This window comes from Halictus rubicundus, chromosome 16 (genome assembly GCF_050948215.1).
Source record: "Halictus rubicundus isolate RS-2024b chromosome 16, iyHalRubi1_principal, whole genome shotgun sequence".
NCBI lineage: Eukaryota > Metazoa > Arthropoda > Insecta > Hymenoptera > Halictidae > Halictus > Halictus rubicundus.
The window spans coordinates 8,598,752-8,708,671 of NC_135164.1; the positions used below are offsets into that span (position 1 = coordinate 8,598,752).

Consider the following 109,920-nt stretch of genomic DNA (forward strand, 5'->3'; position numbering starts at 1 on the left):
AAGTTTCTATTCAATTTCGTTCGAATGACGATATTAGACAAAGCAATAATTTCAATTTCGCATACCTGTATCACTGTACATTCATTTCTGTTGGAGATAGGTACAAGCACCTCGTTAGCTATGCACCATATCTAAGTACAAGTTTAAACACTATTATCCGCGTAAAGAACATTTGTTTGCGTCAACGACAGAAACACGTACCTCGTTAAGTACATGTCGTATCTGCACAGCTTTTTTTTCTTGGTAACTTAGAGCAACAAATCTTCACATTTTCATCAGGTTGGTTGACAGTAACCTACTATACTCTACGTAGCTTAGGTTGCCGGCTACTGGGTGATACGATGTAACCCGGTTTACCCGTTAAGATTAGGTTATGTATACGAAGTTGCAGTAATTTGTAGTCACGGGAAACAGTAACCAGTACACTTAATTTGCTTGGAACACAGATTTCAGAATTGCCGTGTAAATAAATAGTTAACGAGAAATTTCGAATTCATTGAAAGAATGTATTGACTACAATGATGCTTCTGTAATCTCTAAACTGCATTTAGAATAATGATACGTTTAATATTCCTGTCAGAAATCGGACATTTCACACGCAACGATGTAACAATAGCAATTCGCTGATTGGAAATTCATTTGCAATGTATGATACGCGTGGGAAGCGCATTCAAGTTCAACGAATAGTTACGAATGACGTTGAAATTATTTCACGCGCTGTTACACAGACCATTTATACAAGTGTGTACCGCTACGTCGATATCTTTATGTCTTTATCTGAAAATTACTTTGCGGGCAATTAGTGTCGAACGTTGGTGAACATATTCGATAGCGCTCTAACATCGAACGGTTCGCGTACTAAAATTCCTCTTTGCGAAACAGGTCTTTCATCTGTTCTATTCGTATCGAATGCATAATTATTACCCCAGTTCCCGATAAACAGCAACAATATTTCAATGCTCGTACATTACGTCGCCTCATAAATTCATGCCACCGTTCTGACATGGTTCGTGCTTATATTATCAATACGAACCGCAATGGGAGAATTAAAAACGGCATTGAATTATTATAATAATATTCAATCACGCAGCGAAATATCGAACGTTAGAAAGTTGAAGGAGAGTTATTTATTAATATTGGAACGTCGCGTGCAGATTACCTACCTAAATCGATCAGCAACGGATTTATGAATTTGATTAGAATATCGCACAAGTGGATGTTTAGATCTTCTGGCTATCGCGGATATCGAGTCGTAAATAATTTCATTTCGCGAGCATGACTCGCGAAGATACGAGAAAATTTATTTTTGCATGATATAGTGCGAGGAACCGAGGACAAAATTTTTCTTTAAATTATTGCGAAATCAAACTGTCTGAACCTGTCGTAAACTTCAAGATTGATGCTTCCCTTTGATATACCTTTTTTGATCGTTTTGTTAATCGCTATTCCCGATTTTACAGTAGTTGCTTTCATACTTTTAAATTTGATTTCTAGGAGAGTAGTGTTTGTGTAAAGTTACTGTAATGAACGGAACGTTTCGTAACCTACCATAAACTTCAAAATTGATGCCTCCCTTTGATATACCTTTCTCGGTCGTTCTGTTAATCTTTGAGCGAAATTTCAATTGCCGATTTTACAGTAGTTACTTTAATCCTTTTAAATTTGATTTCGAGGAGAGTTGTGTTTGTTTAAAGTTGCTATTATGAACGGAACGTTTCGTAACCTACCGTAAACTTCAAAATTGATGCCTCCCTTTGATATACCTTTCTCGGTCGTTCTGTTAATCTTTGAGCGAAATTTCAATTGCCGATTTTACAGTAGTTACTTTAATCCTTTTAAATTTGATTTCGAGGAGAGTTGTGTTTGTTTAAAGTTGCTATTATGAACGGAACGTTTCGTAACCTACCGTAAACTTCAAAATTGATGCCTCCCTTTGATATACCTTTCTCGGTCGTTCTGTTAATCTTTGAGCGAAATTTCAATTGCCGATTTTACAGTAGTTACTTTGATCCTTTTAAACTTGATTTCGAGGAGAGTTGTGTTTGTTTAAAGTTGCTATTATGAACGGAACGTTTCGTAACCTACCGTAAACTTCAAAATTGATGCCTCCCTTTGATATACCTTTCTCGGTCGTTCTGTTAATCTTTGAGCGAAATTTCAATTGCCGATTTTACAGTAGTTACTTTAATCAATAAATCGGATTTAGAGGAGAGTTGTGTGTGTTTAAAGTTACTGTTATGAACGTCTCGTGTGCAGCAACCTAATAGGTACCAAAAGCTTGGGGATGGCAATTGTGAAGTTCAGCCAAACAATTCGGACCGCAAGGGGTTAATAAGAAATAAAGTTCACGATATTCCAGCGTGTTTCAGGCGTGCGAGTCTTGAACAAAACAATCTCGCAATGACCGACATCGAACGATCAGCCGACCGCTCGTAAACGCACCGGGCTTTGTCCGCGAAAAGACGCGGAGCGCACACAATCCCCGTGGCGCATACCACGCGTGGCAATAGCTGCACGTACACGCGCGCACCTACATAATGGTACATACATTACCGATACGCGTCTATTATAACCGTTACAATGTCGTCCGCGCTCGGGACCGAAGTGCCACTAAATAATCGCCGTCCTACGTGCCATTCCCCGAGAGATCCTCTGCACGGATAGAGAAACTAGTTCCGCGGACCGGCCAAGGCCTAGATCATTGCGGTCGATGCCAGGGTGATCCTTAACGCGCACACATTCTGTCCGTGAACGCAACGGCAAAAAACCGATCGATTAGATTCCTCCTCGACGGCCCTAAAAACCATCGTCTTTAGTGCTCGTGGAAAGAAGAACGGAGAGATAAAGACAACTTGCAATTGAAGTTTCGTTTTTATTTAGTGTGCAGAGGAGTCTGGGGAGGATTGATACATAGTGGGAACGAGCTTGATCAATTTTTATATTTGCTACATGAAAACCGAAGGAGCAACTTACGATTAAGCTCGAGCGAGCGTATGCATAATTTTATTCCGATACAAGACGAGGCTCTTTATCTCGAAATAAGAAAATCGCTATCCCTAAATCTTCTTCTTTTTCTTCTTCATCCGAAATAAGACGAAAGCCCGTCCCGAGAAGTTGTTTGCAACAACGACGGTAAGAGTCGATACCTTTTATTTAGAATTGAATACGATCGTATTACTTGTACAGATAGAATATAGATTACAGTAATTTGTTGTGCATTAAACTTTCTCCTAGAATCATTTCTGCAATCTAAGATCACAGATACAATACGTTTTCATGAATTTCTAGTTCGAATCAATTTAACATTGTTACATCTGTAAAGTAATAAAGAGCTGATAAATTATAGTAACGGAAATGAAGATGATACACGAGGAGCAGTACGAACTGTATATATATTGCGTATCTTTGTTTTGAAAATAATAATCTGCAAAAGAAGGATGAAGTTATGACAGGAAAAAATTTAGTCTCCGACGGCTGACCGTTGGTTGACCCGTACTACTGAAAACGATCAGCGCATCACTGCTTTCAAAATATCGAGAAGAATCGATAAGAAATATAATTATTCGGAATTACTACTGATCTTATGGATAATAACAATTTGAAAATAACAATTTATTATAACATGCTTCCCAAATGAAAGAACACTAAAACAAAATATTTTTTTCTCTACTTTCTCCATCTTTTGAAATAACATGTCGCTTAAATACTGATTAATGACGTTATTGATAATTATAAATTAACGTCAGACTTTGTATGTCTTGGAAATTTACATTCTCTCAGTTCCTATTCTTTATAAACAACTTTTTGTTGCAAGTTCTAAATTTTGTGAAGTCTCCAAATGTATTCCCGCATTATTTTGAATTAATAAAAACTAAATTCTTTATCACATTATCTAAATTGTGTAAAGTTCTATGTGCATTCTCTTGTACAAATGCCTGCAATTTTGAAGCAATATTAAAAATTCGACCTATTTCTTTGACAAAGAAAGAGTAAAATCAGGTTCTAAATTTTATGAAGTTACATATTTTTGCGCACATAAATTAGTGTTCTAATTCACGCTTAGGTAAAATCTGTAATAAAAATTCGAAATTTTATAAAGCCATATGTATCGCCAAATATACTTTTGCAGAAATGTCTGCACGTTTGAAGCGACATTGTAAAAAGCTCGTTGAGTTTAGGTACGGGTACGAAGACAGTATAAAATATAGGGGGACAGGAATAGCGTTAGAAGTTTCGATGCTCGGTGTACAGTAATGCGTGTACGCTGGCGTTTTGTATGCAATAAAAAGTTCGCGGTAAAGTCGAACATGAGACGGAAGGCCGGCCATAAAACTACACCTACGTCTAGGTGTGTAACGGCACTGGATCATCCGCATATCAAACACTATCGAGAATATCAGTCGCCGCGGCTGGTTCACCTACTTTCGATATCTGTCTCTCGCTTCACGACACGATACCGATTAGCCGAACAACGCGGCGAATCATTTTTCTTCGCTACACCATCGGACGTATTCGCGTGATCTATCGAGATCGGGTATCGTCGCTCGTGATCTTGATATTATCTTATTGACTCGAGTGTGCAATAATAGTTATCGGTACGGCGATCATCCATGGTCTTCATCCATTAATTCCTTGTTTCATTGACTGATGATAGCCTGTCACGAGCACGCTCTTACGTAAGGATGAAAGGAAAGCGCATGAGCCGTTACATAATAATTCATTAGCTAACTGCCACGCTAAGTACACAATGCTCTTCGGAATTTGAACGTTTCCAGAAAAAATAGAAAAGCATCGAAAAGGACGAAACATTGAAGAACCGATGAAACTGTTGTTAAGACTAATCAGTTTCATCACATTTTTCTTTAAAGTGTTTAGGCTTCAAGAGATTCGAGTTTGAAAATTTTAATGCGACAAGTTTGTGCTCGATGATATTTATACGAAGTAAGTAGCATGACGCGATCGTGAAAATAGTTAACATTAAAAACTGTACGCGTTAATGCTAATGATCTTGTACGATAAATTCGCTTGCATAAGAATGGCAAAAACTGTATCTACAATCTAAGGTATGTTAATGCGAAGTTGGATGCAACTAAAGTGCGTGTTGAAACATAACAAATGAGATGGAAGGTGAAGGGAGTAAAAAGTTTTAATTATTATTGATTTACGACTCGATAGTACGTATTCGCACTTTTACTTTTTCCTTTCTAAACATTAGCACGTCGTTTCGCACAGTCATTTCTGTGCGTTTTGAAAGATGACTAAATGAAATAACTAGACAGCGAATTTCATGCATTTATGACAAAAATGAGTAGGTGTGATTCGCAACAATGAAAACACTAGAAGAATTTTAAGATACTGTTATATTATTTTCGAACTATTCAACATATTAAGAAAGATATATTTCTGTTTCACTCGAGTTTGTTGCAACTCGGGTAGACAATTTTTATTTCGCATAAAGATCCACCGACTCTCAATTATTTAAACCAATACAGAAATCGGTTCTATTTAGGTATGTAAATTATCGAACAGATCAGAACTGAAATATTGTGACAAAATAAGAGTATCTCCTGTTGCATGGGAGCAAATGATGTCTCCGAATTAACTTCGGAGCAATAAAGTACCGTTGAAATACGAGCCGCGCGACTATCTTCGTTGCGAAGTTGGGTGAAATAAAAATGCCCGGCCATGAGCGACGCACACTTTTTATTCGCGGCCGGTAATGTCGTCCTGTTAAGTGCATCTCGAGTGCATAGAAGGATAAGTGCGGGTATCGCAGTATACTTCCGTAAAATAACGATCATTGCCTGGCACCTTCTGACGACCGGATCCCAGTCTTGCCAACCAGTTCCGAGATACGCATCAGCCCTCTATATGGCCGTCTGAGGGATGTTAACCAGGTACTGGAATCGAGTAGGCCGATATCCAAGATACAAATTGAGCCGTCGTAAAAATCACATTTGAAATTATTCCGCGCCAACTATTCGGCTGCGACGGCCCGATAAGGGTGTATCTGCGACACGGTATCTCTCCGCGTCTTCGTTCGGAAACTACCGGCCGTGCAATCGGTGTCAAACCACGCGAAACCTTAGATAACTAATTGCTTCAATGAGGCCTCGGTTCGATAAAACGAGACTCGCGAAAGAATTACAACTGTCGAGTATGTGGACAGTGCATTTTTCCGTGTCGCCCGATGACACTAATTCTGTATCGGAGATAGGAAATAAGTCGCATTCGATACGTGCGTCTAGTGTTTGAACAGATTATGTGTTTTCTGATTAATTCTCGTATTGATTATCTGTCATTTTTGTTTAGGCTGTAGATATTGCTCGAAGGAATGTTGTAAACGATCTTGACATACTTTCGAATCTTGTCTACATTTTTATACCAATAAATATTCCTTAACTTCATTTATATTTCGATAAGCAGGAATAATTTCTTTTCCTTTTTCAGACAAGTTTTATAAACGTAAACAATAAAAGATAATATTAAAAATACTAGTTATAAATACCAGTGACAACGAGGTGATTTCAGATATGCATTAAAAAGCTCCTATAACACATTTGAACGTACCAATTCAACCGCGTCGAACCTTCAAACGCTCAACAACCGAATCCCAAGTTTGCGCAAACCAGAAAGCTGTGCGAATGAAATTACCCGCAGCAATATCCCATCCCGCATGTCCCGCATTAAACGAGCCAACAGAATCAACACAGTAAACACAGGCAACATAGTATAGCAGGTCGTGTATCACATTAATCAAAAATTGCCTGCAGAATCCTGTTGATGTAACATTATACGATCTCCCATCATCCGACGAGCGTGGCCAGCTGTACCTAAGTAATTCATTCGGACGATTCCGAAAATGCAGTTCCCTGGATGCATCAGCGGGGCAATTGGAGTGTGCGGTGCACCCGAACCTAACTCGCGACCGCAACATTGAAACCGCAATATTTTTCCGCGCCAGCCGAGGCCAAGTTACGACGCGAGCATTATGGACTTGAATTCGCGAATGTAGGCGTTCTGGAACGACGTCCGATCCGAAGAGATCGGCGCACGGTGCTCCGGTTTAATTCGAACAATCGGTTAACCAACAATTCCTGGGCAAGTGTTTTTAATGAGCCGGTGACCTGTAACGGCACCGCGTACGACACTTCCCTTAAGCACCGCGAGCACCAAGGTTGCTGCGGATGAAATAGAGAGACTTCGATAACGGTTTTACGACGCGCCGTCGTGTTTACGAGTCCGAGATTATAAAATCAGATTGAGCCGTGCTGCTGCCCCGCGAGACCTTGGAATCGCTTCGATCCGATTGATGCGTGCTGCGAAGAAGACGTGGGACGTCGCGAGATTATTCCTGCCGGAGCTTCTCGGTCTTCGGATCTTCTTACACGCGGTATAGAATTCGAAAGAGTCTATCGAGTCGAACGTGCGTAGTAAAACGCGAAAGTAGAACTAGTCGAAGAACGTATATACCGTTAGCGAGGATTTGGACAGAAATATGTGCTGCACTTCGCGTCTTGGTCGAATTATTAACCCAGATGGAGAGCCTCCATTTTGGTTCCTGCTTAACGCTAGGTTCACGGGACACGTCAAAACGACGGGTTCTGATATTTTTAATTCACGATTATTGAGATTGTGAAGATGCAACTACGCGGAATTACTCAGCAAACTTATTTCCTTAGGTGTACATTATTTAAAAAATGACTGGAAACTTGGATAGACACATTCTTCTTATTTTTGTAATGTAAAATACTCACTCCTGATGCTCCGTAAACCTAGTGTCAATATCGACGATTCTCTTGTTTTTATTATTTTCCAAATTGTTGCGATATCTTTCAATTCTCTTTTAATTATAAATACGGAAAGTATACAGTTCGATAAGCGAAACGTCGCTGCAGAAAAATCGCCGAAGTTTAAACCGACGGGAACGGTAATTATTTTTCGGTAATTTCGCCTGGGTGTCGGGTTGCGCAGAGATTTAGGTGTTTCAAGGTCCGTCGCCGAACTCGTTCGGTAACCGATCAAAGCTGGATCGGAGATCTTTCTGGATCGTGGAGCAGTTGCTCGTCCTGTCTGAGTGAAACGCAAAGCGTCTCGATAATAGGAGCCCGGTGCAGGATGTATCGAGTATCTCTCTGCCGGTATTTTAAGATCGCTACACGATCGGGTGGGGCCGCCTCGGCATTCCGATATCGTCTTATCGTTGGACAGTGATTACAATGTGACTGAGGCAAGATTAACGACGAAGAGCTTTCCGAGCATTCATGCGGGATTTAAGAATGCATACGTATCGGACTAGCTCGTCGCATACACGTGCGTACACGTATGTAACTCGAAACTAGAATATAGTATTCCTTGTATTGTACGGATTAGTCACGTATTGGTTCAACACGGGGTGATTCACCTAACTCGATCACTTGAAATCAGACATTGAAACAGTTATGGGAGTTATTTATAGGTTCTATCCGAACGGCCATGGAACTTTCTTGAGAAAACGGTTTTATTAGTTCGGATCATATTCTCGAACACATAAGTATACAGGATGTTCATTTGAAAACTTTTGAAAAAAGTGTAAAACACGTGTTCAAGGATTTCGAGGAGGAATCGTACTAATTCAGTTCGACAAGGTTCAATGGTAATTGTAATTGTCGAATTGTCTTAATGGGCGTGAAATTGCGAATGCAAATCAGGCCGAGTAGTTATCGATTCTATCGATACAAATTACGTCCGATTGCTATCGATCCGAAGGCGGTGTGCCAATATGGTGGTATTGATTTATCATACTGGCTGTGAGCGAAGACGCAGGCTATTAATTTTGCCTACCTTCGTTAACGATAGACAGGCCGATCTGGTAAAAATGCTGCATCGAAACACTCTCCCAGTGTCAGATTCATTTATTTTTTCAGTTACCTCACGTCCGCGTCTAGTTTAAAACATCATTAATTAACGATGACGTAACATGACCTGTTTGCGACTTGCTTCCGGATTCAAGGCTTATTCGTATACGTCGTCGGTCTGTGTCAAATAGATGCTACGCTCATAAATCTTTTTAATATCCCTTTAATTTAGTTTACCGCATCCTGACACCACTACTTCGAATAATGTCAAAGAAGGTTCACCAGCCAGCCTCTGACATTGCTATTAATGTTATCCCACGTTATGGGTTAACGAGTCCATCGCATAAACGCAGCATAACTATTTGGACGATTTTAAACGTAACACTATAAGTTTGTCTACGATATAATATTTTGTTAAAAATTCCTTTTCGATGAAGTATACAGTATTTTCTTTAAACGAGATTTCTCAATATGCACACCCTTTGCTGTGATCATTACTTTACAAAATTATTTGTAATCCTGAAATTAAAAGTAACCTTCGTGTAGAGAAAGGTAATTCTAGCACATTATTTAACATGTTCTTCAAAATTTTATGAGAAGCAAAAATCTGGTAACTGAAATTTAGAATACGTCAAAATATCATAGGAAAATTTATGGTTTGGTTATAATTGCAAATTTCAAGTTTCTCTTTAATTTCGTTAAAACATTAAATTATATAGTTATAGTTCTAGTACGATACTTTGAAATCTGAGTAAAAACTGTACCACTTACGGGTGAAATGTCCCGGATGAGGAATTTCAAGTTTGATCTCGAGTATCGAGCTTCTGCCATAACGTGAATCGTGATCGAGAACCATGACGATTGCACCGAGTATTACCGTACACGTGCCGTACGCTATCGTCTACGGTTCTCCACTTTATTATTGCGGTTAAACTCATTCTGCTTCCGTGGCCGTATAACTATCGCGATCTCTTACGTTATTGTAGCATCCGCATTATTCGTGCGTAAATGCACGCTACAAGCCGCCCACGCAACCAGGAAACGATCTTTCGTCCGCTCCGCGATCCATTCCGCATTGTTTATCAATTATTATAAAGTACACGCCCGTTCTCGTCATATGAGGTATACATACTCGCAGATTATGCCAGCAGGTTAGCAACCATCTCGAAATCGATCCGCTTAACTATGAAACAGGAGAAAATTGTACCGATCTATTTTCTGTTTCGTTAAACATTTCGTTGACTTTCATTGATTTTCACATTCACTGTGTTAAAGAACACACATACTTAATACATGGAGTGTGAAATCGATCTGTTGATGCATAGAATATCATTATTTTGATGAGTTTCGCAATAAAATTTTTAACCCTGGCGTCAATACCCAAAATTTTCTACGATGTTTAATAACACTGTAATTCATAGCCTCAATGCATACTTCAAATCAATTTAAAATTACACAAAAATCCAGAAATCTATAGCAATTATCTTATTTGTCAATATTTCTTAATGTTGACATAAATATTAAGGAAACGCTTTAAACTGGCACATGCATATGAACATACTTTCAGAAATTAATTTTCTCAAGCAAAATAGTTGCGTAGTTACCAGTAGATTTATGCATTTATGGCAAAAATGAGCAAGTACCATTCGTAAATGGTATCGTAATAAAAGTATTATCGTAATTAAAGAAAAATTAAAATAGTTGAATATCGACGGACGATTACCAACTTCTTAAAATGACTCTAGCGCTTCATGCAGAGAATTTTGACTTTGCACAAAGAGCCACAGTCTAATCATTACGCTTTATTACGCGTAGCTGCAAGTGATAATCGAGATGTTTATAAAAATGGTTTTCCTTGGTATCACCGCCAAGTGCATTGAATCCATTCACGAGTAAAAATGGCGAATAATCTCGGAGGCATCTCGGAATAATCCGTTCTATTAATGCGGCGTCTCGCCGCAAAATGATTGTAAACGTCAGCGTATTTTATTGCCAGCGTCGGAGACGGCACGAGGAAGCTAAATTCTGATTATGATCCGTAATACTCGATCATTTACTCCACAATTCGTCGGCGCCGGCTCAGGTATTATGAATCGAGTCTCCGCTAACGTGGCGCCCACGTGGCGTCCCTGCACCGCGATGAAATATTCATTTCGCTGCTTGTTCGACCGTACTCGCGCTAACAAGGCGCTCGTTAAGCTATCGTCACTGCGGGCAAGAATTCTGGCGGGTGTATCGTGATTAGACCTCTTACTCTTCCTGGCATTCGAGGCATTCGGATATTCTAATAATATTCGCGCGGGCTTAGTTAACGTTTTAATTGCGAACACGTGAACCCGCCGCTCGCCTTACCATTAACGCGTGAACTCGCTGCTTTATTTAGAACCCAACTATGCGACAACCATTGTTGTACAAACGCCCGTTTCTTTTTTTTTTTCGATATGAAACACAGTCGGCGCAAAAAGTATTCCCACACACTTCAAAAACGTATGACTTTTTTAACGCTGAACCCACCGCGCGCGGTCAAATGACCGTTTTCGAAATTTCACGTAACTTATTAACCCTTTGCACTCGGCACTATTTTCAACGTAAAATTTAATTTTTCTTCCGTCTTACAATATTTTCAATTTATTCAAACGAAACTGATACGATTTCTACATATGGTATTTGAATGTTCAGTGATCTATTAAGTACAAATATTGTAATGTAACAAATATTTTGTAATATTTCTGGTGGTGCTTCAGAGTCACCATTCGAGTGCTAAGGGTTAACTTCTCCTATAATATACATACAACCCACTTTTCAATATTCACAACTTTCAGATTTCATAGCATGTCTTTCTATATTAAGATACATACTTTTTTTTTAAGCGGTCATTTGACTACTCATAGTAGGATTAGGTATACATCAAAAAGAAAATATGTCATAAAGTAAACGAGATTCATAAGAATTTTCCTAGACTTAAATTCCAGTATTTCTCGAGAAATAATCAATTATAAAATTTCTCGAGAAGGAACAGCTGTGTATCAGTCGCATTTCTTGCTCGGTGAGTTCCTAGCGTAAACGAGAAGAAGAGTAGAAACAATAAAGGTCCTGCTAACAATCGCTCTCACATTGTCGCGTGTAGAACCTCCCAAAAAAAAAATAAAATTCTGTAGCTAATTGCATCGCTTGTACGCTTGCAGGCGGCGCACAGTGGGCAATTTGGACGAAATCGGATTCAAAATCAAAGAACTTTCGATAGAAATGAGGTAGAGCGATGAAACTTTTTTTAAATTAAAGCTGAATCTTTTTAGAATATGGGAAAAATAGGGAGATTATGGTACGAACGTTTTTTAACCTTGAGAAAATTCGTTAAACTTGCACAATTTCAAGAAAATTATGGTTTTTCCAATACCACGCGCGGAAAAAATTTTGTTTTTAACATGCTATACATCATTTCCCATAGATTTTTTCACGCTGATTTCAAATCTGGTCTCAAAATTTGTCTACGACCTCAGGATTTTGCAAAACATAGATTTTTGTGACAAAAACTAATGAAGTCATTTTTTCGTTGAAATGATTGGATGGTAATAATCTCCCTATTTTTCCCATATTCTACAAAGATGCAGCTTTCATTTAAAAAAAATTTCATCGCTCTATCTCATTCCTATCGAAAGTTCCTTGCTTTTGAATCCGATTTTGTCCAAATTGCCCAGTGTGGGGCGCGGACAGTCGTCAGGATAATAAAGATGAAGGTAGAGGGATCGATCTCGCGCCGTCTGGATTCCTGTATGCGAAGCTCGCCGGAATAACGGTCCTCGGCTAAAACCGATCGGGTTCTGCAACAAGGAATAATAGCGTTAAAATAGTCCGAGCCTCGGGCGTGTTGATTCCGTTGGAATTTTGGTGAAATGGCCGCGGTGGGGGGGTGGGGGTAGGGGGTGAGGGGAGTTAAAGGAGGCGCGCGTCAGCACTAGGAGCAGGAATGCGTCGTAAATACAAGAACACCGGTCACTCGTTCGAAATTAATTGCCCCGCTAGGTCTATTGTGATGGATACTCCGGAGAGAATGCATCTCCCGGCGAAAGTCTGCCATTTGCATCTCCGCCTGGCAATGTTCTTTGCCCGACCGATGAAAGTACCTAAACGCACATTCATTTCAGAAGTTTTCAACCGCGCTGGACAATTCGTCTTGCCGGGCCAGCCTGCGGAACGCTTGTTTCATTATTGATTTCTTTGCGAGAGACACGAGGATCGTTTTCCTTTTCTTTTCTTTTTCACCGGGAGGATTTAGAGTGGCTTCTGTGTTCCTCTTCCTCGGTTACTTTCTCACAGTAAATATAGGCACAGACCCGTTCGGGCTACTCCTTGGATTCAGAACGTTGCCTACGATGTCTACGTTTCTATTACCTTTTTTTTTTTCTCAATACACTCTTACTTGTTGCTTCAGCCGGAGTACGCGCGGTTAGGTTCCGTTATGAAATGAGTTATCAACGATGCACTTTCTACGTTTGAAAAAGCGAAGTGCTTGGAGTTGCTTCGTTTCGATGTGTTTGCGAATAAGTTTTTCGGTCTGCTCTTTCTATATTAAGATACATACTTTTCATTCGACCGCTCATGGCAGGATTAGGTGCACGCGAAACGTCGGTAGATTTAGTGGTAATTCCGCACCGACGCGTCGGTGCACGCGTCGAGGAACAAATAGGCGTTCAAGCGAAGCTTTCAACAACGGCTTCGTCCGAGTCGGCCGAGCACGCGGCCGAATTTGTGCGTCGTTAAGTATCGCGAGACGCGGCGCTGCCGTCCGTTGTGCCCTTCGGGGGAGAGACGCGCGCTAGGGCGTTCGCAACGAAAAGGGAAGAAGGGAAAGAATGCCGAAAAATCCGTTACAAGCGGTCTCATAGCCGCGCACCTATTTAGGTACCAGCCGATCTAAAAGGCGGGCCGCGAAAAAGAGGCGCCCGCGCATCGTGCACGAACGGACACCGCTCGTAAATTCACGCGGACAAGCAAGTCGGACGTTAACGCAAGGTTTACCGTCAACGCCGTGAAATATTCCCGGTAAGTTGCCGGATAATTTACGCCAGTAACCGCGGGAATAACGCGCGAGCTTCGACTCCGGGGCCGGACAGTGGTGTCCCTTCGAGGAAGGTACACCTAGGCCCGGCATAGCCGCTGTAAATAACGTTTTATCGACGTCACGCCCTCGCACACGCGATGCTAGGCTGCCTTCTTTTTTACTCGACGGGCACGTTTTAACGAGTCGCGTGTCCTCTCGCGGTCAGCCGCGCTTTCTTTTCCGAGCCACGAAAGCTCTGATCGCACCTCGACCACGAGCAACACGTTTTTCCGGCAAGCTACGGCTAATATCACAGGGTGTATGATAATTGTATGTCACGACGGTGGAAATCTGTGAAAAACATGCACCGGAACATTCACCTTGACCTTGGAAATCAAGGTCAAAGTGTCGACAAACTTTCTCTCGTTGCGTCGTATAGTACTCATCACTCTTTTTCGATACTTCGACCTTAAGTTTCGAGGTCGAAATGAATTTTGCGGTGCATTTTATTCACAGATCTCCACCGATCCGGAGGCGTAGAATCACGTTATGGTCGTGACATATAATTTTTATACACCCTGTACAAACCTGCAATTCGCCGAGGACCGTATTTCCTGAGGGACCCAATTACTGTGGGAGAGCCGGTTACTGTGCCTATATTAATTATACTTGTTTTTAAAGCATGAATGAAGCATGAATATTAAAAGAGAGATATTGACCAGTTAACCCTTTGCACTCGAAGCTATTTTAACCTCAAAACGAAACATTTCTTCTGACCTAGAATATAGCCCTTCTATATATATTTTTTCATGTTATACATACGAAAATCGTGCAATTTCTCGTACAATACCAAAATGTTTAGTAATTTATTAGATACAGACAAATTTAGCAATGTGAAAAATATTTTGAATAATGATACAGCAATTCTTAGTGGCGCCTCAGAGTTTCGCCACTCGAGTCCTAAGGGTTAACTAATTTAATTTTAAAAATCGTCCACGGCGCGGAACTAACATCAAGCAATGACGAATATACACGTCGAAATAAAAGTCAAAGCCCCTGTAAAGCTAAATGAGACAGAACTACATTTTTATTCGATAAGAAATTAACAATTCATTAACGTCAACCGCACCGCAATAGAGTTTTGGGTTGACGTGTATACACGTCAAACGCGCTCAACTGGTTAAATTTTCTTCATTAAAGTCGGTTAATATGTTATATACAGGGTGCGTCTAATAAATTTTCCTTCATTATTGATTCTGTCATCGTTATTTCGCTATTTACATCAAGTGCCCTGCTTTTATGAATTTTTCGTACTCAAGGTCACGTGAAAAACAAAAGGTTGAAACCGGTCATGTGACCGGTCGTGGCACGGTTAACACTTTAATGGCCGCTAGCACAACATGCGTGTGATTAATAATTATCGCACAAAGGAAAAATATCAAATTTGTTGTTAATTTGATGAAGTTTTTTAAAATTAATTCTTCAAACTTCAGACTGCGTAGACGTGCGGCCATTAAAGTGTTAATGTTAATTAGCGTGCACGAATATCGTTGAGGGTAAGAGGTTCACGGGGATTGCGTAAGCAGCCGAAGATTACGGAATAATTCCGAATGCTTCGATTGTTATGTCATCGAACGGTTACGGTGGAACGCTTCCACGTGTTAATTGCAGTCGAAACCGCTTGTAAACCGCGGCTCGAATGTTTATTGCCGGCCTTTGCCAGCGACGCGTTACAAATTCGATTTTCCGAAGGCATATTACACGTCATTAGAATCTTAATACGTTACTTTCGTGCGAGTAACACCCGAGATTTCTCCGGTTGTAACACGGCCACGTTAACCGTGGAACGTCTTGCGATGGAAGAAACTGAAACACGCCGATAATATTTCTGCAATTTTCTCGGCTCAAGTTGGGAAGACAATTGACGGCCAACTGTGCTGGCCGAGGCAATTTGCATATTCCCGCTGGGCAATCAATATGCGTTTCGATGCATTCGTTCGCGAATGGAAATGTTCTCGAAGGGAACCTTACTAGGTACAAATTAAGTATAAAAAGACGACTGGAGCTCTGTGTCCGGGTCATCTAAGTACGTCGAGGAAAGTGAAAGGCGGAGTAAACTTATTTTCTGTGTTGGCATAACAGGCCCTCGCACGTAGACAGCTGGTACTTTTTCAAACTGTTATCGCGTTTTCAAAAATATATTCAGCAATCGCAGCGTACTTTTCAGGTATGCGTGGCTCTTTGAAAATCCGTGCCGCAATGATAATTGTTGTGTATTGTACGCAAGAAATATATTCATCCGAAAGGATCGACTGGAAATCTTGATCGTGTCTAAATCCAATAACAGGAAGCGTCGACCCGGAAGGCACGTTGGTTTACTGGTGGTCCACGATCGATATCATGCTGAACGCCGATACCGCGTCGATCTTCCGATCGATCGTGTATCCGTGGACGATTCATCATTCCGCAGCGATACGTCGGAATGCACGAGTTTCTTGTGCGTTCTATTATTTCGTGGTGGACGCGTTTACGTAAGGCCGGCCACGCAAAAACTATGATAAATATAATTATATCGCTCTGCTCCCGACACTCCGTTGCAGCTCTGAACCCGCGGCACGATAAAATCACGGAATTATCGTGGTAAAACGATAGACTTGGTACCCGTGGTAGACGTGCTACCAGGCGAATTGCAATGTCAGCCTGAGTCTGCTTCTTGCACCGTGCTACCTTCTATGCGCTTCACACTCGAACGGAGCCGTGCGTACGAATTTCGTGACAATTTTATATGCAATACAACATTTTATATGCGAACACGCTTCTTGTATGAAATAGTCTTACAGGTTCAGAGGAAAAAATGCACGAAAAGCCGTTTTCAGTTTATTAGATGCAACGCAAGTATTGATACAGATGAGAAATACCCATCTCAGTTCCTGTATTTCCTTCGCACAACCATCACCACGTGTCTTTTAATTTGCAGTTCTTGCTAACAACTCTGTCAACTTGTTGATAGTGTGATTCAGCACCGATAGTTCTATTTGGATTGAGAAACTCGCTGATAGACCATTTCTATAGACACAACACCGCGCCGGATGGAAGTTAAACCATAACTTCCTACAGATACGAGATGCCATGAAAAGCATTACAAAACTTTGATAAACTTTTCTATAATTTTTACTTAGAACATTTTAACGAATTTATAAAATTGTCAACTAAATATATTTCTTTCCAAATCGATGATCACATAGCCTGCATTGTAATACTGTATTACAGAGTATAATCTTTTTATTAGGTAATTACACAGCACGTGATTTTTGAAATTAGGCAACATTGTTAGTATTTACAGACAAAATAGTCTTATGGTACTATTTCTAAAAAAAAATATTGACGTGGCATTTATCAAATAGCCAATAGGTAGGTAGTTAATATTAATGTTTAGATATTATTGCATTCGTGCCAATTAGGTATTTTGTTGTTTTGCATTATTCACGAGCTTCTACGAAGGCCACTGAACATTATTTTCTTCAAGTATCGGGCATATACGTAAATATTCATCCAGGTAATTAAATCTCTTGCTTTCAGTGCTTACAGATTTCAGCTAATTAAGATGTAAATATTTCATAAGCTTACCTGCATTACCTACTTATTTTTCTAGACTTGTCTGCCGTAAAATAATTTTTATAAACAGAACAGAATAATAATAACATTTCATCGTTTTTTTTTTTAAATATTCTTACTAACTTATGATCCCCATTTTAATTGGACATTAATCCGTATACTGAAATCTCTATTCGAGAGTTGCTTAGATTCTCAATAAAAACTTCCTACGTTCTAATTTCGTAAATCTTTACTGACTCATACGAAAATGTAAAAAGTCAATGATTTCATCGCAAGCCTATAATTTCCAAGTGTGCAATGTTCTCCGTTTCAATTTTTACGGTTGCCTAAGCCGAAGATTTTTAATTGTTGCTCGCGTAACTCGAAAATAATATCGAACAACAGACACTATTGGTTCGAGTAGAAAAGAATTTATGGTTGCTGGTTCTCCTGGTGAAATTTGCGCTGTGGGGTGGAATTTTTTAGTCATTAAAAAAACTATTACAAAAATTGTATCCAACCAACTAAAACAATTTAAAAATGTCAATTTCAATTTCTCTCCATACGGTAGTTTATTAATCGGTCAGATTCGAAGCATATAACAACTTCAACATTCCGAGTCGGTTCGCATTGCACAACTTCTTCAATTTTATCGTTGCATTGTCCCCCCCACGTTATGTAATAATTCCTTGTATTTTGCCATTATGTGCGCCAGCGTACTTAGCATAGAAAATCACGAACGGAAGTCTATTATCTCCGCGACTCGGTAAAAAATGTTAAACAGCACAAGAGGTCCTGCAACGCGACAAGGCAGAAAACACGCCTGTGCCGGCGTGTTGTACGTGTTTTATCTGCGGCCGGATCACAACAATAATAATCGATTGGGTCGACAATGGAGAAAGTTGGGCGGGTGCGGGTGAAGGAATCACGAGATGCTAGGCCTCCGTGGAATAACTGTAGTCCAGAAATTTCCGGTTCTTAATCTTCGGCATTCCACATATTTCTTTCAGATAAACCGCGAACGGTGTCTTTTCTCTGCCCCGTGTCAAATGTCGCGAGAAACTATTTCCCCAACGTGGGAGCACTATACTGAGCGCGCTAAAAGCCTTTCAGGAACCGAAAATGTAGTATTGAAATGCTTTCCACGGCCTTCAGCCACTGACCTAAGGTCCTGGTCTTGATCCTAAGTCTGTGACTAAACTTGTCACATTTTTTGCTCCGTATTATCGATATTATGAATTCTGACGCCAAAAACGTGCTTCAAGTTTATTATTTCGCAGAGAATCAAGACAAAATATAGCTCAATTTGTAGCTGGAGATATTTTCTAGCGGCACGCGCATCGTCAATTTTTGGCCTACTTCTCACGCTTATATTACCAAATATCTGCATAATCTCGTCAGCTCACGACCAGCGCGCGCTAGATTGGACCTTCCTCTTTCGAACGAGCCCTTTCCCAGCCGAAAAATATTCTCATATAAGGACGAAAAGTTGTAAAACCATTTTTCGCCTATTTTCGTCGGTAACGTGGTCACTCTAGCTTATCGTCTGGTAACATGGAAAATCTGGAATTACCACTAGATCAATTATACGCGCGTGGACGCAGACACGTGAAACACGCGACAATAAGAAGTTGACAATTAACAGTGTCGAACAGAATTGTTTGACTTGAAATCACCGAGATCCAACGGCAACGGTTAGATACGATCTGGTTCACATTACTTTCTTGGGGTTATTGTGTGCCGCACAATACCGGATCCCGAGTAAACGTCGTGCTAAGTACACATCTTCATTACAGGTTTCGAATTAGTAATAATGACGGGAGGAGCGTGTCATATTGTCCCGAACAAGCGATGCCTTGAGTTGCAGCTATGCCTCGGGAGAAGGCGGTGTTGATAACAGTACCTCGGCGGAGCTCGTGTTTCTAATTGCTCGGGTGAAAAGAATTACGCTGGAAACCGTGTTTTATTGTTTGCAACAGTTGCCGGGATCTGTTGACGAACGTGCACACACCGAGATTTGCATCGAGATTACCGGGGCCGGCATTCTGTTCCTTCGGGCACACGTTCCGCAGGAAGTGTCGACATAATTCCGGCGCGGTTATACGTTCGAGAGATCACAAAGGCGTATTATAAATTTGCGGCCGGGAAATTGCGTTTCGCGTAAAATCTTTTACGAACGAGCGTGCACGACGGGTTCAGCATTGTTGCCGTCAGCGTGACAGTGGAATGCACCCTGAAAGATTTCCATAACACTTTTTTGTAAGCGAACGCACTTCTATTAGTGTTCGTTAATACAATTTTTATCTATTTGGTTGCACAGGGTGATCGGTATCTGATGCTACAACCGAAAATGTGGAATACAATTTTTTCAGCTGAAAATTGACTTGGAAAATTCGTCAAGTTCGCGTGCTCAGAATTTGTAAGTAGAACTGGTGCGTCATGAACAGACGCGTGATGCACGGTTAGCATAATTACAGGAGCAGTCCATAAGTGAATTGTGCAAACATTATTTCAAAAGAAGATAACAATGTTCTGTAGGTAAAATAAAGTATATGCCAGTTTATTACCTAATAAAATGTTATGTGTACATATATCGCGCAGAGAAAGTTGAACTGAAATTCAGAAAGCAATTACACAGCATAGTTTCATCTTTAATTTCGTAGTTAATTATTATTCACATACCACTTTCAATGGTAATAATCTTTTTATTGTTGGATATTGTATGTTCACAGATGGAGAACCGTAGCAATTTTTCATGAATTCCAAATAATAATCCATTTATCACGTATTTCGTCAGTGTTGCATTTTCTAGTAACTATTTTCCGTAAATACAAGTTGTGAAATATTCTGAACATCACGGGTGAAGTGTCAACTTAGCTGGAAGTATCTCGACGCGGGGTATTTTCGTTGCGATCGCAGGATAATTAATTCAATTTCATCGAGTAAGAGGCTACAGCTGAATCCGGAGCGATATTCAACGGTCATTAAGAACGGCTGTCATTCTTCGTTAGGAGAGCCGGCGGGGTCAACGATCGTTCGTCACGATTCATGATCCACGAAATCAGAAGAAAAATAGAAAAGGAGAACGCGTTTATATCGTTCGTCCACAATCGTAACAGTACAATTAACGCTGTTACGCGATTTTCATTACTTCGTTACGGGCAGCCGGCCGTAATTAGCGCGAAAGTTTATCAATGCGAGGAATTCTCGCAGCTTCCTGATGACGTGACCACGGATTTTTCTTTCGCGTTGAAATGGCGACTAATGAATCTTTTATGGGAGATGAGAACGTCGAGCGGAACGCATAGATGTAACCATAATCCATTAACATGCACACCTAATTATATTAAATGTAGCATTTTATCTGGTATTTTATCGAGTACCTGATACAATTCTTAACACGTTGATACTCGAGCAAACAATTTTAATAATTTAAATAGAACTCCATTTTATAGAAAATCATATATTCCATAGTAAATATTACAAAGATTATGTTAGAAATGATTTTAATCAAAGATAGTATGCATGTAAAGAATTTCGAAATTCGGTAAACTTCAACTCAGGAAACCAGTAATTTTTAACTTTGTAAATGTAGTCCTCTACATTTTAGCATAATCCTGAAAATGCAAGTTTTAATCCCAGGAGATCAGTGGTTTAAAAGTTATGCGTGCGTAAATATGTGAGCTTCTCAGGGTTAAATGACCAGCAATAAATTACGATATACAGTGAAATCGCAAGAAAGATCGAAGACAATAATTTCCAGTGTCGCTTTCGATAAATGAAATGTGTATTCTTAGAAGCAAATTACAGGTGACCATTTTTTTATAATTCTAGGCGACATCAACTAGAACAGCGACTACTTGCTTTTAGAAAGTTAGACCAGAATCGTTGAACGACGTTTCCCAAGACGGTGCACGGATTGTTGTCTTTCGCCCCGACAGCACGTGACATTACGAATTCGCGAGATGAGGCGCGGCCACGCAATGATTATCAAATTAGAGGAAAGTCAAGAAAGTTGGTCTGCTGTTCGATATAGCGCCGGGAACGCGCCATCTTCGCTTTCATTCCGTTGCGAGCACGTTATGACAACCTACCAACCGCTCGTTCCGACTTGCTTCGTGAATCACGAATTACCGTACACGAACAATACACCATAAGCTTAAAAACGAGCACAGAATTCGTGTGCAGAAGAAATATTTAAATACGCGCCTACAGAAAAGAAAACTCGGTTGAATAGCCTAGGAACAAGTAAAAGTAGAGGAGTCGTTGAACGTATAAAAGATCTCGAGAGATTGTTGGTATTTAAACTGTGATGATTCTGTTGAAAAAAATAGTACAACATTGTAGTTGGACCCATTTCAAAGCTCACAGCCTCTACTTTTGACATAATTTTTACACGACACAGCGACTAGGAAACTGAAGACGATATTTTGGTCCAAAATGTTACGCGTCCGCTCGTTGCGCGACGTTGTCCTCGCGTACCAACATGGCGGCGCCCTTACCTACTAAAAACGCTGAAAATCGCACGTCTTTACACACGCATAACTTTTGAGCTAGCTTTCTCCTGGTATTGAAACTTGGATTTACGGCATTTTCTCGCCAAAATCTACAGGATTACATAAAAAAGTTAAAAATTTCAGCTTTCGTATCTTTAAATTAACATAGACAATTTTTATTTCGCATGAAAATCCAGAAGTAATGACAATACGAAAAGATATTTACAACGTTCGGTGCATTGCTATATTCGAACGTACACAGTACTCATTGATTTCCAAAAATTTGTTAACGAAGATTTATAATTGAAACCTGAAAGGGTTAATAAAAATTTATATTATAACAGACCAGGAATATCAATTGAAGCAGATTGAAAAATATAATTGTACAGTAATAAAATAATGAAATGTAACTATCTATTACGGTTCAGTGAAGTTACGTTTCGCTGGCTATCTGCTAAATGAATCAACAAGTCCAGATACGTGAGATATAAACACCGAGGATTCAGTTAATCAATCTTCGCGGAATGTTGCGCATGAAATGTCTAAAACTAACGAGGTGTCCTCGGTCGATGGTTGACCGATCTGTATTAACAAAGTTGTAAGCGCGGTGAACCAGTTTGCAACAAATTGAACTACCTCCCAGTGCTCTCGGACGGTCTTCATAAGGCTATCTAAATTATAATCATTAATACAACTAGCCTGGCCGATTATCGTCTAATTTGTCTGCCGAGAATTTTCAACCCGCTTATCGGTTTCCGGGTCATGTCTTGCCGATGAGAGACACGCCGATAAGAGACGTGGGTGGAAGGCCATCTGTCTCGATATTTTCGAAATTGAAAACCCTAATCTCGAAAGATCGTCGGACCGTGTTCCACGAGCCTCGGAAAGGCTGCCCGTGTTATATTCTATTTCTCCGGTTCCGTGCAATTATAAATAGAATCGTCGCGACGCCGTGGAACCATAAATTATCGCTTTGTGATTTAGCACGCGCGTTACGCGTTTATCGAAACGATCTGCGCGTCGAATAGGTATATAGCTGTCATAGATCGCGATCGAGAGCTCCTTGCGCGAGGCTCATAACCGCGGCCGCGGCGCGCGCTGCAATTAGGATAAATCGACGCGATAGATGTACCATTATACGAGTCCGATAATGCATCGAATCGTTCGATCGCCGCGTTATCGTCGGCTCGCATTATTAACCTCGATTTCAACATCGGATTCGTATTTTTACTCGATGCGATCTTCTATGTATACCGTTTCGTATTGTTTTATTCGATCCAATTAAAATTACGGAATCGTAGCGAACGCTTCGACATCTGTAAAAGTTGGAACCGATTGGAGATGTGTCACGGAAGTTAGGTGCATTCGTGCGAATCACGGTCGCGAATTCAATAAACTGTTAGGTTGTTGCATATGAAATGTCGGATCAAGAAATAGAGTAAAGTCTTGATCTAAGCCTGTAAAGCGTAAACATGTGAACCACCGCTAATTGAATTACAAAACTTCTTTATTTTTCATTATTTCTTTTTTATCGGACTTTCCCCAACTTATTCGTGGCACTTTTTTGATTAAAGTTACACTAAACACGACACAATTTAAACCGTGTTTAATGATTGAGTTGACTGTATGTAGTGCGCGGTCTCAAGAAAATAGTAGTCCTACACGATCTATGTCACGGCACGGACCCGAGGACTGGGCTCAGATCAAGACTTCACTATTAAATTGATCGCACGTCATTTCGAGGTACCAAGCGGATTTCTTCACTTTTTGTTTAGATATCTGATTTCATACAGCCTAGGAGGAAATTGTAGTCGCAGCGTGAACATAAATTGGAGTCACGTCAATCTTAATGCGTGCCATCATTTTGTTCGGAAGTGTATGTAGATCAAGATTCGTTCGCGATACGCGTCTCGCATACACGGGCAGGATAACACGACGCTAAGCAACGTCAGTGACAGCGGACACCGTGTGCCTCGGAGCTTCTCTACGCCGACGTATAAATCCTGCGAGGCGCGATTATTTCAGCGAGCTGCATCGCCCTCGCTTTGTTTTGCTTCTGTCCTCCCCGACGTTTGTCGTGTCGCTTTTGATTCTTTCACGTCTCGCTGCCTCTTGTAGTCTTCTTTCGTCTGATCACGTGCGGCCGGACTGGTATGGTCGGATAGTTTGTATCAATGACGGTCGCCCGGCGTCGTCATTCGTCGAAAGATTTATCGATATCTTGTCCTGCGCCCCGTACTTATTTATCTGGATCGGACTACCGATAGACCATAGGCCAACGTCACTCGCTAACGGTGCTTTTTAATTATGTCGATCGAAAGGTCGACCATTCTGAACCGACTGCCGGTAAGAGATCGTCCGAGTTCTCGAGATCGGGTCTCGTTTACTTCTGATCTATAAGTGATCTACGGATCTTTACGCGAAATAAAAATTGCCGCCATCGATTCGGATAAGCGAGGAACGAATAACAATTTATCTCCACCCTTGAGAATTGTAGTAACACCAACAGTTTTTTTTTTTTTTTACTAAACTTGAAAATCAATTTTTACTGAAATCTACCAAGCAACGCAAATTTTATTAGGGTGCAGAGATTATTTTTAAGGATTTATTCGCAAATCCGCAGCAAAATGAATGTTTCAAATTAATTGACCAGTATTCTGGTACCTACTTTCAATTTGTTTTTAAAATTGCTTGAACGTTCCCGTTGACAAATAGCAAAATTGATATAGATTTCAATTTCCTTGGATAATTTAAAATTGATTTGCACATGCGTTGAAACTATGAACTACAATTTTATTGAGCGTCGTGAACAATTTTTGGTACTGACATAAGGACCGGTAAGTACCCTAAGAATAAGTGAAAGTAGAGGAGTCAGTGAACGTGTAAACTCTTCGAATTTCCTATTACGTCTAAATGACAGAGTGTTTCGAGCTTGCTGCGAAACCGAGTAACACAAATAATTACGTATAAAACCTCTAAGAAATCATTACGGAACGTACTGATTTTATCTCCTAATAATATTATTGTTCGAGGCGCAGACGCGTTAATGCATAACTGTCGACACGAAGGGTGAAAGCGAGCACGCGCGTCGCTGCGTCGAAATGCAGAATGGCGGGATCCTCTTTGTTTCCATCGATGCTGAAGTTGTTCTTAAAATCGCTCCACGTACGAATTCGTCTTTTTATCAAATAGCGCGATGGGCCTGAAGATTTGAATGGGCGCATCTGCAGTCGCCGGGGATCGCTAATGATAGTGATTTTTTGTCTCCAATTATTACAAATTACACAGCTATACCCGGTTTCTTTCTCCTCGGTCGAGCGAAACAAAGAACTCGGGGGAATCGTAGTCAGTGGGTGGCGTTTGTTTCATGACGTCGACGTTTACGATGGATTCAGCCTTCGGCCTGCAGGATAATCATCAGGGTCGCTGGTACACACGAGCACGGCGGGGTCAAAGGCAACTATGCAAATTGGTCCTCGCGTCTTTCTTGTGGATTCTTCGGGCCGACACTAGGTTATTTCAGGTTCACGATATCCCCGGCGTAGAATTTCCTGCTCTAGCCTCCACGAAAATTAGTCACCCCGAAGACAGGTAGCGATATTACCACGGTGCTTCGGGAATCCTTTCGAGAATGCCAGTTTAAACATCGATAGATCATGGCCGGTTCCCTAATAATTTTCCTGGGGCCGGAACGTCCGCCGAATTTAGACGCCGCAGGTGGCAAACCGATCGAAAATTCCTGCCATCGAAATCTGATGTTACCTTTGGCAACGCGCGCCCGATCGAGCAAACGGATCGATGCAAAAGATCGTGACCAACCGTTCAGAGATCTCAAGACGAAACGGGGATCCAACGGTTTAGAAAACGTAGACATTTGTCGAAATCGGACAAGAATTTTTAAAATTGTCTAATGCTCAAATTATTAGGGCGCTTGTAATTAATGCTTAACCGTCCACGGCTCCGTGTAATTTTCGAGTCCGATACAGTCGATCCAAGTGTTCGAGCAAAATACTAAATTTTCCGAATCTCGAGAAATTGCCCATACTCGAATTATGATAACTTCGTCAAAAAGAATAGTAGAATAATAAATTTAGGCTCGTTTCAAACATCGGAGCCTCTAGTTTCGCAGACCACATTTTTCCCATTTTTTTCGCATTTGGCTGAAATGATACAAATTGAATAATCTGTGAATGTATGTATGTATGCGCTTTCGATAAACCTGGCGTTCTAATAAGCTTTCACGTCAAGAACCTCGGTAATTGCAATAGTTATTCGAAGTTTGTTTTACGGTTACAGCTAAGACGGCTCTTCCGGAGAACGCAGTGTGCGTAAGGAGAGAGATCATTGTTACAACGTGTATCAAGGCTTACAAAAGCGAGTAACAATGTCCAACAGTAAACTACACTTTCTCTCCGCCATTATGCCAACTTTATCCGTCTTTTCAGGATTCTTTATCGCTCTTCCCATTCGCTTGCTTTATACCTACAATTTGTTCGCCTAAGATAGTGGAACCGCCTACTGGATTCTACGGTTCGAACCTTAGGTTCCTGACACTGTACAACAATGAATTCAAAGTAAATTTAATATTAAGATAAAATTACTTTGATCAATTCCAGAGAATCTCGTTTAGCCAGCAGATTTTACGAAATTGTCTAGGAAGGGAATCGTGCGAAATGTTTGCAATACAAGTTTTTACAATTACTCTTTTGAGAACTCGAATAATCGGTCTTTGTTGTACAGGTCAACGATACAAAGTACCTACATAAGATGCAAATCAACAACTTCGATATATTTTATACACAAGGTTCGTTGTTTATCATACTTTCTCATAAATACGGTGCCCCCGAATTATTCTTCGGAAGTTCAAAAATCGGAAAAATATTGCGTGTAGTTCCACACCGCAGACTATACAGAGCGAGTCGCCTAACGTTTCAAATATCTTTGTTGTTTCTACAGATACGTAAAATACGGTAAGGACAAAGTTGATAGTTGGTGTATCCGCTGTATTCGCATTGCGGGAGGAAAGTGAGAAGGTTTTGAAATCGCCGATTTTTCGGGAAATTGGCAGTTTCTGGGTAGATGCGTGCATGGCGGCGCATCGCAGCATGGCGTGTGAACCGCGGGTATTCACGATGCGCGGCCCCTCTATTTCCGTCCGGCACTGGAATCCGCGTCGAATTCTATCATCCTCTTTCGCGTCTTTCTCTCCTCTCCTCTCCTCTCCTCCCCTCTCCTCTGCTCTGCTCGTGGAACATCCAACCTTCGTATGGATCTCTTGTATATTCATACGAGGCGGGAAGAGAAGGGGGAGACAGACAGATAGATTGCTGCATTTCATGATCAAGGGCCAAAGATCCTCGCGAACGTTCGCAGAATCGCAACAGAATGCAATATAGGGTGCTACGTAGGTTTCATCGTTGTCGAGTGATTTATCGATCCTTTATGCATGTGTATATCTATACGCGGATATATCGAACGGACGTATATAGACGTCGAACGGCGGACACACCGTTAGAACCTGCGAATGCCGGCTGGAGCGGTTTCCGTTTCGCAAACTTTTTCGACCTGTCTGTCGAATTTAGAGTACTTACTTATTAACTTCAGTAGAGTACTCGATTATTCGCATCACCGTGTCGTCGTTATTTCTTACAACTACTACTGCGGATCTTTATGCAAAAACTATTTGCACCGATTACAGGACACAGGAGCGAAATAAAAATGTCTTTCTTCTTTTAGTTATTTTATCAAGCTAGAATCGATACGCTGGTGTCTTTACAATTTTTTAAATATGTCCACCGCTTTAAATCGTGCTTGCCCATTTTTGTAATAACTGCGTAAAATCCGCAGTCTACTTATAACCGACAATTAAACTGCGGATCTTCGTGCAGGATGAAAATTGTCGGAAAACTCTATTTTTGCTAATATCGCGGGAACCGGAGGATCTAGCACAATGATATTTTTTTTAATTTGTGTGTTATCGATCAAGGAGTGTAGGAATCGCGTGGAATAGAGGTGGGCCACGAGGTGTGAGGAAAAAGAGGAACAGGAGGTAACGGTGGGAGGGAAACCGGTGCTTCATCAGTAACACTGGCCAATTAGTTCGGCAGATGTGTTAAATCTGTCGTGTGCCGGCCGTTAGCGAGATCTCCTCTTCTTTTCGGCCCGCGGGATTGCAGGAGGGACCGGCTAAACAGTCATGAAAGATAATCATGCGTCAACAGCCTGGCTAATACGCGGAAACGTAAGAATCCATTTCAACCCCTTCCCATTCATTAACGAGTTGCCCCGTGACGAAGGCTTCAAACACACTGTACTAAACATGACAGTTCTCCGTCTTATTTAAATCGAAATGAAACTAAATTCGTCTGTTACCGGTACCGATGTTACTAAGTACCATAAACAGTCTGACCAGACGATGCTGCCCCTGGGAGGAAATAATCCGTCAAAACTTGGAATGTGTTTGTTGAACTAATTATTTGGGCGTATATCAAATATGAATCTGGTGCACATGCTATACGAACATGGTGTGCACAAAGTATTAGTTACTGATGAAATATTTCATAAACTCTTATTATTTCATAAATTCTTTTAATCTTTTACTGTTCTGCATCCACTCAATTTTTTAATAAACTACTAGCAGTCAATAACACTACAACAAATAGAAGACGTGTGCAGCTCGTATTTCGAGATAAGTATCGCGCGCAAGAGATGTTGCTCGAGCCGTAGCGATTAAGGTTCATCACGGCTAATCAGGCGAGAAGTTTCGGGAGGGCTGGTGTTCAGTTCTGGCGAAAGGGAGCAATAAAAACTGGGCGTGACAAAGGGCCGAGGGAGCGGTGCACGATGCAGAAGACGCATAAACACATAAATATGCTTAAGATCCTATAATTCCTCGGAGGATGCATGGGGAACAATTTATATAAGCGGCCAAAAGAATAACGAAGAGACAGCCGAGGGGTAAACAACTGCTAGGGGATAGGTTTATCCTACATCTTTTCGCAGAACCTTGGTCCCTGACCCGCGCTCGAGATTTACGCAAGGTGCTGCACGCGTGTGCCGTGCCGTACTATTTCGATGCCAATTTACGGATTCCGCGAGAAAAGTAGAGAGCCCATTCTGTCATCCTCTCCACCTTAGAGAAGAGCCTGATCTTCTCTCTCTCTCTCTCTCTCTCTCTCTCTCTCTCTCTCTCGCTATCTCCGGTCCTCTCAACGACTCACTCGCGAGAAAACGACGGGAGACCGTCCGTTTCTCACTCATGCGTGGCACGCGACTTTATGGAGACACACGGCGCCGTTAGACGAGCCGTGAACCGCCCGCCATCATATCAACTTTTAGGTAGTTAAAATTACATCTCATTTGTCCATTAATCCCCCGATAGAATGTCTTCGTGTTCGGCTTTTTACTGTGCCGAAACACACCATTCAGACGTTCTTTAGAGGATAATCAAAATTGAGTTGTTAGAACGAGGAATAAACAGTTCATATCGTCGAATTATCCTTCGCTCGCGTTTCAAAGAGATATTAGATTGACCCATAAGTTCGTGGCATTTATTGCTCTGCTGTTTCGATCAATGTTTAAGATTATATTCTTAACACGTTCACCGCTTACACGGCGACCGTGGAGATTAGGTGAAATCAAAGCGGCCTCAGATGTTCAGATTTACGATGGCAGTTGCTATAGCTTTTTGCCCTCGTATACTAAATCGGCCAACATTGCACTGAGCTACAAAGATTTAACGATGAAAACTTAAGGGCGAAAGTCGCAGAATTTTCGCCTTCTCCGGGAATTTCGTCCTTATGTGATCATTTTCGAACATCTGCATATAATTCATGCAGATCTACAAATCGTACTTTCTAAATTTTCAACGTAAGTCCACGTAAAAGAGTTGCAGAATACAACTTTTAGCATTTTCCCTGCACTTTCGACCAATTGCAATTTTTGTAAATGTTCACTTTATGTAGCGATCCGATTGTTCTAACTTCTCAAAAAAGTTCAAGCAGTACAGTCCAATATTGACAAAGTTATGCGATTTTTAAGAGCGTACGAATACTTATGGGACTGACTGTATATTTCTTCCACCGTCTTCACATATTTTCGCATAACACCTCAACAGAAATCGTAGTTGAAAGGGCGGCGCACAGTGGGCAATTTGGACAAAATCGGATTCAAAATCGAGGAACTTTCGATAGGAATGAGGCAGAGCGATGAAATTTTTTTAAAATGAAAGCTGCAACATTGTAGAATACGGGAAAAATAGAGAGATTGTGGTACGAACGTTTTTCAACCTCGAGAAAATTCGTTGAACGCGCACAAATTCAAGAAAATTTTTGTTTTTCCAATACCACGCGCGGGCAAAAATTTTGTTTTGAACATGCTATACATCATTTCCCATAGATTTTTTCACGCTGATTTCAAATCTGGTCTGAAAACTTGTCTACGACCTCAGAATTTTGCAAACAATAGATTTTTGTGACAAACACTAATGAAATCATTTTTTCGTTGAAATGATTGGATGGCAATGTGTGTATTCATTTATTGTTCCCCTCGGGGTTACAATCCCATTACATCACATCTCCTTCAACTCGCAAAATCGCACACCACTAAATACACATACACACACACAGAGAGAGAGAGAGAGAGAGAGAGAGAGAGAGAGAGAGAGAGAGAGAGAGAGAGAGAGAGAGAGAGAGAGTTACTGTCGCTTTTCAATATAATAAATATAATAAAATAATAAAAACGGACATAGAAATATAAAATAACAATATATCAAAAAAAATAAAACAAACGTAACGCTCGCCATAGATACAATATAACAAAATAAAATAAATTTAATAAATTACATTATGTAAAATTGGATGATTGGGTGGTAATAATCTCCCTATTTTTCCCATATTCCACAAAGTTCCAGCTTTAATTTGAACAAAATTTCGTCGCTATACCTCATTTCTATCGAAAGTTCTTCGATTTCGAATCCGATTTTGTCCAAATTGCCCACTGTGCGGCGCAAAAAAAAAAATTGACACTGCCAAAGAAGTTCGAGTCTCACGAAGTTTCGATTCTTTTCGACCGCACCGAAGAATGCTTTTCGGAGCAGTGCTTCCAGGTGCACGTCGGGGACGAAGCTTGCAAAAATTGATGGTGTGTCGCAGTGCGGCATCGGGGCGGTTTGGCATTGCGTAATGCCGGCTGCCTCGGCGTCGTTGTCGCGAATCGCTCGGCCGCGGCCGCAAATATAGTTCGCGAGCGGAACGGAGAGGAAAAGGCGGCCCCAGCCTCGCGTTCGTTACACAGGCTGTCGCGATCCGGTGACAGGGACTAATACTCCCATCCGCCTCGCACAACTGACGGATAGTCCCGGACTAATCTGCCGCGGGGGGATTAGCGCGGAACTATTATCGAATAATTTAGGCGTCGCGTCGCGTCGCGTCGCGCCGCAGGAACCCAGACAGGTGCCGCCGCTCACCGGGGCCTCTTTCACGATTCCAGGACCGTGCGATTTATTGCGATCACGTCGCGCGATTCGCATCGGCTCACCTACATTTTTTCCCGACCCTTCCTTCCATGACGAGTCATCCTGCATCGACCCAAGACACACTGGTCCCTCGATGCTGCATAGCTTCGTGCGCGTTTTTCTTTTCCTGCACACTTTTCATCCGTGAACTGTAACGCGCTTCACTTACCGACAATTTTCTCATAGTCTTCTCAACCCTGACGTAACATACTGTTTCCTCGGACCTAGAAACGCCTCCTTGGGATCTTAAAAACATTCAGCTTGAAGCGAAATGAAAGCCTTTTAATTTTAATTAACAGAAGTACTTCTAGGTGTGTGATTCATGATTGAAAAAACCCATATGTTCGAAAGAAGCTGAAGGAATATCATATTTACAATTGTCTCGCAATGCTGATACGTAAATCGGTGTACAGTCAATCTTTAATCAATTAAAACCTAAGATCAACAATTCGAATTCGTGTATAGTTTATGTTTCTTTGTAATGATAAGTTCCAGTTTAAAAATGTTCGCATCATACGTAATCGAACAACATTTCAGAAAATACAATTTTTAAGCCTATTTTGATAATGTTTGTACGTTATTTATTACATTACGAATGTAATTGTTTCGAATTATTCTTTCAGTACTCGCGCAGAAATAAAAGTTTTGTACATCCACAGACAACAAACGTGAAAATTGCATATTAAAACTGCATAGCGAAATTGCATATTAATTTTGAGTTTGGCAAGCAGCAGTAACTTCTTCTACGGTTGATGGATTTTCCAAACCATAAATATACATACTAGAGACATAGGTACACACGAGTGAAATAAATATATTTCATACTTTCTGGCATATTTAGCAATACGGACTATATGAATAACATGTTTCCAAGATTGAAAGTTAACGGGAGTCCGAGTGGCAGTCTGATGAAAACTTCTAATTAAATCGTACGGTTGAAGGATAAAGTGAAACAGAAATTTCCTGTTGGTCACAAAAATAAAAGAAAATCGTTGGAAGTAATTTAGTATGAAGGGATTAGCGGTGGACTGTTATCAAATAATTCGGTAGTCGCGGGAGACCAAACAAGTGTGCTTTATTAGCCATTTGCCGGATACTCGAGAAGCTTGTAACTGGTTACCGGTCTTTTGATGTTCGTGAGGGCCGGTGACGTACGATATCCTGCCGGATGGTGGTTTCATAAATAAATAACGAATCACGAGTGTCGACGTGCACACGTACGTACCGAGAAAGTACAGTTACCATCGTCGTGCAATTTAATTAACCCGTATACTTTGTAGAGGTTGCATGTGTGCGCGGCAATTTGCGAGAGTTATAATTTACATGTATTTACGGTTTAAGGTAGCTTTAATCTGCATATTATCGTTAACCATCCTATAAAACAACGCATTAAATAAATTAGAATAGAATGCGGAGGGCAACAAAGTGGCAGAGATAGTGGTTGCCGTTGATTGGACGTCGTCGTGGCTAAATAAACGTTATTTCAGTGAATTCTTTTCGTTCCACAGCAATGTCGGCATGTAAATATTGAATTTCAGATTCTATTTGCGTATCCGGGATAACGTGGTGCGTTTTGAATCGCAGATTCGTGTCACCGGTTGACTAATATTCCTACTCGTTACGTGTAACTGACAGATAGTCTCTAGCTAATCCGCCCTGAGGATTAGCCGAGAGTTATTGTTGAACTAATAATTCTGGTGCGGCAGGAGCTCTGACAACCGCTCGCATACTCGAGAATCTTCCAGGCGACCGACAACGTGCGAAATTATATTCGCAACTAATTAAAATACTTCTCATTTGCTCGATGTCGTGATGAATATTTTACGATCCCGATTCAATTCATATGTTTTTTGCGTCTCAAGCAGCAGAACACGACGATTCATTTGGAAATTGAATTGCATCCAAATTGTACGGAGTAGAAAGATTTTAAACGAAATATCTAAAGAATACAATTCATTTAAAATACAAAGTAATATGGACCTTAAATGTTTCAGAGCGAAAAAGAAATTTGAAAATCAATGTATTGTACAGAAACACGTGCAAGCACAAAATAGAAATGTTCACGAAAATAGAGCAGATCGATTTACTAACAATAATGCTTTGAAATGTGCGAGTTCGATGTGTCTGACTACCACAAACCGTTTCTACTTCAAGCAAACTAGCGGTTCTGTTCTCCAATCATTCTGGAAGGCAATTATGGTGATACAATTTACGTATAATTATACTTACTGGGATTAATTATTACCACACAGACTTAATACTTATTTAAATATAATAACTGTTATATTTAATAACCTTATAAGACACGGCCATACGAGTTCTCCGTTGCGTGCGCAGTTGCGATTTCAATCTGGACTTGCCCGAACTCGAAGATAACTTAAAACGCAACGGATGACAAGACCGTTTCATATTGTATTCTCAAGGTTTTCCGGAAATCTTCTTTCACGCGGCGCGCTCGTACACGATCGCCCGCAGGTGTAGGCTGCCGTCCAATTAGCCACAGGTTGATGATTTTGCCAGGCATGCTCGATGGATCCGCTAATTCCAACCTACCCACGACCGAGATCGCCGAGTTATATCGGTACATTTACAAACGAATTTACGGCACGTACGTATGTACGTTTGCTCTAAAGTTTCCCTATACTAATCACTTTCTTAACCTGCGGCCGTCTAACGAATATTCGCAGGGGTGTCGAGTATCCGAGTGAAACGGCGGTCCCTAAAATACAGCTGATTATGTCCCGAGAGCTTTGCAAATTGTATACGGTATCTAAACGAAGGAACAGTCTCTCGTTAAACTTTTTTTATTTTGCAGTCGTGACGCGAAGATCGCGTAGGCGACAGTCATTACGAGCATCAGGCGTAAGATTAGGAACGGTCTGGGTGCGGTCCGTGTCGCGGAATCAGAAATCCAATCGGCAAACTGCACTTCCGTTTGTTTAAATAATTCATAACTATGCTAAGGATTTTTATGGAAAATTTACATTTTTGTCCACATCAATCGCAAAAGAAGAACGGAAGCAAAATAGAAATTCTCTCCTTTATTCAACTCTTTTCTCATCTTTCTACTTTGTTCGTAACATATTAATTAAGAAATCGCAAAAGAATAATAATCGATAACTGAAAATTCTGTATTAACTGCAAGGCACAGGAACTGAATGGAAGTCTTGTTCTTTCGTCAATAATTCCAATATCTCGAAAATAATGTGTCGCTATTTTTAAATTCTTTTAGTTACTATACTGTTTCTTTCGTCAACTCGTTTTTGGTATAGATGCATCAAATCTGAGATAAAATCGTTCGCTTTTTGAGATGCTTCGTCGGTAACCTGTTGCTTCCTTATTAATACTTATGCAGACTCCACCTACTTCGAACATCCGGTCCTAAGCGCCGCGGACCAACTCACTGACCTAACCCTCGGGGCACGTATAATTTTCAGGCATTATGCACCAGAGTGTGTTTCCCTTTTGCAGAGATTACGACTTCCGTGCACGTGCTTAAGATCGACTCATCTGCATGCGCCTCTCCGACCTGAAATTCAGTTATTGTCAGGATATTCGATGCACTAAACATCAAAGCCAGTCAGCTCAGAGCGCTCACTATACCACCATTACGATGTTCGGCTATTCCCTTCAGGATCGTGTAGTGTAGCGGATGCCTTATTTGCCTCATTATACTTTCACTCGTATTTTACTTGTTATCGATCCGCTGGAAATCTATTTATTGGAATACTTAAAGTGATCAAAATGGCATGAAACTACAACAACTGGATTCAAAGCAATGAAAATGGTTTAGTAAAATTTCTGCCATTTTATAAGATATAGTATATCAATATTAGTATCGTAGAGACGTCTCAGATAATCCTACGTTGGATATAAGTTGCAAAATATTTCTGCAAAGATGCGTCGTAAACTGAAAGCAACTTTAATAATATGAAATAATATAAAACCATTCCTTCGGGCTCGACATGGACAGTTTCCATCAAAATTTCTGCCTAAGCCCACGTGCACGTTCGGAAACATTATTTCCATTCGTTACCGAGGGATCTCGATGTTGCACCTTATCTCGCCATCTTTATTATTTCCTTATGGTTAATTCTAACTGCGGCTGGAGCACAGCGCAAAGAAATTTAATTGCACTCGGTCGCCAGTTCGCAACGGCACGGTCCGGAACAGCCGAACAATTTATTCTACCGCGCCGTTTATCTCTGGCCGTGTGCTCGAATTAAAAATAACATCTTACGTTTGTAACGCTTATGTAAAATAACGTTTCTTGCTCTTTCTGAAAGGTATACAGCTGCTTGCCCCCCACGCACGCACTATACCGACGAGCGCACTCCAAACGACATAGAGAAGCGTACTCGACAACGATATTCGGAAGAAGAGGAAAAAAAAAAACTCCTACGTTGCACCCACGCACGTGCACGTATGTAGGTGCTTATTGCGCTCCCGTAATATCGACGCAACGATGCTGCGTTATGAGCCCCGATGCGACCAAGTTCAATATGCACTTATGAATATGAATCAATATCGAGAATCTGCCTCGTTCGATTCAATTAGCGATCCGGCTGGTTTCACGTTGTCGCAAAATGTCATCCTATAAACAATGATCCAATAGTCTGCGGACCTCAATGTGAAATAAAAATTGTTTGCATTAATTGCCAGGCCAAATAGGAATTTATTTATTTAACGCTCTCATTAGTTTGTGAGAAACGTGTTGATATTTTGAAATTCTTTTAATAACCAAATGTCTTTGTAATTATAATTGTATGGAAACTATACGAAGTGTAACAATAGTTGAAACTTCTTTAATCGTAAAATAAGTGAAGAAAAACTGGGTCAATTTTAACGAAATAGTTGGAGTAAAAATACAATTACCAGTTCAGTTGTTACTGAACAGGTTTAATTGGACGATGTAACTTGAGAGTCTACGTCGATTATAAGAATCATTTTTAAAACTACAATGTAGTTCTTCTGAAATGCATTCCTATAAAAATAATATGATGTGAAGGTTTTCCTTTAAGTTAATATTACCAATTGTATACAATTGTTAGACTATACCAGTGCCAATTCTATTTCTGATTGTTTTTCAGATAATACTTGGAAAATGGTACTTCTTGCGGTACCATTTCGCCGCACCGTAGCACACCAGCAACGACGTCCGTTCGCATGGTGTCCGCAGCGACTTCCCCATAGGCTGTTTTCACCGCTGCATCGAAACTCCGCGTCGTTTCATGTGAAATTCAACTCCGTGGAATTTTTGAACGTCTTCAAGAATTCGAAGTGGCCGAAGATCTTCTTCGTGACGTTGCAGAACGGGATGTTTATTCAAATCAAAGTGCCATTTGCGAGCCACTTTGTATTCATAACGTCGCTGATCCGTTCTTCGAGTTCAAAGGGTTACTCGAACTACACCCACCGCCTCCATTCGGACGGATCCGCGCCTGTTTCTGCGGAATAAGTAATTGACGGAGATGTAATTGATGTTTATCACATAGTTGCGTTAAATTTAAGTCGAACGTGGAGGTATATTTTGAGCCAATGGCTGAATCGATATCCTGGCGGGCGCGCCCACAGAATTGCCGAGGTCGATGCCTGCTCTGGCAAACGACCAGAGAGCTTCGAAAAGTGGATTCGAGAACCGCCTCGCTCCTCTGCAGTTTCTTCTTTATTTATTAATCTGCTCAACAAATTTACTACGTTGCTGCGGCAACGCATTCTGGAAAGTGCAGTGGCCAATGGATGACGCACTAGTGTGCTCGAGAAACGGGATTTTACACGTTTGCTCTTGAAATTAACTATAGTTATTGTAAAATACGGTTATTATAAACATTTCTTTTTCCCATATTTATTCATATTTAACGCTTACAGTGGACGATCAAATTATTTGGGCTACAGGAGACTCCCGTATAACACGATCAAAAAATTGTTTAAACAAGCCTATATATATATATATATATAACTATTGCGCGGATAAGAAAAAGTATCGAACGAAAATTGCTGGTCTTTTTACGTGCAGTGAGACCCCTTAATAAAAGATATAGGTTTCCATTTGAAAAAACAAAGTTGACCTTCAAATGACTTTGAAAACGCCAACCAAATAAAACACTGATACTCACCCTCTCTTTCCACCTCGAAATCCTTGGACACGTGTTTCACACTTTTTTTATATCTTTCATACTTTCCCAGATATTCGGCTGGAAAGTTTTCAAATGAACACCCTGTATACAGCGTGCTTTTAGATATACAATCGTAATACTTTGATTACCCGCTGTACCTATATTTGATGCTATATTTGAGCATGGATATTTTCTTGTAAAATGTCAAAATCTGTTACATAAAATTTAATTAGTCGAAAGAAGACACCCGAATGAATAGTTACTCCTTATCACTAGACTGCAGATTTTATAGTAGAACTGACTGGATGTAATTTCAAACGGTAGACATCAGAAGCTATTGAAAACATTGTTGCATTCGCTTGGATTTCGTGAAATAATTGAGAGGAGAGAACAACACGTAACGAATATTCAACGAGAAACATCCCCGAGTACAATAACAATTTTCAGTACGGTGGAAGGATGCGCGGAACAAGGGAACAGTGCCATTACACGCGCAAGCGAATTCGTCAGATGTTAACGTTGCCAATACACGGAGAGACGTGCAAAGAAAGTATACACTTAACTGGTTATTGCGAGGAATCGTGCGGCCGCGCGATTTACACGTAATAACAGTTTCGTAAGATGAAATCGTTGGTCCTCGTGTTCGTGGGTAATCCTGGTCATCGCGGGAGGAGAGGGTTAGGTGGAGTAGGGAGCATACCGCATAAAGTTTATTCCCGAGATGATCATTTCCGATATTTCAAGGACCGAAATGTGCGCGGTTTAAGTAAGTGAGTAAAAGCGTGGTCGGCGAGTGGTGTTGCCTGGGGATGATTAGGGCGGGCGCCGCAAAGTATGCACTTGCATACGGCTGCATTCCCGAACGGCCAATGCGCGGGGCTATGAATTCCATCGGGACTTACGTTGGATGCAAATAGTGTGTAAGAGTGCGGTGGGAGCACAGATATGGCCGAGCTAATGACCGAAACAGTATGAGGCCGCGGCCTCGAGTTTCCGAGACGCGAGAAAGGAGATCGAAAGTGAGGAGAGAAGAATGATTTCCGAGGGAGAACGGCCACTGTCTCGGCACTGTACAGTGTGCGTCTGTCTGTGAACATAACACCGTACCGCGGAAGAAACTTTTACTTCTTATAGGGAATTTGAAACTCGGTCTCGATGCTACCGACGCCATTGAGATCGGTACGCCCTCGGATCAATGGAAAAATCTGCATGAAAGTTCTTACGTGCAACCGACTATCCTTTCCAAGTATAATAACACCGTCTTCTTGCCGATGTTGGTCGTTGCAGTAAACGTAGGCGTACGATAAATAAATCTTCTTTTCCTTGTAGCAAATTATTCACTGAAAAGAAACTTTGACCCTTCAGGAACGAGACAGTACAGTACGACCGACGTAATACAGTGTGTTAAAGATGTTTCCATATGTCGATTATGCCAAAACATTTTGACCATTGTCAAAAACGACGAAGCATCTGCTCCAAACTGACAGAGATAGAACCTCGATTATTATCTGAACCTTGAATGTCTGAAGTCTTTATTATCTGGATGCATTCCACGTGCAAACTGTTCAGTATAAAATGATCCATATTATCCTTACTAAGGATTATTCGACTACTGTTCTCCTCCTAATTGGTTCGGATAACCGAGATTCTACTGTTCCCATTTAAACAGTTATTAACAAGAGAAACATCTGAACGAGCATGATGAAGCACGCAGGAAAATCGTATACAGCTAGAGATCATTCAGAAAGTGTACTATCAGAGTAAAATGAAATTGATGTGCTCCGAAATGAACACAAAAGCAAAATTATTAAGTGCTTATGCTTAATAGTTCTGTACACGCATACACAGCGTCTAATGCATACGTATGCATGTGAAGGGAAAATGTAACTGCGTCCTTGGTACGTTGAGCAAACAGTTCTTCTGCTACTGTTTGCTACGTACGCTTTTAATGTCGTATTAGCTGCTATTAGCAACATCCTGTATCGGATATATAATTACGATTTGCATTATTATGTCTGGAAGATCTGTTTCTCGGAGGAATGTTTTACCCGAGGATCTTGTTCGTTGCAAGACTGGTCTTTAACGTTCCTCCAAGGTGGTTCTTCTTGCGAGTGTTTGCGAATTTGGCGCAATCAAAGATAATTAAATGGGTATTATAAAATTGCAGGTTGAAGCTTGCACTGCATACGTTTGCTATAGTCGCTTCTCAATTTGCTAATAAGTGGTCGTTGTCATTTTTTCAATTTCTTTATTCAAGAGATGTGCGCAGAAGTGCATAATGTAGTATTAATTATTTACTATTAGTGGCTACATAAGTCAATATAAAATTCTGTTATTCCCTCATCGCCATTAACTCTCGGGTTCCTGCGAGTTCTAGGCCAATATTTTACTACAGTTTTCTTTCGATATAAGGTGACCGGCTTTCGTAAGGCAATTCGCGATAAGGTAGAGTGACCACCTTACCGACAAAAGTAGGCGAAAAATGGTTTCACCTGCCTCAACTTTTCGTCCTTATATGAGAACATTTTTCGCTGGGAAAGGGCTCATTCGAAAGAGGAAGGTCCAATCTAGCGCGCGCTGGTCGTGAGCTGACGAGATTATGCAGATATTTGGTAACATAAGCGATAGAAGTAGGCCAAAAATTGACGATATGCACGCCGTGGAGTTCAAGGATTTTTATGCTATTGGATGAATTTTCTGGATGAAATCGAGAGTAGCGCGCACTAGAAAATATCTCCAGCTACAAATTGAGCTATATTTTTCTATAATACAGAGCAAAAAATGTGACAAATTTAGTCACAGACTTAACACCCGTCGAATCAAGACCAAGACGGATCTTAAGTCACCAGCTGAAGGCTGTGAACAGAAATTATACCTGCTGACTCTGCAAAAGTCGCGTGACTACCCTTGGCTCTTAATGTCGGCACAATTTTGCGTCTCACCTATTCGTTTTCGTCAGAAACGCGCAAAACCCGTGCCAACGCGTGCTCAGTGAAACCAACTGCTGACATTTGTGTACAACGAGAGAAGATTTCAGCGAAGCAAGTCGAAGTCACCTTTCGGAACACACCTAAACGTCCGATATATACTTCGTTCGCAGAAGTTTAGCCGGGTGATCTAAACGAGAGAGCCGATGGTCCCGGAGCTCAGAAACAATCCCGTCAGTTTTTCCAGGCGCGCGCAGGCTGAAATGGCTCGGGGGCAAGAGAGTTAAATAGTATCACGGTAATTGTCACGGTGCCATTTGCGAGTGAAGCCCAGACTGCGTGTAACCGAGATCGCGTGTCTCCGCGAGCGATTCTCTCTCCCTCTCCTTCTCTCTCTCTCTCTGTCTTTCTCTTTCTCGTATCCTCGGCATTATGTGCGTTGCCAGGCATTCCTGCCACCACGGCCATACCCGAGTTCTTGCGGACCGCTTTGGCGCCCGACTAATTATCTCGAATGGAAGATAGTTTCGCCGCATTTCGCACCGGCTCGCCGCGCATTAATTTCCGTCCATGCTCGTTTATGCGGATCTCCGCCTTCTGCTTTCCGCGCCGGTCACCGGGCCGCGATGCCCCTGTGTACAAGCCCGAGTCATCTTTCTGCTCGATTAACGTTAATGCCCGAGATGCCTGCGATAACTATTGATAAGAAAGAATACGAGGCAGGCTGGGCCTCGGCCGAGGGTCCTTCGTCCTCCGGCGAGCAACTTACGGATCGCATTCCTGTAATCGTCCCGGCGTGTACCCTAACCCGAACGATCGTTTCGTGGATCATCTTTTTTCTGGTTCCGTCCGATGACGATCACCTTCTGGCCCGTGAACGCGTACGCGCGAGAAAATTGCTCGTCAACGTACGTGCCTAACTCCGGTGCCTATCCCACAATGATAGTTACACTTCTCCTCTGTGTTCTCCCAAATTGGAAGTCTTTCTCTCGGGCAGAAAACGTACGGGGACAGTTGCGAGTAAATACAAGAGTTTTCTTCGACTCTGCGAACAATGGGGATACGCTTTCTCTTGTTCCTATCAGTCTGTCGGGAGAATTAAACGTGATTAACGTGCCGGCGACGCAGAACCGTGCGCATTGCACAAAGCGCTGGTCTCTTCGAGGGGCGGAGGAAACGCTTTCGAGTATGCGTCTAGACGAATGGAATTCTCTATCGGATCATTCACGCGTCGACAGAAACTGCGGTCAGCGGAACTGAACCGCAACCTCTCTGGATCCCGCTTCCGGGCTTGGTACCTCGGTACCTTGGTACCTTGGTGCTTCGTATTTTGCGCTCTACGTCCACGCACACGTTGCAGTAGGAGAGCATAAACGAAAAGGGAGGTGAACGAACGTCAAATATAAAGTTTCATGCGGAACGCAGTCTGCAGGCTTGCACGCCGTGACGAAGATACAAAGTGATACTCGTCTTCGGGGTAGGAACGCGCTGCTGCGTTTCGAGGAGGTTGAAGGGCAGTTGTGTGGGTGAACCTTCGGGGATAAGGGTCCACGGGAAGAACCGAACGCGAGAAAGTAGGGATGCGACAGAGTGCAGTGTACTGCGATGCATCGCGGTATCGTGTTGCCATACCTGCCAATTACGAAGCCGCTCTTGCGGTAGGTTCTTCGCCGATGAGCGGAACGGACACTTCGGACATGCCGTGACACGGTCATCGACTGCGTGGACTTCATAGCCGATGCGTGCTTGCAGCGAACCATTTATTTGTGCATCTCTCGACACGAGCATGCTTCTCCCTCTCTCTCGCATTACGTTTCACTCTCAGCTACTAATAATTGTCCTCGGTGAAATCTTGCACCGCAAGATGTACCATCTTGGTGGACCTATAAAGCTCGACACTAGGTTCACGGAGCACTAAAAATGATTATTTTGAGGTTACTTTATAAAAATAACGTGAATGTATCGATCAAAGTTTGTTGCCATTTTTTAAATATACCCAAAGAAATCAATTTGTTAAATAATTGCTCATGGATGCACTTTTACAATCTCAATGTTCGCAATTGAAAAATATTAGAATCCGCCATTTTGACGGGTCCCGTAAATCTAGTGTTAACCCTTAAGCGCATGGGTAAACTAAATATTAGGAACATGAATGCATACACGGGGTCCATTGAGGACCCCACTTACCTAATTCCTTGATAACTTTGATTACAGCAACAATTTATTTCTGTAAACACATTAAACATAACCTAAATATTGACAGAAGCAAATAGCTGAACACTCAGTTCACGAATGGCGCGGCTAAAAATGTTAACACAAAATCCAACACTGTGGTCCTTTGGGGACCCCACCCATGCATTGAAGGGTTCAAGAAATGCATGGTACAGAAATTATTCCAGACTTTTATGGAAGAGCGTGGTAGCGCGAGTGTTGTCGTTTCAATTAGAAGAACGAATACGATGGTAAAAGTTTCGTTTAAAAGAAAATAAGCAATTAAACAACTTTCAATCTTTTACTTCGGTTGCATTAGTGCGAGTCTCACCCCTCGGATCGGTTACCGACTGGGTTTGCCGCTTGACTGGTTCCAAGAGGAATTACCTACCTCCCCGCAGTGGTGGGGATAAAATTTGGACAGTTAGAGTAGAGGCCTTGGCGACAGTTACGGAGGTAATATTGTACTGCTGACACAAATATCGTGGACATGGATTTGTGATGGTACACTTTCGGTGAAGATTAAATTGTTTAATCCGAACTGTGCGCGGGCGTGGTACGCATCGAAGACGAAGGAGGCGAACAGGAAAGCACCGGGGCTGCCATATGGAAGTCGTTTGAAAAATTCCAAATGACCGGAGTGTGCAGCTGGCGACCGCTACTTTCTCGGATGGTGACGCGAGCCGGTCAGCCCGGGTGCACGCTACTGTATAAGGAGCAAATATGATATCAGTAAAACATCTGTATATGGCTGCCGGTACACGTTCCCCCTAAGTGCACGTCTTTCGTCCTCGAGCGGGCGGACCCTTGCTCTGCTCTGTTCTGTTCTGTTCTGGTCTGCTCTGCTCTGCTCTGCTCGCGATCTTGCGCCTCTATATCTGGAGCAACAGAGTCCGTACCAAGAAGCTGGTAATAGCGGTCGGGTACCTCTTTGACAGACTTATTAGCAAATATAAATCACGGTCTTTGCCGTTACCAGCCTCCTCCTCCTCCTTCTCCTCGACGCGCATATCTCTTCGACTGCTACCGCGCGAGCATCGCTCGATAGGTACATGTACACGCATTTACGCTCGTCGCTGAATGCTCGTCCTCGAAAAATCGCTAGCCCCTCTATGAAAAAGAGATCAGATCTTAATTAACGCGAGGGACACCGAGCAACGCTATTCTCTCTCTCTCTCTCTCTCTCTTTCTGTTAGCGTAACGATCCAGTTAAGTTTGATTTACGGCAACACTTTCTGGGCTCCGACTCGTTCGTTAAGCGTGATTTCGTTGCCGAGATCGCAGGGGATGCCTTCACTCGTTTCCGATATTTGCAATTCATCCTTCTCGCCAGTTATTAGCAGATTTTTTGCGACTTATTATTTGCCAGTTATTAGCAGATTTCAGTTGAGCGCTTTTGTTGGAAAGGAGAAGAATTTTTTTATTACAAGTCCAGTCCAGTTGTGTTTTTTTTTTATAATTGTTCCGAGAGCCATCGTGCCGTCCTTTACAATTTTAAATAGCGACCTGTGCGAAGCTCGTTCGATTTTCTTTACGACGTATCCTAAAATTGGGTTTTCTTGTTACACTTGGTCGTGTATGCTCGCTAGATACTAATTTAGTGACAGTGGTATTTGCTTGAAGATTCTAATGAACAAATTATGCTAACTAATCTTGTAGTATAATTTCATTGAACTACCAAAGAAGGTTCCTGAAGATTCCCACTACTTTATAAAAGTACCAAAACATTTATGACAATGTAACATGTGTACAATCTCAACAACTGTGAAGTAAAAAATTCGATCCTTTTTGCCGACTTTGGCATTGAGTTGCGTGTATAATCCATTATTTTGAAAAGTTGAAACACAAGAGTAACATTAGCCAGATCTTTCTAACATTTTTCTCCAATTTCTTTCTCCGATAAAAAAGAAAAGAAGCAGCTATGAAAGCATAGTTATAAAAATTTTGCAGAATATTGGTGAATTAGCTGCCCACGCCAAACGAACAGTATTTATCGGTAGACCGAACGCAAAAGAGAGAAATTGTAACAGTACACGATACGGTCGCAGCGGGTATAATAAATTCTCTTTTTCTCTCCCTAGCTGGCTCGGAGCTTGGTCCAGGATGCACAGCACGCGAAGAGGAAACCCCGAATTCGAGCCGGGCCGTTATTTCATATGCAGCACAGTTCAGCCTGTACAAAGGCCGTGACGTAAGTGGGTGTTCGAGGAAAAAAGAGCCACGTGGGCGATTAAAAAGAGTCGAATCACCGGACGAGCTCCATTCGCGAGATTCAACCGTGATCGTCCCCGATCCGTCGCCATGTTTAGCTTGCCGTCCAACCCTTCACTGGTTCGACAAAACAACCGAGGCATCGTCAAAACAATACATTTCCTCATCTTCGAACTTCATTCCACTCGACCTATCTACTATCCCTTCAGTCCTTCCTTCTTTTACTCCTTCCTCGATATCAAAATATTGTATTAAAATTTATACACAGATCTTTTCTGCTTGAAAAATTCTAAAAACGTTTTTAAATTACTGAATTGATTTATTGAAGTTTAAGTAAATTCAATCTTCTCCCTCCTATAAGACGTTTCACTTCTATATGTTTCATGCTTCGTAGGTGTATTCAAGTTATCTAATTTAATTCTTTTGGTCCGACTATGCTCTCCAATTAATTGTATTAGGTTGTCCGAAAGGTTTGTTTCCTCGTTTCGTTTCCTTTTCAATGAATATGTTCAATGCAAATTCAGACTGGTTTTGTCAAAAAGGCAAATGGCACGAGTAAATAACCGGAAGCTTGGAAAAATAAAACATCGATGAACGGACGATCATGACTCTTGTACATTACTGTCATTCACTGTATGTACAACGAATACGTTGCTCAAAATTCCCGAGTTTGTGCCCGGTCACTACAACGGGTCCCTCTGAAGGTTAACGTAATGTTATCGAACTCTTACCGATCCGAACAAGTACAGCGAATACATGAAACGATATTTTACGTCAATCTATACAATGACACAAGGAACGCATGGCGTACACGGAACATGTTTGTAACACGCGAACGAGTTAATTTTGCACTCGGAGGATTTTTCGAGGTTCCGTGCGAGCGAGCGTCCTGTAAATCGCGGACCGGTTAAAAGAGGCGATCGATTGTTCGTGGCAATTGCCGATTAAGCAATTACGAGGGCAGAGGGTCCGGCAAGTCGATCGGAAAGCGAGCGTGGACGACGGTTCGTAGCTAATCAGATGACTTAATGGCGGCAGAAATCGAGGCTCGCGGTCGAAGACGAGCGGTGGAACGTGCTCTCGGGTAGATCCGAGAATTTATTAGCATATAATCTCCTTTAATCGAGGCACCGGCCCCGTCCGATGATCTCGCCGGGGCCGGGATCGTCGCGGCGATCATTATGCTAAATAGTCTGAATCCTGAATCACCGAGGAACCGTGCACCGGGTTCCCTCCTCGCTGACGAACCTCCCCGCTTCCACCACCATCAGCGAAAGATCGTGGGTGGATGGAATGTCGATAGGCATCTGGGTACACTGGTCGGCTCAGCTGTTGTACAAGGGTTTTACGCGAGTATCGTGGCACGTACTCGCGCCGAGACCTTCCACGATATGTCCCCCTTATGCGAAGGTCTGCGGTTATCTTGTCGCGTCGCTTGACCTAGCCAGATCCTAAATTGGAATCTGATCGCGTGTAATTAATCTGCGCGCACGCGCGCCCGCCCGCGATCGCTCATAACGGTTCGTTTCACCGATTCTTTTATTATTTTGCCGAGTCGAGGCCTCGAGCCTCCAGCCTGTTCCGCGAGCCGGCATCTCAACGACCATAACACTTTTCGGTGTTCTATTGTCTCGCTGCTTCGACGTTCCTGCCCCTCGCCAAGAAAAGTATGATTCGATATCTTGCTCAATTATTTTATTAGTTTTATTGTTCTCTGAAATTATGTTTGGACATTAGAAAGATTCAAATTAAAAGTGTACTGATTAGGTTTATGTAGACCAAGTTCAATATCTTAGCCATGAGACTGTAATAAAATATATTATTATTATTATTATCGTTCTTGGAGAGATTGATATTCGAGGAAGAATACATCAAATGGTTAATTTACAAATTAACTGTTCCATCGACCATTGTTAGTAGCTTAGGAATCGCTTAACAATATTAAACGTGCATATACAGAGGGTTGATACATCGCGAAAGAAACTTTCGGGAGAGCCTAATAGATTAACACTAAACCTACCACGTTCGAATGACCGGTTTTATATTTTAGAATTATTGAAATTGTACAAATTCATTTATGGGAAATAGTGGAATAAATTTCCTTGTCTAAGCATTTATTATATGGAAAATTGGGGACAATCTCAATAACCTTAGGGTTGCTATTTTTATAAGGCAATATTTACCAGATACTGTTAATGCTTGGTAGGTTTAGTGTTCATCTATAATCGTTCCAGCGAAATGTTTGAACGAGTTTCGACATTTCGTGTTCTCCGTGTAGCTGAAAGCGTAGTACCGAACATTCGCGTTCGAGATCCCCGGCGATCCATCTTCGTTGGGCATTTCAAATCGGCGATCCGTCGGGCGAACTTTAAAAAACGCAGAAAAGTGAAAAAATAAAAACGATCGGGACACCCGACACTGTTTATGAAATATTATCCACCTCCGTCGAGGTACTCATGTGTACAAATCTCTGTATATAAAATGTGTACACGTGCGACCGCATGAGCTCCGAGTTGTGACGAAGAAGAAACTGCCAAAGAGAGTAAAATCTAGAAGAGTAATAACTCGAAAAACAGCACCAAAAATTGGATTATCTTAGTATTTCGACAAACTACAAAATGTTACGTGCTCCAAGAGTCGTTAAAGTCTCATGGGATTCGTAGTCTCCAAGAGATCTTAGGGATCTCGGGGAATCGAGAGAATATTTAACCCTAAGCAGCCAAGACCCTGGGACCTTAGGGACCTCTGAACCTACCGGGACACTGAAATGGTTCGTTTCGTGTTTCTCTTCCCTGACTCGGTCCGACTAAACTCTATCGATCTCGATTTAAGCAAACTCGAGCCTCTGAACTATTGATCGGGTGATGAATTTTATGTTAGAATCGCAACGGTTTGAATTCGGTACCAATTGTATGAAATTAAAATAACAGAGAGAGGAAATTTTTAAAAAATTATCGAACATTTATGGGAATTTATGGAAATATTGTAGAGTTCGAAAGAATGAGGAAACCAAAGTTTGAAACTTGAGGAATGGAGGAGAGGAAAAGAGAAACGGAGAAAGGTCGAGAGTAACAAAGAGAAGGCAATCCTGTTTCTGCGGACAATGGATCAATGTATAAAATGACGCGACAGCTGGGAAGTAGGACGTGCACGTGCTTTTATTTTGGGCTCTGACTTTTTTTTATCGATGTTTCGCTAATTATTGCGTATACTCGATAAACGACACTTAGGCTGATTTACCATATTCATGCATGCATGATAATCGTCGATTCGAGAACGAAATAAGAACTGGTTCATAGATACAAAAGAAAAAGGATTATCAATTTTTATCTTTTATACTTGATCAATTCATTTCGATTGCGTGATTTTTAAAAATGTTTCAATCTTTTGTAGACACTGTTTCGTGCACCCTGCTTGGTCGCATCTTGTGCCTAACAGAGATGTGTTTTGCCATAACGTTGACTCTCCCATAATCAGAAAAAGTTAATGTTATTCGTTCTTGAAAAGACTAGCATTACCGTGGCGAATATACTTGTGTTCAATATAATTTTGCAAACCATCATTCCGAAAATGTTGGACTAATTTCAAACTTGTTTCACATATATACAATAATTATGTCAATGTAAACTTCGGCTTTCGGTAAACTAAAAACAAATCTAAAACATAGAAACTATAAGAGTCAATTCACAAAATGACACAGCATTCCGTGAAGCTATTAAAACCATAATTCGTCCAATTGAATGCACTTAGCTTTCCCGAATTATTCTTCGAGAGTTGAACAATCTTGAAAATATACGCGACGCTATAGTTACGCACCGGAGTTTCGTTGCGCGCGACGCACGATCGACGCACATTCGCACACTTCCTCGAGGAACAGCGGGAAATAAATTCGAAATGATTTTCCGCGTGGGTCTTTGTCTCTGTCGTGTGCGTGTGTGTGTGTGTGTGTTCGGGAAACGTGTTCGCCTCGGTGTTAGAAAAGTCGTCGAACGTCAACGGTGCCGGCACGACCGGTTAACTAATTAAGGAACCGGTGAGACGATAAGGACACGGGAGGGCAAAGTATACTGGTCCGTTGGAACTACAGAAGAGAGAGAGAGAGAGAGAGAGAGAGAGAGAGAGAGAGAGAGAGAGAGAGAGGATTCAGAGTGATAGAGAAAGAGAAGGACAGTGAGTAAGAGAGGAGAGGGACGACTAGGCGAATAGTGCACTTAATAGATCCCGCGGGAGGGCCGATAATTAACATTCCCGTCGTATAAAGCGCCGCACGGTGAACTTCTTGTCGCGTGGCCTAGCCTTCCCGCGGCTAGGCCGAAGATAGAGCGGCCATTGTTTGTCCATCGGCATAAATACTGTATTCTCTCGCTTACACTGTACCTCGATAATAGGATACCGCCTAGTGACAGCCTGTTCCTTTCCGCGTGTTATATGATGCACCTTCTATGCATTATATGGCGCATCCTGCTGCGATGCACTTTTCTACTGCGGCCGGCGTGCTTGCGCGATCCTCTCCGCCGACAGCGAGCTTACGTTGCTAAACGCTTTCAGAGGGCCGTTTATTGAATGGCCCGCAGGATTTCCGCCCGTTCCTTTTTTTTTCTCTCTCTCTCTCTCTCTCTCTCTCTCTCTCCTTTTTCCGACCCGTGTAATTAACGAGATTTTTCTCGCGTACCTCTGCTTTTATGGAGGGAGAGAGAGAGAGAGATAGGGACGACCTCGCGATAAGGACAACCCGGAATCGGAGTGAATGCTAGCCGCAAATGGGAACGATCCTGATTCCTAGCTACCATCGCGGATAGGACGTGCTGAAACTTCTTGCGGGATCTCGATGTAACTGAAGAACTCGGAGCAAATCAATCGAAATGCTTCGTTGAAAAACCTGTCGATTATTCTCGAGGATCTTGCACCTTTTACCAGGCTGGAACACGGACCGCGTTTCGTCGGAAAATGTTTGCAGTCCACGGGTTTATTATAGCTAATACTCCTTTAATAATTCGGATACGTTGACGGCAACTACATTGCGGATTTTATGCATTTATGACAGAACTGAGTAACTGATTTGAAACGGTAGAAACTGAAATGGATTGGTCGAATTTAAGAATGTCTATTATTTCGTTATTCAATTAGAATAAAATTATTGACGAAAAGAAGTTCCTAAGTGGCTCCAGTTTCTTGCAACAAGTGCAGGAAATTTTTATCTTACACAAAGATACGATTTGACCTACTCTTTTTTGTCGTGAACGCGTCAAATCCGCACTCTAGAATAGGTCAACTGGTGACCCATTGCAAAATCCTGGTGCAAAACGTGATGGTAAATAAACTATTCATCGCTGCTATGAAAAACCCAAGAATGGAGACGACAGTCTTATAAATCATGAACGTAAACGACCGAAATATTCGATTTCCAGCATAATCGAGAAACTTGTAATTCGTTGACGGTATATTTGTTTATTACATTGGCGCTAATCTTGATCGATTTCGTTTAGAACAAATCGTGTGTTTGTTACTGTTAAAAAATCGGACACTTTATATGCGACAACCTGGTACAATAAGACAATTTTATGATTCATAAATGACCGAATGTCTGGCATCCACGTTGCCATGGACAGACGGTTGTTCGATGGTTAAACGCATGAATGAACCTATTGCAATTCAAAGGAGATCCCGGCATACAATGAGTTGCAAAACAAGCCGATATCGAAAAGATTTTGCAAGATTTGCACAATGATCTCCGAGCTGATTCTATCGGTTTTTAATCATTGCGCGACGTAGGCGCCCTTTTTGCCGCCCACCATGCAATTTATCTAGCCATCCGTCCGATTATCTAGCCTATCTATAGTTATTCGACCGCGGGCTGAACCAACGGCGAGACAAAGCACGAGCAGGAGACCGGATAACGACGTGCATGTACTTAGAATATTTATGTTGCACAAACATGCCCAGTTACTGCGTTAACTTGTGCCTATTTTTAGCGCACGCTAAAGGAGAACTGGACTAACCCAAAAGTTGACTAATCCTTTCCTTGTTTGCAATGAATGGAGAGGATTATACGGGATTACCAGACTCCGTGGACAATGCTAAATATGAAATTGTTTGAAACGATTGTATTCGCCTTAACGTTCCGAATATTCGTTTCAGTTTTCTTACAAGCAGTTCTTACAAGATTTCGGAATGTACTTTATGCAATTCGTTTCCTTAAAATCTATTTTTACACAATTCAGGCGTACCCATACTCCGCGACAATACGGTGACAACATGGTGAAACGATTCAGAAATTCTATGTACAGAAAAGTCTTGATCTAAGTCCATCCTCGGATCCGTGCTGTGACATAGATCGTGTAGGGCTACTATTTTCTCGTGACCGTCAATTAAACCACTAAATATAGTTTAAATTATATCGCGTTTAGTGTCATTTTAGTCAGAAAAATGCCACGAATAAGTCGCCGAAAGTCCCGTAGATAATAATGAAAAATAAAGAAGTTTCGTAATTGGATTAGTAGTGGAGTTAGGCGAACTAACTAAGATCGTGTAGCCCCGTTCGGCTTAGATCGAGGCTTTACTGTAGTCTTCAAGAAAGTGAAGATAGCGCGCATGTGCTACCATTTTGTGCAGCAGTGGAAACAGGCAGTGTGAACAAAAGACGATCGGGAACACGCGGTTATTTGTTCTGGGAGGGAATTGGTGACGCGAGGTTTAGTCATCCGTGTGGCATGATCCGCGCGTAATTAACCGGCGTAATGACCGTTATTATTATATCATAATTGCTCGGCCGGACTTACAGCCCCCGGAGCGTCGCCGGCTGCGTCACGACACGCCCCCGAGGATCTTTCAATCTTCGCTGTCTCAACGAATGCATATCATTGTTTAAGGGCGGGCCGGGGAAAGAGAAAGTGGCCCGAACGCGAGAAGTCAATGCTCGCTACGGAGCTAGCGTGCGAAGCCGCTCGCCGATTGCTCGTTTTGCTTCGGTGATACAGTGATTAGTAACCGCGGGGCGGCCGACTCCGATTTTAAAACCGTCCAATTGCTCGCCCGATACTGGAATGCAAGCGTGTATTGATTTTCTGGTAATAATTAACTCCTCGGATCACTGCTACTTCCGCTCCGTCGGATCTGTTAATCAGATGGAAGTGGCCTACCATTTAATTATGCAACCGCCTTCCCCTTTTTGCTTCTCTATTTAGGCACGATATGGTGAATTTACTTTCTGCCAGCCGATCGAGGATACCTCGGGTAATTAATTCGCTCAAGTGTGATTGAATAGGGAGTCGACGGAATTCGAGTTACACCGGATTTCAGTCCTCTTCTCAGATTCTCCTGTAAAGTTAGTCATGTATAAATACGTAAAATTATGCTTATTCTAGTTTAAGCGATTAATCAACTTGTACAATTAGTCCGGAATGAAATGAGTCATATTTTATTGGCTCTGTAGCATTACATTCCCCGAGCTGGCAAAACATACAATGTTTATTAACACCTAAAAGTTCCTCCAATTCCTAACTATTTTTACGAATAATTACTGAGCATATGTTTATGGTAATTACGTAGTATTACACGTTCACGTGTACAGGATCATATTGAACGTCGTGCGGGTTTCGCATACTTTGAATTAATTGCACTCGTAGTTTTAATTACGGCATTAAATTCTTACACCGTATGTCGCGGCGCAAAACCGCAGCTTCATCAGCAACGAACAAATTACAGCCTCTATAATTACACTGTCGTTAATAAGTTACGAAGATGTACAACGCAAGGAGCCGCTTCTGCTCGAAGTCGTCTGATTCTGATAACAAGAATTTGTACCGCATCTACTGATAATTAAAACCAATGAAAAATCATTGATCAAGATCGGTGTGCCTTTTTCACTAACAGGGAAGATTTATTTATTAAGCAGTTTTATTGAGAAGAATGTACTAATAAGGGCGCCATTTCTCTGGAACGAAAATTTCTCTGCATTCTTGAAAGTTTCGTCTGCGAAACTATGCGAATAATTGGAATGTTTTCAGGAACATTGGCTAGAACGGCGACCATAATTTATGCCTCCCATAAACTTTAGTTGCATTCAAGTATTAAAGCGAAGCTAATTGATCATTTCTTAAACGATATTTCTCAGACTATACGATTAAAACATACATCGACGAAAGCTACAAATTGCAACAGTGAAGACATGCATGTGGTTCATAACAGAATAAAATGTGATTTTCGTAATTAGTAAAGAGACCAAGCTATAAGTGTTCCACGGATAATAGGTTTCGATACTTGAGAAACTTTCGTAAGTAAATAATTAAATGTGAATGAAATTTTGAGTAATAAGAGATGTTTCATCAGAAACTAGACATGCAACTGAACGAGTTATCGTTAAGAACAACCATTTGCAACCTGGGAGTTCCGGATTCGCATGATTCCTGCTATTCGTGTACAATTTTGCTCTCAATTTTCATTTTCACTTTTCACTACACTAAGTATTCGGAGCAAACGTTTGAGGAAACATGTTGCAAGTCTCGACACAGGAAACGGTTGAAAATTACACCGAAAGAGAAACGTAATCGTTCGATGAACACACTTGATATACATATTCCACGCAGTCTTGCGGTAATTAGAGAATTACGTGGTACAGGACTGTGTTGTAAAACGAGGAAGAAGTGCATTGTGCCCCGTTTATTCCGACATGCTTATTAGCAGGAAAGGAACAAATCATTATTTAGGGAAGTGAAGGAGAAAGCATGGAAGAACTGGCGGAGATAACTGCGTACTCTCTTTATGAGACCATCACTGAAAATTATGGACGTCAGAACTGAAGGTACAGCAAACAGAAAATATCCAACCGTTTTTTCTCTTACCAGACTGTAAATTCTATGCATTTATGATCCAATTGGTTAGGTAAAATATGAAACAGTAGGAAGATTTTGAGAATAGGAAACTGTTACCCGGTTGTAGTTATTCAGAGTGAACATAAATTTTTGAGACTGGAATTCATATGACCCGAGGTATCTTTCGAAAAAGCAGACCATGCTAAAAGTACCTAATACTGACTGTAACATTTTTCGTAGCAAAGAGCAGACTAAGGATGACCCGAAAATCGTATCAGGACTTTTGCAATGAGTCACTATATTTTTGGGGGAAAAGCTTGTGTGACCGATGATTGGAGAACTCCCATGCATTAGGCTTGAACATGGGAGTGGAGGGGACAGCTATTATGACCCGAGGTATCTTTCGAGAAAGCGGACCATGCTAAAAGTACCTAATACTGATTGTAAATTTTTTCGTAACAAAGAGCAGACTAAGGATGACCCGAAAATCGTATCAGGACTTTTGCAATGAGTCACTATATTTTTTGGGGAAAAGCTTGTGTGACCGATGATTGGAGAACTCCCATGCATTAGGCTTGAACATGGGAGTGGAGGGGACAGCTATTATGACCCGAGGTATCTTTCGAGAAAGCGGACCATGCTAAAAGTACCTAATACTGACTGTAACATTTTTCGTAGCAAAGAGCAGACTAAGGATGACCCGAAAATCGTATCAGAACTTTTGACCCACTATATTTTTTGGGAAAAGCTTGTGTGACCGATGATTGGTGAACTCCCCATGCATTAGGCTAGAACATGGGAGTGGAGTGGACAGCTATTATGACCCGAGGTATCTTTCGAGAAAGCGGACCATGCTAAAAGTACCTAATACTGATTGTAAAATTTTTCGTAGCAAAGAGCAAACTAAGGATGACCCGAAAATCGTATCAGAACTTTTGCAATGAGTCACTATATTTTTTGGGGAAAAGCTTGTGTGACCGATGATTGGAGACCTCTCATGCATTAGGCTAGAACATGGGAGTGTAGGGGACAGCTATTATGACCCGAGGTATCTTCTTTCGAAAAAGCAGACCACGGTGTAGGTAAAAGTGAGCTGTGCCGGGACAGGGGTCAACGTTCGATCGAATGTTTGGTACGCGTCGTTGACCCCGATTTCTGACTCATCCTGCGATTTCAGCGAGGCCAGATCGAAGCGGTCGGGTTCGACTTGTCTACCCAACCACGCCTTGTATTGTCTCACTTTAGGCTCGCTAATGTGTGCCGCGTGTCCTGGCCGGGTGTGCGCCTCGCGAGTATGTTACCGGTCGATCAAAGCGAGCGAGATCTTCCAACATCCGCAAAGTATTATGGCTCGGCATTGATGCAAGATCACCACGCATGGGCGGGCTGTGCAGCAACGGCTAAGAACTATAGCCGATCTCGTCGGGGAAAGAACGGGAGAATGAAAAAATAGTGAACCGCGCGAAGGGTAACCGGGTAAATGACACGCGAACAAATCATCGGAACGAAGAAAAAATGGACATTGTGTTGCGAGAATAGAAAGTCAAGACACATAGTGGCGTTTAGAGCTGTTTACGTAACTTTATTCGACGTGAAAAATGAAAGCTAAACTGTTGTCCCGGACGCATTCGACTGCAACATTTCTGCTTTGATCGTTGACCCTTTGCAGCCTCCAATCAAGAGGTTGACAGTCGTCGATTTTATTAAAATTATTACGAGTTTCGGTGACTCCGTGACACATTGGCTGTAGAAATTCATTTTCGTAACCCTTTCTTCGTGAATATGTTGATTAATCGTATTACAACTTCGTCGCGTGTAACTATTGTTTTAAACTTAATCCATTTCATTTTTAATTTAGATTCTACATCTTTTGATATATTGTTTGTTCTGAAATGACTAAAGATTAGTAGAACATAGTATTAATTGATCCTTGCAAGTATTGTCCAGTCGATTAATTTCGCTTAGGAGCACTGAAACATTTACAAAAAAAGTGTGTTTCTGATGATAATTCAGATTTCAGAAACGAAATTACTTTGAACCATTAAAGATTAATTATTAATGATCGTGATGAAGCTACCAAAGAAAGAATCTGTGTTTGTAATCAGTTTTAAATGTCAGAAAAGAATGCACTGCAACGTTTAAGGAGCTCATAATCATAGCCATTCATTTCGTTAAAAAAAAAACTGTAATATTATCAAGATATGTAACAGTAAACCACTCGCATAATACTTGGTAATACTCTTGAAGGATTTCATGCTTATGGTTCGTGACCACATCAGTAAGTGTCGGGAGTAAATCATTCCTATGGATTTGTAGCATTATGTAACGATATACTGGTACAAAAGTCAGTACGTGACTTCAATAACGTTAAAATTTATCATTCGAATGGCTGCACATTACACTGTAAGCGTACTTAATGGATAATACATACTTCGAATCAAATTTATTTGTCATTTAGATTTAAATTGCTATTCAATGTCACGACAATATAATAATACACCGCCTTACACTGCAATACATTGTTACTATTATTTTATTACCGTGTCATCGAAACAGCGTCACACTATGCAACTTTGTAGCTAATGTTAACCAAAGTGTTTAGAGCATAGAATGAAATAGTTAGTGAAAAAAGGAACAACAAACAAACAGCGAAAAAAAGAGTAGCAACACAAATTTAGAAATGATATTTTACATTGTATCATTGGTCAACCCTAGAGATGTTAATCGCTAAAATTATTTTGTAGGAGTAATAATATTCGACATAGTAAAAATAGCTTATTACAATAATCCATTAATACATGCTGAAGTAATAGTTTTTATGAGCTGGAGATCTAATAAAAATTATACATGTTCAATGAGAACATGAAAATAATATATTACCCGCAATAATTCACTAATAATTGCTAAAATTATATTTTTTATGGGCTGAAGTTAACGAACCTAACAGTTTCAATACAGTTGAAGCTGTTTCTTCGATGAGAGAGGTTCCAATACTTCCCTCGATGTTCGATCGCCTTTACGAAAATGCTAATTCCGATACGACTGCAAGCAAATCGGTTCGCGTCATTGTTCCTTCAGACCGATCGTGACAATGGCCATTTTTAAATCCTAATAAACAGTATGTCATTGAACTTCATGCATCCACATTCTCGTCCGCCTGTGTCGGCAACGAGTTGGTGTAACATTTACCGTTTCACATCGTTACGAATACGATTCGTCGAATTAACTATACATAACTCACGGTTTATCGCCAATAAATTATTAAAAGCCATATCTTAATTGTGCTCGTAAGACAGGTTAACGATAGCGTTAAGAAAATTTAATTAACAATCACGAAGTAATAAGGAATCTAATCAAATCAAATTGTTGGAGTAATTTTACATTCGAACGGTGAAGGGGAAACGCAATGAAACTGAATCATAGTTATACATTCTATTTGCTCTCGATAATCGACATAGTAACTGTTATTTATTCCACTAAGTGTACCTTCCTGTAGTGTAAATAAATTCTTTATATTACAACGACTATAAATTGAACATATTCCACCATAAAACTGACTTTGATTGATTTATTATTTAACAAGACCCTTACGATGTGCACAATGATAAACAATAATAAAATGAACATTCCATTTCGTCGTGAACGATCACAACCAGTTAATCCTACAATCCGATTACAGAATATCTCGAATTTAATCTACATGAGTCTCGTCGAGTAATTAACAAGAACAATTCAAGCCTGCCCTGTCAAACGCTATTATTCCCCCGTTTTTTGCGGCCTGGCCGATTCGCATCCGTTAAGAGCGAGAATCGAGCAAAACCGATCGCAAAAAATCGCTGACACGCAGCACGTGAGGCCCCGTTAATTGCCATGTTAATCGTTCACAGTGCAATTATCAGTTAGTCGAACACTTGCGTCAATATATCCAGAGGAGAAATAATTATTACATATACAGGATGTCGGTGATCCTCTTATTACCTATTTCCTGTCGATCTCTCCGACCTTATTCCGCTCGCCTACCTGCGAGCGTAATGAATCGTAATGGAACGTAATAGAACGTAATGGGTGGACATACACCTGTTCTATAAGTCTCGGCCCGATCTTGATCCAGGATCGTAGAGCAGGGTATCCGAAGCGGGCCGAGAAAGGCGCGATCGTCGATCGGTAACAGAATCTGGTTCTATTAGATACCGCTTATGCACGTGTTTTCGCGGGCAACTCCGCGGAAAAACTACGGCGACGGTTGTTATTCAAATTAAAAAATCAATTACCCCCGTGACGGGGCCGATCGATTAACGCAAACGACATCGAACCGGTCGACGAAAGTGCGCGTTCGTTCAACGCGAAATAATTAAACAGCCCATCGCGACGATTATCACCGAACAGCGGTTCTTTATGAGGAATAGAAAATTTTATGCATCAATTGGAAAAGACGGGAACTAAATTGGAATTTCTTTCTTTCGTTAATAATTCTGTTGAAAATAATACAGGGCGTCCCAAAAATGTACTTCCTTGAAAGAGCTGATTCCCAAGGTCATTTGAAGTAACCTTTACAGAAATGTTCGTTAGTAACTCTTTAACGAAGCCACGGAGAACATTTCCGCAAAAGGAAAAGTTACTTCGAAACATTTTTGGGACGCCCAGTATATTAAATTTTTTCAATCTTCATTTTATTTTAAATTCCACTCATTATAAACTCTGCTTATATTGTCCGATAGTATTGTACTTAACAGTTTCATATATTTAAGATATTTTCAATTCATATTTCGCGGGGATTGATACAGAACTTAAAAATGGATTACACGTGTCGCAAATATTGCTTTACATTTGAAAATGGTCTCAATTCTGATCTTAGATCAATTCTGATATTGCAATGAAAAGATAATTTTACGAAAATTCAATCTTCTCACAGCTATGAAGCATTTCCGGCCCGGAGAACTGCATGTTTGATCAAGGCGAGGTAATTAAACAGCCGCCGTGACAGTTATCGCTTATCGGCCGCTGATTCCTGTTATTAGGGGACAGGATTGTGCAAAGATCAAAGAGTTTCGAATGGCCCGGGAAGCTGTAATTAATTTATCTATTACTCGCTGGCGAAACCGGTGATCTATAATTCCGATCTACTGCTTCCCTGGTGGCGAACCGTTATTACGGACGGCGTGCAAGTTCACGGAGAAGAGCACCGATCCCGGCCGGAAATCATTCGAACAAATTACAATCGCGATGTATCATTTTGACGAACCTCGTATCGATACCATTCGAATGAATTACGCCGGCCGCGCGCGCGCGCGCGCGCACATGCATGTTTGCAGAAGAGGGCCTTGATCGTTGATGAACGGTCAATAATCGCCCCGAGTGCCGGATGCGCGTTATGATAAGAACGCGAGCGCGGTAATATACGAGTCCCGGTAAAATGAAAATTTCGATGCGTGCGTATGGGAGAGAGTATGCGAACGCTGCCACGCAGGCGAGATCGAATAAAACGGCCAATGAATCAACAAACGTTGCAACGTGAAAATGCATGTTCGGTTTCCAGGCCTCAACGCCGATAGACATCCATACACCTCTGGCAAAAAGAACTCGATGAAACAAATCAAGCGTTTATCGTTGTGGTTATGGTTTTGTATTTCGCGTAGAATATACAGGGCGAGGCGTCGAAAACAGGCCAATGAAAACTCGATTCAGGTCGGTGATACAAACGTGTCATATGAAGGTCAACTTCATGCTTTTAACTAGAACGGTACACTTCTCTATGTACTATCTAATAGGGCGTTTTAATAAAGTCATTCAAGACTGTTTTGCGAAACGACAACAAGCTTCGATAAAAATCATTTCGACCAGAATCAACCGTGACTCCTCACGGTACAGATAAATGGTAGATTACATGTCCCCGGAACGGTACACCTCCTGGAAACGGTGCAATTAAGAGCAGTATTCACCCAAAAACCCTGCGACCATGTCCTGTGTGCCATTAAACACACGGACACGGCCAACCTGAAATTATAATAATTTCCCGCGACTGTCTGAACGACCTAATGTCCATCTAACGGTGAACTGTCCGTTCCTAGTTCCGACCGTTTCAAGCATTATGTCGATCCGCTTTTCTTCTATGATAATAACGCCTCGCTGAAGAAACGTTCCTGCGGATTTTCTTGCACCGATTGGGTCGCTCGTGTCCGATGAAATCGTATTGATTAGGATACATCGAACTATCTGTACGAACTGTTTATTTTTAGTATTAATGTATTTTTGCAATAGGAATCGTGCGACGATCACGATTCACAATTTTATATTTGTTGTTATTTATAATGACAACTCATACTCGAGAGATTTTCCAATTAATAGAACCACTTAATGGTCCGTAGCACCATTTACTAGGACAATGATGGATTTACATAATTAGAAAGTGGAATGATTGAGAAAAATAATAAAGAAAAATATAATCGCATACTTTCTTCCAGCACCATAATGGTGAGTCAAAAATATTTGGAGCTCAACTATATGTTAACGTGTTCTCTAAACGCGTTTGCTTATGCTGTTGCCAGTACGCGTATATAGAATAAACTATATTTTGAATAAACGTGATCCGAACAGAAATTAGCTAGAGAATCTTTGAATCGATCGTAAAGAGCGGCATAAACGCGAGCGAACAGCTCGATCCCGTACCTATACGTAAATTCTTCTCGCGTGGACCGAATGCAAGCTCGCGTGACTGAAAAGCAAAAGAATTTTTATTCCCAGTAATTGTGGGAAGAGAAGATTCGTGGCGCCTCTTTCGCATTGATTTCGCGCCGGACGTCTGATCCCCGCTTGTAATTCTTTGTCGGTCCTTCTGCATTCAGACATGCGAATGCTCTCCTTCTAATCAGCGTTCTCTCGAAAACGTTCGCTAAGAACGTTTCATTAGCCCGTTTAGACCTGAAACCGACTCGGTCAGAATTTTACGAGATTTCCGTTATAAACATAATTAACCCTCGAACAGCCGAACTTCTTTACAACTATGTAATTGGCGATGTTCAGGACCGTTTACAGCATTGATTATCAATTTTTCGTATATACTTTTAATACACTTTTAATATACTTTTTATATTATTCTCACCGTAAGAGCTACTCACAGTTTGCAATTTCACCGGGAAATAAAAAGGTTACGCGAGGAAGCCCGTACGTTAACGAAGCTAAACGAGATTTTAATTCCCACGAAAAAAGGATAATCAATACGCTGCACAGGAAACGACAAGAACCTTCCGGTTGACCTGATACAGCAAAATCCCATTCACCGTAATAATTCAGTGCAAAATTCTACATGATCTACTGCAGATTGTACAAGTAACTCGCATTTCACAAAGCGTTCAACACTTTGGACGAGAGCTGCGTGGACGCGATCGTACGGCAGCATTATGTAAACAAACGTAAAATACGTAATGACGTAATCGGGCTCGATGACGACGATGATTCCGCCCGTATCGTTCGAAATTCCATTAAGACTGTTTCGGTAAACTTTCTCTCGAATTCTAAACGCGGAACCGGCGCGGTACGCCCCGTCAGTGCGCGCACTCGACTTATGCATAATTAAAGTCAGTAAGTCATTACCATGCAATCTAATCGATAGAAACTGCACGCCCGGCGAAAAAGAAACGTACCGTTCCCGTTTCGAGATTTACAGACTGGTTCACGGTCTCTCTCTCTCTCTCTCTCCGTTCCTCGAATGCGTCCATTTTCCGAATAAGCGTTCCGTTTGAAAAGCCGATCATTCCGTTGAATAATTGCGCCCGCGTAAATCAGCCGAACGATAGTCCACTCGCGATTTTTCACCCGGGTCGAATTTATTGCTCCGTTGTGACAGTGGGACGCAAATTAAACAATACGTTCCGCGGCCGGCCGGTATGTTAAATACAGTTATCATAACTCGCGTCGCCCGGGTAACTAGAAAATTGATCGGCTCCGTTTGAGGCATTGGACACGACGCGAGATTAACTTCACGCGAGGATTTGATTTGTATCTGGAGATTGCTAGATAGCTATGATTTACATCTTTCCGGCGACGATCGCACAAGCGAGAATGCCGAACATTCGATGCAAACCGGCGGAAAACAGACGTAATGTTCCTAGAACGTGGCGCGACTCGAGTCCCTGTTGAATGGTACACTCCTGGACAAAATGATAGCGCATGCTATCATTTTATCCCCTTGCTGTATCATTTTCTTCGCAGCTACAAACATTAGAATTTCTTTGTCCTTTGCACCAGGTTCACCGGACCCGTCGAAATGACCGGTTCTAATGTTTTTCATTTGCGATTATTGAGATTGCGAAGATGCATCCACGAGGGATTGTTTAACACGTTCATTTCTGTGAGTATATACTATTCGCAAAGAAGGGATAATATTTGGGAAGATGTATTCTTGATATTTTCATAGAGTAATGTAAAATGCTTTCGATGCTACGAAAACCTAGAAAAAATTTTTTCGAGTCTTTTACAGACGATTTTTGTAGCATTTTCAACTGAAAACGTGTCCTCGGTTTTTCACCCTCTGTATCGTGTACAAATATCCTAGAAAAAAGTTAACGATGGTCTGCGAAAATAGAGGTCTCGAGCTTCAAAACGAGTCCAAATTTTTATTATTGTTCAAATATTGGCAATCTCTTGAGACTTGGAGATTCAAATACTTTTTGGGTCCAGTGTATATACCTTCTCCTTAGTGAAAGGGTTAATTGGGAGTTATTCGATGAAACCGAGCACGCTGGGAGGAACGATTTTCGTTTCGGCGCAGAAGGGGCTGCCGTTTCAGGTCATAGTTGATTCGTACCGATATAATCGAGGACTTTCTCCGCGCGCCGTGTTTAGTAAGGTCTTATAAAGTCGAGCCGTGGCCGCGAGCCCAGGCTTGTCCGATTTCACGCGATAAGCGAACCTGAAAACCTATTGTTACGAAGCCCCCACCTCCCCTCCACTATTTGCTGTTAAATTATCGAAACGCATTCGAATGCCGTTCCGCGTCGGCTAACAGCAAACCAAGCGGCCAAGTTTTCCGATAGCCGAAAGCAAGAAGCAAATTCCTCGATACCGTCCGCAATGATCATTTTCCGTCGTTCGAAACTGAATGGCTTCGCAAACGATAGGCTACCACCGATCAGTATGCTTTCCTGGCTGAACAACCTCCGGATCGTTGCGCAGGCGTAGAAACGCTGCCGAATGCGAAACTCCATTTTTGATACTAGACATTTTCCTTTCAGACTCGGCCACGATTAGAGGAAGTATCATTTAATGTGTTCGATTGCTTGAGTTAGTTTAAACGTATAGGTTAATGCTTTCATATTGTATGCGAATCTTAGTTATTTTTACTGCTGTGCAACAGAGTCCCCCCATTTTTGTGTGCAAGGTGCATAATAGATTATGATGACACAAACAAAAATGTTCAAGGTCATTCGAAGGTCGTTTTGTATTTTCTATCCCTTGTTTGGTGTTTTTGGTGATTCCTGACCAGTTAAACTTTTCTTTTACCTCTTTGAGCGAGGCTGTGGCCACAATAGTTCACTTGAGACCCATATGTTATTGCATAACAACATAATCTGCCCAGCAAATTCTCAGCAAACGTATCGTCCTCTACGACGTCGTCCAAAGGTTCTAGCCCCTTAGCTAGAGCAGAGTAGATCGAGTTTATCTCGGCGATTTTCGCAGCAAATCAGTGCAAAACGCTTAATTAACGCTGGATCGGGTTCACCTTTTTCTTTTCTTTTTTGGTGGCTAACCGGAGGTTTTTCTTTACGCTAGCGAGCGGAGAAAGGTGCGGTGATTTTATCTTTGCGCCGGGCATGCGATATCCAGTGCCGCTCGAGATCGATTTGCATAAGCTTCCACGATGAACTAGGAAAGGCGCGTACTTAATTAACGTGTCCCACTCGTACGGCAGCGGATTTACACGAGATCGCAACCGTTCGATTCGAGGAGGCATCATCTCGTTAAGGAACTTTAAGGATTCCCAGCGACTCGAAAAGCCACCTGTAATGCGGAACTAAACAGCTAAATTTTTAAAATCTGTTCCCATCTGAATCGTTAATTAAGGGGGTGTCCCGGTTTTCCATTTTCAAACCATATTCACGGTACATTGGTTAAATGGAAAATTATACGAAAATGCAAGGAGATTCAGTCCCTTTTCGTGCGCACATTACTCTGAACGTTCAAACGGTTGCATTCGTTTCGAGCAACGTAATCTTCGGTTCTTTCTCTTGGTTCTCATTACGTCTCAATTTCGCCACTTTCGCATTCGCCTTGTAGCCCGGAACATAAAATCACGGCAGTATGCAGATCCTGGCATGCAGGCTCGCGGTCGAAAAATCCCGCGGGAGGACCCCTTACAATTACGATAGCAGTGCTCGCGCGAGGCAAAGGTAAACGCATTTTTCCACGCGCGTTAGAAAGGAATTCATTTGCAAGATAATGAGCGTGCCGATGTAGCTAGCACGCATTCTCTGTACGCCGAGGGTGCATTATCGATTCGAAAAGCGAACAACAAGCGCGATAACGCGTCCCTGTGAATCATCTCATCCGTATTCAGCGACGCTTCCTCGCGATTCGACCCTGAAGAAGCTACCTACCTCCGTGTACGAAACCGGGGATTAGGCGTAACCCGTTGAAATCACGCTTGTTTTTTATACACGCTGTTCGAGCGTGCGCGCAACCGCGGGATAACTGCCAATATCTAGTTCCTTCGTTTGAGCATGATAGCACATCTTCCAAAAACAGTTACAGTGTATCCGAGAAGTATTTGTACAGCAATCTCGAAAAATGTCCTATATTTCCACAGTGACAATTTCGTGAGAAACGATTTTAGACTCATTTAAAAACTAGGAGTCGCTAGTTTCATAATCCATCGTCTATTTTATTTTGAGATTTTTCTGATGTAATGGGCGATTTTTTCTGTGATGTTAATGCTTTGCATAACGAAAAGCAGCATTCAGAAAATTTAGCTGAGGTCACGAAAGAGCCCAGGATACTATTCGAGGGTAAACTATAATTTTTCGTTATTGAATAAAATCCGGAGTCTAGTTATTACATTTTTCAATAAGAGCAGAACTGTCTAATCAATTGATCGCATTGTTCCCGGTAAGCAGAGTGAACGAACGCCATGTCGCGGCCTTGAAAGAGGAGAAAAAGAATTTTCTGGCTAATAATCATCTCGTTAGAGTAAAACCGAATTGCATCAGGCTTTAAGTGTTGTGGTAGCCGGCAGGATCAATAAAAGTTCGTTAGAGTGACGAGCAAAATCTTCATCGGGATTTTAAAATCGCGAATAAGCGATGCAGGTGAACGTGCAACGCGCCGTCCTTGATCCACAGTAGGTGGGTATGTCGGTGCATGTACCTGGGAAAATAAAGGATGCATGTGCAACCATCGCGTTGAGAAATAGCCACCGACTGCACGGTATAGCCGAGCCCGTGGGATGATTCAATGATTCCACTCGAACAACGAGAGAAATCGTTTTCACGGATGGAGAAGTAAGTTACGCGACCAGGCCACCATGTTTATCATGCTTCCCATTTTATTTTCATCCTCGACACTCTAAGAAAAGTAGAATAAGCACCAAACAGATCGCATGAAATATTAATCAATGGACCATGCAAATCCTTAGGCAAAATAAAAATTTTCTACATCGATTGCACAAATTGGAAACAAATAGACATTTTACTTCTTTAACAATGTCAATGAATTGATTTTCGTAAACTCTTTTGAGCTTTTCATTACCCGAATACTAATTAATAAAACAATAATTTGGGAATATAATTAATTATCTTCATAACCGGGTATCGATATTTGGCTGTGTTACAGCAGTTCATAAATTACTATACCGGCGAAAAAACGCATCACTGCAATCTACGATTCGCCGCGACGTGGGCCGGCTCTTATGCGATATAATGTATAATTTATGGTAGATGGCCAATGGGAGGGTCCCGTTAAGAGGCCTCGATACTTCCTTCAACACAGCTCGCTTTTTTTTGGACTGATTTTTCTTCTGTCTTGCATCCACGATTCCATTTCGCAAATAAAATTTGATTCGCTTCGACTGCTACATTGTTGCGTTATTAGAGATCGCTGCATTTATTTATGTAAACTTATGCACTAATTTTATCCATTCAAAAATACCCAGTTTATTCGAATACTGTGCTCCATTTTAACTTTTTCCAATATTAAAATAGTAATTTAGTATTAAATTGAGTCCTAACTGCCACCAAAACCATTAGAAAAGGAATAAGATGCAAATATTTAATTTAGTTTAGTTTTGGAGTAAAAACTGCAGATTTTGTAATAATTATAATAGAAGTAATCAGAAGTGGTGGGAAGCTTAAACGAATTTAAGAATATCACTGCTGCTATTGTCAATTTATTAAAATTGTTACAGAATTGTAGTTTCTATTCGTTTCCATTTTTGTGCAGTTGATGTAGAAAATTTTTATTTCGCATATGGATCCGCGATCTATTCTTTAATATTTCATGCAACCTGTTCGGTACTCGTTCGAAGATTCCGCAATCGTCAATAGTTCTGAAAACCTGAACCGACGTTAGGTAGGATGCTGCCCTAGTATCAAAACCTGTTGCGGTTAGGTGGGCGAGCGAAAATCAAGTCAGTTATTGTTAGTTGCACAATAAGAAAATCATACGGGCTGAACTGACCCGAAGGATTTCTTGATAACGGTGCAGCGTCGTGGAACACGATTGGCCGATAGATCAGAATGGAAGCAATAAATTTTTCGTATGCATTCGTAGTCTTCGTTAGGGGTAATTTATGTACCGTTTAGAGAACGACTTCTACGTAGGAGTACATAACCAGCGCGTCCTCGGAACACTATGGTCGTAACTTTTGCATTGGGAATGCAGCTCGTAAAACCTCTGCTGAATTCTGCAAAATTGCGTGCAATAAGCCGACGCCGTTCGTTGGACCGATTAAATCGTAAAAACTGTCATTATTACGGTGTTACTACCGCGGTAATACCGTTACTAGACAACAGAATTTTTAATTATTCAAATCGATCCGACGCGCTCCTTTCGAACTTATGGTTTCAATTTATTTCTATCGATCGAAAAATGGTCCGCGACAATTGCGAGAAGCAGCGTTCGAATAAAAATGTGTTTCTTTTTAATACGTTGAAAATAACGTAACTGTACTTATCATTTCTTAAAAATAATAAATTATTCGTACCGTTAACAATATTATTTGTGTTTATTTTAACTATATATAAATGTTTTAGTAATTGCAAAAACACCGTTATTTTAGCTTCTGGGACATGATTCTCTTGCTGGTAACAAACTTTTATTGTTCAACTCGTATAATACAATTTCAGCACCGCACGATATTTATTAGAACATTAGTATCGTGACACATAACCGTTACCTGTACTTCCGTTGCTGATTTAATGCAGCAATATCATTCGTTATAGCTCTCTTTAGTTGTAAGCCCAACAGGGATCTAAATTACATTTAGACAAATATATCTCTGCCATATCAGATTTTCTGAATCTCTCAGGCAGTGTCGTCAGATTAAGACTTGTGTCCCACTCTAATTAGAAGTTAACTTCCCCTACCACCCCCTAGTAGGGGAAGTTAACTTCCCCTTCCACACTGCTGTTCACGTGACTAATACTGGCAGAGAGAGGGTAACTTTTTCCCTCCCCTCATCTGGCGACGCTGCTCTCAGGAAGCTGCGATTAATTCTGCAAATGATCTGCTTTTATAGGTAAAACGCAACGGAACCTACGAGGCTTTTTATGATCGTTACGAGTTCCATTCAGGAGGAATAATAGCACATGCTTCTTGCTTACTGTCGCCAACTCTTGAGGATCTGTAACAAGTTTAATGACAGATAAAATTAGATTTGTTCAATACGCTATTCGAATTTCTATTTCAACCTTCTAACTTTAGGTGACAAGTATAAAGATGTAGATTCATACCTCCAGAGGAACTTTTCCGCGAAACAAAACTTCGAAATTTTTCAAAGCATCCATTATTCAGCCTTTCGCGAAATTTTGGAGTAGTGAATGTGTATAGTAAAGGATTAACTGCACTGTTAACGGGAAGTATGAAAACTACCAACCAGGCGTGCAAATCCGCTGAAATAAAAACGTATTAAGTTCATTTTTACATATCAGTGTTATTTCATTACCGTTATACGTGTAACTATTTGTAACCAAAACGCTTTCGTTATAATTTCTTCTAAAATATATTCTCGGAAGTATACTTTTGTGATGAAAGAATATTTCGTTAAAATAAAATTTCCCTTCGCGTACCTGGTATAGGATACATCATCATAGCTCTAATTTTGAGAATGATAATCGGCGCCCAACAAGCCGCATCTGTTAAAACTATAAAGAAGAACCTCAGAGCGAATTCAGAATCACGAACAGACAAGGAACACGCGTGTCTTGTTTTCCAGATGCTGACAAACATCCCCGCATAAACGTAGCCGATCGTGATCAATCTGTAACATAGAATGTCGCAAAAATTATAAACTTTTTCATTCTCAATAATAAATAGAAACGGTGAATTCAGTCTTTTACCCTGTCAGATTCAATCCCAAGAAAATGAAGGCTGAGTATTCCCATCCAGTCGAATACGGTTCATCAATATGTAAGGGAAAGCACATTCCATTGACTCCATAAAACTTTGTACTGCTTTGCCAATGAACAACTATCAACACGATAAACAAAATTATTATTACAATTAGTGATCAGCGTTTCTTCATTTCCTGAAGAAACATTCGAAAAATCAATGCAATCATTCGACTGTGGATTTTGTGCTACATAAAATACAATTTCATTAAACGCGTAATATTTTAAACTTATTAGGCCTATTAGGAGAGAAAATAAATTTTGATTTTACTCGAGTTTGTTGTTTGTTGTTCTTGAGGTTGAAAGAAAATGAGAACGAAAGTTTCAAGTTTTATGAAAGCATGTATAAAGTAGATACAACGAGAACAAATGATATTTACTGAAGAAGAAATGCGATAAAAGTTAGGATTAACATTCGTAGCAGAGTAAGGATAACGAAACTAAACCGGTCACATACGGAATAAATGTTTACCGATCAGTCGATAAAAATAAAGTTCCGATAGTCTCGTGGACTATTCGAAGTGATTGCTTCCGAACGATCACGGTCGAGTATCGAGCAATAAAACAGGAGACGCCAGGCTTAATTGATTCACAAAAAGGCAAAGATAAGATAATGATGTCAAGCTCGTGTTACGTTATTATAACCGGCGGGTTAACTGGCAGCCGGACATCTTGATAGGTTATTACATATTATCAAGGATCATGCAGCCGCGTGCTTCACGAACAAATAAGACGCGTCACTGGGACGAACCTGGCACAAGCGCTAGGGTAACGCCGATGATCCATATGACCATCACCGTTGCGGATGCTGTCTGCGGTGTCATGGTACGGTGACCTTTCAGTGGTGCCACGATTAGCATATACCGCTCCAACGACATGAACGACAGGATCAATACTGAAACCTTGACAGATCGGTTCTACTTCAGTGCATTTAACGAGGTAACAGATCCGCGGAGACAGTCGATCCTTCGGTTCGGTTCAAAGGAATCGTTCGAGCAGAGATCGAGAAGTTATATTTTCTTTCGAAAAAGTTGTGTTCGAACTTTGTGCTTAGCAAAATAATCGTACCTATCCAATTTTTTGTTTCTGGTTAAAAATGTTACTTATTTTTAAAGCAAAATTAGAAAAGAATTGTTTTCAAACGGTACGTGCTAGCACAACTGGAAAACATCAAAGAATTTTACACAACAATATGCCTCGCTCTACTTCTCTTTAAATATCTCTGAAACTAATGCGCGGATAAGAAGAAGTATCCCATGAATGAAGAAGTATCCCTGGTCTTTGTACGTTCAATAAAATCCCATAATAAAAAATATATGTTTCCATTTGAAAAAACAAAGTTGACCTTCAAATGACCTTGGACACGCCACCCAAATAAAAAACTGATACTGCCCCCCTCGAAATCCTTGGACACGTGTTTTACACTTTTTGAATATCTTTCATACTTACTTTTTTAATGAAAAAAAAAAATGTAGAATCTCTTTTTTAATATTCATTATGCTTTAAGTGGTATAAAACATCGTGTACCTCCGAAGACGTCATCGCCAAAATTCCCAAACAGATGCACAACCAGGATGACATCCAGGAACTGGCGACTTGGTTGTATTTGTCGCGGAATTTCATGTCCGTCACGGCGATTACGAACAGATAGATTCCCATTAACGTGTCAGAGACTGTAAAAGGATTATGTGACTCCAATACCACGCCCATGCGAGTCAAAGATTTATGATCGACGATATTAGGGTCGATCAATCGTTTTTACGGCGACTTGGAATGTTTACAACGCGTGAGTTTTTTTAATGATAATGCCCTATTTTGCATCAACTTATGCACCATTATCTATAAACAGCAGGATTTATTGGGCGACTGCGAAAGATCTTGACACCATCTTTATTAATGATCGATCACGTAATTCCGGCTGTTATTCACGATTCTTTCCAGAAACTTCATAATTTGCACACGAGAAGCTTGCTGATTTTGAAAATAAGTATGCATAATAATAAGTCTGTGCTTCGCAATCATCCACCGGTACACGCCCAATAAAATAGTTTAAACAACGAATAGACGGCGAATTTTATGCATTTCTGACAAAATCGAACGGGTGAAATTTAAAATGGCGAGAAGGCTTTAAAAATTCAAGGAAGCCGATATATCACTTTTGATCTATTCAAATTGTTAACGAGAAAATAAATATTTCTCGCAACCGATGCAGAACATTTTTATTTTGCATAAAGATTCGCAGTCGGATTATGAACAGTAGTGAATCATAGCAGTGAAAATGAATAAATTGAATGTAGGTACATTACAGTTCGTCATGACTAACCGGCCAGGTTTCTGATGATGATAGTGAGTACCCGATTTTCATCCTTAGCGGTAAATCTTCCCCAAAGAACGAGCACGTTCCCCGTACAAGTAACGCAGGATATTACCCACACTGCTGTGCGTAGTAAAGTTTTATCCAGCAAGTGAGACAGTGACGAGACACCTTAAGTTAAAGACATTCCTGTGCTAAATTAATTGTTTCGATGCATTTATGCGAGCTGTGAATGGTTCCGGAAATTCAACTGGCCTACCTGGCCTAAATAATTTATTGCTTCGACGAATTACTGAAGATAAAAATAAAAAATTTCATGACAGCATGATTTGTCATGCAATGCGTTTGTTGTTTGTAAAATATATGTGTATACGAAGAGAGAAATTTATCTAATAAACAAGGTAGGTATGGGACAATATTTTGGATAAATTGAAAACATCTAGACTTCGTGCAATCCTCTTACCGTCGCTGAAAGGTCGACATCGTTGTGCCTTCGGTGCATAAGTTGCACAATAGTGAAATTTTTTGAAATATCTAATAACATATCAATTGTAAAATTACATAGGAAATCGTTGAGTCCAATCCAAACAATTTCATTCTTATATGAAGGATACCGGTCTGATTAAAAACGTCCGAATCTACTTACACGTAACTCAGCTGATGGAACCCGTCGAATGCGTTTTTGTGCAATGTATCCAAGTTTATATCTTCTAAATCACTAAAATATACAGTTACACAGTTTAATTAAAATTACACAACCATTCTATCGTTACATATGCATTGTATTTAAATAAAAACAAAATAACAGTTTACGCACATGCAACAACGTGTACACAATATGTAAATATAACTTACAGAGACTGAAGTTGCCTCATCGGATACAGCACCGCCATTGGCAAATTATGCAGATGATTGTAGCCCAATTCCCTGCAATGAGATTGTTGAAAATTATAATTATAGTAAACAGATACGGTATAGGATGTAATGTTACGTTAGGAAGATATTTAAAAATGACGAATTGTTCTGCTTCTCGAAGAAGTGGGGTAGCTATTTTCTTATTTCGAAATAAGAAAGCGTCGTCTTATATCAAAAGGGATATCGAAAGGCTCAGCAAATCGGAGTAATCGCGTCACAGAAAAATCGAATAAAATGATTTCATGTGTAGCATCGACGTTTATATTTTATTCTGAAGTGCTGAATAATACTCGGGATTATTTTCCGCGATTCGGATAGCACGAGGAACTGCAGAGCCTCCTTATTTTCGTACGTGACGCGCGAATAAATAAAAGTTTTAACGTCGGCCATACGTGACATTCCTACCGTTTGGATTTCTAACGGCGTGTTCGACGGTAAATGTCGAGTAAATACGTTGCAAGCACGCGCAGCAATAAGACGTGTATCGTTACAATTTACGTGGATGTCCAGTTTCGCCGGTACTTACAACTTCGTTAAATTTTTCAGCGGCCGGAACACATTCAGCGGAACGCTCGTGATTTTATTGAACGCCAACTTGCTGCAACAGACATTTATTTCGACGATATCGTGACTCACAACCGATATGATCTACAATTTTTCAAAAGAAATCGCATAAAATAGACGTTATAGTGGCTCACAGTTCGATCAGCTGTTCCAAATGCAGGAACGTGTCCTCCTCGATCGTTCTTATTACATTTTTCTGCATGCTTCTACAAATTTTACATATAATCAATTTTAATTAATATAATTAAAATTTTAATATTCACTTACGTACGTACAAAGATTTTAGTGCAGGACATCCGGCGAAAAGAGTGTTCGGTATGGTTTCAAAATCATTCTGGTCTAACATTCTAGAAATTTATTGCCAGACTATTAAATACGAAACATAAATTATTTGCATTCATTGTAAGATGATGCAGGAGTTATACACATTAATATACATCTTCGTAGGAGGTATGTATTAGTGCATAGATATTTATTTCTTTTCTTAATAAGTTTGATAAGTTGCGAATTCAGAGAATTTAATCGATAACAATGTTATTTTGAAATTCTTGAAATGCTTGTACTGTTTTGCGTTCGATCAACTTATTTTTGTCATAAATCTATAAAATCCGCAGTTTTTTATCATTGAAAGTAATCGTAAACGTGATCTGATATTAACTATTAGACTTTTATGCATTTACGACAAAAACGAATAGATTAAATTTATAACTACGGTTATAAAAATTAGGACTTACATCTCCTCCAGCGTCGATCGATACGGCAGTTGCAGAGTTCCGGACGTTAATCGATTTTCACTTAAATTGCTACAGTTCATTTACAATATGTTAAATGCGGGAAAAGCATTAGGAATACTATACTATAATTTATTTGCATCGTATAAAAGATATCGGTAGTTACTGGAAACGCTGTCTTAAAAAATGGAGACTCGTATTTTGACAAATATGATGTAATTAAAATATAGTATAATATAGTATAATTGAATATTTTGCAAAATATCTCTTTGACTTACATGAACATTAAGCTCGTGCTTCCATCCAGGTCTGACAAATTAGCTACAGTGATTCTGTTTTGATTCGCCCACAAAGATTCCAAGCTCATTAAATCGGTAAAATGGCCGGGCAGTAACTGGCTGATTTTATTATTATTTATAATTCTGTGTGCATATACATCAGCGTTAATTAGTTCCCTTTATAATTGTAGTACCCAATCCTAAATTCTAATGTTTATTCCGTATAATTTTGCAAAATTAACTTCTCTAGTTTGTGAATCTTCAATTCCAGACGACCCGTTCTTATGACAATGTAATCAATTCTATAATAATTATACTTACAGCCAATATAGTTGCGTTAAATTTGCGAAAGCTCCAACTTCTATTTCATGAATGTTGATGCCATCGAGATATCTAGAAAACAAAACGTTCCTCCCTTTGCAGTTTTTCTTAAACAATCTCTAATGTTTATACTTAAAAAAAAAACACTGTAAGAACCGTTTTGGAAAACTTACAGCATAAGTAGATTTGGGTATTGCCCAAAAGCGTTCGCTGGAATATGTTCAATGGAACTATTGTACACAGATCTAAAAACGTGTGCCATAATTAAACTAACGAAAAAGTGTAGTTAAAAATTATTTAGGATAGTAATTAAAAAGTAGTGGCTGTTACATAAAAAGAACATTTCAGACCCTAACTGCGGTAACACATGTTTCTCTTTATAAAAACAAATATTCTCTAACAGCAATGGTGTAGCTTGAGCACAATGGTGGAAATATTTCTGAAACGATCAGTACTTTTATCTTTCTGAGATCAGACTGTAAAATGTAACATGTTTTAATTTTACAGTTCAATAATTTTACAGCTCCATGTCAAAGAACACTAGTTGCACAAGCCTAATTTAATCTTGCCGAAAAATGGATACGTTACATTTTGCTCTCTGACAATCAATATTTAATATGAATTGTTTAATACTCATTCATACATCCCAGTAACGTTGACCGAGAAATTTTGTGATATTTCAGAATATGAGTGGCATATTGCACGACAATTCTCATAAATGCATCTCGGAGGAGTATCGGTATAATCTAAAACAAATTGACAAGTCACTATTGCAATATTGCATTTTTCAATATTGTCAATGCTAACACTTTGACGACCGGCTTTACGTATACGTCACTTCTCTTGACTAGTGGTTATTTATCAGCCGCTGTCATGCAAACGTAATTTCATTGTTCCCAGACCCGGCATAACAACTTCAAACACTCATTTTAAGTTGCGCGAGATTGAAAAGACTAGGACGAGTCATAAATAATTTCCGTTTCTAGAAATAAATTATAACGATTACTTGGTCCGTGGACTTTTATGCATAATAAAAATTGTATTGTTAATTGTATTCGCGAAACACAGGAACTATATACCATTTACTACCACCTTTCTCAATAATTTCATTCAGTTAAAAACAACTATAATATTTTTATAGTTTTTAGATGTTTTACCGTAGCAGTGCTTCCAATAACGATGCATTTGTCATGCTAATAATCTAACCGCCGAGTAAACGGTAACAAGATGTTAGATAATAATAAATATACAATAATTATATCTTAACGAATTATATGTATATTTTTATTGATGAATAAAGTTAATGTACTGTAAGTTATGTACGATTCTAATATCTTTTAGGAACAAAACTGAATATTTTATTCACCGCTTGAAATCAAGATGGGTGATAAATTTTATAATAAATTATGTGGCCGTCAAAGTGTTAATATCCTGCCTCTGCGTTCGGTCGATTAAATACATTACCGCAATGGGTTTCCTTCACAGCTTTTATTACAGAAGTTCTGTTGATTTCGAACCAGTGCATCCATCCGTTAGAGTCAACTATGCGCGATATGACAGTTAAAATGTAACAGTTAAAATAATTAACGAATTAATGAACAATAATTAAAAGTGACCTACAGCATTCTTGCTCATCGTCACCATAAGGGCAGTTCTCTTCCTGGTTGCACCAGTATTTTTGAGGCAAACATACCGTCGTGTTATGGCAGAGGAACGTTCCCATCGGGCAGCTTGCGCTATCTGCAATTAGGAAGACAACATTTCCGGTATTCCTTTATCGTTTCAAAATCATTTTATTGAACGTAGTAACATTGTCGGCGGCACGTTATACAGTTCGCAAAAAGAGTGGAGATCTATCGAAGATAATAACGCGATGAATCAACGAAATTGGCTGAAATCGGTGGTGAAAATTAAAGGAATTGTTTGAAGATAATTTGTTTCTGCCATTACAACGCGATTCCCCTTTTCCAATCGCTCGGTTGCTTTCTCCTCTTCCGTTTAATCTTCGCAAAGTCTACCCAACCGATATGTGTGTCTATTCATTTGAATCGTCGACAAATTGTTCTTATTGATGGCAAAAAATGATCACGCAATCTAGATGGTGTTTGTGCGCATTTTTATTTACTAATTTACTTCTCATCGTATTTTACAATCTATCCAATATGTAACGATGTAAAGTTGAGATAACAAAAATTTGATGAAAATAAACAGTAAATACAATACATAGTTTATACCGATATGGGTCCTGCGATGTAGTCAAGTAAAAGAATTGTTCATCGAGTTAATATGAGAATGAAAAATATCTTATAATTAGACTCGTTGATTTCCAGTTGAAGGGTTAGAAAATAAAAAAAAAAGCAACACCGTACCTTGATTAAAATAATACATGAGTCCCGAAAGCAGGCACAGAGATGCGATCAATGACGCGCCGATCGCACCGATGCGTTTGTACCTCATGTCGACTGGAGACTATCGATTCTCTCGGCAAGATCTCCGACAGGATCTCAGGCGTCGCCGTTCCGCTCGAGTTTCGTGCTTTCTTCGAATGAACAATGTTCCCCGCGAGTACTCGGTGCAACGACTGCATGACACTGATTGCATCCGCCGGCACGTTGCAAGCTCCGGCGTCGCGCACACGCGCTCTTCATCGTCCTCGAGCCAGTATCCCTTGTCCGTTCGGCGGACGGGATTCTATTCTGCATTTACATCGATCAATTATTCTTATCTTGACGATCTCAATGATACAGATAAACGTCTCTGATTGGGGAGGATATCTCGCGGCGCCGAAGGTAAAGACGTTAACCATGACATCGATGGAGGAAGTGTGCGGTTCCACGAGGAAACTTTCAATTTCGTTTTACCAAGGTGTCAATATGAATTGAGTTCACCGCCCAATGCAATTATAATAATATTCCTCGTCTCTTCTTTTATTGGGAGCGGACGTAGCTGGTTTCTTCGGATGGTGGAAGTCGCTGCTTCTGACTCGATATCGAACGATATTATTATGCGGTGCAGCCAATTTTTATTCGTTGAGGGTTGATTCTGACAAACAGATAACGGTTATTAGTTGGATTAATTTCTATTACACCTTGCACTGCTATTCATCTTGCGGTTACAGGAGTTCCTCGTCGTTCAGAATTTCATAGAAAAAAAGAAAAGAAATTGTAAAAGTAATTGTAGACCGTAACAAAATAGAATTTGATTTTAAAGGGAATTAATAACATACGTAAGGCAAGGGGTTGACTCGCTTATTATCGTTATTATCGTTTGAAACGAATGTATTATACTTACAGCACAGCATTCGATACGTCACTTTATATTTCCAGGCTCGACGTAAATGCGATTTTTCGTGCAACTCGCGATTCGGGAACGATGTAGCCTGCACGCTAGTCTTCGAAAGAACTGAAGCTACAGAAGAATACACAGGTCCGAAAGATATTCAAGTTTCCGATTTCGAGTTGGAAAGTTCTCGGGAATTTGCTTCGAAAAGTTCTTATTCTTCGAGTTCGTGGCTAACAGCTTGCTACTATGCAGCTGTATCCATACAGTTTGAAACAATGCTGTGACATTCTGGGCAATCACGAATCGCGCCGGATGGCGTGACTGTTCGTTCCCAACGTGCGACTAAAACTCTCGACAGACTACGTGATTACGCATTAATAGAAAACTAGTATCGATCGAAAGCTGGGAAAAATTTCGTCAAACTTTTGCTGTGGAGTTTCAGTCGAATAAGAGCTATCCATAAGAAAACTCTGGCTACTGAAGGAACTATACTCACTTTATACTATCATGGTTTAACAATGCAGTTTATTCGGTGAACTGAGCAATAACAAGTAATTCTGATTTATCGTTGCAATAAGAAACCGTGTTAGAAGTTATCGATCGTCGATATGTCGCAGTTAATTTGCTTTTCCTCGAGCTAAGAATGGAACGTAATCAACGCGAAGAAGAATTTGAGGTCTCGGTGAATGATGTAATCTATTTTTAAGGGCATCTCGACGATTCGATATCTCCTTGGTTCCCGTAACGAGTCATGGTCATGACACTGAACATTCCCGGGTTGAAGAAACCGGTATCACTGAATATAGAACTGTTCTACGACGAGAACGTGCTGTCATGGAGCAAACGTCTCCTGAGCTTATCCGGTCTCTGGCCGGATAATCGGAACGACGTTCGGTTCTTCTTCTATATCACCTACGTCATGATATTCACCTGGCTGGAGATCGTGACGCTGTTGCAGAACGTTCACGACCTTGAGAGGACGCTGAAAAATATCACGCTATCGTTCCCGACGATCTTGATAGTGCTGAAGGCCGTGATGTTTCGGTTGAACATGCACCACGTGTTACCTTTGCTGGCAGTCGTGAAAAGGGATGTGGAGCACGGCTTGTATCAGTCGCAGGAGGAACAGCGAACGGTGGTGTGGTACAACGTGGCCGCCACCATGTTCTCCACCTCGTCCGCCTTGTCTTTGTTCTTCGTGCCAACGTTGTTCTACGCGAAGCCGATCGTCAGCTGTCTTTTATCGAGTAAGTCCGATCGAACGATCCCTATCTGCGATCGAACGCGCGCCTAACGGCCGGCTTCCCGCCTAACGGCACTGAAAACATACCACGATCCAACAGTTTCGCTATTTCACCGATAGAACAATTTTCTTCACGTAAATTGTCTATTGCTAATATTTCCAGTCGATCAGAAAATTTCACAATATTTTAACACTGGAACGCGAACGATATTAACCCTTTGCACTCGGTTCTATTTTCATTTTAAAATTGAATTTTTCTTCCGTCTTAGAATATTTTCATTTGAAAACTAAATTTTTCTTCCGTCTTAGAGTATTTTCATTTTAAAACTAAATTTTTCTTCCGTCTTAGAATATTTTCATTTTGAAACTAAATTTTTCTCCCGTCTTGGAATATTTTCATTTGAAAACTAAATTTTTCTCCCGTCTTAGAATATTTTCATTTGAAAACTAAATTTTTCTTCCGTTTTAGAATATTTTCATTTTAAAACTAAATTTTTCTTCCGTCTTAGAATATTTTCATTTTGAAACTAAATTTTTCTTCCGTCTTAGAATATTTTCATTTTGAAACTAAATTTTTCTTCCGTTTTAGAATATTTTCATTTTAAAACTAAATTTTTCTTCCGTCTTAGAGTATTTTCATTTTAAAACTAAATTTTTCTTCCGTCTGAGAATATTTTCATTTTAAAACTAAATTTTTCTTCCGTCTTAGAATATTTTCATTCATACGGAACTGATACGATTTCCACATAAAATATTTCAACGTTTAGTAATCTATTAAATACAAATTTTGTAATGTAACAGATATTTCGTAATATTTTTTGTAATTTCTTTGAAATAATTCCACAATAATTTCTAGCGGTGCTTCAGAGTCACCACTCGAGTGCAAAGGGTTAACTATTCGCCGATTGTGAAAACAGATCTGTACCCCGGCGAAAATACACAATTTTAACTTTGTGCTATCATTTTGATACAACAGTCGGCACCACCGTTTACGTTTTCGGCTTAGCGTAAAACCTGTAAACAGAAAACGAGAACCTTGACCAGATACAATCTATTGCTAACTGAACAGTGATATTATAATACAGGAACCGTTGATATTCGATTATATTTATTCGATAGATATTTGCGAATATTAATAAAATTATATATATTCTATTCTATAAATATATATATTCGGTAGATATTTGTGAATATTAATAAAATTCGATAATGTGCTATCTTTTTGCGGATTCCTTTTCCGTAAAATCTACATTTGAGATCATCCAGTATTTGAGGTGACGTTGCGAAGTAACAAAGTGCCAAGTGGTAAAGCAAAACGTAATGCAAAAGGAATTGCCAAGCCAGAGCAGCGCGGGTATTCCCATAAAACGGGTCGCGCGTAAGAAGCTGCGGCATTAAGGACTTAATTTTCAGCTTTACACGCTCGCTACAGCGTTTCATTTAACCCACGAGGTAACGTTGAAACATTTCAGACGACCCTCTCGACAAACAAAGTGGTAAAAGTCCCGGTTTTATTGAACTCGCCGGTATCATCAGACCGGTGGGTTGCACAGGTGTGATAAATCAGGATTTTAATGTCGAATTTTATCAGCCGAATCTTGTACGAATATTCGATGCTCGCGTAATTGCGCGTACAGTTATATCTTGCAAGCAGTTTTATGGTATTCCAAGCGACAGTTACTTTCTTCGCGATATGCGAATTGTTACGGGCCTGTCGCCGTTTGTTAAATATTTTCAACGACCACCGGCGGCGTGACTTTTTTCGAGGCCAATGTCTCAGTCTCCCTTCATTGTCGCGGGAAATTCCTTCCTCTCGGAAAATGCGAATTTTCGTGCATTCGTGCGAAAATTGACAGCCTACAAGTATAGTCTATTTTTATTAGAAAACATCTGTTGGCTGGTAGGAGAAATCTCTCATTTATTCACGTTTCTACAAAACAATTTCTGAAAGTGGAAATTTCATAAAGACTGCGAAATATTTTAATGAAATGAAGAACAGGTTTGCATACCGAAACGAATTTCTTGATACTAGTATGGCGGGGTTCACGAGTCGTACGTCACCTCCAATTTAATTTTCATTCCCGTTCGCATATTGTAGTGTTCATTTGTTTCTCCAACCTCTTGCAGATTACGATAATTGCACTCTTCCCTACGAGCTACCTATGAAAGTGAATCCAGTCTACGAAGTAACGGAGATGTACACGTACGCGTTATTCTGCGTGTGTTTAGTGCCAGTCAGTATGATGTTAACAATCGGTGCGACTGGCGCCGATAGTCTTTTAGTGACGTTGAATTTTTACCTATGCAGTCAGCTATCAATTTTGTCGCAACGCGTCAGAAATGTTGATAGCGATCCGCAGAAACAAGTATCGAAAATGCGAATACTCGTCGAACGACACATTGAACTACTAAGGTGAGGTGTTTAAACTTTAGACTGCGGATGTTTATGCGAAACAGCATTGAAGCACAATATAGTTATTTCGATTGCAGATTGGCCTCTACCTTGGCAGAAACGTTCAGTTCGCTTATGTTTGTGCAGACTGTAGGTTTGATATTTTCGTTGTGCATCGTAATCTACCAATTGCTTATGGTAACGTTACAAATTCGTCCGAATATTAAATAAAATTAATTTCATTCGACAACGGATCGCTTGTCGCGACTTGATTTAATTGATTTGTTTGTTTGATCTCCCTCCAAACTATTTTCAAAGTAAGAAAAACGAGAGTAACATTGAAATTGTTCGTACGCTTCATTTATTCGAAATGAAATAAAAACGAAAAAGATTTGTACGCTTCGCCGTTATACTAGAAGTGCCGTTGAGTTTACAGTGTAATTATATATTCTCCAGAAAAAGCTATTCGGTCGTTTAATGAAATTAAGCATGACAATATTTTATAGACAAGCGAATCATCTGGCGGAGACGTGAACACGATACATTTTATTATTTATTCCTGCGCGGTCGTGTTGCTGGCATTTTGCTACTGTTTTCTAGGGGAATGTCTAATCGCAGAGGTAATTATATTTATAAGACAATTACAACATATGTGAGAACGAAGTATTATTTTATTTAATCGTTTTCGTATTACAATATGATACAGTTTTTAAGAAATTAAAACATTTTTATAATATAGAAGCAATTATTTCACGGAATATTTTCCCTATAAAAAATCATTTCGTACTGCATATTATTTTCAGAGCAGTGATATGCAGCTCGCCTGTTACTTTACGAATTGGTATGAGTTGCCTCATGAGTATGCGAAATCTTTAATGTTTTGCATCGCCAGATCCCAGAAGCCATCGCACTTAACCGCTGGGAAGTTCTACGTGTTTTCGTTAGAAACGTTTGGCGTCGTGAGTTTCCTCAACATTGAACAATAAAATCTATCCACACTGTCTCGAACAACAATTGTTTAAACGCATTTCATGTTTTCCTTCAGATAATGAAAGCATCGATGGCATATCTCTCTGTCTTGAGGAATATTATGTAAACATCCACGGATAATACAATTAATACATGCAAAATTGTTACGATTCCGTTTGTCATTTATTGGACGACTGTAAAACGTTGAAAAATAACTGAAATATACTGTAGATCTCTACGCAGAATCAAAAGGATCCCCTGCACTATTTAAAATAGTATTTTAAATATTTTTTCTCGAAAGTTTGCCCTGCATTAAACTTACGAGAGAAAAGAAGAATTTTTACTCATCTTGATTAAACTGGTGTTCCAAATATATTGCGCTTCTTCCAATAATGTGAAATAGGATAGGGTTACCAAGAAAAGAACAAGAACCGACAACGGTAAAGCAGAATGACGCACTGTCGATATACTGCAACAAGAAAAGTCTTATGAACAAGTCGCGAGAACACTTGCAATATTTATTAGCACTAACCGTACCCAGCACCAAAAAGAATTTATCTAGATTTTTGTTATTTTTGTTGTAATGTATGCTTGAATCGATAAATTGTTTGAATCGAGAATCTGAGATTGGCCATTTCACCGGCACCGGAAGTTCTTAGAATATTCCTTTGTTTAACACTGGGTTCGCGGAGCACCAAAAAATAACATGAATGTATCGATCAAAGTTTGTAGCCATTTTTTAAAAGAAAAGAAGGAAATCAATTTGTGAAATAATTGCTCATGGATGCATTTTTACAATCTCAATATTCGCAATTTAAAAATATTAGAATCCGTCATTTTGACGTGTCCCGTAAATCTAGTGTTAAATGCTCTAAGTCTGTTTAGACGCTCTTACCCAAATGAACTTCGACTGCTCAGATAATGTAATGAACAATGCGCCATCTTGCCGGATAGTCGCCGGCCACCGTGCATGTGGCTGAAGGAATTAAAAGAATTTATTTCGGTTTATTCAAGAAAGATACAGAGTGTACAGCTGCCGGGCATACAAATTATGCATCGAGTTCGTGCTTCCCGGTAAATAATCGCCCGTATTGCCACATCGAAGCACACTGGACTCTGCCGTCGTTATCTCTTTGCAACGACCTCGACCCCCGCGAATGTCCTTCGACCTTTTAACAGATACTTCGCGATACACCCCCGCGACGTGATCCTGCGCCCCGACGGAAGCCTACAACAATATATTTACTTCCGGTGGCAGGAACTTGATTAACAGCGCGAGATTCGCCGAGTCTCGTCGACGCCATCGTTCAAATTTTCGTACGAGTTACAGGACAATTAGAATCGCGAGACATTAGATACCAATGCACGATGGTATGGAGTCAGTCTCTAGATGTGATTCTTCAACTTTCCATTAGTGTACACCGGTACCGCACAATTAACCCCTTGACGTACGAAAATTAAGCGAAACTCGATGTCACCGAAAATACTATTACGAAATGGTGAACTTATCATTCGGGAAACTTAATTAGTGAATATTCGTATTAGACACGTTGCTGGTAATATTTGCTGTTAATGTTACGCGATATTTTAATACAATGTGCTATAAGAATTACGTATTCGAGACGTCTTTGTACGTCAGGGGGTTAATATACCGGATTACAGTGTTTACTCTATATATGTCTCAAATGCCTAGCTGATAAGAGTCCCAGATCTTCGGCGTGGATCAAAAGATAGCATCTCCTAGCCGATATATGTCCCTGGCTAGACCCGTATTTTGGACATATATCGAGTAAACATTGTATCTTGTACGAATTTTATACGAATTTTTCGAACTGATTTAACGTTTTTGTCATGATTAACCTTCCAGCACACTGGTCGAGGTTGCAAACTCCTCAACGAATTTTCGCTTCGGTTGCAGCAGTTTTACAAAACAATAAGAACAACCGGGATACCTACGACAAAGCTCTGAATTTTTACAGAAAATATAAATGAACAAAGTCGATACTTCTGACCCGTGTACTGAACAGTTAATCGTTGTCTTTTCTGAACTACAATGATTTCGAATCACATCTAGAACTCCATACCGTTGCATCGCACGCACGGAACCGGTGTATCGCGACACTCGACGCTGTGCAAGCACATAAACACATGGTAATGTATTCGATGCGTTTTTATTCATCATTCAGACAAATGACTCACTTTCACATGTTACACTCAGCCCTCGGATGCATTCGCGTTTACTTCCAATATAAAATCGTGCCTCGCAATTGTGTACCCCGACTTTCGTACATGAATTACGCGGTGTGGTGTGTGCACGTTTACGTATGTGTTGTGTGTTTGTGTGGGTCTGTGTGAAAATGTGTAAGTATGTATATGTTACTCCGTGTACGTTACGGAGATCATTGTAGCAGAGTGTATGTAATACGGAACAACGTCCGACGAGGATGATCCTGGACGATCGATCGATCTCTTCGAACGGCGAAAAATGTCGGAATTCTACACTTTCTCGAGAAACCACGCGACTGTAGAGATTATTATTCAGCCTTGCTTTCAGCACCGTTTCTTCTATTTTTTTTTTTTTTGTTGTTGTTGTGTACGAGCTTTTTCAGTTTTCGTTTTATTCGCATGCTTTGTTATTACCTCTTTTTCGTCTATTTTCTCTCGGTTTTTTTCTGTTTTATTGTACAAGAGGATATATCACGGACGATATTCACCGTTTTGTCAATAGTTATTGTTTTTCTTTTTGTCTTTTTCGACGGCTCGGGAACCACGCACCGACGGCAGAAACGGTGCGAGGTTCCCGAGGATGGATCGAGGAAACAAAAAGTGTGCTATAGACATGTCTGCCGGATGTTACATACGCGATCAACATATATATATATATATATATATATATATATATAAAGTTCAAGCGCACGATCTCGTTTCTTACTGTGTTTTGTTAATTTCGAGGGGAAGGGGGATTTTCATTTAGTTAATGAAAGAACGTGGTATTTTATACACGAGGATAATCTTGATGTTCACTGTTTATTGTATACTTCCTGTACATGTATATGTGTAAACATGCATGTCCGCCTGTACTATGTGTACGCGTGTACGTGTGTGTGCGTGCGCATGAACCACCACGTATCTTTCGATTACTCTGTCGTGATGATTAATCGAATCTTAATCTTTGCACATGCTATTGCAATAGTAGAAAATTAAATAATAGTAATAATGAATCGGATATCAACGATAATAGTGATTATTATAATTATAATAAAAAGTAAATCATAAGAGAATATAATATTAAAGACTACGATATTAATAATACGAAAGTCTCGTGTACACATAATTTATAGAGCCTTCGATGAATATAAGCTACGAGATAGTACGTGTACGTAAATTAAGAAATGTTCTTTGTGAGATTAGAATTTTTCATTAATAATACGTCGGAAGGTCGTACGTCGTATTTACCAGGTAAATTAAGTAAAAAATGTTTGCTTGATTTCCCACCTCGTGTTTACACCTTGACCGACATCAAACGAAAAAGTTTCGATTCGAAAAACTGAATTAAAATTATGTTCAATTTGAAAATTTCGTCAAAGTTTATTTTCCCAAATTGAATGTCGTTTTGTAATCTACAGTGTTGCGTATTGCACAAATAATAGATCGCTTTTCGTAGTTACCTAGACAAATGTCACCACCGATACAAATTTTCAAAATTAAACCCGTGTAACGCAAGGCAAACGTTAAAGTAAAGTTTTTCTATAGATACAAAGGAGATGCTTATAATTAAGATCTGGAAAAGTGAATCTTGATTTATGGGTTGTACAAACGATGAGCACAACCGAAACAATTTGACTCGAGCAGAGAATAATTAATATATTCTCAAGAGAGATATTGAATCACCGACTTCCATTGCAGAGTAAACTTATTTATTCGGGCCTTGAAGAAACGCCATTTTTACGACAAGAATATTCACCTAAATTCGAAAAGAAAAGTGATCTTAATGTGTGCGGTCGCGAGGTTGAGGTTCAACGTTTTGCTGATACTCTTACAAAATAACAGAATGTTGCACGAGGAGCACAGTAAACCATAACGCGAAGAAATCGTTTACTGACAGACCTTTCTTGATTATACAATGCATTATGTATACGTTACTGCAAACGCCAAGTAAAAATTATTACACCGACGCTATCAACAAATCGAGCTCTGAAACAAAAGAAACTACTATCCCAAGATTACATGTTATGTACAACGAAATGGTCCCTAACCATCGAAAAGGGGCTCCTATAGTATTCGCAGAGTATTGTGACAAGCCTTAAGTCTTCTGGTACGAAAGTTCAAACGTGTGATATGCGCCCTTGAGTAGGATACTCCAATTTTTATGAAACTCATGTTCCTATAGAAGACGAAAAGAAAAAATCCATTACTTGGAATTAGCTGTGTAATCAGATTTGTAAAAGATTAATTTTGGCAAATACTTTCTTAGAATAGTCCAAACATATTCAGAGTTTTTACTCTCTCAACTATAATTGTTTCTATATCTTGTATTGTTTCTATAAGGAAACAATGGGCACGTAATTACAGTAAACTTGTAATAAAAACATGAAACAATGTGGAAACTGATTAGCTATTAGACTGTTGCCCATCTTATATGACTAATGTTTGTCACTATTAATACTACATGAGCATAACTAGTACACATAGCCACTGCAAACAATAGATTAGCTAAATCTAATCTGTTTCCTTACCGTAGCCGGTTGATTATTTCATATTTTTGTTATAACTACAGTATTTACGAGCCTACGTCTACATAACATTTCTTTTAGTTTTACTTATAGATTGCATTGATCATGTTCTGGTAAAAGAGTCATCAAAATCGAAGTTCAACACCGTAAACACAAACCACAACAGTTGAACGATTCGGAATGTTAAGGCTCGTGGCATACACCTGTGCTCGAAGTGTATACAGTATACAGCGCGTCAAATAATGATCATTATTTCGATGCATGCCGTAGAAAGAGAACTATACAATTTAAGATCATGTGCTTCTCGCGTATGTATGGGAGTTTCAATGCTTTTGTACATGTACAAAAAAGAAAAACAGAAACCATGTTCGTATACACTATTCGAATTCGCGGCGTCTACCCTGCAAATACTTAAGTTTCACGTTATGATGCACAATGTTTGAATGATTCTTGGCCGTTTGAGGCGTGCGCACCGTGAGAGAGTCATCGAAACATTGTGCACTACTTGCTTCAATATTTGTGTTAAAAAGTGAACATCAAATACCTCGAGACATTCGATGGACCGACATGCCTTTAACACAAAGGGTGATTCAATAGAAGGAGAGAAAAAATGGATCGGTAAGACGAGAAAGCTGGAATTAGGAGTAGATGGGAGAGAGTACTATGTAACTGAGGATGATGGGGGAGGCTGGAAGGCAGTCGAACACCTGAAATCACTCACCAACAGGTGACAACGGATGGTTTGAATAATCCAGATGCCAGTCCCTTGTTGCATCGTTAAAGCTATAACGTTCTTCTGTGAATAAAAACTAAAAAGCGACTGCAATACGATATAACTCATTTTACGTAATACGATCGTCAACAAACATAGTCAATGGCTCGATCAGGAAATGTTTCATCGACAAATGTGGGAACACGTTTTGCTAGCAGCGATCGCTATTCGACGCTACTTGTTTCCTTCGTTTTGTAAATGAAACATTGGATGTCTTATGCCAGTGCCGGTGATTCTCATTCATTACCTGACTGGTTAAGGATACGATACAAAAAGAAAAAAAACTAAAAGAAAAAAAAAAGTAAGCAGCTTAAGTATAACAATAGCATATGCATCTTGAATTGAGCTCCACTTAATAGACGTTATTCTAGCAATTCGTTCAGCGGAGACGTTATAAATAATATTTAAGTAATGTTATAAATATGTACTAAACAACTGAAGCAAGTAAAACGTACCATCATGTTACCGTTACACAATTTCTCAAAAATAACTCAAAGGCAAACCGCTCTCATGTATTTTACACCGACGCGCGAGTAACGTTGCGCACGAATTATTTACAACTTAGCATACTTAACCCCAGTTTTTTTTTTATACTTTATCTACTTATGCATTAAAGAAATGCGGTTTTTTTTTTATACAAGAATACGTTCCACCGTATCATTTTTCTTTTTCTCCCCTTTTTTTGTGTGTGTGTTCCTTTTAGTTGAAAATCCTAATACAAGACTCTAATGCAATCGTCGTTGCCCGTATTCCCGGAACGGCGCAGTGATGCGAATTCTTTTTTAGACTCGTCTCCCCGTGTCTTCCTATCTCTTTTCGTTTCTTTTCTCATAACTTCGTTGAGTAAAACTTATCGTATAAGCAATATGTACAAAATGAAATATAAAACTAAAATTATTAACCTTACAGATAGTGATGGATGTTTAAGTTTCGTGTTACTTTTAATCGTTCCGTTAAGATTAGCCAGATATCGCGGCTGCGCGGCTCGTAATAAAAGGTAACATCACAGACACTGGCACAATCATTGATTCGTGGCATAATTGTTCCCATTGACTGTCGATGTTGTTCAGTAGTATTAAAATCAGAACGTCTGTCGCACAGCCGTGCACCGATTGATTCCAACGGGTAGTCTCTCCAACACATCGCGTTGCTTTGTTTTTACGAAACGGGGGACTTACAGTGGGCAGTGGATGGTTGCGTAAGATGTGATTACAGTCTAGATGGCCCGGTGGAGCATCTGTCGATCGACTTGAGGTAGTAATCCTGCAGTGGTCAAGTGCAAACGTATCCCTCCTGCGCTACTGTAGATGCACCAGTAGGTCCATCCTGAAACATCACGAACATTTCTCAGTATAGAAACTAGCCGTCGACAAGAAAAACTTCAATCAGGTAGAAGACTTCAATCAGGTATACATCAAAGAGAAAGAAGATGATCGTACGTTGCGAAAACTACAGAAATCTCCCCGCTTTTTACCTCTTCCTGACACCAAATTATGTTAAAATCCTATATTCACTTACTACACTCTATTGTTATATGTAGTTACCTAATTCTGTTCTATGCTGATTTATTGTTCATTATATGTACAATGTCTTACATCCTTAGCAGTTGTCAGTGTTTGTTTGTATTCATCCAGGCTAAATCCGGAATTGCTATCTTCTCCACAAGATTGAACCACTAACGATCCATCTTCTCCCTGTGTAAACATAAATATGCATCGTTTACGTTTATCCAAAGTATTTGATGCTAGAGCGTCGCACTGTGGTTCAAATAGGTGACTAGCTAGACAAAAATAATTTTGCATAAGGTAAAAGATTCTTTTTACGTGAGAAACAATACCTAAAATCTTTTAACTTGTGCAAAATTTTAGAGATTGACTTTTGGCCAGTTAAATCGGCCATGTGGACCACTGTGCGTCGGAAATAATGTGTTTGTTGTCTGTACCTGTGTAACTTGCTGGTCGTTATCGTTAACCTTCCGTTTCTTGGAACATGCGTCCTGGTTCGGATCCGACAATCTCTTCCTACTCGCTGCGTCTCCTGGGTTTCGCGGTGAGATGCTGCCAGTATTTCCATTACCAGCAATGTTACCATTCTTGTGTACACTGCTAGAAACCTATTTGACGAAATTAAATGATAATCAATGATTATTTTAAAATCGTATACCACAACGCGAAAAGCATTTGAATTGTCAAAAATTAAATTGAACGGTCTGTATACCTTTCTTTCTCGTTTGATCAAACTAGGTGCAACGTAATTGTGTAGGTCCTTCTTCTTCACGTGCTTGGCTTCTATCCACATACCTTCCTTCAACATCTTCAACTGTTCTGCTTGTCTCTGAACTGAAATTTTATACACAGTTGGTTATTCAATTTATTCGATAAGGAGATCTGATAAGAAGACCGCACGATTCCAGAAATCTCTTTTTGGACAAGACCATATAGACTTTGTAGTATATATCCAGTACTGAAACACCCTAATGGCTTTTTAAACTCCCTTTTCATGAAAGACAAAGGCCCGCTAGACGGAAAGCCATTAGGATTTTTCAGTACTGGCTGAAAAACAATTTCTGGAACCGCGCTGTCCCCTTGTGTGAAATATATATCGAAATGTTCTTACTTGAATCGACAAAGGATTTGATATCGTAAGTCAGATCAATATTTAAGTTTTCGCTTTTGGCGAACAGTAAGCCGATAAACCACATGGAGCAGTGGCCCTCCGGTTCTGGTTCTAACGGTGGAAATGCCTCCGGGTTTACATGTGCCAATGTAATGTGTTGATTCCTTTCCAGTGTACCTGTTTTAAAGAGTTAGGATTTTGCCATTTTGGCATCCGTGGATTATTAGCATTGCAAGTATGAACAAATTAGTATATCAAATTCAAATTTGATGAATCGAAAAGACACAGATTAAGACAGAAGTTCGTACAATTCACTGATTTACAACTGCCGCTTACTCCTGCGAAAGATGCATATGTTTATCGGAAGACCTGAGAATAACTTTCCTTTTTAAACTGATATTTCAATAGAAAAGATAACCTGTTTTAATCTACGTCATTTAACTGGAACAAACGGAACATAATGTGATAACTAACATCAAGGCCGGGTGATGCTTCGTTAGCGATAGTTTCTAAAAATTTTAATACGATTGATAAATCTTCAAAGTGTTATATAATTCAAAGACGAGCAAAAAATGCAGTATTATGGTACTGTAATGACTTTTCAGTACCACCGTTTATCTTTTATTCACGTTTTTAAGTAATGTCTTGCATGTAACATAAAATAATGTTCCTTCTCCGTGCAGTCGCAAACAAATTTGCATATACTGATCAAATTCAATAGAATATGTATTGTCGTATTCAATATTTTACCTATCAAGTGCCGTATTTTTGACTCGACAAGCCCACACCATTCAAGTTGATCTTCTGCGGTTAGACTTCTCGCCAACAATACAATATAATGCTTGTATTTTCCAAAGAAGTTCGGAGGTTCGAATAACTTGTCCCACGTTGCTTTCCCCATGATAATTTCTTCTGTTATGGACAATCCTGTTTCGAATGCTTCTTGCATGATAGTTCTTGTTGAAACTGATACGTTGAAAGTGGAATTTTGTTGGGGATATGCTGGTGTGATAATTGGCATCAAATGATACCTATCGGATATATTTACCTATGCAAGGAAAAGAGTTTCAGTGTAAGGTATTTCTTGCACTATGAAACATGATTGACGTTAACGAATATAATAAAAATTCTTACCCTTGGATCCCAAACTGGAAACCCCAAATTAACATTGTCTGGTGGTTTTAAAAGAACTGGTTGTGGCCATTTCCATTGAGAAAATACAAGGAAAAATTTTTCTATTAGTGTTGCTGCAACAGCATTGGGATAAAGTTGACATGTTCTTGCAACCAACATTGCCCACGACACACCTCCTAGGTATCCCAGCACATTACTGTATATGCCATGTCCTACGAACAGGGAAGATACAGTTAGACAAAGCAAAATTTCAACTATAAAAATAAAATGAACAATAATCTTACGTTTTGCCCATAATTTAATAGCTCTAAGTGCCAACCTAAAATTTTCTATATTAGGTACTAAACGCAGTATTTCGTCTGTTACTCTGCAACCATTAAGACTTCTGACACATTTCTGATCAAGGTTTTTCAAAAGCATATCATCCCTAAGGTCCTGTATACGAAAACAAATGTATTAGATTCGTAAGTAGCGCACACAAATTATAAATTCATATAATTAATCGCAAAGAATTTTACCAACCATTGAATCAGGAATTTCTTTAAGAGCTAATTTTGCAAATAGCATATCGATTTCTATACCATCGAAGTTCATTTTTATAACTGGTACAAACGCCTCTTCTACTGCCTGAAATATATTAAAAAATATAATGTATTAACTACACAATCTTTTATTGAAATTAACTGGTGTTTCACATTAGACTCATGAATTATATATTCACATTGAACCTTACATAAAATGTAAACTAATGAATAATCTAAGTATAGATTGCTATACTTACTGTGCAAATGCAAATTGGGAAAGAAGTTGATATTAAATGGGCAATTAATTATTACTACAGTACAAGATTGGTTAAAATACGCACCCTTAAATCTGTAACTTCTTCTTGCATTTTCAGTAACTCAAAGAATGATGAAAAATAATCCGACCTATAGATGTGACGTGGTACAACACATAGCGCATCTATATCAGCACCTTTGTGATGTACCCCTAACCTATATGAACCAAAAGTATATATTTTACCACCAACTTTCTCGGCAACATTGGATGGCATGTTTCTGGCGATGCTTGTGTCCCTTATCCATTGCTTCACCAGTGCATTTAATTTGCTGAATAATACGAAATAATAATTAATATCACATTTCAATAATATCTATTGTATAAAAAATAAAATGAAACTACTATAAACACAAAGTACCTTAAAATTTCCATTCTATGATTCAACTCCTCTTCCGATTCAAATACATTATAAGGTTTTAATGCTTCCTTTAATTCATTTGTCCTAGAAAGATCACTGGGCTTTGGTTCTGCTATACTGATAGCAGATGTCATACCCAATGTGCGTAGATTTCCTTCATTCGAAGAAGACTTTGAGTTCGAATTAGTACCTTGTGATGACCACATTTTGAAATTCATTAACTTTATTTCAGATCTGAAATATAAGAAATTGTTATGTTTACTTATGATCATATCAAATTGATATTATTGTTACCAGATTATGCAAACAATGAACTATATTTTAGTATTACTACCAACTAAATAACAAAACAAAATTTTTATAATTGAGTGGTTGATAGAATATTTAATACAAATTTATACAAATATATTTCCATAATACAAAGTAGTTTTAAATAAATAATTAACAATGCTAAAAATATCATTTTTGTTAATTAAACTTTCATTACTAGCTTTGGACAAACTTTTCTAAACACATTTGTAAGATAAATAAATATAACAATTATAGAAAACTCTATAGAAAAAGAAACAAACAGAGAAAAGAAACTGTTTCACTTAAACAATGCCTATAAAAATAATAGGGTGCAATAAACTATTGCAATACTATTGCAATATGTATTAGGAAAACAAAAATTCAAATATAGGAGAATGTTATTATATCAAGGAAACAAGTAGAGCGTAAAAGAGAATGATAAAGCAGATAAAAGTGATACGTTGATTCCACAGTAGTATTTGATAGTTTACAAACTATGCAGCATTGTTGAGAATATCTTAAACGCGGAATTTTCTTGTACAGCATGTGCAACCGGGGGAAAAAAGTACGTGAAATCGTGACGATCTTGTTGTTGTTAAGTCCTTACCGCTTAATACTTTGTCAAAGATGCAGTGACATGATAAAGACAGAGAAACTTCGTACGTGTTGTCAGGTTATAAAACACGCAAATTGTTGTAACAAAGATGCATTACGTCCATCCAAAGGTCGCGGAAGGTTCCTGAAAAGGAAATTGTATTCCTAACGCAAATAGCACGTTTTGAGGACTTTGTTTAGTCGTAAAGCAGCGTGAACAACTTGGTAAACAATTTACGAGGTAGCAAAAGAACTCCGAAAAACGACGGTTCGTAAGTCATAGATTGTTCGCGTCTACACGATTATTTTGTGTACTACCAACGAGCACAGATCTTCCATAACGTTAATCATATGACACTTCACACCCGAAACACTTCATATCGCGTTCTACCATGTAAATAAATAGTTAAACGTTATTACTTGAAAATAATGGACACACGTAGACCCGCACCGCACCACCGACAGTATAAATATGGCGTCCCCTGACGGCTCAGCCAGCTCTTAGCTCAGTGTGCATGAACAATGGCATAGTCAGAACGGCATACAAAGAACGACGCGTTTGCCACCTTGCGGTGAAATATAAAACTAATGAAGTTTCTCTGTAAGCTTTACGCATTTTAGAATAATTTTCTTGTCATATTAAACATTTAGGATTGTAAGACTAATATTTATAACATATGGTTTTACGTTTGTTAGTTTTTTATTTTGAATAAAACATGTAACAAAGTGTTGTATTTGAATATTGATTCGTTTTTTCTAGTTACGCAAAACGCACGGTAGAGTGCCAGAAAATTCAATGTTAATTTTCTCGACAGTATGTAGCTCATGACTACGTGCTTTCATTATCTCTGATTATACATTGTGGTTGATGTTGCTGTTGTCTCGCAGTCAAATTTTTCGAGAATTGTTTCTCATCATTTCAAAAAATATACATATGAAGCATTTCGTTCGTATTATTCGAACTAATTAAAAAATACATACAACTATGTACCTCTCCCTTTTCAATTCACACAGGTTGTGCAGTGTGTTTGGTATGAAGACAAAGACAGTTTTTTCATTTGAAGTCGATATGAACTTTTTTGTCTGATATCATACGATAATTGTCATGTTATATTTCAGTAATAAAGGCTACAATAATTGCCACCTCTTTATATTATATTCTTTATATTTATAATTTTATTATAATTTAAAAGTTAAAGTTTCTATCATAAACGAGGTATATAAATAAACGGTATATGCAATGTATTTTTCTGTCCTGGACAAATTTAAAAGTATGGATTACAATTTTCAATACAAATAGGAAAGTTTTTTATTTTTTATTCCTTTTGTACAGAACTTTCACCAACATATTTGCGAGATTTTTCTGATTAAAATGAGATTAGTAATTACATTTATTTTTCCTAAATCTATAAATTATCGAATATAAAACAACGATTATAATGGCTGTTAATAGTTTAAGTTATGTGCAATAATATCTCCGCAAAATTTTTTTTAAATCGGACTTTGGCTCACTGTTAGGCAATACAAAAATAATTTTTTTAAATAAGAATCTAAAATGAATAAACTTAAAATTTATAAACTGGATTTTGTGCCGCTTCGGCATCACTGTGATTCAGGTAAGTGTAACGACCGATCGGCCGCTATTCACCGGTAAGCTGGGAAAAACAAATCTCCCTTGTATTACGCATAACATATTAGCCGAAACTAACCCCAATAAAGAGACCTCAAGATTCACTGACTCCAGGGGTAGTCCCGTACCTGACGAAGCTACCTGTGGCCTGTGTCATATCTAAAGGTTTATGACACTGTAATAATCGTTACTGAATTGAAAGCCAGACCCTACAAGCTAAGCTGGCTTATTTAAATTATTGTCAACCAGGGACTGAAATGGTTCTGAAAATAACTGTTTCAAACTTTTATATATCGGTTCTGATTGAAATAGTTCTAAAGAAATGATGTTGTAACTGTTATGAGAATATCGGTTCGGCTTATATCGGTTATGGTTCTGGAGAACCGATATTATTTCGGTTCTATAATTACTATTTTTCGGTTCTGGATTTCGTTTAAGGATTTCGGTTCCGGTTTCGGTTCTGTCATTCTGTATTGTGTTCGGCCTTATATTTAAGTATTTATATATTGTCATTTATTATTTAAACAAATTTGAAATAAATACATTTTTATAATGTACAAATTTATGATAAAAATGCGTTTGAACGCACGCGCCTAGACGCAGACGCATGCGTCCAGACACGCATAGGAAAACGCACTTCGGAAAATGCGATTGCATGCGATCGCGTTGGATCGCGTCTGATGAAGTTTGACAAATGGAGTATAAAAAGGCCTCAGGATCGCAAAACTATTTACATAGATAGAGAGCGCGGAACTTTTAGCGATGTTGGTATTTCAGATCAATGATAGTTCCACATCATTATTTCCAAAGGCGCATTTACCGACCGGTTTTGAACCCGTTGGGCCCACTCTCTGCGGATAGTCAAATTTTCAAAATAAAAATATTTGTATTATTTGATTGGCTAATAAGCTGCCTTGCGTTGTTAGAACAATTTCACTTTATTAAACTATGTGTTACTGTTGTAGATTTCTGTGGCTTGAATTTGCGATCAGGAAAAAGTAACTGTAAATTTCCAATACCAGCATCAGATAACTTCAGCAAATTGGCACGGTAAAAATGTAAGGAGACGCTGCAATAGCCATAAATTCCCTGAAACATTCCGTATCAAGGATAGGCAAAGTGATCGCAGTAGTAACGGCATAAAACTGTCAGAACGTATTTTGGTATTGTTTCATATGTACGTGGTTAGAGCAGCTATATAACAGTTTTGTAATGTGTTTATGAAATCAGTAAAAACAACAGTGATCGAAAATAGTATTATTATAAGAGCAGAGGCGCCTGTTAAATACTAACATGTCTTCCCTCCAAAAGTCGATTTTGAAATCAAAACTACCACCTACGGGTGTAAATTTTGGAATCGGCTCTAGGTTAGTGTGTTATAGATCAGAAAGATTTATGTTCATAACTGAAATCTTAATCATTCTAAGCTTCTTTTCTGTGTGGCACGATGATAGGATTGTTTGAATGTATATTTCACATAAAATATTAATGCTGATTAGTCATTCACTGTTTTCAATTTTCTAATTTACAGGGTTAGCAAGTCAAAAGGATTTCAGCGTAAGAGGGATTATGAGCCTGTTCAATGGACTCCTTATTTTGATCATTCCGAAGATGTGACAATAAAAACTGGTACATTTCATATTTATACCAAGGGGACAGAAGGACCAACATTAGTATTGTTACATGGAGGCGGCTACAGTGCATTAACATGGGCAGAATTCACTGTAAGTAGCAATTATTTTGTGTATTGAATCCAGGAAAGCTTATGTATTTTGAACATTTTAGAAATCGATTATGACCATGATAGTATGTAAAGTTATGGCAATTGATCTTAGAGGACACGGAGACTCGCACACAGATAATGAAGAAGATTTGTCTGGAGAAACTTTAGCAGAGTGAGTAAAACGTTTCGCTGTTTAAACATCATAATTTGTGTTATACAGGGTGGAGCATATAACTGGAACCACTTTGACCACAGCACAAATGATTATCTGCTTTTTGAAATTAAAATCTAGCATATAATTCTGTTTCAAAAAGTATTAGCCTGTTAGTAGCCTATTAATATATAGAAATCATTAGTTTAAAAGATATTTTAACTGGAATTATTTGAAGTAGCGTAATTGGAACTATATTGAGACCTTAAACTTATTTTGATATTTTCATTCAATGATTAGAGATGTTGCTGAAGTTATAAAGGCATCGACAACAGAAGATAGTTCTATAGTACTTGTGGGTCATAGTATGGGTGGTGCAGTAGCTGTCAGAGCTGCTCCGTTAATTCCAAATCTATGCGGTTTAGGAGTTATTGATGTTGTCGAGGGAACAGCTATGGATGCATTGACATCTATGCAAAGCTTTTTAAGATCTCGACCAGCTAGTTTTAGTTCTATACCTCAAGCTGTGGAATGGTGGTAAGTACTTTATATTTTACTGAAAAAGGAAACGCTACAATGATGTAGATTCTCTTCTACCATCTCACTTTTGATAGTTAACAAAATTTGCTATTCTGAGCACATTTTTCAGAAGGAAGGCATTTTTGGCTGATTCTCTGCAAACTAAAATGTTATTTACCTTTTTAATATGTTACATATTTGTGTTGTATAATCAAACCCAAGGTTATAGAAGAATATTTCTAATTATCCACATTTTAGTGTACGAAGTGGCCAAATCCGTAATGTACAATCAGCTAAGGTATCAGTTCCTGGACAAATAAAAAAGTGAGTTTACACATATAAATTGTACCAATGCTATACAAGTTACTTTCTTTATAATTTAATTGTCATATTTTGTTATATGTTTTAGCATCGAAACTAATAAATTAGCTACACACGATATTGGTTTAGTATCTCAATCGTCATGCGAGTGTAATATAGAGACAACGATTCCACGAGAAGACATTATTCAAGAGGAAGAACCTGTAAATATGCCACCACCATCCCAGACCACCAGTACCCATCCCACTAAAAAATATGTTTGGAGAATAGACTTATCAAAAACTGAACAGCATTGGTCTGGTTGGTTTAAAGGATTATCAACTGCATTTTTAAATGTACCAGTTCCAAAAGTACTACTTTTGGCTGGTGTCGATAGATTAGATCGAGAACTTACTGTTGGTCAGATGCAAGGTAGAGTAAATGTAAACTTTATTATTCGTAAGTTATACACATAAAATATATCAGAATTATAGAAGTGTGTGAGAGCCCGAAAATGTCGGGTACTTAATGGTCGAGTCGGGTTGGTAAGGCATCGGATTCAGTGTCGGGTTCTCGAAAATTTTGGGACTATCAAATACATCAGGATTCCTAACAATAATCCCGAATATTCTCAGGAATCCCGATGTATTCGAAAACTCGTCCCGATTCCGAATAAAATTCTCGACCCCTCCCGATCCGACATTTTCGAATTCTCGCACACCTCTACAAAATTACGATTTTCTCTATTAGGCAAATTTCAAATGCAAGTATTACCGGCATGTGGGCATGCTGTGCACGAAGATGTTCCAGATAAAGTGGCAGAGGCAATTGCTACTTTTATGGTTAGACATAAATTTACAGAATCTGCATCGGAGTTTCCACGGTAAATATTCATTTATTTAAAATAAATTATATAAATTACAGAACGTTATTTCTAATTTGCATTATTAATATATGTTTTAGAACTTTTCCTGCTTGTTAGAGCAAATGAAAAAGTGAAATGGGTAAAATTTGTTAATACGATAAATCAACACTCAGTGAGGTAGTTAAAAATGATCATTTTATTTATTTAAAAAAGGTATGTTCACAAAATATATATGGATACATGTATAAATAAAAACAGTATCTCATTGAGAGAAATAAATTCGTTCTTATATACACTGATTGTTCCATCATCACACACATACCCGCCTATCATGAGTTCATAAAGATGTTTTGTCATCTGTACAAAAATGCGAGTAAAAAATATAATAGAAAGCTTTTATTAAAAAGTCCTTAAGATTATAGCATGCTACTCTACAGTTGCCCCATTCTCAAATGCATAATACTTCAATATGTTCATAGAAAAAGTGTAAATATAAATATATACAAACTTGCGGCAGTACACACAAACTTAATACATATATTACTATCTACGTACAAAAATTAGAATAATTTCGAAACAGATTTATATGTATGATATAGCTGTCTTCAAATCACTAATCAAGTCCAAAACGAGGTAAATTCTTTACAACAACACATGGTGGACCTGCTCGGCCAGCTTTTAAAGGAGCAACCTTAAAATGAAATTTTTTTTAATACATACTCTAATATTTTTCGAATACTTTAAAGTTAAATGTTACTTTATGTGAACTTACAGATTCCCATTCATTTCGATGTGGGTCGTATGCCTCAACAAGGGTAAGATATTGTTGACCATCATAGCCCCCCACTGCCATAAGTCTATCGCCAAGTACACAAACGCCAATTGCGTCCCTCGGGACACTCATTGGCGCTACCATGGTCCACGTATTCGATTTAGGATCGTACCTAATTATTGTCAAACATCATAAAATATTTATATAGATATTAATGTTTACGACATAATTGATTCATTGGCGATTTCTATGAATATGCGAACCTTTCGACGCAATTAAATCTGCTGGCATTAGGATTAGTGGCAGGTGCATCATGGCCACCTAATGCATATAAACATCCATTTACTACCCCTACTCCGACTCCACCTCTCCGTTTTGACATTGGAGCACAAGGAGTCCATTTATTTGTATGAGGATCATAACATTCTACAGTATTTAAACATGAACTTATATCCCTTCCACCTACAGCATATAATCTGAAAAGTACGAGCATGTAGTTAGTGGTAGACTAACAATCATATCCTACGGTTTCATTTTATGGTGAAAATTTCAAATCATTTCTAATTCTATTGTGAAGTATTAATAATTCAAATCTCGTATACGAACAAATTGCCAGGAAACTTGTAAGAGTAGTTATTACATGTAATTGATTGTGCATGTATTTACACATTTAAAATCTTACTTATCGTTTAATACAGCCACACCAACTGTAGATCTTTGTATCGACATAGGAGAAACTGAACTCCATTGTCGTGTAGATGGGTCCCATCTTTCCACCGTGTCAAGGAAACTCCAACCATCATGACCACCGACAGCGTACAAAGGTCCACCTAATACGGCTACACCTAATCCATGACGATGTACATTCATGGAAGACAATGTATTCCATATAAAAGTGGAAAAGTCAAAACATTCTACTGTATTCAATGTTTTTAATCCATCCCTTCCACCAGCAACAATTAATTTTTTATCCACGATAGCAGCACCAAATTGAAGTCTCCTACCACTCATAGCAGCTATTGGTTTCCAAGCATTATCACGCAAGGAAAATGCATCTATAGAAGTAGCACCTGAGGAGCAATAATGATCAGTTAAAAAAATAATCATGTTCTTACTATTTTTTGAAAATTACCCTTATTAGCATCCATTCCTCCAACAGCTAGCATATGACCGACAGTGGCTTTCCTAGGCTTTGTACGTCCTGATTGAAGTAATGGCCTACGCTCAGGCAGAAGATGATATTTCAATGCTTCCATGACTAGTTCCTGTGCTACTCTTTGATCTTTGAACATTTCATTGCTCTCAATATTGTCTGCTATAAACTGCACGAATTCAACAAAGTCTACACAAATCTACAATCTACATGATTTTTATGAATGAGTAACAATATTTAACTCACCGCAGGGGACAAGAGAGGTAGCTTTACAAGACTTAATAGTCTGCTTGCTTCTTTCTGTCTATTTTCTGGATCATACTCCAACCAAGTCATAAGTGCCTGAAGTTAATAGTAACAGTAATAGTTTTTCTATCACCTTAAGCTTTCAGTTTAATAAAATGAAATCATTCTTTATGTCTTACATGAAAAATTGTTTCTTCAGAAGGAACATTGAGATCTTCTGATTCTAATAATTTGGCAACTTCATTAGCAGATAGTAAAAAAAACTCTTGATTCTTAGTAACTTCCATAAAGTGCTTAGTTGTGTACGCATGTGCATATTCTAATAAATCTGGACAACCCTGTGTATCTGCGAACACTCTTATTCCTAGACAATTACTGGGATGGAGTTGTTTCCTAAGAAATTGGCAGCAGGCCTTAACAACCGGATTGAGCTGTAGTAGACACGCCGTTGCTAAAAGAGTTTCTACGCTATCCTCTCTTATTTCTATACAACCTGCATTCAAAAATACTACATCAATTCTGCAATATTTATAGATTAAGTGTATATAAGTCGACTTCTTACAAATACTTACCAGTGTAGCAATAACAGACCAAAGCCCACAGCGCATCCCCATCTACCTCCATTAATTCTACTTCGTTCTGACCTGATTCTCGGAGAGAACTAGTAAACATGGCAGCAAAGTATTCCGAACCTGCACTAAGAACTAAGCGATGCACTGGGAAACGTCTGTTTCCTAAGCAAATGACAAACAAGCAGATGTATTTCACACATTATTTTCATAATTTGTAACATTTTCTCCAAAGAAATGTCGATAGAAGTAACTTATACTCAAATTATAAATTTCGTTTAAGAACAAAGGAATTCCGCTACAGTTACTGCTTACCTGCAATTAATGTGACATCTGTAAATTGTTGTTTATGCAAATACTTTTCCATGACTCTGAGACTATTTTCCGCATGTTTTGACACACGAAAGTTTTCATCCTGAGACGTGGAAATACTTGAAACTATACTTGAGATGCTGTGCTCACTGGCAGACGCTTCTTTATTTGAGAACGAAAGTTCTTGCTCGCTTTTGTTCATTCCCGATGTGATCGTATGACCTGCCCTCGACATTTTCGTGCAATAAAACTTCGATAATTATTTTTCTAATAACGACACTGTTCTCGATTGATTCAAGGCACTTGATTTAATAAAAATTTCGAATGTAAATAGTTTAATTTCCGCTCGATCGATGACAGTCCGTGGTGCACAGCAACGAGTGTTAACGGCGCGCTTCACCTTGACAGTTCGGAGTTTACAATTGAATGTAAACAGTGAATCGTGTGTGTATGTATGTATGTAGGTACGGTCAGTGACTACCTCTGTTCACTTCTTGGGTCAGTGCACTCTGCATATGTATTAAATTCATACAAGTGCAAACAAAGAAATGAATATCAGTTTTGAATTGGCAAACGACACACTAGTATTTGAAATACAGGAAACCATATATGCGTATATATGGTTTATTGTAAAATGCGATCATGATATTTTCTTCCTTCTTAATAAAGATAGCGTGCAAGTAGCTGTATTTTCCTTGTTATAAAAAATTAATTAATAAGCATTACATTAACCAATCCTAGAATCCTTTCTTTTTTGTTCTTATTTCAATAGAGAATCACGCCATAATTTTTTATATAGTTGTCGAATCGTTTGCAAGCTACATTTCTCTGCTAGGTTATAAGGTTTCATTTTGTAAGTATGTGCGTGCGTCAATGGTTGCATTCGTGAATGCACATGTGCATTGCAGATGTATGACTCATTGTTTCTCAAATGACTTTTAGAGAGTTTGGACAATATGGTTGTATATTCGACAAGGAAAAAGATATAATAGTAGTTGAAAAAAATGTTACAATTTTATTGTACTTCATTGTAAATATTATAAATATATTTCTTTAGATATAACACTTTTTTTCCATTGTGCTCGCTTGTCTCAAATAAAATACTAAGATGCCATGTACAACACACACTGTATGAAATGACACAATAAAATTATTATATATTATGTATGTAAATGCCACAAATATAAGTTGCAGGTTTGACAGTTTCTGTAGTTCACTATTTCTTGAGATTATTTATGTATTGCTCGATTTCTAATAAAAACATTAATCCTACTTACAACGAATGACATCTTGAATTAATTGTTTTGTTAAAAATTAATAGTTAATATTACATACAGTTTATCGTGTATGTACAAAACTGTGCATCATACATCAATCATTCTGACTCCGACACGTTGCAATTTTGCTTATACATGTAAATGTTCGTGGTAAACTACTGGGCAGAAACAATTATACCTACAATTATATACAATAACATTTAATACTTTACAAATCATACTGCATTTATAAAAACATTCCTATAGTTTTCATTATTCTAAATATTATAATGTTAAACGAAACATTCAATTTTACGATGTAAAATAAAAACAAACAGAAGTTTAGCGGCGTTAACATTTATGCTACGCAATAAACATAAAATACATAAATGGCACCTGAAAGGAGGTAGTTGAAGTGTTTGAATAAATGCAGTATAATTTGGTAAAAAATATTTTAGGCGACAATATTGTTGTGGTAATGCCGAATATCTGCCATGGAGCCGTAATGTTTAATTAATATATTATTGTCCAGTATTGCACTATATACAGATTGCTCCTCCACACGTTTGTTCCGACTTTGTTGGAAGTTCTGAGTTTGATCCTGGAAACGACCCGTAAAAGGGCCTTTTCCGACAACAACAAAAGCGATCGAGGAGCTCTGTCAGATCATTTCTTTCAGTGTCGTCCCTATAAAGACCGCTAGACGCTTCGTCTGTACACGCTGCTATGAACGTTTGCAAATCGTTTTTCGGAAACCCGTCACGATAATAAACCTTGATTGTGTCATAGGCATCCATTATCACAGAAATGAATAAACTTAACACCACATAAATGTACAATGAAATAAACGTGTATAAATAGATCCTAGAATACCACCACAGCATTGGCGATTTGAACTTTGTTATGGTAAATGTGGCGAACATGTCATCGCCATTTATAAGCGCAAATAAGCATTCAGACGTTGTGGCGAGTGATCGAAATTTCATGTGATACGGTCCTAAAATCAACCAGCCAGCGAACGTGAAGCCAGCGTAAATAAGAATTGCGCAAAGCAAAAATCTTGCCACTTTTGGGGCAGCCTTTTTCAATGTTAAAATAACAACGTTGTACGTTTTAAAGAAACCGAGGTAACGCAGTACGCCGAACCAAACAAGCAAATTACCTGTCCCTAGGAATATACTACATACGTCCCAATTATCTCTGCTGAACTGTTTCCGTTCGATCTGTTCCTTCACAGCCGAGCCAATGATAATCAATAGATCATTCACAATGATCATTACGTACCATAAATTTAAAAATTCTAATCGTCCTTCGAGACTCAATACACTGCCATATGTTTTATTAAAGAAATTCATGGTTTCGAATTTCAACAGTTGCGCTCTGTATATAGCTCTTGAACATAACACAAGAGACACAGTACAAATGAGAATCACTAGCAAATTGAGTATTGTCCTTAAAGCTGCCTCGATACGGCTATCAGTGATGTACCGCGTATCGCCTTTGCATTGCAATCTCTTTGGTACTGTATCTAGCGAGAGCAACATTTGCCCATCAAAATCACGATTGTCCAAAATAATTGCAATGTTAAATTGATAACAATCTGGTGGCGTCATTGGTCCAGCAGCTTTTAAATTGACTGTTTTTAATGCAAATGTTAAGTGAGCCTTAACAAGGGCTGAGAAATTTACATTTATATTTTGTTGCGACAATAGGTGCTTCGACGTACTGTATTCCTTGTAAACTTGATCAGTTACATTGAGGCACGTTTCTACGACTTCTTTGTCAAATACATAACTTTCGTTAAAACCAAATATAATACCTTCTTTGTAATGAAATAAACATAGAACAGCTGGCACTACCGAGTTATCTTCTGCCGTATACGAATAAGATCCAATTGCATTACTAAGATTAAAGTAACCATCTAAAGCATAATTAATTGTACTATAGAAGTCCTCTTGTTTGTAGATTGCAAATGGACCTGTTGCCGGTGGGTAAGCTGGTACCTGAAAGCAGAAATAATCAATCCTAAATATATTTAATTTCTGTGTGCATGGTAAGCGCATTGAATAAATATATAATAATAACCTCTTGCATAGCGTCCCATCCTCTAAGGAATAAATGTGAGAAAGCTATTCGATTATCCCAGGCATAATTCACATGCATGTAATTACTATGGGCAAATAGACACAGCTGTATGGTGACCAATATAATCTTCACCACTTGGACAATAAATTTGTATGGGAAACGGCGTTTCGCTTGCCACTTTTCAATAGGGTTCATAAAGAAAAACTTTAATTTTCTTCGCATCTTTTCTTCCGCGAATGATGTCATGTTACAAGTTGGTGGATCTCTTATAATTGATCGGTGGTGACTGTAACAGAAAAAATATTTCAATATAAATTATGAGAGCATTTGGTTTTTATATTTTTATATAGAGCTATTACTGACTAAGATCACTAACGACAACAGTTTTCTTTTCAAAGGACATAATTGCTTGTATGGTACAGATAAATTGGTAATGTTACATCGGAAGAATTAAGAATACCATTTACCTTGTTCGTGATAGTAGCGCGATAACATTTGTTTAACGTACCAATATAGAAAGAGAATACTAGTTTGATACAAGTCTGCACAGCACAAGCTCTCCCAGTAGACAATAAATAATTTTCTGGGGTAACTAGTATTCTGATGACATCTACATAGTTAAATAACATATCTCCGAAGATATGATATCGAGTGCTATAGCCCATTGCAAACCAATGACGAACCAAGTGACAAAGAAAAACCAGTGATGAAAACCAGAAGAAACCAAAAGTCACATAAACGCCCATTATTGATTAAAGATCACGCAGAGATTAACGCGAGAAGACTGGAACACAATGATTTTAACGAGAACTCCGATCACCAGGAGACATGGAAACACGCAGCGCGAAGAAACTATATACGAACCTTGGGCTAGCTACGTTCTCGTTGAGCAGTTCATTTTCACCGTTCAATTCATCCTCGCTGTCAGGTCCATTGCTCCACGAATGGTTCCTGAGGATGTTCCCTTTCGACTCTTCCCGTAAATTTCGTTTGCGCGGCTCTGTCATTTCGTACAACTCCCGTTTCGGAACAACACTTGTATGGACCCAAATTGTTACTGGAGAAATGGTTTATCCCGCGGAATTGCCGTCCCAGTTTCCGACGGACGATGAGAGGCTGAGTTGTTCACATGCGTTGATCTGCGAGGGAACACCACAAGTATTACTCATTGACATTGGTCTCTGTCTCGCGACTGTATTCCTTCTAGCCGAAAGGTAATCGAACAACGTACTGGGTCGTGATACGCAATGAAAAACGGTCGCAACAATTTCACGTTGTTAACAGCGGCCATCGCATGCCATCCAATTCACGAACCAAGTTCGACTGATCGGCGCGCTGCTTCGGCCATTCGCGAAACCAGCTGATCGCATGGTAGGAGTTAGGCTGGTGGGGTGACGCGTATGCCCCCACAATTATACTATTGCACGGATACAGCTTTGTCGCATATCAATCGAATATTACGTTCGATCATCAAATGTGAATCATACGTTTCCATTTCGGACATTCGAACCAGCTTTCTCGAAAATAACAGATAAGAGACGTCTACCATAATAATAATCTCCTACAAGCTCGAATGAGCACGGTTAGCCTATACCTCGCTCCCAATATACAGCTTCAGGACCTCGTATAAAACATTTCGAGAATACTGTATTAATAATAACCTATTCCTCACTTCGAATGAATAGCTTCATTTCGTCATGCACAACATTTAGAAAATAGCGTCGCATGACGTCTGACTACTGGCCTTATCCCCTTAAGGGGGCCGGCAGACATTTGGCCTTGACTGTCACGCTATCCTACGCTATGCCTTTTTTCTAGACATTTTATGTCTTAAATAAGTAAGTAATTAATTAAAAATGCATTAATTAATTGTACATGTCTTTGCTACGTCTGTATTGAGTCTTTTTTTTTCGATACGAACACTAAATCTCTCGGAATTAAGAGAATCTCTCAGCGGCAGCCATCTTGTGACGTCATACTTGCTTCAGAATTCGAATTTTCTGCGGAATATTACAAATTACTCCAGGATGAGGTAGAAATTCGCAATTTGGGCTCTATACAGACGTAGGTTGGACTGTTAGGAAACACAATTGACCACTTCTAAACTGCTCATTGCAATATTGAGGCGGCAGTTTGTCTAGATTTTGACCCTTGCATACGTATATGGTTTTCAAACCATGCCGGCCCCCTTAAGTGACAGACACAGGCTCGCGTAACGCACGCGAGCTTTTTAATACCTAGAAATATTATAAAAAATGTAATAAATGAAATTCATATATTTTCAAAACAAAAAGCTACTATTTACAAACAGCTCAAGATTACTTGAGGGGTTAAATGGCCGACTACTCGAACAACTACCCTATACGTACACATGGAATTCAAATGAGAGAGTACCGGCAAACTTCAATGATTTGACAGTTATTTGCGTGTAGGAAATGAGGAATTCGAAAGTACGTGCGGCCAGATGATTCGTTATCGCGGCGAGGACGAAGGTTGGAGAGCAACAGGGCTAAGAGCGGTGTCAATTAGCGGAGGCCGTGAAAACGATGCGCAGTTGCGTGGCAAGATAGGAAGTACACGGTAACACTCGTGAGGGGTAATCGGATCAGAGTAGCGGAACCGTTTCTTTGTCGGCGGGTTCGGTTCGATCAGGAGCGTTGTTGGGGCGCATTCGATGGGTAGTCAGCGGAGCGTGGACTCAAAGAGATCAGTCGATGGAATTTGAGAGTAATCAATTAACGTGACCGAAAGGAAAGGGAGAAATTCGTATCGGCGAGCACGCGGACGGGCCTCCGCGTGCAATGTGATCGAATGACGAGGGGGTGGTGTGCGCGCGTTCCCTCTGGTTGCCTCTGGTTCGAGGATCGGCGCGCGTTCTCGGCGCGCGTTCTGCGCCAGCGTATCGGCCCTCGCAACATACACACGAGTGGTGCGTCCTGCCGCGCGCGCGAAGTGCCTAGGAGAGGAAGCGTAGCGACGAAGCCGAGCTAAGCTCGGCCTTCCTCGACCGACCGTAGGCGCAGTCTCTCGTCGTCAGTCTTTCTCGTTCCTGGACCCGAGAGAGCAGACTTTCGGGGTCAGATCCATCCTTGGTGTCCAACCACCTCGTCTCAGCCCTCAGCTGTCCTCGGTCACCGACCCGTGCATCCCTATTCTCATTGTTCACGCGACCCTCCGGCTCAGCCAGCGTACCGTGTGCTCTGTGTTTCGGAAGTGTTACCTTCGCCGGGGTGAAACAGCCGATCCATCGTCGCGCAAGCGAGAATAAACACAGAGAGAGAGAGAGAGAGAGACAGAGAGTGGTGGCCACACGATTGTTGTCCCTTTTTCTTCTTCTCTCCCTCTCCTTCTTTATCTTTCTCTCTGTCGCACCTCCTCGCTCACCGTTCGGCTCCCAGCCTCACAATCAATCCGAGGACTGCACGCTTCGTTCTAGTCGGCTCCGCACACGCTTGTCGTTGACAAGGAATCGCGCCGCGAATTACACGAGACCAGTCGAGAACAGAAATAAAGCATGGTGGATCAACAGCAGTCGGATCAGCAACAGGAAGCGGTGCCAGGCGTGGTGGAACTGAACGTGGGCGGTATATTTTACACCACCACGCTGACCACCCTCACCCGGGAGAGTAACTCTCATCTAGCCGCTTTGTTTTCTGGAAAAGTGCCGGTAGAGAAGGACGCCAAGGGTAGATATTTCCTGGACCGGGATGGGGTGCTCTTCCGTTACGTTCTTGATTTCCTGCGCAATCAGGCGTTGGTCTTGCCCGAAGGATTTCGAGAGAAGGAGAGACTGAAGCAGGAGGCGAACTTCTACGGTCTGCCCGGGTTGGAGCGTGCCATTCAGGAGAACAAGTTTTCCAGCACGTCGGGCAAAAGATTGACCGGGTGCATCACCGTCGGCTACCGCGGCAGTTTCGCGTTCGGCCGCGAAGGTCTGGCGGATGTCAAGTTCAGGAAGCTGTCGCGAATCCTTGTGTGCGGCCGCGTGACACTCTGCAGGGACGTGTTCGGGGAGACGTTGAACGAGAGCCGGGATCCCGACCACGAGACTTCGGATCGTTACACGTCCAGGTTCTTCCTGAAGCACAGCTCCATCGAGCAGGCTTTCGACATGCTCCAGGAGCAAGGGTTCAAGCTGGTCGGTAGCTGCGGTTCCGGCACGGCTGGCGGCAATTCGGAACAACCGAAGCCTGGCACCGACGCCGAGGAGAATCGTTGGAATCATTACAACCTGTTCGTCTTCGTCCGTGATTAAATAGAGTTCGTCGTTCCTCCTTGGTCCGATTTAGCTGAACGAGTCGGTTGTTCGGTATAGTTGGTGTCTACAAGACGGGATCCGACCACGTCGTCCGGTTCCAGATTTGAGGAACGGCACCTTTGAGGTTCTGCATCGTCGACGATGGAATAGACGGCGGCTACCCGAAGATTCTCCTTTCAGGACTGATTGCAACCGGTAGAGTAAAGAGTAGATGAACCTCCCGTGACCATTGTACACGTACGAGTATTATTCAGATTCATCGGGCTACTAGAGCGACAATGTCACGCGTTCCTGTTTCGAAACATTCTTCACTCGTCTCTCCTCCACCCCACGAACGGACCCGCAACAGTTTCGTTGTCGGACGTCGCCTTTAAAACGGCGGAGTCTCGTTCGAGTTGCCAGTTCCGTCTCGCGTGCGAACCATTCAACGTTCAGTTGAACACCGGCCCGAGCAGACCGGGTACGAAATACAATACCACGTTCATTTAGCTTAATTCCGCGAGACAGGGACTAATTGGTCGCGGTACAACGACCGAACAGGTATCGGAAGTAACTTCGAAGGAACGAAATGATATCCGTGGTTTGTTTCTCCGTTCGAGTTCGCTGGCTAGAGAGTGCGAGAATTTGATCGAGAAGGAAGTCTTAACGACAACGCTTCTAGAAAGATAAGACAATAGAGAAACGGTTGTCATCGTGACCGACTGATTCGACGGAAGACCAACATTTTTTCGAACGCGTTTATCTGTCTACTCGCTGGATGTTATTATTACTCGTCTATTTATGGGCCGAACATGTTCCGCCGCGAATATTCAAACCGAAGCTCGGTGGACTTCCGGCGCAGCGATTTGAAAAACGAAGGAAAGGACATGGAATCGCTGAAAGGGAAAACTATAACGAGACCAACTAGCGTGAACCAATCAATCACTTAGAGTCTTACGATTGTTAAATTAAAAAGAAACGGGTAATACAAAACAGACAAAGACCGTAGAATAGAATCGGGTTGGCCACCCAACGTTTCCCCTCTTATCGTCGTTATCAATCTTATCGTCCGGATAGATCGAGAAACGGAGATGTTCAAGACTCAGCTTCGAACAACGCTGGTCGACTGTTCGAGGTTGAGCTTGATGTCGGACAGGCTGTACAAGAAAACGTGTGTACGTATCGTGTAAACGTAGATTTTGTGTACGTACACGCCGCCGCGGCGTTGAACGCGTGTCGTCGAGCGATTCAAATTGATCGCTCAGGTCGGACGAATCTCCTCTAACTGGTTCTCTGTTAGAATGTTAAAGGGGGCCGCGAGCGAAACGAAAAGTGATGGTAAGTGTACTTATACAGAGAAACGTACACTGTTGTCGCGTTCGAGCTCGGCGGGTTATCGTG

At 39.9% G+C, this 109,920-nt stretch overlaps 7 protein-coding genes across 8 annotated transcripts; 3 read left to right on the forward strand and 4 right to left on the reverse strand.

Annotated features, from left to right (window-relative positions):
* Window positions 1-66,986: 66,986 nt before the first annotated feature.
* Lgr3 (Leucine-rich repeat-containing G protein-coupled receptor 3) lies at window positions 66,987-76,275 on the reverse strand. Its single transcript, XM_076802366.1, has 21 exons — window positions 75,847-76,275; window positions 75,098-75,217; window positions 74,942-75,019; window positions 74,121-74,223; window positions 73,651-73,722; window positions 73,478-73,549; window positions 73,157-73,300; window positions 72,882-72,950; window positions 72,423-72,494; window positions 72,282-72,353; window positions 72,110-72,181; window positions 71,524-71,595; window positions 71,315-71,386; window positions 71,132-71,202; window positions 70,678-70,839; window positions 69,882-70,027; window positions 69,106-69,256; window positions 68,304-68,433; window positions 68,034-68,224; window positions 67,698-67,856; window positions 66,987-67,588 (listed from the first exon to the last, which is right to left on the reverse strand). The coding sequence occupies exons 1-21, from the start codon at window positions 75,932-75,934 to the stop codon at window positions 67,455-67,457; spliced, it is 2,250 nt and encodes a 749-aa protein (XP_076658481.1). The 5' UTR covers window positions 75,935-76,275; the 3' UTR covers window positions 66,987-67,454.
* Window positions 76,276-77,403: 1,128 nt separating this feature from the next.
* On the forward strand, window positions 77,404-81,696 carry LOC143362335 (odorant receptor 82a). The gene is made up of 6 exons (XM_076802389.1): window positions 77,404-78,006; window positions 80,130-80,415; window positions 80,493-80,592; window positions 80,901-81,014; window positions 81,198-81,353; window positions 81,440-81,696. Exons 1-6 carry the CDS (start codon window positions 77,511-77,513, stop codon window positions 81,488-81,490), a joined length of 1,203 nt encoding a protein of 400 aa, XP_076658504.1. The 5' UTR covers window positions 77,404-77,510; the 3' UTR covers window positions 81,491-81,696.
* Window positions 81,697-82,336: 640 nt separating this feature from the next.
* Hrg (poly(A) polymerase hiiragi) lies at window positions 82,337-93,169 on the reverse strand. Of its 2 annotated transcripts, none has more exons than XM_076802394.1 (12): window positions 92,715-93,169; window positions 91,817-92,050; window positions 91,484-91,727; window positions 91,141-91,245; window positions 90,903-91,053; window positions 90,619-90,830; window positions 90,235-90,532; window positions 89,485-89,661; window positions 89,086-89,207; window positions 88,811-88,981; window positions 88,464-88,562; window positions 82,337-88,194 (listed from the first exon to the last, which is right to left on the reverse strand). In XM_076802394.1, the coding sequence occupies exons 2-12, from the start codon at window positions 92,032-92,034 to the stop codon at window positions 88,141-88,143; spliced, it is 1,851 nt and encodes a 616-aa protein (XP_076658509.1). In that variant the 5' UTR covers window positions 92,035-92,050; window positions 92,715-93,169; the 3' UTR covers window positions 82,337-88,140. The 2 variants fall into 2 exon arrangements, with proteins under 2 accessions (XP_076658509.1, XP_076658510.1); XM_076802395.1 differs by having other exon boundaries at window positions 88,413-88,562.
* A 2,061-nt stretch (window positions 93,170-95,230) lies between these two features.
* On the forward strand, window positions 95,231-98,175 carry LOC143361929 (protein phosphatase methylesterase 1). Its single transcript, XM_076801644.1, has 8 exons — window positions 95,231-95,698; window positions 95,863-96,055; window positions 96,117-96,226; window positions 96,506-96,742; window positions 96,983-97,048; window positions 97,134-97,456; window positions 97,775-97,907; window positions 97,988-98,175. The coding sequence occupies exons 1-8, from the start codon at window positions 95,625-95,627 to the stop codon at window positions 98,004-98,006; spliced, it is 1,155 nt and encodes a 384-aa protein (XP_076657759.1). The 5' UTR covers window positions 95,231-95,624; the 3' UTR covers window positions 98,007-98,175.
* Window positions 98,176-98,491: 316 nt separating this feature from the next.
* Window positions 98,492-101,576, reverse strand: LOC143361928 (kelch-like protein 5). The gene is made up of 9 exons (XM_076801643.1): window positions 100,945-101,576; window positions 100,633-100,794; window positions 100,240-100,553; window positions 100,061-100,156; window positions 99,794-99,983; window positions 99,344-99,731; window positions 98,925-99,137; window positions 98,662-98,833; window positions 98,492-98,580 (listed from the first exon to the last, which is right to left on the reverse strand). Exons 1-9 carry the CDS (start codon window positions 101,174-101,176, stop codon window positions 98,503-98,505), a joined length of 1,845 nt encoding a protein of 614 aa, XP_076657758.1. The 5' UTR covers window positions 101,177-101,576; the 3' UTR covers window positions 98,492-98,502.
* Window positions 101,577-101,940: 364 nt separating this feature from the next.
* LOC143361905 (mucolipin-3) lies at window positions 101,941-105,635 on the reverse strand. The gene is made up of 4 exons (XM_076801607.1): window positions 105,514-105,635; window positions 105,147-105,421; window positions 104,283-104,568; window positions 101,941-104,200 (listed from the first exon to the last, which is right to left on the reverse strand). Exons 2-4 carry the CDS (start codon window positions 105,287-105,289, stop codon window positions 102,737-102,739), a joined length of 1,893 nt encoding a protein of 630 aa, XP_076657722.1. The 5' UTR covers window positions 105,290-105,421; window positions 105,514-105,635; the 3' UTR covers window positions 101,941-102,736.
* Window positions 105,636-107,781: 2,146 nt separating this feature from the next.
* On the forward strand, window positions 107,782-109,497 carry Ktl (BTB/POZ domain-containing protein Ktl). The gene has a single exon (XM_076801826.1). It carries the CDS (start codon window positions 107,797-107,799, stop codon window positions 108,535-108,537), a length of 741 nt encoding a protein of 246 aa, XP_076657941.1. The 5' UTR covers window positions 107,782-107,796; the 3' UTR covers window positions 108,538-109,497.
* The last annotated feature ends 423 nt before the right edge of the window (window positions 109,498-109,920 follow it).

Bases quoted from the DNA above. Each gene is read 5' to 3' on its own strand.
- Lgr3 (XM_076802366.1), bottom strand. From the start codon at position 75,934: ATGAGGTACAAACGCATCGGTGCGATCGGCGCGTCATTGATCGCATCT. The intron at 73,301-73,477 runs GTAAGTATAATT...ATATGCACACAG, and splicing joins TTAACGCAACTATATTGGCT to AATTATAAATAATAATAAAA. The intron at 71,596-72,109 runs GTAAGTACCGGC...ATCTCATTGCAG, and splicing joins CTGAAAAATTTAACGAAGTT to GGAATTGGGCTACAATCATC.
- LOC143362335 (XM_076802389.1), top strand. From the start codon at position 77,511: ATGGTCATGACACTGAACATTCCCGGGTTGAAGAAACCGGTATCACTG. The intron at 80,416-80,492 runs GTGAGGTGTTTA...TTTCGATTGCAG, and splicing joins CGACACATTGAACTACTAAG to ATTGGCCTCTACCTTGGCAG. The intron at 81,015-81,197 runs GTAATTATATTT...TATTATTTTCAG, and splicing joins GGGAATGTCTAATCGCAGAG to AGCAGTGATATGCAGCTCGC.
- Hrg (XM_076802394.1), bottom strand. From the start codon at position 92,034: ATGAATTTCAAAATGTGGTCATCACAAGGTACTAATTCGAACTCAAAG. The intron at 88,563-88,810 runs GTACAGACAACA...ATGTTTACACAG, and splicing joins ACGACCAGCAAGTTACACAG to GGAGAAGATGGATCGTTAGT. The intron at 88,195-88,463 runs GTAAGACATTGT...GTGATGTTTCAG, and splicing joins CACTGACAACTGCTAAGGAT to GATGGACCTACTGGTGCATC.
- LOC143361929 (XM_076801644.1), top strand. From the start codon at position 95,625: ATGTCTTCCCTCCAAAAGTCGATTTTGAAATCAAAACTACCACCTACG. The intron at 95,699-95,862 runs GTTAGTGTGTTA...TCTAATTTACAG, and splicing joins AATTTTGGAATCGGCTCTAG to GGTTAGCAAGTCAAAAGGAT. The intron at 96,227-96,505 runs GTGAGTAAAACG...TTCAATGATTAG, and splicing joins TCTGGAGAAACTTTAGCAGA to AGATGTTGCTGAAGTTATAA.
- LOC143361928 (XM_076801643.1), bottom strand. From the start codon at position 101,176: ATGTCGAGGGCAGGTCATACGATCACATCGGGAATGAACAAAAGCGAG. The intron at 100,157-100,239 runs GTAAGACATAAA...TATTAACTTCAG, and splicing joins CTGAAGAAACAATTTTTCAT to GCACTTATGACTTGGTTGGA. The intron at 99,984-100,060 runs GTGAGTTAAATA...GAATTCGTGCAG, and splicing joins TACCTCTCTTGTCCCCTGCG to TTTATAGCAGACAATATTGA.
- LOC143361905 (XM_076801607.1), bottom strand. From the start codon at position 105,289: ATGACAGAGCCGCGCAAACGAAATTTACGGGAAGAGTCGAAAGGGAAC. The intron at 104,569-105,146 runs GTTCGTATATAG...TTTCTGTTACAG, and splicing joins GAGAACGTAGCTAGCCCAAG to TCACCACCGATCAATTATAA. The intron at 104,201-104,282 runs GTTATTATTATA...TTCTGCTTTCAG, and splicing joins GATGGGACGCTATGCAAGAG to GTACCAGCTTACCCACCGGC.
- Ktl (XM_076801826.1), top strand. From the start codon at position 107,797: ATGGTGGATCAACAGCAGTCGGATCAGCAACAGGAAGCGGTGCCAGGC.